Source organism: Astyanax mexicanus, chromosome 5, assembly GCF_023375975.1.
Source record: "Astyanax mexicanus isolate ESR-SI-001 chromosome 5, AstMex3_surface, whole genome shotgun sequence".
NCBI classification, from domain to species: domain Eukaryota; kingdom Metazoa; phylum Chordata; class Actinopteri; order Characiformes; family Acestrorhamphidae; genus Astyanax; species Astyanax mexicanus.
In genome coordinates, this window is record NC_064412.1 from 43,861,748 (window position 1) to 44,005,926 (window position 144,179).

General features: G+C 40.0%; 2 protein-coding genes and 2 long non-coding RNA genes across 11 annotated transcripts; all 4 read left to right on the top strand.

The window, feature by feature from the left end:
• Positions 1-10,950: 10,950 nt before the first annotated feature.
• Positions 10,951-66,654, top strand: LOC103029047 (ubiquinol-cytochrome-c reductase complex assembly factor 1). Its single transcript, XM_049479425.1, has 9 exons — positions 10,951-11,195; positions 12,202-12,303; positions 28,780-28,887; positions 29,694-29,766; positions 30,256-30,313; positions 42,286-42,394; positions 59,683-59,760; positions 61,027-61,140; positions 66,037-66,654. Exons 1-9 carry the CDS (start codon positions 11,130-11,132, stop codon positions 66,169-66,171), a joined length of 843 nt encoding a protein of 280 aa, XP_049335382.1. The 5' UTR covers positions 10,951-11,129; the 3' UTR covers positions 66,172-66,654.
• LOC125802197 (uncharacterized) lies at positions 17,519-28,154 on the top strand. 8 transcript variants are annotated; one of them, XR_007439187.1, is made up of 4 exons: positions 17,519-17,620; positions 21,983-23,487; positions 24,081-25,337; positions 27,473-28,154. It is a non-coding gene; the product is annotated as an uncharacterized LOC125802197 (long non-coding RNA). The 8 variants fall into 8 exon arrangements; XR_007439189.1 differs by lacking the exon at positions 17,519-17,620 and having other exon boundaries at positions 18,505-23,487; positions 24,081-24,590; positions 25,287-25,337; XR_007439184.1 differs by lacking the exon at positions 17,519-17,620 and having other exon boundaries at positions 18,505-23,181; positions 23,233-23,487.
• Positions 42,401-44,958, top strand: LOC111190742 (uncharacterized). Its single transcript, XR_002649186.2, has 2 exons — positions 42,401-44,417; positions 44,842-44,958. It is a non-coding gene; the product is annotated as an uncharacterized LOC111190742 (long non-coding RNA).
• A 44,737-nt stretch (positions 66,655-111,391) lies between the features above and the next one.
• fam83c (family with sequence similarity 83 member C) lies at positions 111,392-126,922 on the top strand. The gene is made up of 4 exons (XM_007241297.4): positions 111,392-112,100; positions 114,310-114,477; positions 116,595-116,719; positions 125,785-126,922. Exons 1-4 carry the CDS (start codon positions 111,588-111,590, stop codon positions 126,770-126,772), a joined length of 1,794 nt encoding a protein of 597 aa, XP_007241359.2. The 5' UTR covers positions 111,392-111,587; the 3' UTR covers positions 126,773-126,922.
• The last annotated feature ends 17,257 nt before the right edge of the window (positions 126,923-144,179 follow it).

Genomic DNA, 144,179 nt, shown 5'->3' on the forward strand with positions numbered 1-144,179 from the left:
ACCCAGTCCTATGTCCAGTCTCCTTTTGTGTCCAGTCTAATGAACATCATGTACATCAGTCCTGTAAGTCGCTATTGTAAGCATCTGCCAAATGTAATGTAATTAAATGTGACCTAATGTCTAGTCTCCTGTCTTGTCCAATGTTCAGTCTCCATCTCTGTCCAGTGTTCCACCCAATGTCCAGTCTCCTGTCCTGTCTAGTGTCCAGTCCCCGTTCACATCCATGGCCCAGTCCAATGTCCAGTCTCCGGATGTGTCAGGTCCTTGCCCTATTCCCCTGTCGTTTTCCTTATGTGCTCACATTTCTCTGTGTTTGTTTACCTTTTCCTCCATTTGCCTGCCATTTCCCCACAAGCTCCTTTCTGTGTTTATTTGTAGCCCCGCCCCTGTGTTCCTCTGTTAGCGTCTGTCCCGGTTGCGTTCATGTTCTGTTTGTGCTTTGAGTTCCTGTTTTGGTTTATTGTTTGTTTGTTTTCAGTGTTAAATACATAAAACTTGCATGTGCGTCCTCTCTATGCGCCCTTTTCTACTCTGTGCTCTGCTTCTCTTGTCTACTGGTGTGCTTCTGCTCCTGGTGTGCTGCTGTTTTCTTCTACTTTACCCATCACACTACCTAATCCACTTTTAGTCTGCTTCCTCTTTGCTCTACACACCTAGAGCACCGGACATTAGTGGCAACCTTAGGCTGTTGGGGAGATATTTGAGGGTATTAATTCATGTAGGGGTGTCGGCGGCAGTCTGAAGTAACTAAGGCTAATATTAAACAGGTCCAGATGCTGTCCGAGGAGGTAATCTGCTCTGGCCCCATCCCAATGAGACATAATGATGAAGCTTACAGCAGGCTTTCTTCACTGAAACGCTGGATGTCCAAGTGGTGTGCAGAAAAGCATGTGGCCTTTATAGATAACTGGCTACAGTTTGAGGGCAAGCCTGGTCTTTTAGGTAGGGATGGTGTCCACCCCACGCGGGAGGGTGCTGCCTTACTTTCATGCAGCATAGCTCATAGTCTTTTAGTTAGTCGGCAGAGTAGTATTAGAAGCTGCTGACAATCCAGAGCCGGGACCAGGCCGCAGACAGAGAGGCTTAACCAACCGTTTGCGAGCTGCAAAGAGACGTTACCAAGATACCAATGTATTCAGACTGTGTCTGTCCCCCATAATTCAAACAAAGACATTGAAAAACTTGAACAGTAAATCTAAATAACTTAACTTATATAAAAAATCGTATCCAGACTGTAGCACAAACACTTCAAACCTAAAGATTTGCTTTATATTAGATCTCTAAATTCAAAAGCAGTTATAGTGAAAGAAAAATGATAACTGATCAGAAATTCGATATTCTGTATCTGACAGAAACCTGGATTAAGCCTAATGAATATGTAGCATTAAATGAAGCCACCCCTGCAGGCTATAATTATATACACAATCCAAGATTGTCCGGTAGAGGAGGTGGGTTCTGTGTATTTTTCCGAAAAACCTTAGTTAGTAATCAAAAAACTATGATAATTTTACTTCTTTTTACAATTTACCGATAAACTTTTTGATTAACAACTATGTTATCTCCTATAGACCCAGTAGAACTAGACAAATTAACTGAAGGTTTAGAAAATACCTTTTGCTCTACTTTAGACGGTGTTGCACCCCGTAGTGTTACACCATCTAAAGTAGGAAATGTAGAGCGTAAATATCGATCAACTAAACTGGAAGTGTTTCACTCTGCGTGGAAAGACAGTCTTTTCGAATGTAGACTTAATAAAGCCCACTTTATCTGGCCTCACAAATCGAGAAACTGACTAAAAACCAGGCAGGTACTGAACCTCAGATTCCAGCCATTCACACCAGCAACGCTTTTGTGGACTTCTTTAGTAAGAAAATATGGATTAAATTCACCAGAAAAATAGAATAAAATCAAATCAAATTAATTTGTATAGCGCTTTTTACAACTGGTGTTGTCACAAAGCAGCTTTACAGAAACATGATCACAGGACAAAGAATCAGGCAAAACATTAAACCTAGAAAATACAGAATACAGAACCCCCAGTGAGCGCGGAGGCAAGGAAAAACTCCCTCAGAGCTGCAGGAGGAGGAAGAAACCTTGGGAGGACCAAGACTCACATATAAGAGGAGGGACCATCCTACCACTGGTCAAACGGCTTTTAAATTAATTTAAAAAAGTCTTTATACATCCACATAGGTCTTATATATTCAGGAGTATAGCAGCTCCACTAATGGAAGCAGTTAGAGTTGATGTTAGTCTGGATGTAATCAGTAGTGGAGAGTGAGATGGATGATGAGCAGCTGATCTGTGGTTGGTGATGGAGAAGAGCTGACTTCAGAAACTTCCATCAGTCTGGCCGGACAGGAGACATGAGAGCCTGAGGGTCCAACACCCACCGGTATCAGGTCAGACAGGTGGGCAGTCAGTAACTCGGAGGAAGCCAGAGAGATGGAATTAGTTTTGACTAAAGGCAGAGAGCCAGAAGGTAACATAGACACGGAGACATTCTGAAACACCGGCATCCACCCACTCCACCGTCCACAAACCTGAGTGACCGTGTGCAGTGGAAGAACAACAGCACCAGCATCTCAGTTTACAACAATTCCCTCTGTCCATGAACCCCTGGATCTGCAGCCTTATCTAAAGGGAGAAACATTAATTACCAAAAGCTAAACTAAACAAGTAAGTTTTCAGTCTAGATGTAATGATTTAGACTGTGTCTGAGTCCCGAACATATTCAGGGAAAATATTCCAGAGTTGAATAGCACATCCTCTCTGTCATGTGGCTGATATAGAACCCACCCTTTAACCCACAGCTAGAACTAGAGAAAATAATCTCTTCATTAAAAAGCACAACCTGCACAATTGATGCAGTCCCCACAAAATTACAAAAACAATTACCACCAGATATAATTAAACCACTGTTAACCACTGCCTCATCATAGCACTGAGACAGCTTTAGTTAAAATAACAAATGATCTACTTACAGCTGCCGACCAAGGCTGTGTTTCCCTACTGGTACTTCTCGATCTGAGCGCAGCCTTTGATACAATAGATCATACTATCCTTTTAAAAGGATTAGAGAACATGGTCGGTGGAACAGGAACTGCCTTATCATGGTTTAAATTTAAAACAACCACAGGCTCTTCTGATGTGCAGAATAATAAAAGTTTCAGTTTTAGTTAGTTTCAGTTTCAAATCATTAAAACAGCTCACCAAAACTTCAACCTCTCCTTTATATTTGACAATATTTGATTACTTTTACACGTCCTTACTCATCTTAATTTATTTAAATAACTGAGTGTTTTATTATTTGTAGCCTCGCTCTGAATTTAGCTGAATTTACACTGAGAGAGAGAGAGAAAGAAAGAGAGAGAGAAAGAGAGAGAGAGAGAGAGACAGAAAGAGAGGCGCAGCGTATTTTGACTGATTTCTCTTGATTAAATATCAGTAAATATGGAGGCTAAAGTGGGTTCATACAATGGATATTACTACACTTGATCTGACGTTATTTATCAATAAGATTTTTTTTTAAGAAAACAGAGGTAATTCCGTGCCAAGCTCCGCTCTGCGCTAACATATAGCTTTATATTTCTGTGTATTTTAAATGTTTTAAGTTTTATATAATTGACGGGCAGCACCAGACGCCAGGGTGAAAACCTGCTTTATTTTTCAGATATAAAAAAAAAATACGTGATTTTTTTTGTTAAATAATACAAGTGAAATAAAATAAATGCCTTTCTCTTTAATTTTTTTTATTTCTAAAACTCCAGCATTTGTGTGAAAATAAGCATGTGTTAAAATTCTCAAACAGCAGAATGCCTATGTCTGCTATATTAAGTTACAGTCATTAAGTCTGCATACTGAACATAAATATAAATCCTTATAACTGACAGAAATAAATATAACTAATAATAATGTACCGTGCAAATTTTTAAGTATATTTTTGGAGCACAGGGCGCAGCGTGATCGTGATTCAGTTCTGGCTGCGTGACTGTTGATTTTAGACGGGGTTTCAGGGAATCAGTCGTGCAATGCTTTTTTCCTCCGCCAAGATAGAAACACGGCAGAAATTTCCCTGAACACACGTCATTTCCAGACCAACACACCCATCAGCGTTAATATATTCCAAAAGTCCAACGCTTTTTAAGGATGTGTGTGCATGGCATAAAAATAGAGTGTTGACGGGGTGTACAATGGCAAAGCGCCACGCTACATGCCTTGCGCAGGGTGTACGATAGGGCCCAAAGTTTTAATCTTTAAGTCTAGACTGAAAACTTACTTGTTTAGTTTAGCTTCTGGTAATTAATGTTTCTCCCTTTAGATAAGGCTGCAGATCCAGGGGTTCATGGACAGAGGGAATTGTGGTAAACTGAGATGCTGGTGCTGTTGTTCTCCCACTGCACACGCTCACTCAGGTTTGTGGACGGTGGAGTGGGTGGATGCCAGTGTTTCAGGGAGCCTCCGTGTCTATGTTACCTTCTGGCTCTCTGCCTTTAGTTAGGCTGTTTTACTCAGATCTGCCGGAGTCATTAGATAATTACTGATAATATTTTATATTCTCTGTTTTACAGAAATCCAGTCAAAACTAATTCCATCTCTCTGGCTTCCTCCGAGTTACTGACTGCCCACCTGTCTGACCTGATACCGGTGGGTGTTGGACCCTCAGGCTCTCATGTCTCCTGTCCGGCCAGACTGATGGAAGTTTCTGAAGTCAGCTCTTCTCCATCACCAACCACAGATCAGCTGCTCATCATCCATCTCACTCTCCACTACTGATTACTTCCAGACTAACATCAACTCTAACTGCTTCCATTAGTTGTGCTGCTTTACTCCTGAATATATAAGACCTATGTGGATGTATAAAGACTTTTTAAAAATAATTTAAAAGCCGTTTGAACAGTGGTAGGATGGTCCCTCCTCTTATATGTAAGTCTTGGTCCTCCCAAGGTTTCTTCCTCCTCCTGCAGCTCTGAGGGAGTTCCCCTCTCACTCTTCTTTCCCTTCTCACTCTTCTTTCCCCTCTCACTCTTCTTTCCCCTCTCACTCTTCTTCCTCTCTCACTCTTCTTTCCCCTCTCACTCGTCTTCCCCTCTCACTCTTCTTTCCCTCTCACTCTTCTTCCCCCTCTCACTCTTCTTCTCCCTCTCACTTTTCTTACCTATCTCACTCTTCTTTCCCTATCACTCTTCTTCCCCCTCTCACTCTTCTTCTCCCTCTCACTTTTCTTACCTATCTCACTCTTCTTTCCCTATCACTCTTCTTCCCCCTCTCACTCTTCACTCCTCTCACTCTTCTTCCCCCTCTTACTCTTCTTCCCCCTCTCACTCTTCTTCCCCTCTCACTCTTCCTCCCCCTCTCACTCTTCTTCCCCATCTCACTCTTCCTTCCCCTCTCACTCTTCCTCTCCCTTCTCCCCTATTGCTCTACTCCTACCTCTCACTCTTCCTCTTCTCACTGTTCCTCTGCCTCACAATCTACCTCTACCTCTCACTCTTTCTCCTCTTACACTCTTTCTTCTTCCTCTCACTCTACCTTTCACTCTTCCTCCTTACTTACTCTTCCCACCCCTTTGACTCTACCCCTACCGCTAACTCTTCCACCTTTCACACTCTTCCTTCCCCTCTCACTCTACGCCTACCTCTCACACTCTTCCTCTTTTCTTACTCTTCTTTCCCCTCTCACTCTACCCCTACCCCATCTCTTCCTCCTCTCACACTCTTCCTACCCTTCTCATGCCACCGCTACCTCTAACTCTTCTTCCTCTCCCCCTCTTCCTCCCCCTCTCACTCTTACTTCTCTCACACTCTTCCTTTCTATCCCACTCTACCCCTACCGCTAATTCTTTCTCCTCTCACACTCTTCCTTCCTCTCTCACTCTACCCCTACCTTTCACTCTTCCTCCTTTCTCACTCTTTTCACTTTTACTTTTCCATTTTACTCCACTTTTCCTTCTCTCTCATGCTTCTTCCCTCTCAGTCTTCCTCCCCCTCTTACTCTTACTCCCCCTCTTACTCTTCCTTCCCTCTCACTTTTCCTTTTCTCTCACTCTACCCCTACATCTCACTCTTCCTCCCACTCTCACTCTACCCCTACCTCTCACTCTTCCTCCCACTCTCACTCTAGCCCTACCTCTCACTTTTCCTCACCTCTCACTCTTCTTTCCCCTCTCACTCTTTCTCCCCCTCTCACTGTTCCTTCCACCTTTCACTCTTCTTCCCCCTCTCACTCTTCCTCCCCTCTCACTCTACCCCTACCTCTCACTCTTCCTCCCCCTCTCACTTTATCCCTACCTCTCACTTTATGCCTACCTCTCACTCTTCCTCCCCCTCTCACTTTACCCCTACCTCACACGTTTCCTCCTCTCTCACTCTTCTTTCCCTTCTAACTCTTCCTTCCCCTCTCACTCTTTTTTCCCCTCTCAATCTTTTCCCCCGTTTTACTCTTTCTTCACCTTTCCCTTCTCAATCTTCCTCCCGCTCTCACTCTCCCTCCCCTCTCACTCTTCTTTCCCCTCTCACTCTTCCTCCCCTCTCACTCTTTCTTCCCTCTTACTCTTCCTTCCCCTCTCACTCTACTCTTAACTCTCACTCTTCCTCCCCCTCTCACGCTATCACTATCTCTTCCTCCCCCTCTCACTCTACCCCTATCTTTCACTTTTCCTCACCTCTCACTCTTCCTTCCCCTCTCACTCTTTCTTCCCTCTTACTCTTCCTTCCCCTCTTACTCTACTCCTACCTCTCACTCTTCCTCCCCCTCTCACTCTATCCCTATCTTTCACTTTTCCTCCCCTCTCACTCTTCCTCCCCTCTCACTCTACCCCTATCTCTCACTTTTCTTCCCCTCTTACTCTTCTTTCCCCTCGCACCCTTCTTCCGCCTCTCACTCTTCATTCCCCCCTCACTCTTCCTCCCCTCTCACTCTTCCTACCCTCTTACTCTTCCTCCCCCTCTCACTCTACCCCGATCTCTCACTTTTCCTCCCCTCTCTTTCTTCTTTCCCCCTCACTCTTCCTCCCCTTCTCACTCTTCCTCCCTGCTCTCACTCTACCCCTAGCTCTCACTTTTCCTCCCCTCTCACTCTTCTTTCCCCTCTCACTCTACCCCTACCTATCACTCTTCCTCCTCCTCTTACTTTACCCCTACCTCTCACTTTTCCTCCTCTTTCACTCTTCTTTCCCCACTCACTCTTCCTCCCCTCTCACCCTTCTTCCCCCTCTCCCTCTTCCTTCCTCCTCTCACTCTACCCCTACCTCTCACTTTTCCTTCCCTCTCACTCTTCTTTCCCCCTCACTTTTCCTCCCCCTCTCACTCTTCCTTCCCCCTCACACTCTTCCTCCCTGCTCTCACTCTACCCCTACCTCTCACTTGTCCTCCCCTCTCACTGATCTTTCCCCTCTCACTCTTCTTTCCCCCTCACTCTTCCTCCCCCTCTTCCTTCCCCCTCTCACTCTTCCTTCCTCCTCTCACTCTACCCCTACCTCTCACTTTTCCTTCCCTCTCACTCTTCTTTCATCCTCACTCTTCTTCCCCCTCTCACTCTTCCTTCCCCCTCACACTCTTCCTCCCTGCTCTCACTCTACCCCTACCTCTCACTTGTCCTCCCCTCTCACTGATCTTTCCCCTCTCACTCTTCTTTCCCCCTCACACTTCATCCTCCTCTTACTCTTCCTTCCCCTCTCAGTCTTCTTTCCCCTCTCACTCTTCTTTTCCCTCTCACTCTTCTTCCCCCTTTCACTCTTCTTTCCCCTCTCACTCTTCTTCCTCCTTTTACTCTTCCTTCCCCTCTTACTCTTCTTCCCCCTCTCACTCTTCCTCCCCTCTCACTCTTCCTTCCCCTGTCAATCTTCCTCCCCTCTTACTCTTCTTCCTCCCTCTCACTCTTCTTTCCCCTCTCTCTTCTTCCCCCTCTCACTCTACCCCTATCTCTCACTTTTCCTCTCCTCTCACTCTTCTTTCCCCTCTGACTCTACCCCTACCTAATACTCTTCCTCCCCCTCTTACTTTACCCCTACCTCTCACTTCTCATCCCCTCTCACTCTTCTTTCCCCTCTCACACTACCCCTACCTATCACTCTTCACCCCCCCTCGTACTTTACCGCTACCTCTCACTTTTCCTCCCCTCTCACTGATCTTTGCCCTCTCAATCTTCTTTCCCCCTCACTCTTCCTCCCTGCTCTCACTTTACCCCTACCTCTCACTTTTCCACCCATCTCACTCTTCTTTCCCCTCTCACACTACCCCTACCTATCACTCTTCACCTGCCCCCTCTTACTTTACCCCTAGCTCTCACTTGTCCTCCCCTCTCACTGATCTTTGCCCTCTCAATCTTCTTTCCCCCTCACACTTCCTCCCTGCTCTCACTTTACCCCTACCTCTCATTTTTCCTCCCCTCTCACTGATCTTTCCCCTCTCACTCTTCTTTCCCCCTCACACTTCATCCTCCTCTTACTCTTCCTTCCCCTCTCAGTCTTCTTTCCCCTCTCACTCTTCTTTTCCATCTCAATCTTCTTCCCCCCTTTCACTCTTCTTTCCCCTCTCACTCTTCTTCCTCCTTTTACTCTTCCTTCCCCTCTTACTCTTCTTCCCCCTCTCACTCTTCCTCCCCTCTCACTCTTCCTTCCCCTGTCAATCTTCCTCCCCTCTCACTCTTCCTTCCCCTCTCACTCTTCCTTCCCCTGTCACTCTTCCTCCCCTGTCACTCTTCCTTCCCCTCTCACTCTTCCTCCCCTCTCACTCTTCCTTCCCCTCTCACTCTTCCTTCCCCTCTCACTCTTCTTCCCCCTCTCACTCTTCCTTCCCCTGTCACTCTTCCTCCCCTCTCACTCTTCCTTCCCCTCTCACTCTACCCCATCTTTCACTTTTCCTCCCCTCTCACTCTTCCTCCCCTCTCACTTTACCCCTACCTCGCACTTTTCCTCCACTCTTCTTCCTCCTTTTACTCTTCCTTCCCCTCTTACTCTTCTTCCCCCTCTCACTCTTCCTCCCCTCTCACTCTTCCTTCCCCTGTCAATCTTCCTCCCCTCTCACTCTTCCTTTCCCTCTCACTCTTCCTTCCCCTGTCACTCTTCCTCCCCTCTCACTCTTCCTTCCCCTCTCACTCTTCTTTCCCCTCTCACTCTTCCTTCCCCTCTCACTCTACCCCTATCTTTCACTTTTCCTCTCCTCTCACTCTTCCTTCCCCTCTCACTCTTCTTCCCCCTCTCACTCTTCCTTCCCCTCTCACTCTTCTTTCCCCTCTCACTCTTCTTCCCCTCTTACTCTTCCTTCCCCTCTCACTCTTCTTCCCCCTCTCACTCTTCCCCTCATTCTACCCCTGCCTCTTACTCTTCTTTCCCCTGTCACTCTTCCTCCTCCTCTCACTAGGGTTACCAACCGTCCCTTAAAATCCGTAATCGCCCCATATTTGGGCAGTAAAATACGCGTTCCGTTTTGAATTGATCCGGGACGCGATTTGTCCCGTATTTTTAAGGTGAGTTATTAAGGCGGGTGATTTGTTTCAGAAACACCGCTGCGGCGCTGCCCCCCTCCGCTGGAGAACAGCCACCCCTTCTAAACAGAGTCTGCGACTCTCATTGGTCAAGACACGGAGACTCACAACCAATCAGCCTCTGTTCAGGAGTGGCTGTTCTCTGAGCGTAGGAGGGGCAGCGCGGTGGCGCGTTCTAAATCACTCCCTCCCTATCACAGAACTAGTGCACTATTTACCTCCGGTTAACCCACAATATAGTGCACTATTCCTGTGATTTAGAACGCAGAGACCAGTGCTCACGTACAGCGTTTAACAGCACGCAGAAGGAGAGAGACCAGAGGCTGAGGAGAATACAGGGAGAGGAGAATACAGGGAGAGGGAGCAGTGTCAAGGTTCCCTGTGCGATATGCGTCTCCAGAAGCTGATATGGTATAAAAAAAAAAGCTCATTTGAAAGCAAAAATTGCACAATTTAATTTATTACATTAAAAATATTTATGTTATGAACAACATATTTCTGAACGAAACATACAGTACTGTGCAAAAGTTTTAGGCACCTGTGGGAATTTCAGTAAAGAAAAAGCTTCTTATCTGTGCAGTAAGTGTTTATTAGCTCAGTAAAACACTAAAAATACAATAAATACAAACAGCACTTTTACAAATAGCAGAGCTTTTACAGCCCTGTTCTCCTTAATAAAACATCTCCTAATCTCTCCTCCTCATCTAAGTTTTATAGAGTTATTCCTCATCATATCTACACCTGGTTTGGTAAATTGGTAAAGCAGGTGAGCTGCTGACGGAACTGAACATATACACATGCTGGCTGAGTAGCATCCAGGAGAAAATATAATCTCTACACTTTACTCTTTAGCTCGGATCACAAGATACAACATACGTAGTTAAATATGAGAATTCCTTGTTATGTTTTACTGTATTTATGTTTATTTTTTATTTTTTTTTATTTATTTGCATCTGTTCAAATCATATGTGGTGCTTTTCCGGTAAAAAACACTCATATTACTTTGGTCCCTAAAACGTTAGTACTGTATTTTATACATGTGGTTTGAATTAATCTAATACTAAAAGTGTCTGCCGAAACATATTTTTTTCAACAAACTTAGCATACTGTTTCATGGTTTTATGAAGTTATGTTATAAAATGTATAGACTAATATATATATATATATATATATATATATATATCCCCGTCCCCCGTCCCTTATTTCATTTTCGAAAAGTTGGCAAACCTAGGTGTTTGATCCGGTGGCTTATAATGGCCAGTTAGCTCATGTTGTGTGATTTTAAATAATAGTGTTTTGCTATGGAAACTTAAATGTATGTCAGATTGTTGTGTTTTATGCAGAGAACCGAGTTCAGTGCCGTTTTGAATTGTGAAATATGTATAAAGCAGAAAATGTGTTTAGTCTCGCGACAGGACTACTCTGTACACACGAGCGGAACTAAGCATGCGGGCTCCTGGTTTGTAGTCGGACTCGTTAGTCAGTGGAGCAGATTCTTTGACATTGCAGGAGAGGAGGGGAACCGCTTATAAAAGCTGTAACACGCGCAGCGGAGGGAGCTGCTGATTACCACCATCACCACCGCGCCGCCGCCGCCGCTGAAAGAGTGCAGTTAATATTACATTCTGACTTCTGGCGGAATTATGTACCGACGCCCTTTACAGTCCGCCCTGCGCAGCGCGTTCAGCAGCCGGACCGCTCTGGGGCAGGTAAACACACTGCAGCGGATACACCACCCCACCAGCTCATCCACCAACCTTACAACTCCCCTACTAACCCTTATAACTCCCTCTCTAACCCTTACAACTCCCCAACTAACCCTTACAACTCCGGTTTAACTAACCCTACATACTAGCCCTTACAACTCCCCAACTAACCCTTACAACTCCCGTTAAACTAACCCTTATAACTCCCCTACTAACCCTTACAACTCCCAATTAACTAACCCTTACAACTCCGCCTCTAACCCTTACAACTCCGCCTCTAACCCTTACAAATCCCCTACTAACCCTTACAACTCCCCTACTAACCCTTACAACTCCCCTACTAACCCTTACAACTCCCCCTCTAACCTTTACAACTCCCCCTCTAACCTTTACAACTCCCCTACTAACCTTTACAACTCCCCTACTAACCCTTACAACTCCCCCTCTAACCCTTACAGCTCCCCTACTAACCCTTACAACTCCCCCTCTAACCCTTACAGCTCCCCTACTAACCCTTACAACTCCCCCTCTAACCCTTACAGCTCCCCTACTAACCCTTACAACTCCCCCTCTAACCCTTACAGCTCCCCTACTAACCCTTACAACTCCCCCTCTAACCTTTACAACTCCCCCTCTAACCTTTACAACTCCCCTACTAACCTTTACAACTCCCCTACTAACCCTTACAACTCCCCCTCTAACCCTTACAGCTCCCCTACTAACCCTTACAACTCCCCCTCTAACCCTTACAGCTCCCCTACTAACCCTTACAACTCCCCCTCTAACCCTTACAACTCCCCCTCTAACCCTTACAACTCCCCTACTAACCCTTACAACTCCCCTACTAACCCTTACAACTCCCCCACTAACCCTTACAACTCCCTCTCTAACCTTTACAACCCCCCTCTAACCATTAACTAACTCTACATACTAACCCTTAGTTTCAAGTTTTATCTTATTCTCAGTAATTAATAAATTTCTGTTTTAAATTGTGTATCGGTGTTTTTAGGTCCCAGAGCAAGGTCCTTGCTTAAGTAAGGCATCTTGTCGTGTACTGGGAGCAAAAGCTCCTTCTCAGGCACAAAATCGAGCTCTTCATGGCACAAGAGAGGTGAGTTTCATCACTTTAATATTAACACCAGACTATCCCTTCAGATTCCATTAAATTACTAACCTGCTGATTTGTTTGCTGAGTTTCAATATTTCCCAAGCAAATTTGAAATCCTTAAATCTATGGGAGAAATGCATATTTAGTTTACATACATTATATATAATAAATATTTGCTCCTGTTTTACTCGTTTTACTATGTTAACATCTTATATAACTCATTGTCATTGGCTCTTAAATACGTTTAAAGTTGTATACTGGACAATTTTATATTAATAGCTGAAATTATCTGTAAAAATAAACATACTAGCTTAAAGGTGTTTACTGCTTAAAATGATATACAAACATTAACATTAACGACTTTAGATGTTTTGATCAAAACTTTACTTAGCGAAGTCCAAATGAAACAAAATAGTATGGAAAACGAAACATCTTTTAAAATAAGCTGGTCTGGGGACTTTTATATGCTGGTTAGATTAGTAGGTTCTGGGGTTTAATAACAGATGGATGGAGCTGTGCTGGTTAGATTAGTAGGTTCTGGGGTTTAATAACAGATGGACGGTGCTGTGCTGGTTAGATTAGTAGGTTCTGGTGTTTAATAACAGAAGGAATGGAGCTGTGCTGGTTAGATTACTAGGTTCTGGGGTTTGATAACAGATGGATGGTGCTGTGCTGGTTAGATTAGTAGGTTCTGGTGTTTAATAACAGATGGATGGTGCTCTGCTGGTTAGATTAGTAGGTTCTGGGGTTTGATAACCGATGGATGGTGCTGTGCTGGTTAGATTAGTAGATTCTGGGGTTTAATAACAGATGGACGGTGCTGTGCTGGTTAGATTAGTAGATTCTGGGGTTTAATAACAGAAGGAATGGAGCTGTGCTGGTTAGATTACTAGGTTCTGGGGTTTGATAACAGATGGATGGTGCTGTGCTGGTTAGATTAGTAGGTTCTGAGGTTTAATAACAGATGGATGGTGCTGTGCTGGTTAGATTAGTAGGTTCTGGGGTTTAATAACAGATGGGTGGAGCTGTGCTGGTTAGATTAGTAGGTTCTGGGGTTTAATAACAGATGGATGGTGCTGTGCTGGTTAGATTAGTAGGTTCTGGTGTTTAATAACAGATGGATGGAGCTGTCCTGGTTAGATTAGTAGGTTCTGGTGTTTAATAACAGATGGACGGTGCTGTGCTGGTTAGATTAGTAGGTTCTGGTGTTTAATAACAGATGGATGGAGGTGTGTTGGTTAGATTAGTAGATTCTGGGGTTTAATAACAGATGGGTGGAGCTGTTCTGGTAAGATTAGTAGGTTCTGGGGTTTAATAACAGATGGACGGTGCTGTGCTGGTTAGATTAGTAGATTCTGGGGTTTAATAACAGATGGATGGAGCTGTGCTGGTTAGATTAGTAGATTCTGGGGTTTAATAACAGATGGACAGTGCTGTGCTGGTTAGATTAATAGATTCTGGGGTTTAATAACAGATGGATGGAGCTGTGGTGGTTAGATTAGTAGGTTCTGGTGTTTAATAACAGATGGACGGTGCTGTGCTGGTTAGATTATTAGGTTCTGGTGTTTAATAACAGATGGACGGTGCTGTGCTGGTTAGATTAGTAGGTTCTAGTGTTTAATAACAGATGGATGGAGGTGTGCTGGTTAGATTAGTAGATTCTGGGGTTTAATAACAGATGGATGGTGTTGTGCTGGTTAGATTAGTAGGTTCTGGGGTTTAATAACAGATGGATGGAGCTGTGCTGGTTAGATTAGTAGGTTCTGGTGTTTAATAACAGATGGATGGTGCTGTGCTGGTTAGATTAGTAGGTTCTGGGGTTTAATAACAGATGGGTGGAGCTGTGCTGGTAAGATTAGTAGGTTATGGGGTTTAATAACAGATGGACGGTGCTGTGCTGGTTAGATTAGTAGATTCTGCGGCTTAATAACAGATGGATGGAGCTGTGCTGGTTAGATTAGTAGGTTCTGGGGTTTAATAACAGATGGATTGAGCTGTGCTGGTTATATTAGTAGGTGCTGGGGTTTAATAACAGATGAATGGAGCTGTGCTGGTTAGATTAGTAGGTTCTGGGGTTTGATAACAGATGGACGGTGCTGTGCTGGTTAGATTAGTAGGTTCTGGTGTTTAATAACAGATGGATGGTGCTGTGCTGGTTAGATTAGTAGGTTCTGGGGTTTGATAACCGATAGATGGTGCTGTGCTGGTTAGATTAGTAGATTCTGGGGTTTAATAACAGATGGACGGTGCTGTGCTGGTTAGATTAGTAGATTCTGGGGTTTAATAACAGATGGATGGAGCTGTGCTGGTTAGATTAGTAGGTTCTGGTGTTTAATAACAGAAGGAATGGAGCTGTGCTGGTTAGATTACTAGGTTCTGGGGTTTAATAACAGATGGATGGTGCTGTGCTGGTTAGATTAGTAGGTTCTGAGGTTTAATAACAGATGGATGGTGCTGTGCTGGTTAGATTAGTAGGTTCTGGTGTTTAATAACAGATGGGTGGAGCTGTGCTGGTTAGATTAGTAGGTTCTGGGGTTTAATAACAGATGGATGGTGCTGTGCTGGTTAGATTAGTAGGTTCTGGTGTTTAATAACAGATGGATGGAGCTGTCCTGGTTAGATTAGTAGGTTCTGGTGTTTAATAACAGATGGACGGTGCTGTGCTGGTTAGATTAGTAGGTTCTGGTGTTTAATAACAGATGGATGGAGGTGTGTTGGTTAGATTAGTAGATTCTGGGGTTTAATAACAGATGGATGGAGCTGTGCTGGTAAGATTAGTAGGTTCTGGGGTTTAATAACAGATGGACGGTGCTGTGCTGGTTAGATTAGTAGATTCTGGGGTTTAATAACAGATGGATGGAGCTGTGCTGGTTAGATTAGTAGATTCTGGGGCTTAATAACAGATGGATGGTGCTGTGCTGGTTAGATTAGTAGGTTCTGAGGTTTAATAACAGATGGATGGTGCTGTGCTGGTTAGATTAGTAGGTTCTGGGGTTTAATAACAGATGGGTGGAGCTGTGCTGGTTAGATTAGTAGGTTCTGGGGTTTAATAACAGATGGATGGTGCTGTGCTGGTTAGATTAGTAGGTTCTGGTGTTTAATAACAGATGGATGGAGCTGTCCTGGTTAGATTAGTAGGTTCTGGTGTTTAATAACAGATGGACGGTGCTGTGCTGGTTAGATTAGTAGGTTCTGAGGTTTAATAACAGATGGATGGTGCTGTGCTGGTTAGATTAGTAGGTTCTGAGGTTTAATAACATATGGATGGAGCTGTCCTGGTTAGATTAGTAGGTTCTGGTGTTTAATAACAGATGGACGGTGCTGTGCTGGTTAGATTAGTAGGTTCTGGTGTTTAATAACAGATGGATGGAGGTGTGTTGGTTAGATTAGTAGATTCTGGGGTTTAATAACAGATGGATGGAGCTGTGCTGGTAAGATTAGTAGGTTCTGGGGTTTAATAACAGATGGACGGTGCTGTGCTGGTTAGATTAGTAGATTCTGGGGTTTAATAACAGATGGATGGAGCTGTGCTGGTTAGATTAGTAGATTCTGGGGCTTAATAACAGATGGATGGTGCTGTGCTGGTTAGATTAGTAGGTTCTGAGGTTTAATAACAGATGGATGGTGCTGTGCTGGTTAGATTAGTAGGTTCTGGGGTTTAATAACAGATGGGTGGAGCTGTGCTGGTTAGATTAGTAGGTTCTGGGGTTTAATAACAGATGGATGGTGCTGTGCTGGTTAGATTAGTAGGTTCTGGTGTTTAATAACAGATGGATGGAGCTGTCCTGGTTAGATTAGTAGGTTCTGGTGTTTAATAACAGATGGACGGTGCTGTGCTGGTTAGATTAGTAGGTTCTGGTGTTTAATAACAGATGGATGGAGGTGTGTTGGTTAGATTAGTAGATTCTGGGGTTTAATAACAGATGGATGGAGCTGTGCTGGTAAGATTAGTAGGTTCTGGGGTTTAATAACAGATGGACGGTGCTGTGCTGGTTAGATTAGTAGATTCTGGGGTTTAATAACAGATGGATGGAGCTGTGCTGGTTAGATTAGTAGATTCTGGGGTTTAATAACAGATGGACGGTGCTGTGCTGGTTAGATTAATAGATTCTGGGGTTTAATAACAGATGGATGGAGCTGTGGTGGTTAGATTAGTAGGTTCTGGTGTTTAATAACAGATGGACGGTGCTGTGCTGGTTAGATTATTAGGTTCTGGTGTTTAATAACAGATGGACGGTGCTGTGCTGGTTAGATTAGTAGGTTCTAGAGGTGTGCCAAAAAATCGATTCACATAAGAATCTTGATTCTCATTTACTACGATTCAGAATCGATTTAAAATGTCCCAAAATCGATTCTGAGGGGCGGGTTTTAGACTGATTTTGGGCTGGGTATTTTTGTTGGACCTGGCAACCCTGGGGATAGCGCTTGTCCTTTCAAACGGAGATCTTCCAGACACACACAGAGCGTAGGTGTTTGAGAATCACCGGTAAGATGGCAGAACAAGCACTATATTACATTAGATTAACGTGTAGTTTCAATGTTTTATGGCAGAATGCTTCATAACAAGCATAAAAAAGATCGCTAGTAGTTAGTTTCAGTAACTGTTAGCTAGCTAACTAGCTAACTTTCCAGTTCCACCTTAAATAACGCTACAGGTGGCAGCGGGCTGCAGCATTTAAGGCGGAACGGAAAAATACAATAAGCTAATCAGAGCTAATTTCAGCTCCTCATCACAGAGGAATTAAGGAATGGACCATATGAATTAATTTCTCCACCTCCTGCCCCCTTTCTGAAGAAATACAACGACCTTAAATTAACTAGTTAATCAGCAGCTGCTCCTGAACTTTAGCGCTCCACTGCTATCATCACATCAGCCCAGCAGCGTCACCTACACACCACCGCTAGTAGCCTGGTAATAAAGCAGTGTTATTTATTATTTATTTATTGTTCATTAACGTCATTGTGATATCCCAGTGATTCCTCTGTCACTGAGGACCCACATTCCTGCACATTTTATTGTTTTTGTAACACATTACCTGCTCCAGGACCAGTGTATATTATGGAGGGGTTTTTTTTCAATAAGATTCATAAGCCAGAAGCAGAAATTTTTATAATTCAAATCGTTTTGAATCAAAAATCGATTTTGAATCGAATCGTGGCCCCCAAAATCGGAATCGAATCGAATCGTGAGATAGTAAACGATTCCCACCCCTAGTAGGTTCTAGTGTTTAATAACAGATGGATGGAGGTGTGCTGGTTAGATTAGTAGGTTCTGGGGTTTAATAACAGATGGATGGTGTTGTGCTGGTTAGATTAGTAGGTTCTGGGGTTTAATAACAGATGGATGGAGCTGTGCTGGTTAGATTAGTAGGTTCTGGGGTTTAATAACAGATGGATGGAGCTGTGCTGGTTAGATTAGTAGGTGCTGGGGTTTAATAACGGATGAATGGAGCTGTGCTGGTTAGATTAGTAGGTTTTGGGGTTTGATAACAGATGCACGGTGCTGTGCTGGTTAGATTAGTAGGTTCTGGTGTTTAATAACAGATGGACGGTGCTGTGCCGGTTAGATTAGTAGGTTCTGGGGTTTGATAACCGATGGATGGTGCTGTGCTGGTTAGATTAGTAGATTCTGGGGTTTAATAACAGATGGACAGTGCTGTGCTGGTTAGATTAGTAGATTCTGGGGTTTAATAACAGATGGATGGAGCTGTGCTGGTTAGATTACTAGGTTCTGGGGTTTGATAACAGATGGATGGTGCCGTGCTGGTTAGATTAGTAGGTTCTGAGGTTTAATAACAGATGGATGGTGCTGTGCTGGTTAGATTAGTAGGTTCTGGGGTTTAATAACAGATGGGTGGAGCTGTGCTGGTTAGATTAGTAGATTCTGGGGCTTAATAACAGATGGATGGTGCTGTGCTGGTTAGATTAGTAGGTTCTGAGGTTTAATAACAGATGGATGGTGCTGTGCTGGTTAGATTAGTAGGTTCTGGGGTTTAATAACAGATGGATGGTGCTGTGCTGGTTAGATTAGTAGGTTCTGGTGTTTAATAACAGATGGATGGAGCTGTCCTGGTTAGATTAGTAGGTTCTGGTGTTTAATAACAGATGGACGGTGCTGTGCTGGTTAGATTAGTAGGTTCTGAGGTTTAATAACAGATGGATGGTGCTGTGCTGGTTAGATTAGTAGGTTCTGAGGTTTAATAACATATGGATGGAGCTGTCCTGGTTAGATTAGTAGGTTCTGGTGTTTAATAACAGATGGACGGTGCTGTGCTGGTTAGATTAGTAGGTTCTGGTGTTTAATAACAGATGGATGGAGGTGTGTTGGTTAGATTAGTAGATTCTGGGGTTTAATAACAGATGGATGGAGCTGTGCTGGTAAGATTAGTAGGTTCTGGGGTTTAATAACAGATGGACGGTGCTGTGCTGGTTAGATTAGTAGATTCTGGGGTTTAATAACAGATGGATGGAGCTGTGCTGGTTAGATTAGTAGATTCTGGGGCTTAATAACAGATGGATGGTGCTGTGCTGGTTAGATTAGTAGGTTCTGAGGTTTAATAACAGATGGATGGTGCTGTGCTGGTTAGATTAGTAGGTTCTGGGGTTTAATAACAGATGGGTGGAGCTGTGCTGGTTAGATTAGTAGGTTCTGGGGTTTAATAACAGATGGATGGTGCTGTGCTGGTTAGATTAGTAGGTTCTGGTGTTTAATAACAGATGGATGGAGCTGTCCTGGTTAGATTAGTAGGTTCTGGTGTTTAATAACAGATGGACGGTGCTGTGCTGGTTAGATTAGTAGGTTCTGGTGTTTAATAACAGATGGATGGAGGTGTGTTGGTTAGATTAGTAGATTCTGGGGTTTAATAACAGATGGATGGAGCTGTGCTGGTAAGATTAGTAGGTTCTGGGGTTTAATAACAGATGGACGGTGCTGTGCTGGTTAGATTAGTAGATTCTGGGGTTTAATAACAGATGGATGGAGCTGTGCTGGTTAGATTAGTAGATTCTGGGGTTTAATAACAGATGGACGGTGCTGTGCTGGTTAGATTAATAGATTCTGGGGTTTAATAACAGATGGATGGAGCTGTGGTGGTTAGATTAGTAGGTTCTGGTGTTTAATAACAGATGGACGGTGCTGTGCTGGTTAGATTATTAGGTTCTGGTGTTTAATAACAGATGGACGGTGCTGTGCTGGTTAGATTAGTAGGTTCTAGTGTTTAATAACAGATGGATGGAGGTGTGCTGGTTAGATTAGTAGGTTCTGGGGTTTAATAACAGATGGATGGTGTTGTGCTGGTTAGATTAGTAGGTTCTGGGGTTTAATAACAGATGGATGGAGCTGTGCTGGTTAGATTAGTAGGTTCTGGGGTTTAATAACAGATGGATGGAGCTGTGCTGGTTAGATTAGTAGGTGCTGGGGTTTAATAACGGATGAATGGAGCTGTGCTGGTTAGATTAGTAGGTTTTGGGGTTTGATAACAGATGCACGGTGCTGTGCTGGTTAGATTAGTAGGTTCTGGTGTTTAATAACAGATGGACGGTGCTGTGCCGGTTAGATTAGTAGGTTCTGGGGTTTGATAACCGATGGATGGTGCTGTGCTGGTTAGATTAGTAGATTCTGGGGTTTAATAACAGATGGACAGTGCTGTGCTGGTTAGATTAGTAGATTCTGGGGTTTAATAACAGATGGATGGAGCTGTGCTGGTTAGATTACTAGGTTCTGGGGTTTGATAACAGATGGATGGTGCCGTGCTGGTTAGATTAGTAGGTTCTGAGGTTTAATAACAGATGGATGGTGCTGTGCTGGTTAGATTAGTAGGTTCTGGGGTTTAATAACAGATGGGTGGAGCTGTGCTGGTTAGATTAGTAGGTTCTGGGGTTTAATAACAGATGCATGGTGCTGTGCTGGTTAGATTAGTAGGTTCTGGTGTTTAATAACAGATGGATGGAGCTGTCCTGGTTAGATTAGTAGGTTCTGGTGTTTAATAACAGATGGACGGTGCTGTGCTGGTTAGATTAGTAGGTTCTGGTGTTTAATAACAGATGGATGGAGGTGTGTTGGTTAGATTAGTAGATTCTGGGGTTTAATAACAGATGGATGGAGCTGTGCTGGTAAGATTAGTAGGTTCTGGGGTTTAATAACAGATGGACGGTGCTGTGCTGGTTAGATTAGTAGATTCTGGGGTTTAATAACAGATGGATGGAGCTGTGCTGGTTAGATTAGTAGATTCTGGGGTTTAATAACAGATGGACTGTGCTGTGCTGGTTAAATTAATAGATTCTGGGGTTTAATAACAGATGGATGGAGCTGTGCTGGTTAGATTAATAGGTTCTGGTGTTTAATAACAGATGGACGGTGCTGTGCTGGTTAGATTATTAGGTACTGGTGTTTAATAACAGATGGACGGTGCTGTGCTGGTTAGATTAGTAGGTTCTAGTGTTTAATAACAGATGGATGGAGGTGTGCTGGTTAGATTAGTAGATTCTGGGGTTTAATAACAGAAGGAATGGAGCTGTGCTGGTTAGATTAGTAGGTTCTGGGGTTTGATAACAGATGGATGGTGCTGTGCTGGTTAGATTAGTAGGTTCTGAGGTTTAATAACAGATGGATGGTGCTGTGCTGGTTAGATTAGTAGGTTCTGGGGTTTAATAACATGGATGGCGCTGTGCTGGTTACATTAGTAGGTTCTGGGGTTTAGTAACAGATGCATGGTGCTGTGCAGGTTAGATTAGTAGGTTCTGTGGTTTAATAACAGATGGATGGAGCTGTGTTGGTTAGATTAGTAGATTCTGTGGTTTAATAACAGATGGAGGGAGCTGTGTTGGTTAGATTAGTAGGTTCTGGGGTTTAATAACAGATGAATGGTGCTGTGCTGGTTAGATTAGTAGATTCTGGTGTTTAATAACAGATGGACGGTGCTGTGCTGGTTAGAAGGAACAGAAGGAATGGAGCTGTTCTGGTTAGATTAGTAGGTTCTGGGGTTTGATAACAGATGGATGGTGCTGTGCTGGTTAGATTAGTAGGTTCTGAGGTTTAATAACAGATGGATGGTGCTGTGCTGGTTAGATTAGTAGGTCCTGGGGTTTAATAACAGATGGATGGAGCTGTGCTGGTTAGATTAGTAGGTCCTGGGGTTTAATAACAGATGGATGGAGCTGTGCTGGTTAGATTAGTAGATTCTGGGGTTTAATAACGGATGGATGGTGCTGTGCTGGTTAGATTAGTAGGTTCTGGGGTTTAATAACAGATGGATGGAGCTGTGCTGTTAGATTAGTAGGTTCTGGGGTTTAATAACAGATGGATGGTGCTGTGTGGGCAGATTAGTAGATTCTGGGGTTTAATAACAGATGGATGGAGCTGTGCTGGTTAGATTAGTAGGTTCTGGGGTTTAATAACAGATGGATGGAGCTGTGCTGGTTAGATTAGTAGGTTCTGGGGTTTAATAACAGATGGATGGAGCTGTGTTGGTTAGATTAGTAGATTCTGGCGTTTAATAACAGATGGATGGCGCTTTGCTGGTTAGATTAGTAGGTCCTGGGGTTTAATAACAGATGGAGGGAGCTGTGCTGGTTAGATTAGTAGGTTCTGGGGTTTAATAACAGATGAATGGTGCTGTGCTGGTTAGATTAGTAGGTTCTGGTGTTTATTAGATGGATGGTGCTGTGCTGGTTAGATTAGTAGGTTCTGGTGTTTAATAACAGATGGATGGAGCTGTGCTGGTTAGATTAGTAGATTCTGGGGTTTAGTAACAGATGAATGGAGCTGCGCTGGTTAGATTAGTAGGTTCTGGGGTTTAATAACAGATGGATGGAGCTGTACTGGTTAGATTAGTCGATTCTGGGGTTTAGTAACAGATGAGTGGAGCTGTGCTGGTTAGATTAGTAGGCTCTGGGGTTTAATAACAGATGGATGGAGCTGTGTTGGTTAGATTAGTAGATTCTGGGGTTTAATAACAGATGGAGGGAGCTGTGTTGGTTAGATTAGTAGGTTCTGGGGTTTAATAACAGATGAATGGTGCTGTGCTGGTTAGATTAGTAGATTCTGGTGTTTAATAACAGATGGACGGTGCTGTGCTGGTTAGAAGGAACAGAAGGAATGGAGCTGTGCTGGTTAGATTAGTAGGTCCTGGGGTTTAATAACAGATGGAGGGAGCTGTGTTGGTTAGATTAGTAGGTTCTGGGGTTTAATAACAGATGAATGGTGCTGTGCTGGTTAGATTAGGAGGTTCTGGTGTTTATTAGATGGATGATGCTGTGCTGTTTAGATTAGTAGGTTCTGGTGTTTAATAACAGATGGATGGTGCTGTGCTGGTTAGATTAGTAGGTTCTGGGGTTTTATAACAGATGGATGGTGTTGTGCTGGTTAGATTAGTAGGTTCTGGGGTTTAATAACCGATGGATGGAGGTGTGCTGGTTAGATTAGTAGGTTCTGGGGTTTAATAACAGATGGATGGCGCTGTGCTGGTTAGATTAGTAGGTTCTGGTGTTTAATAACAGATGGATTGTGCTGTGCTGGTTAGATTAGTAGGTTCTGGGGTTTATTAGATGGATGATGCTGTGCTGGTTAGATTAGTAGGTTCTGTTGTTTAATAACAGATGGATGGAGCTTTGCTGGTTAGATTAGTAGGTTCTGGGGATTGATAACAGATGGATGGTGCTGTGCTGGTTAGATTAGTAGGTTCTGAGGTTTAATAACGGATGGATGGTGCTGTGCTGGTTAGATTAGTAGGTTCTGGAGTTTAATAACAGATGGATGTAGCTGTGCTGTTAGATTAGTAGGTTCTGGGGTTTAATAACAGATAGATGGTGCTGTGTTGGTTAGATTAGTAGATTCTGGGGTTTAATAACAGATGGATGGAACTGTGCAGGTTAGATTAGTAGGTTCTGGGGTTTAATAACAGATGGACGGTGCTGTGCTGGTTAGATTAGTAGGTTCTGGGGTTTAATAACAGATGAATGGAGCTGTGCTTGTTCGATTAGTAGGTTTTGGGGTTTAATAACAGATGGATGGAGCTGTGCTGGTTAGATTAGTAGGTTTTGGGGATTGATAACAGATGGCTGGAGTTGTGCTGGTTAGATTAGTAGGTTCTGGGGTTTAATAACAGATGGATGGAGCTGTGCTGGTTAGATTAGTAGGTTTTGGGGATTGATAACAGATGGATGGTGCTGTGCTGGTTAGATTAGTAGGTCCTGGTGTTTAATAACAGATGGATGTAGCTGTGCTGGTAAGATTAGTAGGTTCTGGGGTTTAATAACAGATGGATGGAGCTGTGCTGGTTAGATTAGTAGGTTCTGGGGTTTAATAACAGATGGACGGTGCTGTGCTGGTTAGATTAGTAGGTTTTGGGGTTTAATAACAGATGGATGGAGCTGTGCTGGTTAGATTAGTAGATTCTGGTGTTTAATAACAGATGGACGGTGCTGTGCTGGTTAGAAGGAACAGAAGGAATGGAGCTGTGCTGGTTAGATTAGTAGGTTCTGGGGTTTGATAACAGATGGATGGTGCTGTGCTGGTTAGATTAGTAGGTTCTGGGGTTTGATAACAGATGGATGGAGCTGTGCTGTTAGATTAGTAGATTCTGGGGTTTAATAACAGATGGATGGAGCTGTGCTGGTTAGATTAGTAGATTTTGGGGATTGATAACAGATGGCTGGAGCTCTGCTGGTTAGATTAGTAGGTTCTGGGGTTTAATAACAGATGGATGGAGCTGTGCTGGTTAGATTAGTAGGTTTTGGGGATTGATAACAGATGGATGGTGCTGTGCTGCTTCGATTAGTAGGTCCTGGTGTTTAATAACAGATGGATGGAGCTGTGCTGGTAAGATTAGTAGGTTCTGGGGATTTATAACAGATGGATGGTGCTGTGCTGGTTAGATTAGTAGGTTCTGAGGTTTAATGACGGATGGATGGTGCTGTGCTGGTTAGATTAGTAGGTTCTGGGGTTTAATAACAGATGAATGGAGCTGTGCTTGTTAGATTAGTAGGTTTTGGGGTTTAATAACAGATGGATGGAGCTGTGCTGGTTAGATTAGTAGGTTTTGGGGATTGATAACAGATGGCTGGAGCTGTGCTGGTTAGATTAGTAGGTTCTGGGGTTTAATAACAGATGGATGGAGCTGTGCTGGTTAGATTAGTAGGTTTTGGGGATTGATAACAGATGGATGGTGCTGTGCTGGTTAGATTAGTAGGTCCTGGTGTTTAATAACAGATGGATGGAGCTGTGCTGGTAAGATTAGTAGGTTCTGGGGTTTAATAACAGATGGATGGAGCTGTGCTGGTTAGATTAGTAGGTTCTGGGGTTTAATAACAGATGGACGGTGCTGTGCTGGTTAGATTAGTAGGTTCTCGGGTTTAATAACAGATGAATGGAGCTGTGCTTGTTAGATTAGTAGGTTTTGGGGTTTAATAACAGATGGATGGAGCTGTGATGGTTAGATTAGTAGGTTCTGGGGTTTAATAACAGATGGATGGAGCTGTGCTGGTTAGATTAGTAGATTCTGGGGTTTAATAACAGATGGATGGTGTTGTGCTGGTTAGATTAGTAGATTCTGGTGTTTAATAACAGATGGACGGTGCTGTGCTGGTTAGAAGGAACAGAAGGAATGGAGCTGTGCTGGTTAGATTAGTAGGTTCTGGGGTTTGATAACAGATGGATGGTGCTGTGCTGGTTAGATTAGTAGGTTGTGGGGTTTGATAACAGATGGATGGTGCTGTGCTGGTTAGATTAGTAGGTTCTGAGGTTTAATAACAAATGGATGGTGCTGTGCTGGTTAGATTAGTAGATTCTGGGGTATAATAACAGATGGATGGAGCTGTGCTTGTTAGATTAGTAGATTCTGGGGTTTAATAACAGATGGATGGAGCTGTGCTGGTTAGATTAGTAGATTCTGGGGTTTAATAACAGATGTATGGAGCTGTGCTGGTTAGCTTAGTAGGTTCTGGGGTTTAATAACAGATGTATGGAGCTGTGCTGGTTAGATTAGTAGGTTCTGGGGTTTAATAACAGATGGATGGAGCTGTGCTGGTTAGATTAGTAGGTTCTGGGGTTTAATAACAGATGGATGGTGCTGTGCTGGTTAGATTAGTAGGTTCTGAGGTTTAATAACGGATGGATGGTGCTGTGCTGATTAGATTAGTAGGTCCTGGGGTTTAATAACAGATGGATGGAGCTGTGCTTTTAGATTAGTAGGTTCTGCGGTTTAATAACAGATGGATGGTGCTGTGTTGGTTAGATTAGTAGATTCTGGGGTTTAATAACAGATGGATGGAGCTGTGTTGGTTAAATTAGTAGATTCTGGCGTTTAATAACAGATGGATGGCGCTTTTCTGGTTAGATTAGTAGGTCCTGGGGTTTAATAACAGATGGAGGGAGCTGTGCTGGTTAGATTAGTAGGTTCTGGGGTTTAATAACAGATGGATTGTGCTGTGCTGGTAAGATTAGTAGGTATTGGTGTTTATTAGATGGATGGTGCTGTGCTGGTTAGATTAGTAGGTTCTGGTGTTTAATAACAGATGGATGGAGCTGTGCTGGTTAGATTAGTATATTCTGGGGTTTAGTAACAGATGAGTGGAGCTGTGCTGGTTAGATTAGTAGGCTCTGGGGTTTAATAACAGATGGATAGTGCTGTGCTGGTTAGATTAGTAGGTTCTGGGGTTTAATAACAGATGGATGGAGCTGTGCTGTTTAGATTAGTAGGTTTTGGGGTTTAAAAACAGATGGATGGAGCTGTGTTGTTTAGATTAGTAGGTTCTGGGGGTTAATAACCGATGGATGGAGGTGTGCTGGTTAGATTAGTGGGTTCTGGGGTTTAAAGGTCACCTTCCGCGAAAATCCGATTTTTCTTGTTTTTTGTGGAATACAGTAGGTCTCTCCGAGTTGAATGTGTACACCTGCACATTAAACTGTTTTGCAGCCCCCATTGTCTGCAGGAGCTAAGCAAAGAAATCCCCCCTCCCCCCCTCCGAAAAACGGGTGAATTTTGAATTATCTTTCTGCCTACGTAGGCAGAAACTCACAGACCAGCCCACCTTGGCTCGAGAAACTCCCAGAGGCGGAGCTGAAGCAACGCAACATCACCGCTCATCAGTTAGGAGGTGGGAGGCAGTGAGCGGCAGAGCGGCGGAGGGGCGTCGCAGTGCTCCTAGCCAATCAGAGGAGAGATATTTGCATGCTGTTTGCATGTATGAATATTCATGAGCAAAGCTGGAATCCGGTCATTTTGGACACACCCCTAAAACAGTCCATTAAAAAAGAGCTATACAGAGACACCTGAGCACTTTTTTTTTTACAAAAACGGCTCACATGTCATTCATTCATACTAGAGACCACAGCTAGACATTTTAAAATGAAAGAAAAAACGACGGAAGGTGAGCTTTAATAACAGATGGATGGCGCTGTGCTGGTTAGATTAGTAGATTCTGGGGTTTAATAACAGATGGATGGAGCTGTGCTGGTTAGATTAGTAGGTTCTGGGTTTAATAACAGATGCATGGAGCTGTGCTGGTTAGATTAGTAGGTTCTGGGGTTTAATAACAGATGGATGTAGCTGTGCTGTTAGATTAGTAGGTTCTGGGGTTTAATAACAGATGGATGGAGCTGTGTTGGTTAGATTAGTAGATTTTGGCGTCTAATAACAGATGGATGGCGCTTTGCTGGTTAGATTAGTAGGTCCTGGGGTTTAATAACAGATGGATGGTGCTGTGCTGGTTAGATTAGTAGGTTCTGGTGTTTATTAGATGGATGGTGCTGTGCTGGTTAGATTAGTAGGTTCTGGAGTTTAATAACAGATGGATGGAGCTGTGCTGGTTAGATTAGTAGGTTCTGGGGTTTGATAACAGATGGATGGAGCTGTGCTGGTTAGATTAGTATATTCTGGGGTTTAGTAACAGATGAGTGGAGCTGTGCTGGTTAGATTAGTAGGCTCTGGGGTTTAATAACAGATGGATGGAGCTGTGCTGGTTAGATTAGTAGATTCCGGGGTTTAGTAACAGATGAATGGAGCTGTGCTGGTTAGATTAGTAGATTCTGGGGTTTAGTAACAGATGAGTGGAGCTATGCTGGTTAGATTAGTAGGCTCTGGTGTTTATTAGATGGATGATGCTGTGCTGGTTAGATTAGTAGGTTCTGGGGTTTAATAACAGATGGATGGTGCTGTGCTGGTTAGATTAGTAGGTTCTGGGGTTTAATAACAGATGGATGGTGTTGTGCTGGTTAGATTAGTAGGTTCTGGTGTTTAATAACAGATGGATGGTGCTGTGCTGGTTAGATTAGTAGGTTCTGGGGTTTAATAACAGATGGATGGTGTTGTGCTGGTTAGATTAGTAGGTTCTGGTGTTTAATAACAGATGGATGGAGCTGTGCTGGTTAGATTAGTAGGTTCTGGCGTCTGATAACTAATGCATTACTTCTAACGATGCACTGTTGTGAGATGGCAATAATACACGAGAGGTAGTGTTGGGCGGTATACCGGTTCATATGGTTTTCCGTGCGTCTCTGAAAATGTACCTACGCATTGTGGCGTACCGTACGCCGCAGCTTGATGCGCACCTGTTTGAAAAATGTAACTATGCGTTGACTTTAAAAAAAAAAAAAAAATTTAAAAGCCATTTGACCAGTGGTAGGATGATCCCCCCCTTAAATGTGAGTCTTGGTCCTCCCAAGGTTTCTTCCTCCTCCTGCAGCTCTGAGGGAGTTTTTTCTTGCCTTCGCGCTCACTGGGGGTTCTGTATTCTGTATTTTCTAGGTTTAATGTTTTGCCTGATTCTTTGTCCTGTGATCATGTTTCTGTAAAGCTGCTTTGTGACAACACCAGTTGTAAAAAGCGCTATACAAATAAATTTGATTTGATTTGAAATATCGGACGAAAAAACTAAACAATTGTTCTAACTAAACAATTTCAATATCATTTTATATCATAGCACAGCCCTAATTACATTAGTCTATAAGGTAATCTTAAAAATGAATGGGCGTTTCAAAATAAGCCACCAATGTTTTTGTTTGGTAAAAAAAGCCTGAGCCAAGCTTTTTATCTCTGTAGTGTGTAACAGTGTTTGCTATGAGTAAAATAAACTGTTTATATTATTTGCAAATCCAGCTCAGTTTTGACCAGAATGTTAAAGATGGACAACAGCGCAAGCTGAGATTGAGAACTAAGGAGCATGTTCAGATAATGTGCTCTTAATTGAGAAGTAATGGTACTTTTTTAGCAATGCTTTTTGCTTTGGGAGTCTTATAACAGCCACCCGACAAATTTCTCAAAACGTGACTGTGATATTGCTGGTTTACAGTTTCTGTGACGAATCACACCTGTTCTGGCTGACCACTCTGGTTGCTTACCTCCCTTCTGGAGTGTCAGGCAGCAACATTTGTCCAGGATTTTGTAACAGTATGTGTGTTTATTTGTACATGCCTTGCTCTTGTTGTTGTGTTGTAGATGTAATGTCCGCGCTGTTGTAATGCACTTTCTCTCTTACCTGTAGCTCTGTAATGTAAAACAGACCCCTCAGGCTTCAGAGGAGGAGGTAGGAGCTTTCACCAAACTCATTGAGGCCATGGGCTTCACTGGAGCCCTCAAATACAACAAATGGGTAAGATTAAGCTGCCTCCTGTACTGCTGCACTACCTCAGTATACCTCAGTCACAGAGCCTCCAGCACATTATCAGTCTGCTTTAACAGTAGTTGTTACTATAGTAGAATCACAGTTCAATATTTACTGCATACATATAAACTGGAGACATAAACAGTTATACAAAAACACTTAAAACTTCACAGTAAGTAGCAAAACACACACAAAATGGACTTCTTTTAAGACAGTATGCTGTTGTAATTGCAGTATGGATTTTGAAAATCTTACTGGCATGACAATATATGGGGTACTCCTAGTATGAACCTAGGATATTTTATTTTTTGTCTGGTCTGTTTAATTTCATTTGTTAATAAACACCCATTCCTGCCTTTCAGAGATTTTTCATCAGAGCTTTATGATTTATCAGAGAATTATTATTATTATCATCATTATTATTATCAGTAGTGGTAGTTGTAGTAGTAGTAGTAGTAGTAGTAGTAGAAGTAATATAAACGTCCTTTCATATTTAAAACTAGACTTGGCTTAAAAACAACACAAGACATTAAAAGAGCTCTTTCAACTGCATGTATAGAATCAGCAGAGCACTATAAATCATCTGCATTCTGGTGTTCTTATATTATATATCTTATATAAGGTGATATTGTTTTTAGGTCATATTGCCCAGCGCTACCTTGTGAAACATTGTATAAAACTGAAATGTATAATTTATTACATGTACGCTATAAAGGTGTTAATATTCTTAAGGATTTCAAACTTACGTGACTGTGTTTGTTCTGTTCGCTTGTTAATTGGATCTTCTGTTGCAGAAAATTAAGATAGCAGCTCTGCGTATGTACACATGCTGTGTTGAGAGAATCAACTATGACGAATTTTTTGAAAGTAAGTATTACTTTATTATTTTATATTTATGTATTTGATGTGTTTTTATAACATTGGTGGTTCTCTTTCGAGGGGAGCGATGTGCTAGTATGACCTTATGAGTCTTGAGTCATGCTCATTTGGAGTGTTTTTGAAAGAGACCCACGTTCCCTAGCACTCCTTACTTCACCATGATTGCTGAAATGAGCGTAGAGGGAGCTTTTCATCACCATCTGAGAGATTTATTTGGCTCTTTACTCTGGAGCTCTGCTGTTTTCTTTACCAAGGGGGGAAAACAGGTGTAACACTCAGCAGAGGCTTTAGAACCATTTACTCTGGTTTAATGTTGTGTTCCTGTAGCTCTTTCTCCCTCGCTGCCTCTGAATCTCTGCTTACTTGTTTCATTTTTTTTCTCTCTTTCGCTTTGATTCTTTCTGTTTGAATTTTTCGTTCTCTGCTCCCTTTCTTATACTCGCTAATAATGAGGTGTTCTCTCCTTCTCACTTGCAGAATGTACTCTCCCTGACACACTCAACTCCTGGTTTTTGGTGGCACAAATCCATGTTTGGTAAGTGTTTGTACATTAGGAGTTCAACAGTTTCAGGATCAATATAGTTTTGATTTGGTTTCAGTTAGAATAAATGTGACTATTAAATTAAATTAATTTCTCAAACTCTAATATATTCAGATACACATGTCGTTAACGAAAACAAACAAAATATCGAAAACTGAAAGTAAAAAAAAAACATTTTTGTTAACTCAGACTAAAAAAATGGTAATAAAAAAAATGGTAACTAATTAATTGGAACTGAATTAAGAGTTTATAAAACTAACTAAAACGAACTGAAATTACAGATATAATACTCTTTGCTTTCGTGTTACACAAAAGTTTGACAGCAGGTGGTACGTCGCTGTCCACTGCAGAGACCTGTATGGGACTAGAATATGAGCGCAAGGGAGATAAAAGAATGTGATAAAAGAACTGATGAACTGATGGATCTCTCTCACTCACACATTCCCAAAGTGTGTGTGTGTGTCATATATATATATATATATATATATATATATATATATATATATATATATATATATATATATATATATATATATATATATATATATATACACACACATATACATACATGAATTGGCCATTAAATGTGTTCTGATCTTCATCTAAGTCACAACAATAGACAAACACAGTCTGCTTAAACTTAATACCACACAAAAAATATATGTTCTATTTCATGCCTCCTGACCGCCAGAGGGCGGCTTAGCCTAGTAGATATTCCCTTGGGCACAGCAATGAACTGAGCAATTATACCAAAAAAAGTAGAGATGGACCGATCAGTGTTTTTGGGGCCGATTCTGATTGCTGATCGTCTTTCATCTCGATCGGCCGATCGTTGATACCGATCTTGGGCGGGGCCAAATGCCACATTAATGCCACACAGGTGCCAGACAAACCTGGTATAGATTCCCCTAATTACATCCACACCTAAGCAAACACTGTTTATTTACGCTGATAGTAAATAAAAAAAAAAGAGTGTTACTGACCAAAATAAACATTTTTTAGGAGAGATCTAAGTTATGTGTAAATAGTTGTATATATTTTAGTTGTATGTAGTTTTTATATTTATATGCCAATACCACAGGAATGTATCCCAACATCAGCCGCCTCACAGCCTGTTTTTCGGAGTTAGCTTACTGCTTAAAGTAGCTCATATTTACTGTTGATATATAACTAATAATATATTATTTTATTAAGAACAACATTAATCTAGAGCTAGAGTTTTATTTGGCCTAAAAATCCAGCCTGACTGTGCCTGCCTTTATAAACTGTTATTACGAACGCGGACCTAAACTCCGCATTTTTTAGTAAGCAACATTACAGCAATAAAACGGAGCTTTTAACTAAATTTCCAAAGAGTTGGAATGAGCGAAATCTGTTTTAATGATGTTAATAAACAGTACAGCACGGAAAAAGCCTTTTTTCTTTTAGGAAACTGTGACAGCGCTGTGTATTCTCCACAGCGAGGACGTGAATCACTTATCTAACCAGCCTGTAATGATTTCTGCCCCCAATAACCATTTCAATAACCTCTAAAAGACTTTAATAGTCTTCAGTAGCCTTCAACAGTCTTACCTGGCAGCCGTGTTCACTAAACATTCTGAGGTGAGCAGCGCGCTAACTGCACCGTGCCTTTAATTTTATCTGAGCGGAACTGTAATGGAAATGTAATGGAACTGCGGCTTCCTCAGCGCGTCCAGTATAAACCCATACGGAGTGGAGGAGCTGGAGTGTGAGCACACAGAAACTGCAGTGAGGAGCGAAAACTTACTCCAGTAGGGGTGTGACGAGACACTAATATCACGAGATGAGACGAGACACAATACTGGGTTCACAAGAGTTTTATTTGACAAAATCATATAACGCAAACTTAACAGACTGGTTTCTCTCACACATTGATTTTTATAAGAAATAGAAATGAAAAAATAAATAAAAATACACCTTTTCTAGGTCTTATATAGTGCAAACAATAAGTGCAAACCATAACCAGTCATATTAAGCCTATGGTTTGTGTTTTTTCTCCTAAATCTCTTGACCCACCCAAGATGGCGGCGCGTTAACACGCAGCGGCCGCTCCGGGTCCGTTAAATAGTGCTTTTGTGTTACTATTTGTCGTTTTTTCCGTTTATTTCCTGCAAATATGTGCATCGGAACACCCGTACACATGTTCTACCACCGCCAGACCCTGCTACAGTGGAGAAACCAGCCAGAAAACACGCTACCGGACGAGGTTCTGCAGACGCTACTTGAGCTTAGCCTGCTAAGAGACCCAGGCCGCCAGCCCGCAGTGTTTCCTGACGCCGGAGCCCAGCGGAAGTGCCATCGCAAGCGGTGCGAGCGTAAGCGGAAGCGCGGAAAGAGAGCCGGGATCCGCGCGAGGCTAAAGGCTAGTCCTAGCCGGCCGGCTATACCATCGCTCTTTCTTGCAAACGTCTGTTCCCTTGACAATAAACTGGACTACATCCGACTCCAGCAAACTACCCAGCGTGAGTTCAGAGACTGCTGTGTTTTAGTTTTTGTGGAATCGTGGCTTAACGACAACATTCCGGACAGCGCCATTCAGCTAGCCGGGCTAACCGCGTTCAGAGCCGATAGAAGCGCGGCTCTATCCGGGAAGACCCGCGGTGGAGGCGTGTGTGTTTACATCAACACGGAATGGTGTAACAACGCTGTGACTGTCGCCAAACACTGCTCTCCGCTGGTGGAGTTCCTGATAGTCAAGTGCAGACCTTTTTATTTAGTACGGGAGTTATCCGCCGTGCTAATAGCTGCTGTCTACATTCCACCCAGCGCTAGCATTGGTGCTAATGCTAAAGAGGCTCTGTGTGAACTCTATCGGACTATCAGCGATCTGCAAAACAAACACCCAGACGGACTGTTTATTATCGCTGGAGATTTCAACCACGCAAATCTCAAGTCAGTGCTCCCTAAATTCCACCAACATGTGAACTTTGCAACGAGAGGAGCGAGCGCGTTGGATCTTGTTTACACAAACATCCCCAGCGCGTACCGGGCGGAGCCCCGCCCCCACCTCGCTTTCTCGGATCACATGTGTGTGTAGCTGACTCCAACATACACACCACTCATCAGACGCTCCAGACCAGTTCAGAAGCAGGTGAAAACCTGGCCGGCAGGCTCCATCTCTGCCCTTCAGGACTGTTTTGAGTGCACTGCATGGGACATGTTTAGGGAGGCTGCTACTGAAGGCGATTCTGTTGATTTGGAGGAGTATGCAGCATCAGTCACTGGCTACATCAGCAAGTGTATTGATGATGTCACTGTCTCCAAGACCATCACCACACGCCCAAACCAGAAGCCTTGGATGACTGCTGAGGTACGTGCGCTGCTGAGGACCCGCGACTCCGCCTTCAGAGTGGGTGACAAGGTGGCCCTGAGGAAAGCGAGAGCCGACCTGTCAAGAGCTATCAGAGTGGCAAAGCGCACACACGCCCAGAGAATCCACAGCCACTTCAAGGACACGGGTGACGCGCGGCGCATGTGGCAGGGCATCCAGGCAATCACCAACTATAGGACAATGCCACCGTCCTGTGAACGTGATGCCTCCCTCCCTGATGCCCTAAACAACTTTTATGCACGGTTTGAGGCACAAAACAACACGATGGCGAGAAAGACCATGCCCAAGCCAGACGAGCAGGTGTTGTGCCTAACTGCAGTGGATGTGAGGAACACTCTGCGCAGAGTCAACCCACAAAAAGCTGCAAGACCAGACAACATCCCCGGTAGAGTGCTCAGGGAGTGCGCAGACCAGCTGACAAATGTTCTCACGGACATCTTCAACATCTCCCTGTGCAGCGCCACTGTCCCAACGTGCCTCAAGTCCACCACCATCGTCGCCGTGCCGAAGAAGTCCACAGTGTCCTGCCTCAAAGACTACCGTCCCGTTGCACTTACACCCATCATCATGAAGTGCTTCGAGAGGCTAGTCATGAGGAACATCAAGACACAACTGCCCTCTTCACTGGACCCCCTGCAGTTTGCGTATCATCCCAATCGCTCCACGGACGATGCCATCACCACCACCCTTCATCTCTCCCTCACCCACCTGGAGAAGAAGGACACTTACGTCAGAATGCTGTTTATAGACTTCAGTTCAGCATTCAACACCATCATCCCACAGAACCTCACCAGGAAGCTAAGCTCGCTCGGCCTCAACACCCCCCTCTGCAACTGGATCCTGGACTTTCTGACGGGGAGACCCCAGTCAGTCCGGTTCGGGGGCAGCACCTCCAGCACCATCACACTGAACACGGGGGGCCCCCCAGGGCAGTGTCCTGAGTCCTCTGCTGTTCACCCTGCTGACTCATGACTGTGCTGCAAAACACAGTTCTAACAGCTTTATCAAGTTCGCCGATGATACAACCGTGCTGGGTCTCATCACCAAAGGCGACGAGTCAGCATACAGAGAGGAGGTGCAGCGGCTGACAGACTGGTGTACAGTCAACAACCTTCACCTGAATGTGGACAAGACAAAGGAAATGGTTGTTGACTTCAGGAGAGCACAACACACCCACTCTCCACTCAACATCGACGGGTCCTCTGTGGAGATTGTTAAGAGCACCAAGTTCCTTGGTGTCCACTTAGCAGATAACCTCACCTGGACCCTGAACACCAGCTCTACAGCCAAGAAAGCCCAGCAGCGTCTTTACTTCCTCCGGAAGCTGAGAAAGGCCCGTCTCCCTCCACCCATCCTCACACTCTTCTATAGAGGGACCATTGAGAGCATCTTGAGCAGCTGCATCACTGCCTGGTTTGGGACCTGCACCGTCTCTGACCGCAAGACCCTCCAGTGTATTGTGAGGACAGCTGAGAGGATCATCGGCGTCTCTCTCCCCTCCATCACGGACATTTACACCACCCGCAGCATCCGCAAAGCAACCAGCATTGTGAATGACCCCACTCATCCCTCACACGAACTATTCTCCCTCCTGCCTTCGGGAAGAAGGTACCGCAGCATCCGGTCCAGCACGACCAGATTCTGCAACAGCTTCTACCCCCAAGCCATCAGACTCCTTAACTGCAGAGACTGAACTGATGGTTTTTCTGTACATGCACACACACTCTTACCCCACTTACCCCAGAAAATGGAAAGCACTAAAAACCCTACTACCTCACTGGACTCTATTGCACACTGTGTAATAGAGTAATTACTACCTCACCTGGTCTTTTTTGCACACTGCATAATTTGCACACTGTCTTGTTATTTATTATTCTTTGTCTGTATTGTGTTGTATTGTCTGTCTGCACTTTTGTACTGTTGCACTATTGTTCTGTCTACACTGTGTTTATGTGCACCATGGTCCTTGGAGGAACGTTGTTTCGTTTCACTGTGTACTCTGTATATAGCTGAAATGACAATAAAAACCACTTTGACTTTGACTTTAATTTAACTATGCATAACCATAACCAGTCATATTAAGGCTATGCTTGAAGTGCAAACAGAGACAGAACATTTTTTTAATACAGTACAGAGCTAAGGGATTAGGACAACTGCCTATGAAACGTGTGTGATTTACGTACAGTATTTACATATGGTTTGTGTCTTGTTAGTCACTCTGAGCCAAAATGCATCCAGACATACAACTTAAAAAGTGGGTTTCCAGCCTAAGCAAACTATATGGGTGCTGCACTAAAGGGGGCGCCAAATGAAAGCCCCAAATACATTTTCTCTCAGGAGAAACAGCCAATCAGCTTGCTGGTTTTGCGGAGAGCGGTGGGCTAGTAAGGACAGAACGTATCTACTCCACCCCCTCCCCTCCCGGGGGCGCTGATACTACGTTTGCATACACCACAAACAGAACGTAGTTGCACTCCACACTAATTTTTTTTCCCCCCGCGAGACAGGTTAAAGCTTGACGAGAAATATCGTCACGTTTTAATCTCGCGAGATCTCGTGCCACGCGATCTCGTCACACCTCTAATAATCAGCTCTAAAAACACTGACTATAGTCCCCTGCTGTTGTTAGCTTGTAAGCTAACTAGCTTCGTGACTGATGCGGCTGTTTGCTGCTGAGCTTGTGAGCTAACCCAGCTCTTGCTTCTGAGGTTAGCTGCTGTAGAGAGCGGTATTATCCTGTTATTGTGGTTAAAACCTTTTTCTTTTCACTGTGAGGTGCATTAGTCCTACATATGAACTGCAGCAACTGTAAAAACGCTCCAGACTGACTGAGCTTTGCCTGTAGCCTGTGGCTGGGATGTAGCTCTGCGACTGGTCTAAAGACAGCGGGGCTAAAATCAGAGGAATGTCGGACGATCTCCAATACCGTATTTTGTCCGAAAATCGTCCGATACTGATACACTGCCGATCGATCGTTCCATCTTTAAAAAAAAGCATGTGACCCACCCCTACAAGGGGCCGTCACACCCATCTTTCTTCCTCTTTTTCCTCTCGCGCTTTGACCATTCACAGCTCACGGAGCTGCAGAATTTCTGCCGTCGCTATAGGATTTACTGGATTCTACTGGATTACTGAATTACCTGCACTCGCTCGCCACGGTCTACTGCATCGCTGGTCCAATTACCACATGCGTACTCCCGTCCACTGTGAATGACCCGCACACCCTGTGCCCCTCCTGCCTCTGGGTCTTTCACCTCTGTGAAGTTCTGTCTGACCCTTGCGTGCATTGTGCGACAATTCCTTCCACCTTACGCCTACACCGGTTTGCGTCCGCCCTAATTAACGACAATGCCATGCTCTCCTCCTCTGGTTCCTCGCCGGTGAAAACAGGAACTAAGCGCTCTTCTTCGCGACCTGTGAACGAGCCAGCTCCGAAAAGGAAGGCAAGTTCTCTGCGTTCACACCTGGACTGCTTGGAAGCTCTTTTTCTGAAACTGGTAACTCCACAGTGGCCTGCCAAACCCTGGTTTCCTCTGCTTCACTCCCTACTTAGCAGAGAGTTCTGGCCACTTTCTATGAGGAGGGACCTTCTCTCACAGATGGGGGGGTGACTGTGGCACCTGTGTCCGGAATGCCTCCAGCTCTGGGTGTGGCCTCTGGGTCCCCAGATGTTATAATGATTTGTTCTGCTTCTGTGAAATACACTGTGGGGAATGCCAGAGCTCAGTCTACCGGTTTCTTATATAACCGTTGGAAGCTGTTTTCTGATTGGTGATTGGATCCCACTCTGCCCTCAGTGGGATTTACTTTGTGTTTCAACCCTTAAAGGGTGCTCTCTCTAACCTCTATCACAGGCGAGTGTTAAATCGGTTTCACATTTAAAACTGCCTTTCTGTTTGCTGTTGCCTCAACAGTGAGCTGCATGCACTTTCATTTAGTGCTGCTTGTTTACAATGGTGGCCTAATTGTTCCGGTGTCACAGTGTGGCCTAATCCAGTGTTTCTGCAAAAGGTTCTGGAATCATCTTTTGTTATCCAGTCTATTGCTCTGTCTGCATTTCAGGATGAGCTTGTGGGTCAGCCTTCAGTTCTGTGCCCTGTTTGTGCACTCAGGCAATATGTTTCAGCTATGGAACTTATTCGTTCCACTGATCAACTTTTGTGTGTTTTGGTGGCCGCACAATGGGTGGGCCGCTCTCTAAACAGGCTCTCTCACACTGGGTGGTAAGAGTCATCAGAATGGCCTATGATGCAGCTGGTGTCACATTGCCTGTATCTGTGACATGCCACTGCACTCATGCGGTTTCTACATCCTGGGTGGTACTTCGTGGTGTTCCCCTGTCAGAGGCGTGTTTAGCTGCGACCTGGTCGTCTCCTTGCACCTTTTCGAGATTCTACTGGCTGAATGTTGCTGCGACAATGGATCTGGCCTCATCTGTGCTCTCAGCCAAGAATCTACCATGGTTGGTATGCATCCACTAGGCTAAGCCGCCCTCTGGCAGTCAGCAGGCATGAAATAGAACACTAGTAACAACTAGTTACACTAGTTACTAGGTTCTATGAATGCTGGTTGACTGCCAGAGTCTGTCTTCACTCGGTCAGTCCATGGGTTGCACGAGAAGTTGTTTCAAAGAAGATGGGTGGGAGTGATGGCCTCTTGTAGAGTTGGGTCACATGCTTTTTTTTTTTTTGTTTAATTGCTCAGTCCATTGCGGTTCCCAAGGAAATATCCACTAGGCTAAGCCGCCCTCTAGCGGTCATCCAGGATTCATAGAACCACAGTTACATTCGTAACTAGCGTTTGCATGATTTTATTGAACACAACATGTAAACATTCACTGTGCAGTATGTATGAAATAGTTTGTGAACCTTTAGATTTAATAACTGGTTGACCCTCCTTTGGCAGCAAAAACCTCAACCAAATGTTTCCTGTAGTTGCAGATCAGACCTGCACAACAGTCAGGAGGAATTTAAGATTATTTCTCTTCACTAAACTGTTTCAGTTCAGCTATAATATTCTTGGGATATCTGGTGTAAATTGCTCTCTTGAGGTCAGGACTCTCCAGAAGGAGTATTTTCTTCTGTTGAAGCCATTCGGTTGTTGTTTTACTGCTATGTTTTGGGTCGTTGTTCTGTTGCATCATCCATCCTCTGTTTAGCTTCAGTTGGTGGACAGATGGTCTTAAGTTGTCCTGCAAGATGTTAACTTAGGAATTAATTTTTCCATTGATGATCCGTCCAGTCCCTGCGGCAGCAAAGCAGCCCTAAACCACGATGTCCCTTCCACCATATTTCACAGTTGGGATGAGGTGTTGATGATGGTGTGTTGTGCCTTTTTTCTCCACACATAGCATTGTGTTCCTTCCAAACAACTCAATTTTCTCAACTCAAGTGGCTTCCTCTGTGGTGTCCTCCCATGTACTCCATTCTTGTTTAATTTTTTCCTTATTGTAGATTTTCCAACAAAAATATTAGCATGCGCCAGAGATTTCTGTAAGTATTCAGCTGATACTCTAGGATTCTTCCCTACTTCATTGATCATTCTGCGCTGTGCTCTTGCAGTCCACATCTAGGGAGAGCAGCAACAGTGCTGAACTTTCTTAATTTGTAGACCGTCTGTCTTAGTGTGGACACATGAACTTTTAGAGATACTTTTGTAACTTTCCAGCTTCATGCAAGTCAACAATTCTTGGATATAGGTTTTCTGAGAGCTCTTGTGTGAGGCAAGATTCATATTAAGCAATGCTTCTTAAGAACAGCAAACTCAAAAATGGTGTTTTTTTTTATAGGGCAGGGCAGCTTTAACCAACACATCCAATCTCATCACATCCTTGCTCCAATTAGCTCTTAAAAAAAGTCATTAGCCTAGAGCTTCATATACCCCCCCCCTGTGAATGTTAACATGTGTTCAATAAAACCATGCAAACATACATTTTTTGTGTGATTTAAGCAGACTATGTTTGTGACCTAAATGAAGATCAGAACACATTTAATGACATAATAATAATTAATTTTTTGACATTTAATAATAATTAATTTATGCAGAAATCCAAGTAATCCCAAAGGGTTCACTTTTTGTTTTGCAACTTAAAGGATAACTCCAGTCTAAAATTGACTTTGTGTGTAGTAAAACGTGATAAAGTACTAACCTTTTGTTAAGCTTTCTGAGGTCCAGCAATTTTGTGTAGTTTGTCTAAACAGGCTAGAGTGGGTTTTAATGGGGCATGTTTTGCCCCTAAAAAATGTATAGCCCTGACATTTAAAACGAGAACTTGAACATAAAGAAGTGAACATGAAGTTTACTAAAAACCACTGTTTATAACGTAGCGTAACCTACATCTCCAGGCGCCACCATCTTAAAGTAAAGTCATGATCAATACATGTTGCAGGTTCTTAATGCCTTGTTTTAAATGTCAGTGCCCTCTGGATTCTATCAATGAGGTGTGGAGCTACTTTGAGCCTGAATAACGGTTTAAAAAGCTATTTATCTGCAGGGGCAAAAACATGCCCCGTTAAGACCCACTCTAGCCTGTTTGGACAAACTAAACAAAATTGCTGGACCTTGGAAAGCTTTGGGAGAGCGTTGGTGTGCTATTCAGTAAAGGTTAATACTCTTTAGCATGTTTTACTACACCCAAAGTCAATTTCGCTCCTTTAAGGCTGCTAGCTTTTGGACTGTTACAGTTTTTGTGGACAGTTGGTTGTTTAACAGTAACTAAACAATTATTTTTGCATGTTTTTTTTTATCTGTTTTACAGATCTTCCAGGGTGTTTTTATACTGTACTATACATTATTTTAATTAACAGTTACATATTACAGATTATTTTTAATCCTGACTTTAGAAGCTGCATGATGTGATTAATGTTCCTTAATTAAAAAGAAAAATAAAGAATGGCTGTAGGGTTTAGAACACATGCAGATTACTGGTCTGTTGTGCAATTCTTTGACACTGTGCTCTGTAAAGCACAGGTGACTAATTTTGGCCCAGTTTATAACAAAAAAAACTTTAATGAATTTGTGATGTCTTCAGAATGAAACAAATGATTGATGATTGTGAGGTGAGAGCCAGCAGGCATGTGTGTGTTCATGTATATTTGCGCACTGTGGGTACTGACACTGAGTTGAAAAATCTCTATACTTAATCAGGCTTACACAGGCTTCAACATATGGTGTGCCATTCAGGATTAAAAAAAAAAAAAAAAAAAAAAAAAGGATTTTGGATATTTATAATGAACTCATCAATGTGACATATGGGAAATAGTGCCAGCAAAGGTTACAAGATTTTTGTAAATTTTATAACAAGTTATTCCCAAAATAAATGAAAGTATATTAAAAGAATAAAAACGATTCCTACATGTGTAGATAATTATATTGCATCATTTGACAGTTTTAGTCACTAAGACTGTAAACCAGTGAATAAATGTAAATTTCAAGAAAATAATCTACAAAACCATATATATATTTAGAAATACAAGACTTTGCAGAATATAACCCAGTGATTTCCGTGAGGTAATTTTGAGATTTAAAAAAAAAATTTAGCCAAATATGTCAACCAACCATATACATACATATACACACACCTCTGGAATATAATCAGGAGGAAGATGGATGATCACAAGATATCAAACCAAGCTGAACTGCTTAATCTTTTGCACCAGGAGTGGCATAAAGTTATCCAAAAGACTGGTGGAGGAGAACATGCCAAGATACATATAAACTGTGAAAAAAACAGGGTTATTCCACCAAATATTGATTTCTGAACTCTTTATAATATTAATTACTTGAGGTCTGAAAGCTGCCATTACTCGCATTACAACTGTGTTGCTTTTTGGGCTTTCCAGACTTAAATATCTTCTAGCAACATTTTACTCTAAACAACCACTAATTTCATTTTCAAGTTTAAGCTATTGAGGTGTCATTAACTAGTGAGCTGCTGATATTCTCTCACAAAAAAAACTGATTAAACTGGATAAATTCTATGATGGCCCTCCAGCCCTCAGCCCGCTGGCTTTAGCCACGTTACACATATCTGATTTGCTCATAGCCCCTTTCTGTACTAAAATATCTCAAAACAAACAACTTGTTACTCAAAACAGTGGCTAGTTATTTGCTCACTGAGGCTAAAGCAGCTTGGTGGATTGGTGACGCTAAGTCAAGTTCATTGTCCAGCGTAAATCTTTGCCTTTTTATCACAATGTCTGTCATGCTCTATAAAATGCTCTGTAGCTCTATAAAATAAACTCTGTTTGTTTTCTGAGCTGAATACAACAATCGGTCTCAGTAGTTATTTAGGTAGTTAGCAATGTAGAACCTGTAGTTTATTGCTTACATCTGCCAATAGCTTTCAATTTTGTACATCAGCCCGTTTAACAAGATTCTAAATAATTGAAATGCCATGATGATATTTAGAAGATTTGACAAAGTTTCAACACCTTGTTGAAATTCTTTAAAAGTCTGCCAAATATGAATAAAATAACATTATTGACATTTAACTGAAAAAGCAACTTGTTTTATTGTTTAGCTGCTTTGAATACTCTTATGGTCCAGGAACCTATTACCATTTATTTAATTCAATATTGCTCAGCTCTGCTTCTTACCTGCTTCTCCTGTGCAGGATGTGTTTGGTACGGATGCGTCAGGAAGGCAGAGAAGGGAAGTACATGTGTCGGTACATTGTCCATTCCATGTGGGAAGATGTGGAACAGAGGAGCAAGATCATGGGGGTGAGTTTATAGAGAGTTTGTCCTTTACTGCTGTGGAAACAACCTCTATTATTCTGGGAATAAATTTAAGGAGCATTCAGCTTTGTGTGAGCATCATGGACATTAGGTATTGACGTTCTACCACTTTACCACTCAAACTCCCGCATGTCCTCTCTAAAGCTGGGGACCTGAAAATAGACCTGAATTCTATTTATACTTTCCATAATTTTCCATATAATTTCCATATAATTTCCATATAATTTGTTCCACTTCACAATTGTTTTCCACTTGTTGTTGATTCTTCACATAAAATTACAATTTCATATCTTCATGTTTGAAGCCTGAAATGTGGCAAAAGGTTGAAAAATTCAGGGGGGCCGAATACTTTTGCAAGGCACTGTATCTGCTGATGTCAATATACACATTTATAACTTGCAAAGAGACTGGACACAACAGTATAGCTTTAGAAACAAATGCAATATTTATTTGACTTACGTTGTAGATTTTAAACAACTGTATGCAAACAATAGTGAACTGTTCTCTAGAAAAATAAGTTTTCACATTTTTGGTTCTTACACAGTCTGGTAATAGCTTTAATCTTTTTAAATTAACAGGTTAAGTCAAACAAGAGATCTTGGGAAACTAAGAAAATTAGATTAAATAAATGGACTGTAAATCAGTGCAGCCAGTGTTGTATAATTTTGTATGTTGTAGCGCGGCCAGCGTCTCTTGGTCTTTTTCCAGCACACAATAAATACATCAGCAAGTATCGGTTTAAAATATCTTGATATCTGCCCATGTTGAATTTTTTTTTCTATAATGTTGATATGTGTATTTCTTTGTCAGTGTACAGTGTGCTTGTTTCTTGAGCATATGAGAAACTCTTAAATCTTTTATGGGTACAGTGATTCCCACACAAACTATATTTGAGTAGAATTGTGCAGTAGAACTTTATTTTTAGGAATCTTCCACTACTGGTATAATAATAAAAAAAAAAAGAAAAAAAATAAACAAATGGGTTTCTGCCAAGTTTTTGTGAATTAATTTGATTATTCGAATTACTGATTAAATGCGATTTTCAAAATGGCATAATTGTGATTGTACATCTTTACATATAAAAGCTGCCAGAGTAAATCTCAGATGAATATTTGCTTCTGTCAGAAACCTGTAAAGAACTTTTTCTTTATAAATAATTGGTTCAGATTAGCAATTTCAGTTAAATATATCATATAGCAGATGATATAGCAGGACATATAGCAGAACACAGGGATATTGGAGAATTGAAATCAAGTTTATAGGATTTACAAAGTGTGCAATAATTCTTTAAACAGAATTTAAGGAGGTGCAAAATCTAAGCACTACAACAGAAAAAATTACATCCATATTTAGTAGATTCTGCTTTTGCAGAAATAAGAGCCTCTAAACTCTACCTACAGCTTCCAATGACTGAATACAGCTTCTGACTTCTGTTCTTCTGGTTGAAGGTATTTTGGACCATTCTTATTTACAAAACATCTCCAGTTCAGTCAGGTTTGATTCAGGTTTCTGATCATGAACAGCCCGCGTTAAATCACACCACAGATTTATAATAATATTCAGGTCTATAGGGACTGAGATGATCATTCCAGAACGTTGTACTTGTTCCTCTGCATGAATGCTTTAGTAGATTTTGAACAGTGTTTAGTGTTTAGTGTCGTTGTCTTGTTGAAGTATCCAGCCCCGGCGCTTCAAACTTCAACTTTGTCACTGATTCTAGAAGAGGCTTGTCCCGATCCAATATTTGGATCGGATCGGCCGCCGATATTTGCAAAAAATGCGTATCGGTATTGGTTCGGCAGGCACGAGAAAATGCCGATCCAGACTCCCAATCCAGTTTTTTTTAAAGCCCTATCCGGGTTTTCCAGCGCATCCATTTAGATAATCCATTCCAGTTCCTGTTTTCGCCAGTGAGAGTAAAATCCGGTCCGGTGAATTTCACCAGCTCAGCTTTCCAGCGCTCAGATTTAAATACATGACGGACGGAGCCGGGAGTTTCTCTACAAATGTAAGTAATTTTCTCCTGTATTCCCACTCTCCGCTGCGTGTGTTTATCAGACTATAACATTTTAGACTGTTTTAAGTTGTGTTCCAGTGTTGTCTTACATTAAATTACTGGGTGAAGCTACCTTTAGCGTATCGTGCTAATTTACCGGGTAAGCTAACATGTATCTAGCCGAGTTACAGAGTACCAAACGAGGCTGCAGCGCTAAAGAAACCCCGCTAGGAAACTGAGATAACCCGGCCATCCAGTATAAAACACTTAACTGTTTTAAGTCACTGTTACGTATAACTGAGTGATTTAATGTGTAAAATGTTTAACTGTTAGACTGAGTAACTGTGGATTAACGAGTAACTGGGTGATTTAATGTGTAAATAGTGGAATTATGCGCTGCTATCTCTGTTTCTAATTCAGATTATTTTGTTTACAGGGATGAATGCGGGCCAGGAAAGATGAACTCCGGTCAGACCAGCTGGAGGCAGCGTTAGCTCCCTTTATGAAGAGTTTTTTTCTTTGAATTTAATAAAGTTTTCTCTCTTAACATTAATATTTTTGCTTGTTGTGTTTTTAGTGTCATTATGCTTATTTTAGTATCACATCTCAACTAGTGGGTATGGGTAAATTTTCCAATTATTTGCAAAAGAAGAAGTTTATGAAACATGTTATGTTTCTTATTTATGCAACTAAAAGGTAAGACTGTGAAACGTAGCTTAGTTTGAAAATTTACCTTTGATGGCTTATACAAAATATTTATTATATTATGGTTACATTACTAACACAGGAGCAGGCTGACATCTGAGCATATTGAAATGCTCTCCCCATCATATTTTCTACTCAAGTTGTGTGTTTAGCTTTTTTAATACAATTTACAATATTATTTGCACTTTTTAAGCATTGGTTTACTAATGTCATTTCTGTTTGTTATTTATTATTTTGTCTATTTTGAGTTTATTAATTGCTAAATAAACAGGTCAGTTTCTCCTTACCAACCATTGTGTATTATTCAAACACACCTTAATCAGCTGGCTACTTGTTATCAAGAGTAAAACGCTTTTCAACATGAGTTAGGCAACAAAGTAAGTTGGCTAAATAACTTTAAACTTTAATACGTGCTCGGATAGGTCCGTATCGGTATCGGCCGATATCGGTATCGGATCGGAAGTGCAAATAAATATCGGTATCGGATCGGAAGTTCAAAAAGCTGGATTGGGACATCCCTATTCTAGAACATTGTTCTCAAGAATCTGCTGATATTGACATAAATCCATGCGACCCTCAACTTTAACAAGATTCCCAGTACCTGCACTCAAGGGCGTAGGAGTGGGTCTGATATTGGGGGGGGGGGACACATCTGCTAATATGAATCAAAGCCCACCTTATAGTGTCTTATAACAACATTTGTGGAGTTACTTTTAATCACAATTTTTCTGTCCTTCTGTTATTATTAGTTACATCTAGGGTTGCAACGGTATGAGATTTTCACAGTGTGATAACCTGCTCAGAAAATACCGCGGTATCACGGTTATCACGGTATCACAGTTTGTTACATATATTATTAAACTGACCCTTATAGAAATTACAACAAAGGTTTTTTGTTCAATTAACTATTTACTGTAGAAACCTGGAAAAACTATAATTTTAAGTTCTCCTTTAAAAAAATAAGCTGTACACCATCAGGTGAAGGAAACCAGTTTTTCCACTGCTCTTAAGGGCATAAATATTGTGTATATATATACACACACACACACACACACGTTACACACACGTTACACACATTACATGTCCTCTAAGAAGTAAAGATCCTGTATTTAAAATATTCAGTAATAAAATATTCAATATACTGCAGAAAGAGGGGATTTATTTCTGACATGATCCTCACAATAGAGATTTCTATTTTAAGGCTTTCACACCGAGTCTGGTTTTAACGTATGAAAAACAGGCACGTCAGAATTTAAAAATGAACGCATGTAAATGAATGGCGTCTTTCACATCCAGTCCGGCCAGGACCTTTACACGGACACGTGAATCCATCGTAGCACGCACTTCACGCCTGTACCCACGTGCCCAAATTTCGGATAACTCAGCGCTTTTGCGGGCGCTTACCGCATGGGCTGTGCACGACTACAAAGAGGTTTTATTTAGGTTCAGATTAAAATTATAAACTAAACACATACTTTGCGCTGCACAGCGGGGTGGTGTTCTCGGAGATGGGAGAACAGGTTTGACGTATGTTCACCTTTTAACTTATTACAAATCGGATAACCATCCTCGGGTGCGTTCGGCGGGTCTCTGAAATAGTCCCACACTGCTGATTTTAGTTTAGCCTTTTTTAGGCGGACGGAGATTTGTTTAGTCTGATGAACTTTCTGCCGTTCTCACCGCTGTGTGCTGAGCAGCTGAAGCGGAGCAGAGTTGCGCATGCGCGGGTGAGTTTCTCCGCTGGCTTGCGTTTTACCGGTAATAAGCAAACACACACGGTATGATAACCGTGCATTTTAATACCATGGTATACCGTGAAACCGGTTACCGCTGCAACCCTAGTTACATCCAAGTAAAGGTCACTTTACAACCTAAACATATTACTCCACTTTACATTTACTGTTGTTAAAAAATATATGCCTGCAATATCTAATTAAATTAAATACATATATGAAATATGACTAAAAGTACTTCTTATGATGGTGGTCTTTGTTTATTAACTGATCAGATGGATCCGGTGAAAAACACAATTTTAGGGTTAAGAAACAGTTTTAAACTACCAACGTAAAGTATAGTACTGGGTTCTGGCTATCCACAACATCCAGTTTCTAGATAACTAGTTAGGCTAGCTCAAAGAATTTTCCTTCATTATATCTTACAGTAATCCTGCAATCCTATTTTTAATTTTTAACCAGCTATTGGAAAGAATCTGATCACAGTTTACATGGATAGCTCCGTAAACTTTCTTTTAGAAAAATCGCAGTATATTTAGATATGTTTTAATGTCAGCTCGCTGCATAAGTTGCTGCTAAATAAAAAAAAAATAAATAAACCACTGAGCTGTTTCTCCTGAGAGGCGGAACTTTCTCCCTGAACCGGCTCCGTGATTGGCGCCAAGAGATTTCACATTTACACAGCGTTCTGTCTCCTCATTAATAGCACAGCTGAGCTGAGCAAACGATTCGATTCCTATGCCAATGCCTGCACTGATCACACAGCCCCACAGCATGATGGAACCACCACCAAATTTTACTGTGGGCAGCAAGTGTTTTTCTTGGAATGCTGAGTTCTTTTTCCAACTTGCATACAGTCCTCCAAATAACTCGATTTTAAAGTCCACAGCACTTTATTCCAAAAAGAAACTGGCGTGTCTAAATGTGCTTTAGCTTTAGCATACCTCAAGCGACTCTGTTTGTAGTGTGAAAAGAAAAGGCTTTTTCTACATTACTCTCACATACAGCCTCTCCTTGTGTAAAGTGTGTTGAATAGCTCAACACTGCGCAGTGACTCCATCTGCAGCAAGATGTTGATGTAGGTCTTTGGAGCTGGTCTGTGGGTTGTTTAGTTGCTAAATTGCTAATCAGAACAAACAATGATTTATAAAGGAAAATGATGAAAATGATCAGGAGTGCCCAAACTTTTTCATACCACTGTATGTTTGTCCCTCTCTGGCATCATGGGGTTCATTACAAGGAGTTGCATGGAGAAGCTGAATTCCAACATGTATTCTAACATACTAAAGCAGAACATGATCCGCTGCCTTTAGAAGTTGGCTGCGTGGCCATTTTTTTTTTTTTACTTATTAATGATTAAAATGGGCATTAAAAATGTTAATATTTGCATTTTAAGGCCACTGCTTCTATAATAATTAAATTGTATGGTTAATAAACAGAGAGAGAGAGTGAGGGAGAGAGATGAGGCCACTGGAAGGCTTTGGGGGAAATGCTGTCAAAGAGAGGGTGGGAACAGACTTCTGCCCAGCTGTGAAAACAGACGTCTTTCTCTCACTTTGCGCGCACATGCACATACACGCACATACACAGACATGCGCACACCCAAACACACCAGTTTCTCTTTCCAGTGAAGCACAGTAATTCAGTAGTCAAGTTAGTGCAGAGTTCTCATGTTTTTCTTATTTGAGAACAGGTACATATCCAAAGGTGTCCAGGCAGCCCTTATTACGAGTAAATTGATCTGTTTTAGAGTACACCCATTTCTGACATGTGTCTTTTATAACATATAAAGGTAAGACTTTGATCTTTATTTGAACAATTTAAAAAAGGGGATTTATATTAAAACAATTAATACTGGAGAAATGTGATAATATATGTGTATGTAATAAATAATTGAAAAACAGTTTAGTAATTAAAAGAAATGTTATTGTGTGAAAAAACTTAGAAAAGACACTTAACATGTCTTAAATTAGTCAGGTGGCCAGATGCAGAGAGCTTTCTGAGGCCTTTAGAAAGTAGGGTGTAGATACAGATAAGTGTGGAAAGTGATTTTAAAAGATTTCAGATCTATGTTCCACTGTCCAGATACTTATTTACATCATGGCCAGACCTCAAGATGAGTAAAGAAGACTCCAACAATGCTAAAATATCACAGAAAGACTGTGTAATCTCCAGAGTAAGGCACTGACCAGGACAACATGATGCTTTTGAGCTGCCATGAGCCCATGACCCTAAGGTCATCATGCCCAGTTCCGCGCATAGGATAGAGGAGAATAAAGCCCCCAGTTTAGGGCTGTGGTGCAGTGCAGCCGTGTTCTCTTAAAGTATAGATCTCCATCCAATATATTTGAGATAGAGTTAGAGTGGCAGAAATATCATCCACCCTCAGTACCTGACCTCAAATCTTCCTCACAGCGATGTTCCCACATGTAAATCATGTAAAACTAGATATTGGAACATTGTTGTGGGAATTTGATTGCATTCTGTTGCAAAAGAATTCGTAATGTTACACCTCTAGCCCACACTGGACATTAGGCTGGTCATTATCAGAACAAGCTGTGGGTGTGCATTTGCAGGTCTGTGGCAGCAATGGACAATGAACTTAGCTGAATGCATTCAAATGTTTGCCGTCTCTTAGCCAGCCATTAATGACAGAATTAAAATTTGTACACATTTATGTGTGAGTCATAAATATTAATTCCTTAATTAGCATTGAGTTAATTTAATGTGGTCTTTACATTATATTACAGCAATACACAAAGTATAGTTACAGGTACACTGTAAATCCTAACGAATGTGGTCAGCTAATACATTAAATAAATTTGTAGCTTCTTTAAACACTTTAAAGCTGAGTTTAGCATAATTGATGCATATTTGAACATCTGTGTGATTAATTAATTAATGATCTCAGACAATTATTTAATATTGAAAGTATAACAATGATGTTTAAAAAATTATATAAAAATATAAATTGTATAAACAAGAAAAATAAAATCAGATTTATGGTTGTAGATTTAGTTTACAAAAACCTACTGTGTGCAGTTAATTTGGAATTTAGTTATTTATTTATGTATTTATTAAAGGTGGTCTAAGGGTCAAACACTAATTATTAGGTTTTTCTGGCAGCTTTTTGACGGTTTGAGCTTCGCCAGAACAGCGTTTAAAAGCAGATTGACAAAAACAGCCAGTTTAGTTTTAGGGAATAGAGGTTAGACAATGTGTGAGTAAAAATGAGTTACGTCGTAAGTGCACCTCAGAGGGAACATGAGCTATAAAAAATAGGATGTAGCCTCTAACATATAAAGAGAGAGATTCATTCACTATTGTTTAATTATTACTCAAACCTAAAAAGGCAGAGTGATTTTATGTTTTCCTGCTTAATTTCTTTTTTTTTTTTTTACGTGTGTGTGTGTGTGTGTGTTTAATGAAATCAGCACCTCTCTGGTGACTCTAAGCCACACTCTTTCCATAATGTCACCTCCTTCCTGTTCTTTGTCTCATAAATCTCAAATTTTCACTAAGGCTCACAAAGTTGCAGGGCACTTTTCAGACACATTTATTCGATCTACCCTTATTTTATTTAAACTTGTAGCGCATTGAGGGTGACCCTTACTATATAAGCGAAAGAGTGAGAAATTTAAATGTAAAATATAAGTGCTGATTTAAACGCTGTGAGTGTGTGTGTGTACGAGGGGTGTAACGTTACGTGTATTGTTTGAACAGTCAGGGGACGGGGGTTTGTGTAAACGCACGCAGAATACACGGTACACAGGCAGCCTATCAGAACCGACAACGTGCCGAAAACGTACCGAACCGTGAGGTTTATACCAAGGTGTGAACTGAACCGTAAATGTTCTGTATCATTACACCCCTAGTGTGTACATATACAATACCAGTAAACAATTTGGACATGTCTTAAATTCAGTAGTTTTTCATTTTCAAATTTCTCCATTGTTCATTAATTGTGAAGTCATTCAAACTGTTAAGAAAAACATATTGAATTATTTAGTACAAGGTTTCTCAACTGGGGGGCCGAGGACCACCAGGGGTCCGCAAAAGAACCCTCTAGGCGTCCGCAAAAGAACCCTCTACGGGGTCCGTATGTTTCATTCTCAGAGGGAGACAGTCTGTAGTGAGCACCGATATTTTGTGGCACGTGACTTGAAATCTAATTTTAGTGTTCGTGCGCCCTGCAAAAAAGAGGAATAGTTCAGAGCTGCGACTTAACACACACATAGGAGCCTCTCACACACAGAACAGCTGCCTTTCAACCACGGAGGAGAAGCTGAAAACAAATTTACAGAACTATAGATCACAGTGAGGTTGATAAAAAATCTTAAACTTATGATTGACTACTTAATTTTTTTTTATTTAATTCATTTGAATTAAAAAACATCACGGATACGCCCACACGACGAGCCGAGTCATCAGGTGTTCTGTCGAGTTGTGCTACCCTGTCAAACCGTGCTACCCTTATGTGTATATTCAAAATACAAAAGAAGCACAATATTAGAGCATGTTTCCAGTAAGAAGTTCATGTACTATATTTGGAAAGCCTAAATCACAGTTTCAGGGTAAAGTTATGGTAGCAAGAGTTTATAATACTCTTATATACTATTATTATTAGTATTATTATTATTATTATTATTATTATTAGGGGAGCCTTGACGCTTTCAAGTTGTAAACAGGTGGGCCGTAAGGTAGAAAAGGTTGAGAACCCCTGATCTAGTAAACAAAAAATCGTTAAACAATATATATTTTTATATTCTTCAAAGTAGCACCTCTTGCTTATATAAGTTTATGCACAGGATAAGTTTAAATTGGCTCTTATCTAAAAGAGTATTTTGGTTTGTTTAGCACTTTTACGTTACAATACATGATTCCTTATGTGTTCCTGTATAATTAGGATAACTTCAGTAATCATTATAATGTAAGAAAAAAAGAAAAATCTTGAATGAGAACTTTTGATTGTTACTGTGTACACATATAAGTGTGTATATATATATATATATATATATATATATATACACTGCTCAAAAAAATAAAGGGAACACTCAAATAACACATCCTAGATCTGAATGAATGAAATATTCTCATTGAATACTTTGTTCTGTACAAAGTTGAATGTGCTGACAACAAAATCACACAAAAATCATCAATGGAAATGAAATTTATTAACCAATGGAGGCCTGGATTTGGAGCCACACACAAAATTAAAGTGAAAAAACACACTACAGGCTGATCCAACTTTAATGTAATGTCCTTAAAACAAGTCAAAATGAGGCTCAGTATTGTGTGTGGCCTCCACGTGCCTGTATGACCTCCCTACAACGCCTGGGCATGCTCCTGATGAGGTGGCGGATGGTCTCCTGAGGGATCTCCTCCCAGACCTGGACTAAAGCATCCGCCAACTCCTGGACAGTCTGTGGTGCAACGTGACGTTGGTGGATGGAGCGAGACATGATGTCCCAGATGTGCTCAATCGGATTCAGGTCTGGGGAACGGGCGGGCCAGTCCATAGCTTCAATGCCTTCATCTTGCAGGAACTGCTGACACACTCCAGCCACATGAGGTCTAGCATTGTCCTGCATTAGGAGGAACCCAGGGCCAACCGCACCAGCATACGGTCTCGCAAGGGGTCTGAGGATCTCATCTCGGTACCTAATGGCAGTCAGGCTACCTCTGGTGAGCACATGCAGCCCGTGCAGCCCTCCAAAGAAATGCCACCCCACACCATTACTGACCCACTGCCAAACCGGTCATGCTGAAGGATGTTGCAGGCAGCAGACCGCTCTCCACGGCGTCTCCAGACTCTGTCACGTCTGTCATGTGCTCAGTGTGAACCTGCTTTCATCTGTGAAGAGCACAAGGCTCCAGTGGCGAATTTGCCAATCCTGGTGTTCTCTGGCAAATGCCAAGCGTCCTGCACGGTGTTGGGCTGTGAGCACAACCCCCATCTGTGGACGTCGGGCCCTCATACCATCCTCATGGAGTCGGTTTCTAACCATTTGTGCAGACACATGCACATTTGTGGCCTGCTGGAGGTCATTTTGCAGGGCTCTGGCAGTGCTCCTCCTGTTCCTTCTTGCACAAAGGCGGAGGTAGCGGTCCTGCTGCTGGGTTGTTGCCCTCCTATGGCCTCCTCCAAGTCTCCTGGTGTACTGGCCTGTCTCCTGGTAGCGCCTCCAGCCTCTAGACACTACGCTGACAGACACAGCAAACCTTCTTGCCACAGCTCGCATTGATGTGCCATTCTGGATGAGCTGCACTACCTGAGCCACTTGTGGGGGTTGTAGAGTCCGTCTCATGCTACCACGAGTGTGAAAGCACCACCAACATTCAAAACTGACCAAAACATCAGCCAGACAGCATAGGTTCTGAGAAGTGGTCTGTGGTCCCCACCTGCAGAACCACTCCTTTATTAAGTGTGTCTTGCTAATTGCCAATAATTTCCACCTGTTGTCTATTCTATTTGCACAACAGCAGGTGAAATTGATTGTCAATCAGTGTTGCTTCCTAAGTGGACAGTTTAATTTCACAGAAGTTTGATTTACTTGGAGTTATATTGTGTTATTTGAGTGTTCCCTTTATTTTTTTGAGCAGTATATATATATATATATATATATATATATATATATATATATATATATATATATATATATATATATATATATATATATATATATATATATATATATTTTTTTTTTTTTTTTTTTTTTTTTAAATAAACTTTACCAGCTCAATCGCGTCAATGATCAACATCATGTTTATGTATTGTACGATAAGATGCTTTCCTAGTACCCTAACATCATTAACCCTAGATTTTTTTTGTTTTTGTTATTTGAAATGACTAAGTAAACAAAAATAGTGTCAAAAGCCCTATTAAAAATAAAATATATATGCCTATTAAATATAATGATTATGGATCATTACATACCTTGGATTCCCACTCCTACACAGCACGTTGCTAACTCACAATAACAGTCAGCCTGTTTTTAGAGACCAGCGTCATCAATCAGTGAACCCCCACAGCGCTCCCACCCTGTTAAATTCATTTTTCCCATGTACTTAATATACACAGAACAGAAATAAGACATATTGGACATGTGCTATTGAAATACTGTCCCTATTTGTAGATGCCATCATAATTTTAAGATACAATGGTTTATGGTATTAACCATTATACTGACCAACCCTACCATATAGTGTATTTCACCTGCATCTTTACACATTACCTCCACCTATCATAGATAGAAAAGAATTAACCCACAGGAGCTCAGAACCTGTAATTTGTGTTTTGTCATATTGTGATAAAGTGGGGAAAAATGACTGTAAATATTTTTAGGTTAAAAAGTCAGTTTTATCATCAGTATGTCACTTGTAATTTTTTTGGTATTGGTTTCTTAATGTATTAATAGTGTAAAAGCATATTTTTGGTCCTTCGAATAGCAGTTTTTTATACTTCTATGGCTGATGATAGCATTCAGGTTGCAGTTGAAAGCTTGAACACTTGCCAGGGTTGAAGATGGGGTTGATTTTGGGAAGTTGGCTTTGTAAGACTGTTCTGGGGTTCTGGGCCATTACAAAGGACGGATTTTTTGTTTTTTTATTTTTTTGTCGGAACCAAGCAATTTCCATTTAAAGTTCCAAAGGGAGCCCGGTAAAAAAAAACTGGTGTGTGTGATCAGTGTATCTGGCAGGCTTGTAATTGGTCAGCTCATTGGGTGTGGGGTAGTGTTACAGCAGTGGAAAATGGAGGACCCCTTCTTGCTTAAACTTTGCCATGATAAGGTTACATGTGCACTAATTGTGCTGAGAGAAGGAAAACACTTGTCGTTTGTGCCATGCTGGACCACCCCTCCTTTTTCCTTCACTGCTAGCACCCACACACACACACATACACACACACACGTGTAAGGTTTTAAAACACTAGGAATAACAGTAAACTGAGAGAGGACGCTAATTCAGAGGTTCTTTTTCGTATCGTTTCGATCATATGTCAAATAATTACCAAGTCAAACTGAACAGCTTAAAATTAAAGTAGTTAGAAAGAATTAGGAAGTAAGTTGAGCTGATTGGAGGAGAGTATAGCAGAGTGGCAGTCGAGGTTAGAGCAAAGCCAGAAGAAGTAATCAGTCTGTTCTAAAGAAACTTTCAGAACATTTCAGAACCCTCCCAAAAAATATATTACACAAAATGGTGAATACATGAATTAATGCCTGACACATAGTTTAACTATAGTTTTAAGACTTTGGTCTAAAATATATTAATGTTGTATGAGTACATGCAGGGCAATATGTGGCAACATCTGGAAAAAAAAAAGGAAAAAAGTTTGCCACTGTTTTACCACCCAGTAGGCAAAGTCAGGACAGGCAAAGGCATTCTAATAGAACAGTGATAAAAACGTCAGAACTGGATTGGTTTTAAAATAGGAAATAACTGATGCAATTCTAATTCTTTGATTTTACCACTGTGTTCTAGCAGCACACCCTCTGACGTTCTGACGTTAACAGACTTTATTCCCGGCCTGGAAAACTGAATCATGCTACATTCACCTTACTACAAATATGTTAACACAAAGATCAGATCAGTATTGCTGGATCATCTGCATTAAGTTAATCAGATTATATCACAGAGAAAAATAACTGGATCAGAACACTTTAAGAGTAGATGGAGAGAGACCGAGGGCATGGAGTGGCAAAGGATCAATAGAACTAACCACAGCAAGTAGAGCCTGGACAGATGAGAGTAATTATCAGCAGGTCTCTAAAATCATGTACAGGTTTTTTTGCTGTAGTGCACACTCTTTATACATACACACCAGTCCAACACACACTGCACATTCCCAGACTCAATATATATACACACACACACAATGTTGGTTGGAAAAGGCTGACTAGACTGACTTAACTGTCCACATTTATATGGCTCTTTTGTTTCTTCTGTAATATACCAAATCATGTCTCTGCCGATTCATAGATACAGTAACTTCACTAAGTTTGTACCATGCGCACTCGGCTGTTCCCTTCAAACCCTCCAGTACTCCAGTATTTCCAATCAATATTAACACTCATCCATGCCACCTTATCTCCTGCATCATTTAAGCTTTTTGACTATATGTCATTTAGCTCTTTGTCTGATGTCTGAGGTATTTATATCCTGTGGACTGTGGTACATAACCTGCTGCTGGACTTAAGATGACTGACTCAAACTATTCTGTATTCTGTTTTATTCAGTGTGGGGCTCCTGCACTACTTTACCCAAGCACCTCTTTTTGTCAGCCCTCTTACTGACCCCACCGTGTTCACCCGCTCATGCAAATCTGAAACATCTACATTGTCTACCTATACAGTGCCCTCCATAATTATTGGCACCCCTGGTTAAGATGTGTTCTTTAGCTTCTCATAAATTGAGTTTTGTTCAAAACAATATAGGACCACGATGGAAAAAGAGTAAAATACAACCTTTAACTCAAGTGAATTTATTCAGTAGGAAAAAAATCCCACATTAAGAAATAATTATTTAACATCAAATCATGTGTGCCACAATTATTAGCACCCCTGATGTTAATACTTTGTACAACCCCCTTTTGCCAACAAAACAGCACCTAATCTTCTCCTGTAATGTTTCACAAGATGGGAGAATACAGAAAGAGGGATCTTTGACCATTCCTCTTTGCACATTCTCTCTAAATCATCCAACGACCTGGGTCCTCTCCTCTGCACTCTCCTCTTCAGCTCACCCCATAGGTTTTCAATGGGGTTGAGGTCTGGGGACTGAGATGGCCATGGGAGGAGCTTGATTCTGTGTGCGGTGAACCATTTCTGTGTAGATTTGGCCACATGTTTAGGGTCATTATCTTGCTGAAAGACCCAGTGACGACCCATCTTCAGCTTTCGGGCAGAAGCCACCAGATTTTGTTTTAAAATGTCCTGGTATTTTAGAGCATTCATGATGCCATGCACCCTAACAAGGTTCCCAGGGCCTTTAGAAGAGAAACAGGCCCACAGCATCACTGATCCCCCGCCGTATTTCACAGTGGGCATGAGGTGCTTTTCTGCATACTCTTGTGTTACGCCAGACCCACTTAGAGCATTTGTTGCCAAAAAGCTCTATCTTTGTTTCATCTGACCAAAGCACACGGTCCCAGTTGAAGTCCCAGTACCGCTTAGCAAACTCCAAACGTTTGCGTTTATGATTGTGAGTGAGAAATGGTTTCTTCCGTGCATGCCTCCCAAACAGCTTGTTGGCATGTAGATAGCGCCTGATGGTTGTTTTGGTGACTTTGTGACCCCAAGAAGCTACCATTTGTTGCAATTCTGTAACAGTGAGCTTTGGAGAACTTTTTATTTCTCTTATCATCCTCCTCACTGTGCGTGGTGGCACAATAAACTTGCGTCCTCGTCCAGGCTTGTTTACCACTGTTCCAGTTGTTTTAAACTTCTTAATAATTCCTCTGACAGTAGATATGGACAGGTGTAGGCGAGTAGCGATTTTCTTGTAGCCATTGCCTGACTTGTGAAGGTCAACACACATCTGCCTCACTTGAATGGTATGTTCCTTTGTCTTTCCCATGTTGAAGATAAATGGCCTCTGTGTCACGTCATATTTATACCCCAGGGAAACAGGAAGTTGTGAATTACTAATTAAATGTTCCTACATACTCTGATCAACTTCGTAAACTACTGTAGAAGTGACAGAAATACTTTTATTAAATTTATTTCCTAAGAATTGTTAGGGGTGCCAATAATTGTGGAACAGGTGATTTTATGAAGAATAATTATTTCTTAGTCAGGGATTTTATTTCCCCCTTAAAATTTACTTGAGTTAAAGGTTGGACTTTACTTTTTTTCCATCGTGGTCCTATATTATTTTGAACAAAACTCAATTTATGAGAAGCTAAAGAACACATCTTAACCAGGGGTGCCAATAATTATGGAGGGCACTGTATGTCATCTTCCACTCTACTCTCACATGTTGCTGTGGTATTTCATTCATTTGGATCCTTACTTCTTGCGTCTTGCAACCTCTGTTATTTTAGAGCATATTATGTATGTTTTTAACCTTTATATTTTATCTGGCAGAATTCCCAGTATCTGGAAAACAGCTAATGTTACTCCTCTGCATAAAGGTGGAGAGGTGGCAGATATAAATAACTATCATGTTTAGCAATCTTTTTAGAATCTTTAGTAAACAGACTCAAACTCAAATCATTGTTTAATCAACTCTATCTTGTTTAATTTCCAGTCTGGTTTTAGAGAAAGACACAGTTCCCCTCTCTGCAACCACACTGGTTTTAAATGACCTGTACACCGTCTTAGACAGGAACAAACACTGTGCTGCCATTTTTATTGACCTAAGCTTTTGACACTGTTGACCACAGTCTTCTTCTGACACACCTGCATAAGATGCAATGCAGTGGGCCCAAAATTACCTTTTAGATAAAAAACAATGTGTGATTCTGGGCAACAATAAATCAAACATTCAATCCTGGGTCCAGTTTTATTTAATTTATATATATACATGGTCTTGCTGCAAAGTGCACCTTTATGCAGATGATACAATTTTATACTGTTCAGCTGATTCTGTTCATGCAGCAGTTAAAAAGCTTCAGTGTTCATTTAATCCTTTGCAGACTACTTTACACAATCATAAATTAGTTTTATGCTGTTCTCCAGATCTTCAAATATTAATTTTAATATTTTGACTACTAGAACCCTGACAGGATCCAACATTGGGCGAGTCATAGAGTATAAGTATCTTGGCATCTGGCTGGATGAAAAACTCTCATTTAAAACTCATATAAATAATTTAGTTATTAAGTGCAGACAGAGACTGGGTTTCCTTTATCGAAAGAAATCCTGTCTGCCTATGTTTGCCAGAAAAAGTGTGGTACTGTCAGTACTGGACTATGCTGATGTAATTTATAGACAGGCATCCGCTAGTGCCCTAAATACCTAGTACCTAGTACCTCTGGAATCAGTCTATCATTGTGCTGTAAGGTTCATTACTTGAGACCCTTGCAATACTAACCGGAAACACACTGCCTTTTATATATATATATATATATATATATATATATATATATATATATATATATATATATATATATATATATATATATATATATTATTTTTTTCCATCATTTCCCTTTTTATAATTTTGTTGTTATTTTAGTCTTTTATTTCTATGTTTATATTTTATTATTATACTTAATTATCTCTGTTTTATTGCTTTACATTTTAACCTGTCTGCATATCCTTTTCTTCTAAATTATTTTATTTCTTCTTAATTAAATCTTGTTTGCTTGCTTGCTTTTTTTTCAGTCCCTTTAATTTCGCAAAGGTTTGGCTGCATTGTAAATGAAGGTTAACCTCAATGTATTCCGAGTGTAAATAAAGGATGATTGATTGATTTGATTAATCTTGTTTGAAGGTCTTAGAAAGTAGACAAAAGCCCTATCCGGACGGCATTAGTTTCTCAGCGGAACGTCTGTGAAAAATATTTCACACTGCAAATGAAAACAGTGTGTAACAGTGGACAATTAGCTATTTTGTTGAAATGAGGAGACAAAACTCAGAGATGTGGATCCGGACGGGACTAAAATTACCGGAGGACCACGGACTTCAGCAAAAAACAGTAGATAATTCAGCCTATAATTTTCTCAGAGGACGTCTGAGAAAAACAGACATGGTCGCCCACGCCCCCCCATGAAAGAGAAACTTACCCCTGGACCCCCTGAGAAACTAATCCCGTCCGGATAGGGCTAAAGGAGTCATGAAAGCATCTTTTTTGTACAGTTTTAGTACATTAAACCTGTTTCTCACTCTGTTTCTTAGATTGATGCCTTTCACAGAAAAGAGAGTATGAAAGCAATGACTGAGACATTCTACGCTGCTATTTTTGGATATGATGAGGTAAATTACTCATACAATAAACACAAAACACATGTACTTCATGTAGTACACATTGCCTTAAAAAAATGTAAACTTTTAAATCTAACTTTGTTTAGATTACACCCACAACTTAACTGTGTTTTATTTGAATTTTGTTTGATAGAACAACACAAAGTAGCAAGTATTTGGAGGTAAAAATAATACATGGTTTTCAAAATTTGTAATCGATTAAAATGTATGGAATTTATGTGGAGAGCATTTGTTTTCTGCCGCCTGTACTCTGAAGGTCACACATACAAGTTTGTTTTAAAAAAAATAGTGATTAAACAGCATTATGAAAACCCAGAAACACACGACAGTCTGAGTCTAAGCTGTTTTAAAAAGAAGCTTAAATTTCAGCCTGATTTCCAATTAGAAAACAATTAGAAAACGTGTATATTTTCATTTCACAATTAATGCTACTTTGCTGTTGCTAATTTGTGTTGGTCTATCGATTAACATTTGTGGATGTAATATGGAAAAGTTCATGAATACTTTTTCAAGGTGCTGTGTGTATATACAGCACCAGACAAATGTTCATTTAATTTTTAAAAAAAAAAATTTTATTATTATTATTACCTACATTGTAGATTAATATTGAAGAGATCAAAATTGTAAAAGAATGGATAAGCAAATAAGAAACAACCAAAAAAAGTTTTAAACAAGCTCAAACATATTTTATATACTTTAGATTCTTAAAGTAGCATTGTTTGCTTTGATGTCAGCGTTGACAAACTTTGCATTTTGTCAATTGCTTAGTGAGGTAAAATCTGGAATGGTTCTCCAACAGTGTTAAAGGCGTCCAAATGTGCTAAACTCTTGTTAACTATTTTCTATCACTCTGAGCTCCAACTCATCCCAAACCACCCGTTTTGGGTTTTTAATGTCGGTATTTGTGAAGCCAATCACTTTTTGTCTACTACCTAACTGCATATGTATTCCTTCATAGTTTCTTAGCAGGTCAGCTTTGAGTTTCAGGTCTTCATTACTGCCAAACCTCTTACGATAGACTTGCACAAGATTAATAGCTTCCACCCATCAGTTCTTGGGTGCAGGCGAGCACAAAATGGCAAGTCATGCAAGTTCTGTAAGCTTATTTACAGCTGGATGATGTTAAGAAGAAGTTGCATTTAAGGTAATGAGAAATAACTGGAATAGCTTGCGTGTAGAATGGAAGAGGTAATTATGTTGCTGGTTTCATATTGTGCCTTTTTGGTTTGTTTATATGTTTGTTTTACTCTGATTTAGGGAATCCTGTCTGATGACTGTGTTCTTGCTGCCGCTCTGTGGAGGAATCTCTTCAACAGACAGTGTGAAGACCCCAGACAGCTTGAGCTCATGGTAGAATATGTCCGCAAACAGGTCAGTCTTACAGGATGAGTCCAGACTATCTAATATTTTAGTAATCACGTATTCTATTGAAAATTCTATTGTGTTGATATCATGCTCCAACCTCGTGTATATACAGTCACAGGGAAACTCAGAGATGACCCAGAGCTCACCTGTAGAGGATTATACTTCAGAACGCATTTTAAAATCAGCTTTAGACCACTAGCTAAGCTAGTAAGCTAACCTTGGTGAAGATCTGTTCAAAGATTAAAAATTTTCTTTTACATTTTGTTGGACAATAAAAGGGTTTTATAGGCAATATGTCAATTAATTAATCAATCAACCAACCAACCAACTTTTAAATGCACTCTGAATACCCTAACTTAAATATAGCCAAGCACTATACAGATGAAAGGATTGATAATAGTAAGTATGAATTTAAGATTCAGAAGTGTAGTGGGGGCACTGAAACAAGAATATACATTTAATTATAGCATAATAATATTGTTGGAGAAACAAAGAAAATCTCAGTATTCCTCAGTATAACCCCAAACTGTCAGCTGGATGGTTTAAACTCCTAAAGCAGCATAACAAACTTTTGTAATGGCCTTTCTAAAGTCCTGACCTCAGCCATATCATCACAAATATGTAGACTGAGCTGAAATGTTGGGTCTATGCCCAGAAAACTGACATCTACCAGTTCTGACAAGAACAAGAAGTCCAGTCAAATATCCAACCAGGATTCAGACAGAAGCCTACTGATGGCTGCATACTAAGCCACATGTATTCAAGTTTTATGTGCTGTGTGTATATATCTGGCCCTTTATGTATAAGTACTTTTTCAGGAAATAAGAAAAAGCAAATGTTTGTTTCTACTAAATGTGTTATTATTAACACATTTACATTTACATTAACATTATTAATTATGCCCCAGAAAAAAACAGGATTATAATTTAATTGAACAGCTAATGTTTCCATAAAATCCACATTCCAAGTGGATGTAAGCCCAGAAAGGCTTGCCATTTGCCATTAGGTGTAACAGTAATTTTGTGGTATTTTCTTACATTTACAGTTTCAGATGGGAAAATCTGGAAGCACAACTATATGCTTCATGTCTAGAAACTATAATTGCTTTTTCTACAAAAATGAATAGCTGGCATAGTTGGTCTAATAAGTCTTGCACCAGTTTGTTCAGTTGGCAAGTAAAAGTAGAGGACTTATAGTTGAAACAAAAGTCATGTAATTATAATGTTAAATTCAAGGGTGTTCAGGTGTTTAGGAATTGCAAACTTTTATCTACAAAGCCTACTTATTTCAATTAATTGGATAAATGAACTTTACCATAAATAAAATGTTCATCAATCAATTAAGTTAATCGAACACTTTAATTTTGTCTTAATTAAGTGAAATGCTGCTTAACCTTCCTCTAGTGTTAGGGTCGTGACCGACCAGTTTTAGATTTTAAATGCATAAAAATTCTACATACATTTGTTTATTGTGTTACGTTCCCACTACTTAATAGGCCATGGTCTAGGGGTGTAGAGCGGAACCAGTAACATTATTAAGATATGGATCGCTTAAGGTGGAACTTGAAACTGGTTTCTAAGGAGTGAATTGACTGGAGAGCAGGCAGCTTAAAGCAGAACAAGTAATTAGATTTATTTAGGCTTTTCTTTACTTTATAGTTATGCAGCAACAAACGGGAAACATCAGAGACAGACATGATTTGGATTAACCTCACCTCAGAAAGAGAAGATGAACGGTACCAAAGAAAAGAACAGAACAAAACAAAAATCACACCTAACTACCCAAAAGAAAAGGAATAAACAAACAAAACCTGTCTAGTTACACTAGTCTAATAAAACAAAAAATACATATGTTGGTACCCGCCCTTTTAATGTGCTTATACAATGAATTACCTACGTGGTGGAATGTAGGTGCGCGCACAGTCTAACCTGTTCTCAATCTGAGGGGGAGAAAGATATAAAATTCAGGACTGAACCAAAACAGAGCTTTTGAATAAAGCACTACTTCAGTAACACAGAGAAGCAAGATCTTGACTAGTTTCTGACAAAAGCAATAAAACAGAGTGCAACCACAATAAAAACGGAGCGTGCAAACGAGTGGTCAGTATGTGAGCAGGCAGGCTGCTGCGCAGCTCCTTCACGCAGCTTTTATACTGGAAGCCCCGCCTCAGTCTCCACTCAATTGGTTAGCCGGCAGCATGCTCAATGATGATTGACAGGATGTGCAACCTATAGAGAGAGAGACAGGGAGAGAGGGAGAGAGAGAGAGAGAGCGAGCAAGCGTGCGAGAGAGAAAGAGAGAGACGAACATGCAGACACGTAACAATTGCATCAAGACTTTTTGACTTTGTCAGGAACTTTTTTTTAAACAAAATACAATAAAAAATAACTATTTTACTAAATTGTAAAATGCTCTCGTTAAAATTATAACCTTTGTGTTGTTAGGGTCAATTTCGACCCAGGTATAATATAAGCTTAAAAAAACAATAATAAGTCCCAAAACTGAACTCAAACACAATATCAACCAACAGCCCACAGCCAGATCTACCTCCAACAACTTGAGTTAGGTACATGTCCATGCATGTATGGCCAAATCAGTTTAGAGTTGGTGCTTTGCCGAGTATGTATCTCCAGTTTACAGCATGCAACAATGAGAAAAAGATTTGATGTAAGCCAAGTTCTGGATCATATATTTGATGATAATGAATCAGAGGACACACAGCAGCAAACTAATACAGATTAGTAGGTTTCTGAGGAGGAAGATGATGTGCATTATTGACAGGAAGACACAGACACATCTGATCAGTCTGATGAGGAGGACACCAGTGCTAAAGCTGCTCCCTTTTGTGACAAAAAGCCCAGAATCACCCTGGACTATAACAAAAACAAAGGAGCAGTGGACACCCTGGACAAGCAGACTGCCACCTACAATTGCTAGCCAATGACCAGAAGAGGGTCAATGGTTGTATTTTACAACATCCTTGATGTGTCTGCATACAAGACATTCAACATCAGCCACAACCCCAGAGTATCCATCTGATTCAAAAAGAAAGTGGTTTCAGGTCTGCCCTAGCAATAAGTACAGAAATACAAATACACTGTGCTTCACCTGCAAAAAAATACTTCTGCCAAGAACACGCAAAAAAATGTCACTTTTTGCCACACGTGCATCTAACAATACTAATGCACCTAAAAACTAGAACTTGATTTCTGTTGGTTTGTTTTGCTTGATTGGTTGTTTGTTTGACCTTGAAAATTTCCATTTTATTATTATTATTATTATTATTATTATTATTATTATTATCTTTTATTTAAATTAAAGTTCTATAAAAAAAAAAGATTTCTTTTCTTTGCCTGTTGAAATGTGTTCTAAAACCCTTCAGTAATAGTCAGGTAATATAACAACTTTTTTTTAAGTTTTAGTATTCTCTTGAGGTTCATTTGATAATATTTTTATATTGAAAATCAGGGGTATGCTCTCAAATAAAAGGCCCAGGGGGCCCCAACAAAAAATTTAAAATCAAAACTTTTATGGATGATAAACCCTAACAAGGTAACTAAGAGGTGAGAAACAAATTGGATCATTGTTTTTAGGGTATCTTAGGGCTGATTTAAGACACGGGTCAAAACCGACCCGTTAACATAAGCAATAGTAACAGAAAGCTAACACTAGAGGAAGGTTAATCTGGTTCATATCTGGTGATTGATTTGACCACTGCAGAATATTCTACTTCTGTGCATTAAAAAAAACTCCTGCTGGAGAAACAACAGCAGGTGAAATGGATTCACAATCAGTGTTGCTTCCTAACTGGACAGGTTAATTCCACAGAAGTGTGATTGACTTGGAGTTACATTGTGTTGTTTAAGTGTTCCCTTTTTGAGCATTGTATATCACAGAACAACAAAATGTCATTTTTTTCCTGTATCGTTTCTGTTTCTGAGAGTTAAAAGCTTGTGTGATAGACAGCTCACATGACAACACCTTGCATGCAGATGTAAACTCATACCCACATGCAGCCTTCTCTAAACATCTACATCTACTACAGCTGGCATTGTTTGACAGTCCTGGAAATGTGAGGATCATTCCACACTCAAACACTTGCTCACCAGCAAAATGAACAGACAGGTAATGAAGAACAGTGCCCCACCAAAACCGCCAGCAGATTTAAACCCCACACAGGCATATTTTACAAATGTGCCAGCCTGGGAACATTAAAGCATAACTCTGTGTTATCACAACCGAATATAATATAAAGTTGGATTTTGCAAGATGGATGAATTTGCTGTGTTCCATCAACTCTCTAGATTAGCCTGTGTGCCGCTTCTTTATGTGTGGAGCTGTTAAAGTTCAACTCTGTTAAAACTTGCTCAATCTGCTTTTCCAAATTGAAAGTAGCCTGTGAAACAGACCCCATGCTTCACAGTTAGAAAGGTGTTTTTCTTTATTCATAGCACTAATCCCATTTATACTATACAGCTTTGTGGTCATCATTCTCATTCATTTCTCTTTTCTTTTTTTTTTTTTTACTGCTTCATAATTTTAAAGAACATATGAAGAATGATACTGAATTCATTTTATATCCAAATCTGATATCACAGAAGTATGTCCTCAACATGTTAAATATGTACATCTGTATGTGTGTGTGTGTGTGTGTGTGTGTGTGTGTGTGCGCCTGAATACATAACTAAATGTTAAATGATCATAAAAATAATAAAAAATGAAATGGATACAGGTGGGTCTGAGTCTTATTATTATTATTAATAATATTATTTTAATGTCATGCTTAGCTAAGTTCAACAGTTAAAGGATTTTTTGCCTGAATGTAAACAAACGCTGACAGGACTACATGAATTCTACTGTATATCTACCTGACCGTCTTTCTCACTCTCCTACTCCAAACAGATGCAGTTCATTGATGCTCTGGATGGTGAGGATCTGCTCTTGACTGGTGAGGTTAAATGGCGGCCTCTGGTGGAGGAGAACGCACAGAGCATTCTGAAAGTGGCCACTCCAACCTACAATGACGCAGGCCTATAAATCCTGACTCATCATCCCCACAATACACCTTATGCCACCATCAGCCAGCCAGGACCTGCTAGTGATCCCTCTCTCTCTCTCTCTCTCTCTCTCTCTCTCTCTCTCTCTTTTTTCCATATATCTTCTGCAACCCATGTGTGTGATAGGAGTGTGCGCACACACACACACACACACACTCACACTCACTTATGTAGACTTGACCTCACCCAAAATTGGGAGTATAGAGTCAGTCAGGGTTTTGTGCTCTCTTTTTTTATAGATCTACAGTAGATTTCTGTATTTATAAGTGTCTGTCTTTTGGAAGTGCTGCTGTTGTATTTATAAGCGTATTACTCTTATACTTTCTGCATCACTGACTGCGCCGTGTCTCTGCACTCTCAGTGGGTCAGGGGAAGTATGTGTGTGTTTCGTAGGGTATTTGCTCTGTATGGAATATAGAGGCTCTTTATTTTAAGAATTATGAATAAAGATATTTCTCTGGAATTTCATGCGGTCTGTTTTTTCCATAATATATAACTTTACACCTCCTTCTCTTTTATCTTCTGTCTCTCTTTTTTGTGTGGTGCTACAGTAGAACATTTGGTTATTTTATCCAGTTCTATTGGATCTGCTGGAGAGTACACTGTTAATGAGAAATCAAGTTTCATAGAGTAGCTAGGTGATGTACATATATTATGACTGAGATGTAATTTAAATGAAATAAGTAATGATCTGAAATTGCGGAGGTTTGAGAACGAATATTCGGGTTATCTATGCTCACACCCAGGGTCAAAACTAAATCCAGAGTATGATTACAGTAATGAGTAGGTCCTGTTATATTTTGAATAATACCAACTGAGTCTAAAATCGATGTGAATGCCTTTTTTAATGGATCATCCAATTTTTCGAAATGAATGTTGAAGTCTCCAACTATAATCACTTTATCACTACTTACTGCTAAGTCTGTGACAAAATCACTAAATTCTTTAAAAAAATTCTAGATAGGGCCCTGGTGGTCTGTAGATTTAATGAAAGAAAATTCATTCTTTTTTTGTAACTGGATTAATTACACTGGCGTAAAGGAGCTCAAAAGAAGTAAACTTATCATAGTGCTTCTGATTGATATCGGAGGCTTTTTGAAAAAGTATCTCGGATTGTGTGTTTTTTAATGATGGGTATTAATTGAGCCTAATCCAGGTTTCAGTTACACACAGAACATTAAATTTCTGATCAGCTATGATCTTATGTTAAGTAAACCGATCTTTAGATTTGAAGTGCTGGTAGATCTGTTAGCAGTAAAACACATTTAAACCCCTAATCAGCAAGTCAATGGCTAAAGTTCAAGAGAAAATCTAACTTTTAAAAGCTAGAGGAAGAGACCAGCCCTGCCCTAGTGCCTCAATGCCCTAAGTGCTCTCTATCATAGCCCTCAACAGCCCTACAGGCTGCACTTATTCTGGGGGTAAAAGGGATTAAATGCACACCAGGGTGACCCTTATTGCAATAAATTATGATGTGCCTCTAGATGAAAAATAATTTGATAGTGTCTTAATAAGCGCCCATCTAGTTGTGCGCTCCAATGAGAATAGTGCACTGGCAAATATGGATTGCCAGCCCTGGATTATTGAGAAGAGCATATTATTCTAATATTTATCCTTTAATAATTCTGTGTTTCTGTAAGTGCAATATTAAAGTGCTTCTGTAGAACTTGTTTTAGCCACAGGATGCCTGTCCGACAGACTATTTCCTGTCATTAAGTGGCGTTGAAGAAGTTCAGCAACTTCTCCTTTTTGTTTTTCTTGTGTATATGCAGTGCCTTCTATTCTTTCCCTACTATAAATTGTCCCAGAGGGTGCCCTTTGCAGTAAAGAAAATGTGGTGGGACATAGGGCTGGCTTGGGTTCTCGTACAAGTCATTCAACATGATGAAGTGTCTGGTTAGGTCCCGTCAGTGGATTAAATGTGCTGCTGTGCTGTATAGGTTGTAGCCACATGTGTAGCCTAATAATAAAAAACTAAAATAATGGATTTATTACTTCTATTGAAGAATAGAATGCCCAGCACATCATAGCTTTTTGCTATAGCCCCTTGTCATACATTAGGGGTCTTTTTACTTTTTTTTTTACTTTTTTCCACCACTGGTATCAACCATCGAAAGATACACTGATGTATTTTTTATTAAAAGGAGGTACACGTAGCAACCCTAGGCTGTGGAAAACAAACATTTTGACCTGCCCTATCACTGTCTTTATTGGATTATAGAACAAAACCTCATTCCAGTTAAAACTGGAGGAAATGATATCCTCATCAAACTGCACACTTACTGCAATTACCACAAACTTACTCCAACAAATAATACCAGATATAATGAAACCACTGTTAACAATCGTAAACTCATCATTTAGCCTGGGCCATGTACCCAAAGCCTTTAAAACAGCTGTAATTAAACCTCTGATCAAGAAAGCAATCCTAGTGTACTAAATTTTTTCCTTTACCAACTTTAAAGATTTTGCGTAATGTTTTTTTTACTGATCATTTTATGTTTATTCATGTCATAGCATCTTTTTTATGTAATTGTTCAATGTAAAGAATGGGTACCTTTTTGTTGTGAAGTGAAAACTTGAAAATAATGCCTTTTGTTTAGAAAAAAAAATCTCAGGGAGAGTAGAATTAACTATAGATAAAACGACATATGTTAAGATGTAGGCTGAAACTGAGCTTCCCCTCCTTGCAAGACCAGCATCTGCCACTGGTTTGTAGGTTTATAATTATGAAAAGAAATTGACATGGGTGAAATACGCAAATGAATTATTCTGTGTCCGAGACAATTTTACTTCACTAGCTACAACTTTTCAATGCTTCAGTCAATTTAATTTAAAACTAAGTTTATCAGTCTTATCAGTCTTTGGAAACCAAGCATAAAATATTGCTTTATTTGTTAACATGACTTTCTCTTATGAACCTAAACCAACATAAGTTAGGGCTTTAGAAACATTATTAGGAAGATAGTTATTTTATTTCTTTTTTTTATCTGTTTTTTAATTTGTTTATATATACAGTGCCCTCCATAATTATTGGCACCCCTGGTTAAGATGTGTTCTTTAGCTTCTCATAAATTGAGTTTTGTTCAAAACAATATAGGACCACGATGGAAAAAAAAGAGTAAAATACAACCTTTAACTCAAGTGAATTTATTCAGTAGGAAAAAAATCCCACATCAAATCATGTGTGCCACAATTATTAGCACCCCTGATGTTAATACTTTGTACAACCCCCTTTTGCCAACAAAACAGCACCTAATCTTCTCCTGTAATGTTTCACAAGATGGGAGAATACAGAAAGAGGGATCTTTGACCATTCCTCTTTGCACATTCTCTCTAAATCATCCAACGACCTGGGTCCTCTCCTCTGCACTCTCCTCTTCAGCTCACCCCACAGGTTTTCAATGGGGTTGAGGTCTGGGGTAGAGGTCTGCGCGGGACTGTTTTTTTAAACCCGCTCCCGCCCGCTCCCGCGTCTTTTTGTCCCGCTCCCGCCCGCTCCCGCAAAAAAATCACTTCTTTTAATCCCGCTCCCGCCCGCCACATACACATTCCCGCCGCTCCCGTCCCGCAGTCCTAATATGAATTGAATTAATTACATTTAGTGCTTCAAATTTACATATGTATTTATTAAAACAGCAATTCAGTTCGCAGTCCAAACACATGCCATCAGGTGCATCAAGAATCCTAGAAGTGGATTAGAAGTGGATCTATATTATATAAAATAATAAATGTAAAAATATAAAAAATTAAATTCAATTAGTTTAATTAATATTTGTATTATTATTATTAATAATAATAATAATAACAATAATAATAATAACAATGTTTTTGTTATTGTTATTATTATTATTGTTATTATTATTATTATTATTATTATTATTTTGCACCAGTATAGTAAATGTCGTCCTTTAAATTACACACCCCCCTCCCCCCCCCCCCCCCCCCCCTCCTCTGCACACGCCTGCTGGAGATGCTGAAAATGTGTGTGTGTGTGTCCATCCTCCGAGAGATTTTTCTTGTGTTTTTTTGTTGCTTGCATGGGAATCATAGCGTGATTATTATAATTTTCTTAACAATTTGCGGGAGCGGGACCACATGTTAATGTGGTCCCGCTCCCGCATGGCCTGTATTGATTAAATTACCGCTCCCGCCAATAACAATTCAGTTTTGTCCCGCGCCGCAACATATTCTGACGGGTCCCGCGGGTCCCGCGGGACTCCCGCGGGAGTGCAGACCTCTAGTCTGGGGACTGAGATGGCCATGGGAGGAGCTTGATTCTGTGTGCGGTGAACCATTTCTGTGTAGATTTGGCCACATGTTTAGGGTCATTATCTTGCTGAAAGACCCAGTGACGACCCATCTTCAGCTTTCGGGCAGAAGCCACCAGATTTTGTTTTAAAATGTCCTGGTATTTTAGAGCATTCATGATGCCATGCACCCTAACAAGGTTCCCAGGGCCTTCAGAAGAGAAACAGGCCCACAGCATCACTGATCCCCCGCCGTATTTCACAGTGGGCATGAGGTGCTTTTCTGCATACTCAGCTCTTGTGTTACGCCAGACCCACTCAGAGCATTTGTTGCCAAAAAGCTCTTTGTTTCATCTGACCAAAGCACACGGTCCCAGTTGAAGTCATAGTACCGCTTAGCAAACTCCAAACGTTTGCGTTTATGATTGTGAGTGAGAAATGGTTTCTTCCGTGCATGCCTCCCAAACAGCTTGTTGGCATGTAGATAGCGCCTGATGGTTGTTTTGGAGACTTTGTGACCCCAAGAAGCTACCATTTGTTGCAATTCTGTAACAGTGAGCTTTGGAGAACTTTTAATTTCTCTTATCATCCTCCTCACTGTGCGTGGTGGCACAATAAACTTGCGTCCTCGTCCAGGCTTGTTTACCACTGTTCCAGTTGTTTTAAACTTCTTAATAATTCCTCTGACAGTAGATATGGACAGGTGTAGGCGAGTAGCGATTTTCTTGTAGCCATTGCCTGACTTGTGAAGGTCAACACACATCTGCCTCACTCTGCCTCTTTCCCATGTTGAAGATAAATGGCCTCTGTGTCACGTCATATTTATACCCCAGGGAAAAAGGAAGTTGTGAATTACTAATTAAATGTTCCTACATACTCTGATCAACTTCGTAAACTACTGTAGAAGTGACAGAAATACTTTTATTAAATTTATTTCCTAAGAATTGTTAGGGGTGCCAATAATTGTGGAACAGGTGATTTTATGAAGAATAATTATTTCTTAGTCAGGGATTTTATTTCCCCCTTAAAATTTACTTGAGTTAAAGGTTGGACTTTACTTTTTTTTCCCATCGTGGTCCTATATCATTTTGAACAAAACTCAATTTATGAGAAGCTAAAGAACACATCTTAACCAGGGGTGCCAATAATTATGGAGGGCACTGTATGTTCTAGTGATTTTTTTTTCACATACACAAAAAACATAATTAATTTAATAAAAATGTGTGCTTGTGTGCTATGTGGGTGTGGCCACAGTGATGTCACTCCAAAATTCCTAAAATAATTTCTGGGTAGGATACTCTATTGTATCCAAAGACAAGAGAAACCTAAGAGGCGAAACCCAGTAGAACGTTCCATAGCAACATTATCCCCATGCCCTGACAGCTGATAACTACAGGAAAAGCTCGAAAAATAACAGCTGTCAGTCGCTCTTAATTGGCTTTAAAAAGAATAGTTCACGCTGAAATTCTCCAAATGTTTTGTGTCATTTCTGTCATGTAATAAGTGTCGAATTTAACAGAAAAAAGAACAGTAATAGACATCAAATAGTAACAGAAGAGGAGTTATAAGACATGAGATTTCTGTACTGTAAGTTTACACATTTACTGTAACAGTAATAAAGAAAGTGGTAGTAAAAGATCAAATCCATCAGCAGTGATTGTGTTCTCGTCTGTGATGGAAAAAGATAAAAGAGACTGTAATGCATAATATTCTTGTACTTTACTGGATTTATTCTTCACACTCTACTGTACAAGTAAAAGAGAGAGAGGGTGGAATAGGCCCAAAGATAAAGACGATGGAAGTGGTAGAAAAAACAAGGACAGAAAAATGGAAGGGAGACTGTGTGGGTTAAACAGGTGTTTGTTTTCAGTCCGTAATGGCGGACGCTTCTCCGCAGCATCATCTACAGATTGTTACCCTATCACACCACTGTTTCACCTCTTAGGCTTTTATACTCAGGATTCTAAGTGGTTTCTTTCAACTCCACTGATATTTGGACAGGCGGATAGATGGCATTACTAAAACGGTTTCCCGGTCAGGATAAAAGGTGAAGAATCAGCAGGAAAAAGCAGCGACTTTTGAAATTTCTGAATGCAGCCTTTCTCTCTCTCTCTCTAAACTTAAAACTAAAACAGTTGTAATGTGATTTAGAGACTATTTCCAAAAACAAGACCACAGTAATACATTAATGACCGAATACAAACTGGCTAGTTATCCACTGCTCAGACTAATACATTTACTTTGTATTTCGCATTGTACTTATACTTAGCATGTGTAAGTCTTGGGTTGGATCACTCTTCTACCAAAAAGAAAGCAGGATGGAGACAGATTACCAACTTGAAGCTCTGTTTATTTACTACTGCTCCAGGCACCCACATTTAGTGCTTCCAAAACTCTGATGCACTTCCTGTCAACTCACATGTGACCTCTTACACCAAACACAAAGCAGAACAGATATTTACACAAATAAAGGCAGCAAAGGCTTGTGGCTCAGAGTTGGCAACTGGAGGTGAACGAGTCTGTAAGGACTGTGAAGATGCTTGGCTGTTGGCAGACAAATTGAAGGTTCTGGTGCTTGCAGATTCTAATGGCATAAAGGGCAGTGCACCAGACAAAGCAGTCAAGCATGGAAGTTAAGGTTGCGGGGATGAGTCCTGCACCATATTATCAGGCACAACTACAGGTACTGTAGAGAGGTAAGGCTTTAATATTCTTGCCAATATACTCTTTCCAAAGCTAAGCACTTTTTCATATGCCAGTAAGGTGGCCTTTGACCTCTAGCTTTCCATCTCATGACCTCTGACAGAACGGGGTCCTGTTGCTGTTTCTCTTTTAAGACAACTTCTGTAAACTGACGCAAAAGTAGATGGTGACTTTAGAGAAACATTGTGGGGCATGGCTAAACAGCTGTGGTGAATTCAGAGTGATAATACTATTAACTGGCTTGAGATGTGTCATGCCAGAACTAGAATAAAGGAAAGGATCAGACCCATTTACTGTGGTATTTGAACTGGTTGCTTAGTTGTGGGTGGCGATAAGATCTTCAGGTCTGTTCACACATGGACGGCGTGATAAAGCATCCGCATTACTGTGTTTTTGTCCATCTCTATAGAGAACAGTCCATTCGAAGGAGTCAAGATCCAAAGACCAGCGTGCACGACGGCCAGTTCTATCATTGTCTATGGCGATTTTTGCTTGTAAAGGTAGTGCTTGAAAAGTCTCACTGCCCAAACAATGGCCCAGTTCCCTGTCATATGTTGACCATTCTCTTTTAGCTTTTCTGAGAACATAACTAACATATGCAACCACATGCTTCTGAGCTAACACAGCTCCGATGACAGAGCCAGAAGCATCAGTATAAAGACTGAAAGGCAATGAGAAATCTGGAAAAGCAACCACTGGAGGATTTGACAGGACATGTTTCAGGTACGTGAATGAATGTTGGCATTGGGAAGTCCACCAAAATGGAACATTCTTTTCTGTGAGTGCATGGAGTGGAGCAGCATCGTGTGCAAAATTTCTGATAAATTTACAATAATAGGAGCAAAACCCCAAAAATCCTCTGACTTCTGTAGGAGTGTGTGGAGTGGGTCACCCCACAACAGATTGTACATTTCGTGGATCTGGCTGTATGCCATCTTTTGACACCACATGACCTAGAAACTTGACATGGCCTTTGGCCAGGCAGCATTTTGCTGGGTTTAGCTTAAGGCCGGTAGCTTGAAATCTGAAAGTTGCTGGGGCATTGGTAAGACCCATAGGTTAAACCTTGAAATGGTATAGCCCAGAGCCAATCGTGAATGCAGTTTTCTCTTGATCTTGCTCCTCTAATTAAACTTGCCAGTAACCATGCTGAAGATCCATGGTTGAGAACCATGCAGAGCCTGATAAAGCATCGAGTGCATCGTCAACCCTTGGTAATGGATAAGAGTCTTTAATGGTCACACATTAAGCTTTCTATAGTCTAGGCAAAATATCCATGTGCCATCCTTTTTTGCGAACTAAGACAACTGGTTCAGCCCACGGACTATAGCTTTCCTCTATGACATCAGCTTCCAGCAGCTTGTTTACTTGACTTTCTATTTTGGGGTAGCATCACCAGTATGTATGCGGTGTTTGATTATGCCTGTGCGCCCTTTGCGTGACTTTGTGAGTAGTGACTTAATGACCGTGCTTGAAAATGTGATAGGTTTGTTTCATCTATCTGCACATGTGGTGTAGCATCACAGTGTAAAGGAGTAGTCATACAACATGTCTCTTTAACTACTGTTGTGTCGTTGGATGAGGTGGAATGAAACTCACCCAGATGTTGACTAGGCTACTTCATGTCCTTTTGGCAAAAGTGGAAGGCGCATGTTCCACAATAGTAGTGATTTGTTGCTGATATCAAGAAGGGCATGGTGTTTTTCAAGAAAATCCCATCCGAGTATGACTGGATAATGTGCTCCTCTGACAACTTGAAAGTCATGCTGCAATAATTCTCTCCCTAGCCTAATGCCTAGGGTCAAGGTTCCCAAAGTATCCAAGCACTGTCCATTTACTGCACGGGCGAGTAAAAGGAGGCTTTCATTGGGAATCTTTTTAAAGCTAGAAGTTCTGCAATCTTCACCCACTGTAGAAATTTTAGAACCAGTATCAAGCACTTCAATGCCTTCCACAATAGCAAGAATATTAGCTGCAACTGTGTCATTAGTTTTGGAGACAGGTTCATGGTGAAGTAGGAGCATGCATTATTTTCAGGAGACTGGAAACAAACACTTCATCTGAAGTTAGGACTCATTTTTCTCTCTCGCTTTGAAAGGGGACTTGAACTGCATTTGTGGCCGCTGTCATTCTCAGAATGTGAACATAGTAGGCACTCTAGAGAACAGTATTGTATGCGTTTCTCCTGTCTATCCATACCATGTTGTCTGGAGTGATCAATAGAGGCAGAAGGACAATCATAGTAAGGCTCAGGGTAGTAGTAGCGCTGTGAATGTTGGTAAGATGGAGAAGGGCTGTGAGCATGGGAAGACGTGCTCTTCTGTGTCTGAACAGACCATGAATCTAAGCGCTACTCTACTGTAGAGCCATATGTGCTTTTGCACAGCGTCTAGCAATTATGGCAGCTTCATCCATGCTGGATGCATCTCGTGAATTTTTGACTGCAAACGTCTAGACCAGCCACGAAACAAAATTTGGGAAGGCTTCGAGCACAAGGCGTGTGATATCTGCACTGTACACTTCCAAGCTCTCACCAGGTTTACGAGTTCGAGCATTCAAATGAGTCTGAAAGAATGGTAGTGTGTATTTTGAGCCAAACACATTTCTGAGTTTTTCTTTTGCTTTGCTGTAACTTTGCTAAACTGAAGGAGATATGCTCTCCCAATATAAAAATGCTGCATCACTTAGTCGAGTAGGCAGAACTGAAGCTAACACTCTGGATTGCCCAGCAGCGCCATCTACTCCATGTGGTTAGAACTCCACCTTAGCAGGTAATTGCTCAATTGCACTCAGCCTCAGACATCTTCAGTCAAAATAGTAAAACACCAAAAACAGTGAAAAAAAAATCCTTAATATCTCCATCAAAAATGTAAAGATATTAGCTCACCAGCTTTCAGAAGAGTGAAAATGGAGGGATAATTGAGAGATTTTGTTGTGTACCATCCAGAAGTTTTAAAAAATTACTCAAAACTCACAAAAAACACCAAAATACTACTGCTCCAGGCACCCACATTTAGCTCTTCCAAAACTCTGATGGACTTCCTGTCCACTCACATGTGACTTCTTCCACCAATCACAAAGCAGAACAGATATTTAAACAAAACACATTATTTTTCTTTTTACTGTTGTAGTATAATGTAGTATGTTGGTGATCCTGAAACCCGAGTTTACCAGTAGAGATCAGAGGAGGGAGAAAGACTGTGGAGAGACAGCCTACTCATTTAAATAACCCCGCCCCTGAGGTCTGCCTCCACAGAGCTCACACAGTCTATGATCCCGCCCATACAGTCATTGATCTCACCCCGACTAGGTGTAACCAGCTCTTTTACAATAACCACACCTTTTTGAATAGAGCTGAATAACGCTTTAAAAAACGAATTCTGTGGAAATATAAATAATAATTAAATAATGGAGGTAGAATTACAGTATATTGGGAAAAACGTGATTGAGAGTTGTCTGTTTTGCCATTGAAACCTATGGGAATGGGTGGGGTTACACAGCTTTCTGCGACCGAACAGCAGGGGGGTATTCCAATAAGCGTGTTCAACAAACTCCAAACCTAACCCTGAACTCCGAGTTGACTTACCTCACCGCGTCATACTCCGAGTTTTCAGTTCCACAGCAGCTGATCAGAGTTAGGTTACTCAACTCTGATTAGGTTAAACCCAGCTGAAGCGCGTTCACGGCTACCTACAAACAGGCATTCTCAACGGAGCGCTGAAACAGAGATTGACCATGAAAATGAATGAGGGAAAGCACAAGGCATCATATTTCACCCCCATTGAGCAGGAAATATTAATGTCTGCGTATGCAGAGTATAAAATCATATTCAGACATAAAAGCAATTCAGCAGCAGCAGCAAAGCAAATAAGTCAGCTTGGGCAAAAATAGCTGACAGAGTCAATGCGTGAGTTAACATAAAAACAATAAACTTATAAACAATCCACTTAGTGAAAAGACATGGAAAAATATTTTAATTGTTGTTTAATTTAATTGTTAAGTTGTTATTATTATTGAAACATTTTTATTTGTCTTGATTTGTACCCTTTTCTTTTTTTAATTAACCTAGGTGTAGTCCAAGTGGGATTAAACGCACGTGGCAGCAAGTGAAGATGAAATATAAAAACATAGTCCACAGTGGTATGACTTGTACACAACTACCTAATGTTTTTACTTTTATCAAGCTTAGTTTGCCCTACAGTTGATTATGGTTTTGTAGCTAATAGGAAAAAGGCTGAGGTAAAAAAAACAGGGGGGGGGGGCACCACCGCCACCTTTTACCCGGGCAGAGGAGCTGGCACTTTCACAGAACAGTAGGAGGCCCATCACTCATGGAATCACTGGAGGGAGCTCATCTGAGCCATCAACCCCCCAGCACACACCTCATTATGTTAAAGGATGTTCATTACATTTATTAGTTTATAGTTCATAAACTGTGAACTGCATTGATATTCTTAACATGTTTAATGCTACTAAAATTATGCGACTAAATGAGCCTCCTACAGTTGTAAGTTATCTTAATGTTCCCAAATCTTACTTGATGTGAATAAATATCAGTGTTTAACAAAAAAAATCTAAATTCAGGATGATGATGAAACAATCTCTTCTGCCTCAGAATGGGAGGATCCTGGGAGGCCACACATTTAAAATATCACGCATATTGTTTAGGTGAAAAAATATATATACAGTGAGGAAAAACGGTAACGTGCGAATAATTTGCGCTTCAATATCAACTGGATCCGCTTGCATGAGAAAAGTGGGCGTAACCCTGAGTTCGGAGTAAGTTAACCTGCCAGCGAGCAGGTTAGCTTCAGAGCGTAAGTTGCTATAGTAACTGACTCAGGTTCTCTCTAAGCTCAGTTTCTGGAATGGAAAATCCGGAGTTTCCGTTAACTCCGAGTTTACTTACCCGGTTTTGACCTTTGTAAATATGTGGTGTGTTAGTGAAGCATTGTGTTATGGGAATGAGAGGGAACTTGTGATGAGCTGGTGACTGTTTTTCCTGTACAACTGGTTTGTGTAAGATTGAGTAGGATTTAATTAAATTGTGACTTGCTTTGTAAATAGTTTTGTCTAATAAATCTCTGTAAAAAATCTCTCTCTCTCTCACACACACTCCCTCTCTCTCACTCTCTCAAACATACTCACTCTCTCTATCTCTCTCACTCTCTCAAACATACTCTCTCTCTCTCTCTAACACACACACTCCCTCTCTCACTCTCTCAAACATACTCTCTCTCTCTCTCACACACACACTCCCTCTCTCACTCTCTCAAACATACTCTCTCTCTCTCACACACACACACACTCCCTCTCTCACTCTCTCAAACATACTCTCTCTCTCTCACACACACACTCCCTCTCTCTCTCTCAAACATACTCTCTCTATCTCTCTCTCTCACACACACACACTCCCTCTCTCTCACTCTCTCAAACATACTCTCTCTATCTCTCTCTCTCACACACACACACTCCCTCTCTCTCACTCTCTCAAACATACTCTCTCTCTTTCTCTCTCTCTCACACACACACACTCCCTCTCTCTCACTCTCTCAAACATTCTCTCTTTCTCTCTCTCTCTCACTCTCTCAAACATACTCTCTCTCTTTCTCTCTCACACACACACTCCCTCTCTCTCACTCTCTCAAACATACTCTCTCTCTTTCTCTCTCACACACACTCCCTCTCTCTCACTCTCTCAAACATACTCTCTCTCTATCTCTCTCTCTCACACACACACACTCCCTCTCTCACTCTCTCAAACATACTCTCTCTCTCACACACACACACTCCCTCTCTCACTCTCTCAAACATACTCTCTCTCTCACACACACACACTCCCTCTCTCACTCTCTCTATCTCTCTCACTCTCTCAAACATACTCTCTCTCTCACACACACACACACTCCCTCTCTCACTCTCTCTATCTCTCTCACTCTCTCAAACATACTCTCTCTCTCACTCTCTCAAACATACTCTCTCTCTCTCACACACACACACACACACACTCCCTCTCTCACTCTCTCAAACATACTCTCTCTCTCACACACACACACACACACTCACTCCCTCTCTCTCACTCTCTCAAACATACTCTCTCTCTCTCACACACACACACTCCCTCTCTCACTCTCTCAAACATACTCTCTCTCACACACACACACACACACTCACTCCCTCTCTCTCACTCTCTCAAACATACTCTCTCTCTCTCACACACACACTCCCTCTCTCTCTCTCAAACATACTCTCTCTCTATCTCTCTCTCTCACACACACACACTCCCTCTCTCTCACTCTCTCAAACATACTCTCTCTCTTTCTCTCTCAATTCAATTCAATATAGCTTTATTAGCATGACTGTGAATTACAGTGTTGCCAAAGCATTATAACAATTAACAACAATGGTATATGAACATACATAACAGACATAGTTACATTTATAAGAGAAAATAATTATGATTATTATAATAATTATATAATTTATCAATAATTATAATTATATAATAATAATCATTTTCTCTGGGATGGGGTCCCCAGGATTTTAGAGGTCTTTTTGAGGTGTTACCCACTGTCTCTCAGGCTGTGACACGCACTGACGTATTTGGCAGCGAGGGGGGCGGTGTGCCCCTCCCCCAGAGTGATCCGTAATTTTTCTGATAGCGAAATTTTGCAAAATTTGGAATTAAATCATTAAATTTGTTAATGAAGAAATTTCGTGTTTCTTTAAATTTGTCACACTGTTGAAGGAACTGCATCTCCGTCTCGACCTCACCTGTCGTACAGTGAGCACACAGTCTCTCCTCTCTGGGCAGCCAGGACTGTTTATACCTGCTGCTCTCTACGGCCAGTCTGTGGTCACTGAGTCTGTACTTGGTCAGGATCTGTCTCTGCTTTCTATCTCTGACAGTCAGGAGATATTCCTCTAATTTATACTCTGTTTTTAGGGCCCAATAGCATTCCAGTTTGTTTTGAGTTTGGATTTCTTTTTGCCAATGTTCCAGATAATCATTCAGACTGTGTTTGGTGATTTGCCTGATGTTGAGTTTGGGTGGTAAAGCAGTGCTGGGCTGAGGCTGCTGTCTATTAGTATCTGCAGTGGCGGACTTAGCAATTTGGGGGCTCAAGGCGAATTTAGCTAGGGGGGCCATCAACATTTATATGCCAGAAATAGGGTTGTGCCGATGGATGATATCATCGTCCATCCTCATTTATGACCCAACATCGTGATGGATGGTAACCATCATGATGCCACACCCACTGTTTTTTTTTCCAGAAACTTTAGGTCTCCTTCACCTAAAACTTTAGCAGGGATTGTACAAAAAAAGATCAAATCAGGTATATAACTTAAATGAATTAGAGTCAGGGATGAAAATTAAAATAGCCTACTGCTACAAATATGCCTAATTGGCATATTATTCTATTATTTATTATTATTCTATTATTATTCTATTATTATTATACTATTATTATTTATATCTAGGTTACAGCTTGTCTTCGTCTTCGTTTTTCTACATGTCTGTATTAATTTTGAACATTTCATGTCATTTATGCTGGTTGTGCCAGGAAACTCGCTCATTGTCAGCCAGTGTTGGGCACGGTACTTTGAAAATAAATTATGTAAATTCTATTATTATTAGAAAAATAACAAACGAAAATAAACCCAAAATGTTGACAAAAATATAATATAACGAATTTCAAAACATAGAAACGAAAAACGTTAAAATGGTATTAATATAATATAATATAACAACTGGATCAAACAGTTTAGCGTCAGTCATAAGGAACGCGCCTCAGTCAAAAGGAAAGTGCGCACGGCATTGCGATTTAAAAAAAACGTTTTAGTAAATAAGGTCCTATCAAGTGAATTAAAATATATGGTATTAAAGGTTATTTAATTCACATGTTTCTTGATATTTAATCAAGAGAAATCAGGCAAAATGAGCCGCGCTGCGCCTCTGCGCTCTCTCTCTCCCCCTCCCTCCCTCCCGCAGCACGGAGCTAAATTCATTGCGAGGCTAAAAATAATATAACAACTAAAATTAAGATGAGTGAGGACCTGTAAAGTAATCAAATATTGTCAAATATAAAGGATAGGTAGAGGTTTTGGTGAGCTGTTTCAATTATTTGAAACTGAAACTAACTCAAACTGAAATTATTCTGTGCACTAGCCTATTAGATAGCTTTTGATTGTGTTTTAAATGAGTTTTTATTTTATATTAATTACTTTTTATTCATTTTAAATATTTTTTAGTATTTTATTGATAAAAAAAAGCTTATCAGTTTTGGAAGAGCATCTGTTTTTAGTTTAGCCTCTTCCTTCTTTTTTGTTTTTGTAGCAAGTGCTTTATGGCTTCGCTCACAACCCACTTGTACACTTAATTTCACCTTAATTCCCCGCATTAGCGGTTCACGGCATGGCCACATGGCATGAATGGAATATTCCATTTTAACACGAAAGAGAGGGGGTGTGGACTGAACTGTATTTCTTCGTAATTTATTGTGTTGTCTTTGTTTCCATTTTAAACATACAAGAATCACCATTTCTGAACGCACTGTGAATTACTGAAATCTGTGAATTACTGTCCAAAGGGCCCCAATTACCAGCTGTAGGCCTATGGGAAGTTTGCAACTAGTCAGGGGGGCCCTACAGTGGGCTGCAGTGGGAGGGGCCCAAGGCAGTTGCCTAGCAATGCCTCTATGCAAAGACCGCCTCTGAGTATCTGTTAGAGGGTTAATAAGCCTCAGGACCAGCTGACTGAGGGAGCTCTTTTCAGGGTTCAGTTCTTGGGTCTGTAACGCCCTAAATTACAGCGTGTCACTGGGACTCGTCTTCAGGTGCATCCAGAAATTTAAAGCTCGTTTTTGGATGTTGATGATCAGAGGAAATCGGCCTAATTCTGCCCTGCATGCATTGGTTGGAGTTTTTCTCTGGACTTTTACAATCATTCTACAGAATTCTGTAATTCTCAAACATACTCTCTCTCACACACACACACACACACACTCCCTCTCTCTCTCTCAAACATACTCTCTCTCACACACACACACACACACTCACTCCCTCTCTCTCACTCTCTCAAACATACTCTCTCTCTCAAACATACTCTCTCTCTCTCTCTCTCTCTCACACACACTCCCTCTCTCTTACTCTCTTAAACATACTCACTCTCTCTCACACACACATACACACTCCTTCTCTCTCACTCTCTCAAACATACTCTCTCTCTCTCTCACACATACACACTCCTTCTCTCTCACTCTCTCAAACATACTCTCTCTCTCAAACATACTCTCTCTCTCTCTCTCTCTCTCTCACACACACTCCCTCTCTCTTACTCTCTTAAACATACTCACTCTCTCTCACACACACATACACACTCCTTCTCTCTCACTCTCTCAAACATACTCTCTCTCTCTCTCTCTCACACAGGAAACCCTCTCCCTCTCTCTTACTCTCTTAAACATTCTCTCTCTCTCACTCTCTCAAACATACTCTCTCTCTTTCTCTCTCACACACACTCCTATTTCAATACTTGGTAGAGCCACCTTTCACTGAAATTACAGCTGCAAGTCTTTTACAGCTGCAAGGGTTTGTCTCTACCAGCCTTGCACATCTAATGACTGTGATTTTGTCTATTCTTCTTTATAAAACAGCTCAAGCTCAGCCAGGTTGGATGGAGAGCGTCTGTGAACAGCAATTTTCATGTCTTGCCACAGAAGCTCAGTGGGATTTAGGTCAGGACTTGGACTGAATCATTCTAACACATAAATATACTTTGATATAAACCATTTCACTGTAGCTCTGACTGTATGTTTTGTGTCGTTCTCTTCCTGGAAGGTCTTCCCAGTTTCAAGTCTTTTGCAGCCTCCATCAGGTTTTCCTCCAGGATTGCCCTGTATTCAGCTCCACCCATCTTTCCATCAACTCTCACCAACATCCATGTCCCTGCTAAGGAAATGCACACAGCAACACTATGTTTCACCGTGGGGATGGTGTGTTCCGGGTATTAAATAGTGTTACTTTTTTGCCACGCATGACGCTTTGCATTTAGGCCTTAAAGTTCAACTTTGAGCTCATCTGTCCACAGAACCTTCTTCCATATGCTTTCTGTGTCCCCTGCATGGCTTGTGGTCATCATTTTAAAAGCCACAAAGGAGTTACTTTAAAAATCTCCAACAGCACCTGTTTGTTTAAGGCTGTATTCAGAGATCACATGCTCCAACTCATCAAATTAAATCAAATCAAATGTATTTGTATAGTGCTTTTTACAACTGGTGTCACAAAGCTTTACAGGACAGTGAATCAGACAAAACACTGAATGTACAATATAGAACCGCAGTGAGTGCGGAGGCAGGAAAAAACTCACTATCCTACTGGTCAGACAGCTTTTAAATGAATATTAACGTTAAATCAGCTTCTTTCTCCCCTTAAATCATCAGATATGAGTTCCAGACCATAAGAAACAAAGTCAAGGCTTCCTGAAGGCTCTGAATGTTAACTAAAGTTCACCTCTAAGGAGAGCAAGGTTTTTGATATAGATCCTGTTGACATTACTGAATAGGAGGTCAGACTGTTGACTGAGCATACAGGCGGTTCTGATGGTGATATCACATGCCTCTTTACGGTGCGTCTTTGTGTGCTTTGGCTGCTGAGTTGTGTTTTTTTTTTACAAGAATCAATATTTGGGTCTGTACAACAGATAGAGAGTGTTAGTTTAGATCATCGGTTTGTTTGATAGTTCCACTAATCAGAAAGCAGTTCTTCAGTTTCTTTCGTTGTACTTTTTGTTGTTTCACGTTCAGTGTGTACTGTTAAGAAACAGTAAATATTAATATTAAAGGTATTTTTCAGCTGATCAGACAAAATGACATTTAATCCAAAAACCTTACTATGAGTAAGAGAATGACGTGTTATGTGAATAATCTTGTTTGTGTGAACCCAAGTAGTGAGTTGTTTTTAGATATTGGACCTGAACTGTGTATGTGGGTGAGTGTGCAAAGGACAGTTAGGCTGACACCTCAAAACTGAATGTCCAGTCTGTAGTTTGTAATGCAAAAGTCAGCACCTAAGCAGCAGAGGTGAGGCCAGAGTACAGGTAGAGAACAGTAGTAATCATAGATAGTGTTTGAACTCAATCAGTTAGAAACAGTTGCTGAGGAACCGCTTAACTGACCTTTGCTAGTGCTGTTTTTCCCAACAATTTGGAGGCACCGCTGGGATGGAGGTTTGGAGTTAGAGTGAATTCGGACCTGTGAGACGATCCTGTGAACCACTAGTCCAGCTGCAGCAATAAAATCAGGTAAGCAGAGCCTGTTTAATCGAAATCTGCAGATTGGTCTAAGCTAAATTTTGGACACAGTGGTCTCATTTGATTGCCTCCATCTAAAACAATAGAGAGACTGGATCTGGGCACATTGTAAATATCTAAATTGGGGTGAAATTTGGGGCATTGTATGTAGGTCTATCGTTTTGTTTGTGGCTTGCTCGCTTGAGGGATGAATGGGACCATATAAGGGGTGCAGTACTTTTAGAGTATGAGTGTCTAGTTTAATTTAAAGAGTAGTTTAAAAAGTGTGAACGGGGGTCCTTAGGGAAAAGTGGGCAGTACTCCCACGAAACCACGGACGTGGCAACCCCACCTGGATTCGGACGCGGGCCAGTAAAGCTAGGTTTTGGCGGTTCCTCGGGGTTGGTGGTCCTAGAAATACCGAAGTTCTATGACTGGGTTATAGAGCGATTCTGTGTATGGCGTTTTGTCAGAAACAAGTAATCTGTCTGTATGTTTAGTTTAAAATATTGTATAGCGCAATCGGCTGCGTGCACACTGGTGCGTAGTTGTGAAGTTGCTGCATACTAGTTTTAACTGTGTGAATGTGGTTTAAAATATTGTATAGCGCAATCGGCTGCGTGCACACTGGTGCGTAGTTGTGAAGTTGCTGCATACTAGTTTTAACTGTGTGAATGGGTGTGCAAGCCGAGAGGGCTTGAGTGTGATTGGGGAGGCAGTTACAGGTATTTGCTTCCGTCAGGGACGGCTATTTGAGGATAGAAGTAAGCACGGCTCGGCCGGCTGGTCAGGGACCAGGAGTACCTAGCGTTGTGTAAAAGGAAACACACAAGAGTTGTCCTAGTGCGTTTAGGATGATCTTGTCATACACAGAGTATTGCTGTACATTTGAGCATTAAAGGAAAAGGGGTTTGAGTCCTCTAGCAATGTGCTTTGCTTAATGTTGTCTGTGTCTGCAGGGTGAAATTAAAATTGTAAATTATAGTGCCTGTAAAATTTGTAAAATTAAGCTAAGTGATTGTGTGTGGCAGTGAATGAGAGAGTGATTGGGTGGGGCAGTGTGTGTGTTTATGTGTGGGGCAGAGAGAGTGGATGACAGTGGATGAGAAAGTGTGTATGTGACGGAGTGTGTAAGAGTGTGTATATTGCGGTGAGAGTGTGTGAGTGTGTGCATGTGACAGAGTGTGTGTGAGAGTGTGTATATTGCAGTGAGAGTGTGTGAGAGTGTGTATATTGCAGTGAGAGTGTGTGTAAGTCTGTGTGGAGCTCTGTCGGGCTCCGGTGAGAGGTATGAGTGGTTGAATGTACAGAGTGTTGTGTGAAAGAAAATAAGAAGTACGGACGAGTCCCACTGCAGGGGAGGAGTCCAAGGCAGAGTAGGTGGGTAAAGTTGGGCCAATTCACAGAATTGGGAAAGGTTGGTTTCATTTGTGCATTAACATTCTAGGAAAACACATTATAAAAATAGAAAAAGGATCAGTTCAGGAGGAAAAGAGAGGGCAATACACAGTAAAGATGGGGGATAGAGGTAAACAGGAGGGAGAATCTTATACGTGGGGATCCATGAACAAGCAGATAGAAAATTTAATAAAAAGATTATGGGGTGGTAAGCAAGACAAAGCAACTATAAAGGGGGAGGCAGAATTGAGGACAAGAATTAGCTTAATTCTGGAGGAGCAAGGGTACAAACCAGACACATGAGGGGTTAAATTGGCCACCTTAATATGGGATCAGTGGAGAAGGGCAAAAGCAGAACAGGATAGGGCCCAGAAGCAACTAGAGAAGGCTAGTATTCTAGCTAAAAAATATGGAAGTTCAGAATACAAAGCACTTGTGCCTATAAAAAAAAATAAAAAATCCAGCTACTGTCCGCATTTCCTATTGTATTGCATATTGTATTTAAGTGTAAACTGAGTTTATCATTCAGCGATATGCCAAATTATTTATATTCTTTTTTCTAGACTCTGAATGGGGGATACTGCTAGGGTAATAAAATAAAGTTCTAAATCAATATTATAATATAAGATCTGGAGCATGAATTTAGTTTTCATGGCATTTAAAACTAGATTGGGCTTATACAATGTCACATGTAAAACATTTAATGAGCTCTATAGTTTTCTTGCTGCAGCACAAACAGAATCAGCTGAGCAATATACAATTGTTTCATCTGCATAATAGTGAATTTTGCAGTCTGAGGTAGAAGCAGAGCCAGCAATATAATTTAGGAATATATTAAACAAAACCGGACCAAAGATTTAACCTTGTGGTACACATTTAAGATACAGATGCTAAATCTGATTTATAATTATTCAATGACATGCATTGTTTTAGTTTTGGGTCCACTCCAGAGCAGTTTTATCAAAGCCAATCATTTCTAAATGGTATGGGAGTAAAGGTAATAGTGATGGTAATAAATAAAATATGTACATAATTAATAAACTATGGGTACATAGTGGGGGCCTTGCACAGGCTTTCACGGGCAACACCAGCTAGTGCATTTATGACAGTACGACGTACCTGGATTTGCGCTCCCTAACTGTGCCCTGCAGGAACACTACAGCACTAAATGTTGATAAAACTGTGCTGCTACGCTGTGTGTGGTTCAGTGGGATAGGCTGGTTAGCCAACGACGGGTAAGATCCCAACATATGACAAAGGGACAACCTAAGGCAGGCACAGTCTCGATCTGACCACCACATGCAATTCAACAGACCACGGAGACATATCTCTGAAGTGTTCCAAGAAGGGAAGAGGAGTTGACAATGCAGGGGGAGAAAAGGGAGGCGCAGGCAAAGGGGTGTGTCTCCGTGAAAGTCTGGGCATGGTGGCCTGGCCCAAAGGACAATTGGAGCAAATTTGTGGTAAATTTCTGCAACAGAACGAAGTTCTGTTTCAGAAAAAGGGGGAAATATAAATAGATCCATTGTTACCTTTACCACCATTAGTTTAACCATTATTTTTTGGGCAATTCAAAAACTTTTTGCTTTTTTCAGCTTTGAAAATTTTTAGGTTATCAGTTTTTAAACTTTTTGGCTGATGAAACCACCACTATGCAGATGGGCAATTGCTTTCAGTAAAGGTAAAAAAAAAAAAAAAACTAACTTTAACTAAACTTTTAAGACACACCCAATCATAATTTTAAATACAAAATATAAACAGTACATGACATGCTTAATCCTGATTTTAAAATAAGAAATAAAGATAGTTACAAATTTAGGAAATGTGTGGGTTTAATAAATTGTTTAAGTAAGTGTCAGTAGAGTAAATGAGTATGAAGAGTAGTTATTTATCACAGGAAAAAAAAAACTTAAAACACTAAATAAAACAAACTAGATCTGGAAATCAGGTTTTCATAACATCTCTGACAAAATAACATAAGACAAGTAAATAGCACACTGAGGAAAAAGTGGGAACGAGATACAGGACATGCGGACAGAAGCAGGAAAATGTAAAATATAACTGTCTATGTGATTAGTTGGAGTCATGGGGAGTAGTTAGAAGAAAGGGACTGTGTGCAGGGGAAGGCGTGTGAGCCAAAGGAGGATAATAATTGATAATTTGGATAATTAGAGGTAGCAATTAAATGGAAAGAAACAGCAAAATGTTAGGAATCTGAAAGCACCTGTGACAGTAAAGATCATGATTGCATATAACTGAGAATCAGGACACTTGAAGGAGGTAAGAAAACAACAATTGGGCTAAAATCTGTGCACAGACAAAATTTAGAGCTACTTCCCTTAGAAAGTTAAATTGGAGCTCCAGTCTATTATGATAAATGTCCATTAACCAACTTAATTTGCAGGAAGGAGACATGAAGGACCACATAAAAGACTTTCAAATGGAATAGAAACCCTGAAACACCCAACAACATGTGTTCAATGAATATAAATAAGTCTCGTTTCAGATTTTACACAACAGGTGGGAGAAAAAGCTGAGGACGGCTTGGACCATTCCAGTAGCAAAGGGGGTCTTATTTCGCCACTACAAGAGAAAAGGGAATGAGCCTCGCTGGATTTGGCCATTCCGGATGACAGAGAAAACAATGCACACAGTCCGGATGAAGGGCAGAGGGTCCACCTGGTACCAGTGGAGCCAGTTCACCACATCAGCAGCACCACCTGAGAGATCACAGTCAGAGGCAGAGAGAGACGCAAGAGCAGCAAAGGCGTCTGACCCAGCTTAAGGCCGGCAGCAGGAGGGAGGGGTGACATCCCCCGCAGCAGGGGCCTCACAGCAGCAGCAACACCAGCAAGAAGGGGACCCTTTCCCCGCAGCACAGGGGTCTCACTCACAGCGAGTGAGTGAGAGAACTCACTACACACAGCAGTAATTTGTTGCGTCAAAACCCAGCACACACAGAGACATTACACATCTCACTAACACATTCACATAGTCTCACCTCACAAAACAATTCACCTACACTGATACACAGAGGCAGAATAAACCCTCTTACGTGCAATAGAGCTGGGACAGTCTACTCCCATGCTCTGAAGAACAGAAGAAAGAAGAAAAGAAGCAGACGAAATGTGTTCTGGACAACTGTATTGTTTGATTTTCTTTTGGTTTATTGTTATAATTTTTATGGCTGGCAGTATTTACTCTAATAGTTTTAGTGGAAACTCGATGTCTTAAAGTGAATAAATCAGTAGGAGTAGAAAGGGGGTTCCACTCAACCTAAGAACAGGAAAGTCAAAAATACAGAGCGTTCAGCTGGAAAAGCCAACTTACTGTTCTTCTTCTTCTTCTTCTTCTTATTATTATTATTATTATTATTATTCTACGTTTATATTTCTCAACGCTACTCCTCCTACAGTTTTTTATATACACTGTAAAACCCGATAAGTTGACTAAACTCAAAACTTTTGTTGTAACCGATTACCTAATAAAAATTTAAGTTCATGTAATATAATTTTTAAGTACAGTGAATTTAACAAATACATATACATATATTTAAAATTAATATTTCCCTGAACTTGTATTTAGTCTTCTTTCTGGTTTCATTCAACTATTTTTAAATACTCATAGAAAAGTAGATGAACGAAAACAGTAAAGAATTAAAAGTACTGAGAGCACAGTGAGAACACAGAGTTACTGCAGCTCAGTAAATGATGCTCGTTCTTACAGCGACAACACAGAGATCAAGTATTTAATCATAATAGGTGATCTAAGTTTACCTAAGGTAGCCCCGGGTGAATCACTAAACACTGATGGTGAGTGTCAGAAACTGTTGGACACACCCAGTATGCAAATAGATTGTGACAGAAGCCAATGGAAAAGAAGTTGTTAATGGCAACAGACTAAACTCAGTTATTATAAGTTGATTCGACTCAAAAAACTCAGTGTATATGTTCCCACAAATGTTCAGCTAACGCTAAATAGTTGAGTATTGTTTATAAATCTCCAATTTTAAGTAAAACAGATTTAATTTATTTGAGTTCAAACAACGTATGGGTTTACAGTGTAGAACCATGAAAATTGACAAACACGTAGAACAGGTTCTTACATTTCAGACGTTCCACACACTACACACACCATGCACACCACACATACACTACACACACACCAAAACACACCACACACACACTACACAGACACCAAAACACACCACACTACACGTACCACACATATACTACACACACACCAAAACACACCACACCACACTACACGTACCACACACTACACACGCACACCACACATATACTACACACACCAAAACACACCACACTACACGTACCACACACTACACACACACCACACATACACTACACACACACCAAAACACACCACACACACTACACACACCACAGCAACACCTTAGCAGCCAAGACAGACACCATAACGACACCTTCGCGACCTCCTAGCAACACCTTTCCAACACCTTAGCAGCCAACACAGACACCATAGCAACAACCACAGACAACATAGCAACACCTTATTTACCACCTAACAACACTTCAGCAACCACCTTGTAACCACTTAGAAACTACATAGCTACCAACCCAGATGCCAGAGCAACACCTTAGCAACCACCTAGCAACCGCTAAACAACGCCTGCAAATGCATTGGTATTCCATCAATTTAGCCAAAACTTTTTGAATTTTAGCATTTAGCTGAAAGGCAGCATAGCAACAACAACTCTTTACACTCTTCAGACAGAAACCACTTAGCAATCATTTTTCCAATGTTATAAGCTCCAACTTAAAGTTCATTCACAAACTTTTCCCTTTCTAGTTATTAATTGATATTTATAATTTATATTCAATCAATGCAGAAAAAGTGTGATGACCGGAGGGATTAAAACAGTAGGGCTGGGAGAGGTTCTACTTAGCCTTAGTTGAGAAAAGGTGCACACAGAACTGGTTTAGCTGCTAATTCATGTTCAAGTATGAAATACATTTTATATTTTTCCAGCTTACATACAGCATCCATTAACTTAGTGGCACATTTGGGTAAGAGAAACATTTCCTCCACAGGTATGGCCGAAATTTAAACATCTCTGGAATTAGGTAACAACCATAGGTTAACAATATGGGTCCATTTTGCCGAGGGTAAATGGTCCAATAGGTTGGTACTAGGCATTGTCTCAAATATAAGTGTCTATCTTTTTCACTATATGTTCACTAACCAGCTCTGATCCATTGAACAAACCCGGGACAGGCATCCAACATTTATAAAAGTAACACTCGGGCATTGATAATCACTTAGAACACTGGATGGTGAACGTGTTTGGCCAATGGAAGATCTTGATAATGTCTCTAATGCCATATATTGGAGCTCTAATTGTGAGGTTGACTACAGCAATGATTAAAATGTGAGGGTAAAACAGATTTAGTTCAGGTGGGAAATGTCCCACCTGAAAAGGGGGATTGTTAAGAAACAGTAAATATTAATATTAAAGGTATTTTTCAGCTGATCAGACAAAATGACATTTAATCCAAAAACCTTACTATGAGTAAGAGAATGACGTGTTATGTGAATAATCTTGTTTGTGTGAACCCAAGTAGTGAGTTGTTTTTAGATATTGGACCTGAACTGTGTATGTGGGTGAGTGTGCAAAGGACAGTTAGGCTGACACCTCAAAACTGAATGTCCAGTCTGTAGTTTGTAATGCAAAAGTCAGCACCTAAGCAGCAGAGGTGAGGCCAGAGTACAGGTAGAGAACAGTAGTAATCATAGATAGTGTTTTAACTCAATCAGTTAGAAACAGTTGCTGAGGAACCGCTTAACTGACCTTTGCACAGGATGTATGGTGGGGTTTTGGGGATATAAGGACTTGCAAATGTAAGGATCACTGAACTTCTTCTACTGAAACTCTGTCTGAGTGGAAGGGGTTCCCAGAGCTCTGTTGTAATAAATTGCTAATTTGCTGAAGATCTAAGTATCCTGTCTCTCTATCAACTCTACTTCGGGCTTCCATCAAAAGAATCAAGGGGAACGCACTGGAGCAGTTGAGGGTAGTGCTGTTTTTCCCAACAGTACTCACAGAGTTTACATGGACTTTGCCTCAGAGCCTTTCGGATGTCATGAGTGTGTTGTGATACTTCCATCACTGCAGAGATGACCTCAAGCCTGCCGTGTCTTGTCTCAAGGTGTCATTTAGCCTACATGTCTAAAATATAATATAATATAATTTAATACAATACAATATAATTCCCAAAGATTCTCAATGAGGTTGAGGTCTGGTGAACAATCCATGGGTAAAAATGATGATCTCTTGCTCTCTGAATCACTCTTTCACAATTCCAGCCCCATGAATCCTGGCATTGTCATCTTGGAATATGTCCGTATCATCAGGGAAGAAAAAATCATATTCTATCATATTCTATAATATAAATCTATATTCAGTATATTCAGGTAGTCAGCTGACCTCATTCTTTCAGCACATACTGTTGCTGAACCTAGACCTGACCAACTGCAGCAACCCCACATCATAGCAGGTAGGTGCTAGGCATGATGGGAGCCTACCATAAGTGGGTTTGAATATCCAAAATCTGTTCAGAATAATGTTAATAAAAAGTGCAATACAGAGGAAGCATAGACCTATTGTTTAAAGAACATTTTTTTCTTTTAAGAATGGAATTCCAAAATGTAATAAGGACACGTGGGAAAGTTCACAAGCTGTGTGATTATAACATTCTAACTTGTTTATTTTGTTTTTACGATCACAATGTGATTTGTTGCTTTGATATATTGTAATTCTGATCATTCGATAGCTTTAAGCTAAATAAAAACTAGCATTAAAGTGGGGGGAAAGTGGTGGGAAATCTCAGCCTGACCTGGCCCGAATCTAAACTCTACCTGTTAGCCTTACTGATTACTGGTTTTCTTAAGACTACACAGCTATTTAGTCCCAATCCCTTGAGTTCCCTTCACATGTGGACATGATCTAAATTTCACTATTCAACATATCCCTGAGCTCTACTGTTTTTTCTACAATTTGATTCACCAAACGTTTAAATGATCACTGATCATGATAATTCCTTCCTAAAAGATGATGTTTTCCCTACTGTCCTTACACTTTTTTAATAATGTGTCAGTGCAGGGAGAAAGGGTGGAAGACTTGGCTTTTCCCAGGGAAAGTGGACTGGAGGGGTTTCCCTGCAAACTCAGTGTGGAGGATGGTCAGTTCCCTTGGAATCACTTGAGGGGAGAGGAAAACAGTGGCACCCAGGTTGGGGGAGGCAGCAGAATTAACCTCTTGCTGGCTCTGTAGTAGACAGGAAGAGTTGAGCTGGAAGCCAGGAGAAGGTGGGCAGTGACTGGCCATCACTGTCAACCCACTGGCTAGAGGTGGTTGAGGGTCGAAACGACCAGGGAAAGCTGGGTGCTACCGGACGACCTCTCCTGGCAGAAAGCTCCAATGTGATTTGAAGAAGTAGCATCTGTTGATGTATTCAGCAGTAAAGCTTCTGGATCACCAATGACTTCCAGGAAAGACTGTATGGCAATCAAAAAAGTCTGGTGATGCTGGAAAGATGACCTTCGAGAAAGACTTAGCAACCCTACTCACTTCAGAGCCACAGAATTAAAAATTATTTAACACCCTGTACACTCACCCTGTGAGAGAAAAGGTGAAATGGCCCTCAGCAAACAAAAACAAGGAATGGAGAAAATTGGATCCAGCTCTTGACAGAGTCTTAGAAGCCTCATCAGCAGGAACGGAGGAGAAGATAGAGAGTTTAGTAGCAATAGTTTACATCATGGCAAGATAGCGTTTTGGCACAGAGCACATTAGGAGTACTGGAGAACTACTAACCATTTGCCTGAGGAGTTAGTTGGGGATCCTGAAGAAGCAGTTCAAGAGAGCAGGGCCTGAGGAAAAGAAGGGCATTAAGGAACTGACCTGTACTTCAGGGTCAACTCTATAGGCTGAGAAGGGCAGAAAGAGCCCGGAAACTGAGGAAGAAGAAGAAGAAGAGGAGAGCTCAGTTCATCAAGGATCCATATAGATTCACTGAAACACTTATTGGGGAGGCAAGATCTGGACAGTTGACCAGTTCAAAGGAGTCTGTGGAGAAATTTCTCCAGCAGAGCCTTGGTGACCCCCTGAGGAATCAGGCTATGAGCAAGCAACCAATGCTGGGAACAGTGGAGACCCCAAAGGATAAGCACAAACCAATGTAGAAGGAGTTGCGGGATATTATACGGAGGGCAGAGTCAGCCCCAGAAACAAACGGTATACCCTACTAAGTGTACAGGAGGTGCCCATTATTGCTTTGCAGGCTGTGGAGGCTGCTATGAAGAATAAAAGTATTTGCAGAAGAGTGCAGAGGGCTGCTTTGTAGCAAAGGAGGAAAACTCAATGGAGATCAGCCAGTTCCTAACAATCTCCTTGCTAAATAAAAAGATAATTTTCTCCATATTAGCTAGAAGACTGACAAATTACATGGTAATCAATAGGTACATTAAGTACATAAAAGGTGGCATAACAGGCTACTCTGGGTGTTTGGAGCACACAGGGGTTCTTAGCCAGCTGATCTGGGAGGCCAAGAGAAGCAAAGGCAACTTGACAGTTTGGCTGGATTTGGTAAACGCATACATATTAATACCACACGGTCTTATCAACATAGTGCTGACTCATTACCACATCCCACATTACATCAAGAGAATGATCACCAGCTACAGTATTTTGGAGGATTCAATGTAAGGTTCACAGCTGCCCACTTTACAACACAGGTGCAGAATCTGGAAAAAAGGAATAGTGACCAGTTGTACCAACTTACCCACCTTGTTCATAACAGCAGCAGGGAAGGCATCCAGAGGGCCTCTAATGGAGTCCAGCATTCGGCAACCTCCAATTAGAGGGTTTATGGTTGACCTATCCATAACAGAACAATTCCATGTGCAGACAACATGGATCCTAAATGTCCTGAAGGACAAGGGTCAGAATGAAGCTTTAGCCCAGAAAGTCTAGGCACTTAATGATCAGAGGTGGTAGAGTAACCAGCAGGTTCTTGCTCCAGATTCAGGGAGCGGGCCATACCACCAATCAAAGAGGACCCTAAAAAGTGCCTTGGGAAGAACAATATGATCGGAGTGGGACAGCAGGCAAAAGAATGACTATGAGTTTCTAGAGCTCAATGCTAATTCGTATAAAATGTGTACATACTGAATTTGAGTTAGCTATGGGACATTTCATTAAAAAAATGTGTAATAATTATTAGATAATGTTTGTTTGTTTTGCCTTTTTTGTACTATCATTCACCATAAGTCAAGTACTTCAGTATGTTGGTAAAAATACACTGTGAATAACCCTAAAGGTTAACCCTAATCTATTGTATTTAAAAATAAGGATATCCCCATTAAAATGTATTGTTTCTGAGTTACTATGTTACAATAAATTGTGTAATAAACTGTATTTATAAATTATAAGGTAATGTTTTGTTTATTTTCCTTTTTTCTTTCTTTTCTTCTTTTTTTACTATCATTCATCATAAGTAAAGTATGCTGGTAAAAAAAATAACTGTTAATCAGTGTTATGCCAGTTCACAGCTTTTCTGAACTAGTTCAAGTTCAGTTCATTTTAATAAATGCAATTAAATACAAATAAATACTTTTTTTTTCACACTACAAGCTAGAAATCACTATATGTTCTTTGAAACTGCTCATTGTAGACATTTGCTCATGACACTGCAATTGTGGGTTTCTTACAAGGTGATTAATCTTGCAGCCGTACAGACAAGGTAGACCAGTTCTATACCAGCATTTATTTAAAAAAAAGAATATATAATACGAAATATGTATTTTTTTTAATTGCAGCGCTTTCTCTCACTCTCATCGTTGGTCTGTCACTCTCTCTCTCTCTCTCTCTCTCTCTCTCGCTCCTCCAGCCCTTCGCGCTCTAGTCGTTGCCTGCTACACGGTGTTGCTATGCCTACCCCACTCATTGCGCACACAATGTCAAAACCATTTCAGTCTGGTGATACATGATTTAAGTGGCACCAGCGAGAATAGAGGAGGGAGGAACTTTCTCTCGTTGCGTTTCAAAAGAGAAAACAGATGTCACTACGTTTTCTATGGAAAACAAATTCCAACGTTCATTTACAGTGATGTCTGCTGTCTGCCATGACACATAATGTGAACTAGTTCACTATTTATTAAAAAGATTGTTGAGGCAGGAGCTCTTATGTTGTTTTTTGTTAGTTTATTTTTTATTTTTGTTTGTTGAGGCACAAGCTCTTACTCTGGTTTTACATTTTTTTGTTGTTGTTGTTTCTTTAAGTTGTCTTCAAGCTTGTCAGCAATAAACTGTCACTGAATCATCAGTAAAGACTCACACCGTAATAAAGAGGGAATTGTTCATGACTTTACTTTAGGGTCCACAAACATGATATATTACTCATGAAGTATCAGTAATAAATGCTTAACATATAATGCATTTACAGTCATTTTCAGTCATGTTTATATAACTTATTAATTATTACAAATACAGTGGGGAAAATAACATAATACACTCACATATAGAAACAAGTTAATGGATGTGCTCTTTTACCTTTTACCAATGTAACAACCTTAGATGTCTTGTCACTTTTATGACAGATAAATATGACATAACAATAAAACAATAAAGAGTATTAAACTCTCCTGCCAACTAATCTTCTTGGAATAAGCAGTAAGTCATCTACAGGTATGTATGTACAGTAGTAATAGAAGCATTCTGGAAAAGATGACAGGATGGACATGCAGGTGTCTGTGTTGTATACTCAAAAATATAAGTGTATTTTTGTACGTATGATTTTAAATGCTATCTTTCTATAAAATATGAAAGTATGAAACTAAAAAAAACAAACCATGTGCATTAAGAAGCAGATGTTTTACAGAATGATATGAGGAAGGGAATGTGGGATGTCAAATGGAAACCACATGCATAATTAATTGAATAATTAATTACTGGTATTCATATAGTGTACAAAGCCTTCATTACCCTCATATTCATTCATTCATACACACATTAGTTAATGGTGAGGAATTTAACCTTGCAGTTATTAATATGTTTGTTCCTGCTTAATTCATCATTACTTACTGATGAGTTCATCCTTAATGAATCCCTTAATTAATGTCATGTACCCTTATTATAAAGTGTTACCTATGATTCTCTCCCAACTCAACAACTAATTATTAAATGAAGTTTGCTATATCAATGTTGGAGTTTGTGCATTTCATGGTTCTTAATACTGTTGTGCTCTACAGAGCCTGCGAGGGGCTGCAGGTATGAATAAAAGAAATCAAGCAAATGTTTTGCTGTTTTTTATACAAGGCAACAATTTGTGCTCATTTTTTTCATAATATATCTGGAATTTACTTGGGGGGATATTTTATATAAAATGTTCACACACTAAATTATAATATATTTATGTTTGTTACGTTTGCGCTAGTGCGCCGCCATTTTGCACGTGCAGCATTGGTGACGTCACAAGGTTGGTTGGTTAAAGAGCCCAGGTACACAGCTAGCTCTCACGGTTAAGGAAAAGCTTTTTGTTTGTCGAGATTATGGATGAAGACGAAGCTAAAAGGGGATTTGATCAGGTTCCGTGAAACCCAATGGCTCATGTGTTCAAGCCGGTGAGGAGACGAGACAGATTAACGATACAAACTCCGATTTGGATTTGCTGTCAGGAGGCTAAAGTGGACCATTTGCTCAGAGATCTTCCCTGCAGAACCCTGGGCAAAACTACAGGGCCATCTTAAAAAATTAGAATATCTTTGAAAAGTTACTTTATTTTAGTACTTCAGTTCAAAATGTGAAACTCATATATTATATAGATGTATTACACACAGAGTGATCTATTTTAAGCGTTTATTTCTTTTATTATTGATGATTTTGGCTTACAGCCAATGAAAAATGAAAACCCGAAAATCAGTGTCTCAGAAAATTAGAATATCATATAAGACCAATTGATACTTTTGGCAATGTGGGCAGTGTGCCAAGCCCGTAAATTACTATGACCTGTGAAGTAGTAACTCCAGCTCTGGGGTGTGTATTTTTGGAACAGTGGCATTTCTCAGGTATAACAGGCTTGGCTTAGGCTAACGCAGCTAGCGGTGCATAAAGCTAGTTTAGCTAACTATGGATTGAGTTTATATAAGCCGGCTTATAATATAACTTTTCTTTTCTTGCCATGGCAGAAGTTACGTAACTTGTCTTTAACTGGATTGTTTAGATTCAGCCTGGCCCAACTTGGCATCACATCAGGGGAGGGGTGGGCAAAGGCAGACTACTCTCTGTGATGTTTTGAAATTGGACTGCTGTCATATTTCACATGCTCGCTCTCATTACCTACAGAATGTACCTTCAGCTCCTCCATCAGTCGGGGCTTTATGGAAGCCTGACGGAAGCCTCTTTTCAGTCCAAGACATATAAAAAAAACACATGAAGTACTTCCAGACTATGAGAAATAAGATTATCTGGTCTGATGAAAGTAAGATTGAACTTTTTGGTGTTAATTCTAAGCGGTACGTGTAAAGAAAACCAGGCACTGCTCATCACCTGCCCAATACAATCCCAACAGTGAAACATGGTGGTGGCACCATCATGCCAGGTCAACTGGTTGCATTTGAAGGAAAGAAAAATGCGACCAAGTACATCCTGGAAGAAAACCTCTTCCAGAGTGCTCTGGACCTCAGACTGGGGAGTGGCTTTGGAACAACTCTAAACCCAATAGAGACCTGAAAAATGGCTGTCCACCAACATTCACCATCCAACCTTACGGAACTGGAGAGAATCTACAAGGAAGAATGGAGAGGATCCCAAAATCCAGGTGTGAAAAACTTGTTGCATCTTTACCAAGAAGACTCATGGCTGTACTAGCTCAAACCAGTGCTTCTACTCAATACTGAGCAAAGTGCCTTAATACTTATGACCATGTGATATTTTAGTTTTTCTTTTTTTAATACATTTGGAAAAAAATCTACATTTCTGTTTTTTCCTGTCAAGATATGGTGCTGAGTTTACATTAATGAGGAATAAAATAAACTTTTTTGATTTTAGCAAATGGCTGCAATGATACTGGGGCCTGAATACTTCCTGTGCCCACTGTATAGTCCCCCTCCAAGAAAAACAATAAAATACAAGGATTTATTATTTTTAATCATGATTTTAATTCCTGATTAATCACAGAATTTTATTTTTATGAATTATTATTTTTAAGTGATTGACACCAGTAATATAATAACATTTATATATGCCATTCTTACATTCATTCTTTTATTTACATTTAAATATCCATTATTAAACATTTAAGACTTAATTTAAGATTCATATGTTGAAACTATTGCATTAAACTTTACATAGAAAAGTAAAATGATTTTTTTTTTCCCAGACAGCCTTTTAAAATTAACACCTTTCAAAATGGCTAATATGGTCTGTGAGTCATGAGTCTACACATCAGTGTGTGATCATCACCAAGCCAAATGGCCCCATCATGCACAGATGCAAACAGATCCCTAGTGTAATCTTATCATCATTAGCAATGCTAATTTGGCCATGTTGTCAGTAGTGAGGAAATGGAACAGAGAAGACTGGAAATCTGAAGATGAAGGGAGACTTACACAGACTAAAAAGACTAAGCTGTAAGAATGAATTCACACGTTTTATTCCATATAAAGACAAAACTGATCACATGATTTAGTAATGATGATGCCATCAAATAGGTTTCAGAGTAGACTATAAGCAAGCAAACTACTAATCTAATAAAAAAACAAAAGCTTTATTTAACAAAAATCCCACTTTGATAGGTCCCAAAATGATGACGTACTAATAAAGAATGAGTAAGCATATATAGTGAATGTGCACTTGGACGTATTGCCTTGTCAGCAGATACAATTGTTAATTTAAAAAAACATGTTTCATAGATAAAATATATAAAAAAAAGGAATCCAAAACTATAACATTAAAATGATCTTACTAATGAGAATTTTCTCATTTCAATTTCTAATTTTAAATTGCCTGTCCTGTGCTTAAGTCAAGGCAGTATACAAACAGATACAAATTTAATACAGTGATTTGTGGGCAAGTTGTCATATGTAACAATTTGTGTGACATTATGTGTATTTATTAATATTTGATTTATTTATTTCAGCTGCACTTTATTTAGTATTGATTTGAGAGATGCATAGACAAAACATGTAAGCATGTTTATGACTGTGTGCTTGTATGAATGACCTCTACACAGTCAGTTTAAATCATTTGTGTCTGTGCGTTTGTTTGCATGCTTACATTCCTGTGTGTACACTTCTAAATAGAGACTAATTTGAATCCTGTTTTAATTTTGTATTTTGCAGTATTGGACTATTGGGTGGAGCACCATCATTCCAGAGAACACAATTTTAATGCTCCACAGTTTCATTCTGAAAGGAGCTTTCTACCTCTGTAGCCCACACCTGACATTACACATGGAGACAATAGTACATGTGTATCTGCTTCAGAGAGTCCTATTCTATTGGCAGTACATCTAGGGAATTAGACAATGAGTCGATGTTGGTGTAGGTTTTCATTCCAATAAAGCAGAATCATACCTGCTCAAACAGCTTGTCTCAGCTGTTAAACATGTTGTTACTTTATAGATAAGAACTTTTCTAGCCTCACAGTTGGTAAAGTGGTTGTCTGTCTTGCCCGCACCCTTTTCCAAAGGCAGAAGGTAGCAAAGAGCTGTGGTCTGTGTGCTCCTCTATTGTCAATCAAACAATCAATCAATCAAGCTAAAAACAAAATTAGATAAATAAAAATACAAAATAACAAAAATAAATAAAAAGGTAAAAGAAAACTCAACTAAAAAAGGTACAGGCTGTCTAAAGGTGGTTAGATATTAAAAGTTTAAAATGATTTAGTGACACCAGTGAGCTGAGTTTTAGGGTTTCCTGTAGTAAATTCCAACTTTCTGCTGCACTGTAGCCAAAAGCAGATTTTCCCAGTTCAATAAAAAACTCTAGGAACCTGACAGGTGATCCAATCAGTAGAGCGAGTCTTATAATTACTGGTGTTTATAGAAATCATGGATGAGATATAAGATGGCATATAGCCAGAAAGCGAGTTATATATATATATATATATATATATATATATATATATATATATATATATATATATATATATATATATATATATATATATATAAACACTGCTCTTTTTCTAGCAAACATAGGCTTCTAGCTAACTGGTAAGCTAAATTAATTTCCCTACTAACCCACCGCACTCCGCAAAACCAGCAATCTGATTGGCTGTTTCTCCTAAAAGGCGGAACTTTAACCTTGAACTGTCTCCGTAATTAGCATTAAGAGATGTTGTGGATAGCCAGAATTTAGTACTATACTTAGTTTAAATGAGTTTCTTAACTCGTTAATGTTTTCCACCGGATCCAACTGATCAGCTAATAAACTAGACATTATAGTGTTAAACTTTATTGTTAATCAGGATACTTATTGTAATATGGTCTGCATTTAATGGTTAAATTATTTATATGAGTTTTAAATGACAGTTTTTCATCCAGCCAGATGCCAAGATACTCTATGACTCGCCCAATGTTGGATCCTGTCAGGGTTCTAGTAGTCAAAATATTAAAATTAATATTTGAAGATCTGGAGAACAGCATAAAACTAATTTATGATTGTGTAAAGTAGTCTGCAAAGGATTAAATGAACACTGAAGCTTTTTAACTGCTGCATGAACAGAATCAGCTGTATCAATTGTATCATCTGCATAAAGGTGCACTTTGCAGCAAGACCATGTATATATATAAATTAAATAAAACTGGACCCAGGATTGAATGTTTGATTTATTGTTGCCCAGAATCACACATTGTTTTTTATCTAAAAGGTAATTTTGGGCCCACTGCATTGCATCTTATGCAGGTGTGTCAGAAGAAGACTGTGGTCAACAGTGTCAAAAGCTTAGGTCAATAAAAATGGCAGCACAGTGTTTGTTCCTGTCTAAGACGGTGTACAGGTCATTTAAAACCAGTGTGGTTGCAGAGAGGGGAACTGTGTCTTTCTCTAAAACCAGACTGGAAATTAAACAAGATAGAGTTGATTAAACAATGATTTGAGTTTGAGTCTGTTTACTAAAGATTCTAAAAAGATTGCTAAACATGATAGTTATTTATATCTGCCACCTCTCCACCTTTATGCAGAGGAGTAACATTAATATAGGATATAACAAGAATATAGGTTTAATAGTAGCAGGAGCATTAGACACTATATGCATGGGGAGAATGTTTAGAGTGTGAAAACACCATGGTTCTGGTTAGCAGTAGAGGTAAGGTCACACTCATAGGCATGTTCTGCCTGCATTCTTAAATATATGACCAGCTGGACCAAACTGTTTTTAATTTTCTTCTAATCACCATCCGAGAGCCTGTTTTTTTTCTGGAGCAGTTTCTAATGCATGCGATCAGGCAGTGGTCACCAAATCCAGGATCAAAAACTTTTGAGGAAGTAATTTTATCTATTCTATTGGATGAAATTAAATTAATCATACTAGACTTGGAGGGGTCTTTTAGGTTAGGGTGAGTTGGTTCAGTAAATAAACGGTGTAATGTGGAGATTGGCACATATTTCCTTTAGATGATCGGATGCATTAGAAAGCCAGTTAAGATTAAAATTGTGACGGATAGCAGTTTATGTTAGCATGTTGTAGCATGACTGCATTAACCAGATTAGCCATCTAACACTCCCTGTTTGAAATACTCACTGCCTTGATAACCCAGCTGCACACAGAGTACCTAAATTCACTTGCCTGCTTTTATAGGAGCACCACACAATTTGCCTGCTAATGTGTTCTAGACTTGGCAACCCGGGATATGAAAATGGGACTGGGGGATTGACAGGGGGCAGGCTAAACCCACACAGATTAGTGTTCTGTACCAGACAGTTAGAATTAGGACATACTGGCTGAAGAACTGCTGTGAAGACATGCTAGTTATTTGGCTTTAGCTGTAATAAAAAAACATTCTATTATGACAGTTTACAAAAAGTTAATGTCAGTGAAGGTCAGTGTAAAAATATTTTATTTTATGTCATTTAGGTCTTTATATGTTTTTTTCTGAAACAATATAAAATATAATATTTGCACATAATGTAAAAAAGTACAAAAAAAACTGGAGATACAAGGCTTTGTGTTGTATTCTATGTTCTCCTTGTTAGACTGCGTCCTACTTTCTGTTACTAATCTGGATTGCTTCAGGGCAAAAGCTGGCATGGGAGAGTGGAGGATCCAACCTGATATGCTTAGCTTGATATAATTCATTTAAGTGGCACCTTTATTCTCCACCATTTCTCTGAAGGAACTTTGTTCTGCCTCTTTGTCCCTCAGTTATGGCTCTGCTTATCACTGCTGATAACTTCTGCCTTATTCTCCACAATACAAGTGAAACAAAAGAGGAAATACCAAGGATTTAAAGGTGAAGCAGTAACTAGACACAGCTATTCACTTAAAGTAAAACAGGTTTTATAAAATATATTCTTTTTTACTTTAAGTAAAACAGGTTTTATATAATACATTATTTTTTACTTTTAGTAAAACAGGTTTTATATAATATATATATATATATATATATATATATATATATATTTTAAGTAAAACAGGTACTTTAAGAAGCACACTAGGCACTTTACAATGAAGCTGTTGATAAACCTGCTGTATTAAATACAGAGTTCATTAAAAAAATTTAATTTACACTGCTAAGCTAATGCTGCTATGAAACACTGGACTGGCATCTCTATTTATACAAATGACATACAGCCTTTTCTAATCATTCCATCTTAAATGTTTCAAGACGTTCAATGTTTTCATGCTGTTTTACTGAATATTTATAAATAAACTTATAATGTACAATTTAAATAGGTGTCTGTCAGATAAATAAATAATTTGCACCTCTGTTCGTAGAGTTCTACAGTTCCTGTAAAAAAAAAAAAAAAAAAAAAGGTCAGATGTTGCCCTCTGAAGGATTGCCATGCTGGAGTCTTCTGATCTTGCCCTTTACCATCATCCAACACTAGTCCAACTAGAGTCCAACACTACAGAGAACCCATTGTTCTAACCATTTCCTGACCGTCCTCCACAAATCTTGCCTGTTGCCTCTCAATACAGTGCAGTGTTATAATCCAATAGGAGACAAAAATAGTTTTGGTCATGACTAAAGGAAGGAAATGATGTGACGTGCAGGGCAGTCGTGACAATGGCAACCACTGGACAAAAGAAAAACAGGGAACTAAGTCCTTACAGTTCCACGCCACTGTGAAGAACAATAGAAGAGGATCTTCTTGATATCACAGTTTAATCAAATCAAATTAATTTGTATAGCGCTTTTTACAACTGGTGTTGTCACAAAGCAGCTTTACAGAATCATGATCACAGGACAAAGAATCAGGCAAAACATTAAACCTAGAAAATACAGAATACAGAACCCCCAGTGAGAGCAGAGGCAAGAAAAAACTCCCTCAGAGCTGCAGGAGGAGGAAGAAACCTTGGGAGGACCAAGACTCACATATAAGGGGGGGACCATCCTACCACTGGTCAAACGGCTTTTAAATTATTTTTAAAAAGTCTTTAAACATCCACATAGGTCTTATATATTCAGGAGTAAAGCAGCTCCACTAATGGAAGCAGTTCGAGTTGATGTTAGTCTGGATGTAATCAGTAGTGGAGAGTGAGATGGATGATGAGCAGCTGATCTGTGGTTGGTGATGGAGAAGAGCTGACTTCAGAAACTTCCATCAGTCTGGCCAGACAGGAGACATGAGAGCCTGAGGGTCCAACACCCACCGGTATCAGGTCAGACAGGTGGGCAGTCAGTAACTCGGAGGAAGGCAGAGAGATGGAATTAGTTTTGACTGGATTTCTGTAAAACAGAGAATATAAAATATTATCAGTAATTATCTAATGACTCCGGCAGATCTGAGTAAAACAGCCTAACTAAAGGCAGAGAGCCAGAAGGTAACATAGACACGGAGGCTCCCTGAAACACTGGCATCCACCCACTCCACCGTCCACAAACCTGAGTGAGCGTGTGCAGTAGGAGAACAACAGCACCAGCATCTCAGTTTACCACAATTCCCTCTGTCCATGAACCCCTGGATCTGCAGCCTTATCTAAAGGGAAAAACATTAATTACCAAAACCTAAACTAAACAAGTAAGTTTTCAGTCTAGACTTAAAGATTGAGACTGTGTCTGAGTCCCGAACATATTCTGGGAGATTATTCCAGAGTTGAGGCGCTTTATAAGAGAAAGCTCTTCCTCCTGCAGAACTCCTCTGAATTTTAGGAACTACTAAGAAACCAGAACCCTGAGATCTAAGTAATCGCGGTGGTGGAGAAGAAGCTTATCTCTTGGCGTGCGTGCTGTGCTGAAGACTCGCTGAACTGAACTGCTGCTGCAGCGCATCTACTGTGCCTTGCGCGCGGCCACGTGGGGTCACGTGACAGAGGAAGAGAGAGGTCGGGTGTGTGCGAGCTGATTTCAAGGCATTCTGTTTTCACTCATTTTCAGACAAACCAAGTCTCCCTGAAGCCGCGGGAGTCTCCCGCATTTCGGTAGCGGCTCCCTGATGCCTGCGAGTCACATATAATCTCCCGGAAATCAATGACAGGACGCTGACGACGCATCTACACCCTACGATTTAAAAACGCAACCCCCCTTAATCGTTTAGGTTTTCAAAAGATCATTTCAAACCGGCCTCAGTGAAATCTTTATAATAATAATATATATAAAAAAAACGAAGTTTCAAAAGGGCACTTTGGTTGATAAAGGGCAGAGTTAAAGCACCACCTGATGTCTATGTCTGCACGCCTCTGGTCGCCAGTGTTTAATTCTGGGGCACAGTAACAGAGTGGTAAATGCGCTTGTAAAACCACCATCAAAGTAACACATTTACAAAACAGGAACTTAAATACTACTACGTGTTATATATGGCAAATGTATGTGAAACTAACAAAACTAAGAGCACTATTTTGGAGTGTATCTTGCCACAATACATGTAAGGAAAAAACAGAGTAGACAAATGCACTTTAAACCGAGCTTACTGGGTGAACAACCAGCCTAAATACAGTTTGCACGCCACCCAGTCCCCTGAGAGTGATAAAGGCTTTATACAACAAAAGGAGATGACAATGACTGCAGGTTTACAGTGGTAAATCTACGAAAGGTACAGTCCATAGCCAAGAGCTAGCTATTGTCAGTATAGTGTAATTCAGTGTTACTGTAAATGCTAATTGCCCATATATGTAGTGGCTTGCAAAAGTATTCATACCCCTTGAATCTTTTTACATGTTGTCACCTTACATCTCAGTGGTTTATTAGAGAACACTAGTGAGCAAACAGCATCATGAAGACCAAGGAACCCTCCAGACAGGTCAGAGATAAAGTTGTGGAGAAGTCTAAAGCAGGGTTGGGTTATGAAACATATCCCAAGCTTTAAGCATCCCAAGGAGCACTGTTCAATCCATCATCCAAAAATGGAAAATGTATTCTACACCTGCAAACCTACTAAGACATGGCCGTCCACCCAAACTGACAGATCAAGCAAGGAGAGCACTGATCAGAGAAGCAGCCAGGAGGCCCATGGTCACTCTGGAGGAGCTGCAGAAACTCATAGCTCAGGTGGAAGAATCTATCGAAAGGACAAGTATAAGTCGTGCACTCCACAAATCTGGCCTTTATGGGGGAGTGGCAAGAAGAAAGCCACTGTTGAAAGAAAGACATAAGAAGTGCTGTTTGTGCATCAAACATTTGTGTGGCTGAAAAGTACCACTGCTCATTACGCTGAACACATGCTCCTCAAAGTGAAACATGGTGGTGACAGCATCTTGCTGTGGGGATGCTTTTCTTCAGCAGGGACAGGGAAGCTGGTCAGAGATGATAAAAAAGATGGATGGGGCTAAATACAGGGCAATGCTGAAAGTGGTTCTTGGATGATGAAGGCATTGGGCAAAATTGACTGCTTCTCATGCTCCCGAGACCTGAGTTCAATTAAGAATCTTGAGGACTCTATGTATCTGTGCATTCAACACAGCCAAGTCACTCCCCAAACTGTCCAGGACCTCAATCATGTCCTGACCCAGGTCTGAGAGGACATTGCCCAGGACACCGACTGCCTCATTAGGAGTATTGCTGATTGTGCATACAGGCACTTGCGAGTCATACACACTACTGAGTAACGTTACCAGTCCAGCCCTATATGGGTTCATGATTTTAGTGATTTTAGGTTTATGTCATTTTGTTTTTTAAGCAATTACCAAATATCAGTAAAGGTATTCAACTTTCAAGGTCCGATATGTGATTGAAGTGTTCCCTTATTTTTTTTTAAATGTCTTTTATGATACTACAAAAGTGCATTAGCAATATATTTAAATTTCTACATATGTTTTTTAAACATGGTTATACCAGCGAAACCATCTTTTCAACACAACTCTATAACCATTGACTCTCTGTGTCTCTCCCTGACAAAGGTTGCTAGGAACCTGGGTGTTCTGGTTGATGACCAGCTCTCCTTCACGCACCATGTGGCCTCAGTTGCTCGATCCTGCCACTTTGCGCTGTACAACATCAGAACAATTTGACCGTTTCTGATGCAACAGGCCACCCAACTCCTGGTTCAAGCAGTTGTCATCTCACGACTCGACTACTGCAATGCCCTGCTAACTGGCCTCCCGGCCTGTGTAGTAAAACCACTCCAAATGATCCAGAATGCAGCAGCACGTCTGCTCTTCAACCAACCAAAACGGGCACATGTCACCCCACTGCTCATTGAGCTCCACTGGCTACCAGTTGCTGCTCGCATCAAATTCAAAGCTCTCACAATCTCCTACAAGGTAATGACAGAACAGCTCCTTCCTACCTGCACTCACTCCTGAAGGCTTACGCTACCTCCCGGCCGCTGCACTCCTCCAATGAACGTCGCCTGGAGTTCATTGGAGGAGTTCCCCAATGGTGGAACAAACTACCTTCCACTACCAGATCAGGAGAATCTCTCACTATCTTTAATAAACTCCTGAAGACAGAGCTCTTCAAAGAGCACTTACTCTCCTAACACATCTAACTAACTACCTTCTACTACCAGATCAGGAGAATCTCTCACTATCTTTAATAAACTCCAGAAGACAGAGCTCTTCAAAGAGCACTTACTCTCCTAACACCTCTAACTAACTACCTTCTACTACCAGATCAGGAGAATCTCTCACTATCTTTAATAAACTCCTGAAGACAGAGCTCTTCAAAGATCACTTACTCTCCTAACACCTCTAACACACTATCTACTTCTAACCTCATTTCCTTCTTCCCCTCCTTCACTTCTCTATCCCATTATTTCCCTTCGACCTCCTTTAAGCCCTGTCTAAAGATGTTTTTACCTTTAACTTACTTTTTGTACTTCATTATTGTAAGTCGCTTTGGACAAAAGCATCTGCCAAATGTAATGTAATGTAATGTAAACTTTAACAGTGTTTAACTACATCATCCCACTATTTTTATGTGATATAAGCTATTTAAATAACTAGAAAAATGTCATCACAGTAATTGTCTTCTCTGGGCATGTTTTGTGTGGGCTTACTTAAGATCCTGTAAAAATCTTCAAGCAAGGCGTCAAAGTCTGAGTACAAAATCTGTCATCACACATCTAAAATGGCTGTTCTCTCTTTGAGTGGAGGCAGTCTCATTTGAATAGTAAATAAGGTGTAGTGGCAGACACCAGGAGTATTCATTTACATAATGGATGATCATGATATGAAGGGATGCAATGAAATCTGAAACGGCTGAATGGTCCTAGTGCTTTGACCACCTGACAGTTCACCTGTGTGTAAATTGCTTTGTCAAAAGAACATATGCTACAACTGACACAATTCACCTACAAACACACATACTATGCCTTCATGTACACTTGAGGATACTATTAGGCACTTTAGAATACAGCAATTCATTTAAACTGCAGTTTGTACAATAATTTTATTGTTTACAATTTATTAATACATTTAATATATATATATATATATATATATATATATATATATATATATATATATATATATATATATATATATATATATATATATATTAAATGTATATATATATATATACATTAATGCTGCATCACAGAAGGGTACTAATACACCCCCGTACCATGAAAAAAAACTGTCTTTTGGACTAGCTGGTAAGAGTCTGGGTGGAGTAAATGTAAAGTTTCTGTTTTGCACATTAGTTTTAAGTGGTATTTTTAGCATAACTCAAGCATGAAAGCATGAAATATACTGAGTTCACACTGTCTACAATCAAATTAAAGTTAACATTTTTATTTGCATTTTCCATAAGGACCCAACTTTTTCTTGAATTGGGGTTTGACTTGGGGGCACCCAAAATACATACGTTCTATTTTAATACACATTTCCAATCCACCTTAAATGTGCTGCCATCCACAAAGTACCGTGAACTTTCATCTTTCAAACGTGTTTAACATGGTCAGGGAGCAGAGACCACATTAAACACATTTAAAAGACAATAGTTCACGGTACGCACTTTCATTATAGTAAAATTTCTGCTATTAATTGAATTAGATTGTGATATGGAACCAATATTTTTTTTTTTTTTTTACCATGGTTACTGCTGGGTTTTTCTCCTGTTCAGAGTGTGGCATGTTTAGCTTAGACCTCTTGTCCACCGATACTGGTAACAATAGTGATATTGGTACTAAGTGTGAGATAGTTATCACCTTGGTGGATAAGGTGAACAAGGGTGCTTTCACACCTGCCTCATTTGGTCCGGACTTTCGGACTTTTCAGTTTGGTCCAAACCAAAGTAGCAGGTGTGAAATTGGTCCATCCAATAGAGGTGGACTCGGTCCGGATCTTTTGAAACATGGTCCAGTTCACCTGCAGTGTGAAAGCGCTTTTCTGGATGGTTCAAACTTTCGGACCAATTACAGGAAGCTAAGCCCCAACAACGGCAGCAGAAGAAGGAAAATAACCGGAATGAGGGGAGGAGGAGACGAAATGTTTATTTGGTGCGATGAACATGTGAAACGTCCCTGAAGTTGCTGCTGCTGGTATAAAAACCACAATAGCAGCACTACTGGAGACAAAATGAATCTGTTCATTCATTTTATCCTTATCCTGGAAAGGCTTCCCGCCGAATGAACCACCCGCTGAATTGTCAACACGCCAACGTCAGACGCACGTCCAATCAGCGTCAAGTTAAGGAATGAATTAAATGATGAAAGGATGTAGGAGTATCACACAAAGGTCTTTGGTGCTCTCCCTAAACTGCAGTATGAAAACAAAAATAAGCGGACCAAATATATACAATGTAGCAAACACATGAACCTTGGTTCAGACCACGGCCCGGACTTTCAGGTGTGAAAGCACCCTAAGTTAAAGCTGCACATCTGGAGTTTAATAAGGGATAGACAGCAGGATTCACTGTTAGCAGCCCCAGGTGTCTCAGGGAGGGCTAGTACTCCCTCGACTCCGGCCTTAGAGCCCTCACAGCGGGGCGAATGGGTTTCTCCGCGGAAAGTCGAAAGGCTAAGGCTAATGCTAACGCAAAGGCCACAGCCAGCCCACCTGAACACCACGCTCCCCCAGTTCACGTGTCAAACAGGTTTGCCCCGCTCAGTTACCTGTTTACCAGGAGCAGAGGCGTGCAGACATAGACATCAGGTGCCACCACCAACTCTGCCCTTTATCAACCAAAGTGCCCTTTTGAAACTTCGTTTTTTTTTTTTATATATATTATTATTATAAAGATTTCACTGAGGCAGGTTTGAAATGATCTTTTGAAAACCTGAGCGATTAAAAACGAGTGAAAACAGAATGCCCTGAAATCAGCTCGCACACACCCGACCTCTCTTTTCCTCTGTCACGTGACCCCGCGCGGTCACGTGCAAGGCACAGTAGATGCGCTGCAGCAGCAGTTCAGTTCAGCGAGTCTTCAGCACAGCACGCACCTTTAGAGAATGTTACAAATAAAAGTCAATTTTCATTCAACATGTGTGTGTAATTTTTTTCATAATGAAGTGTTCCACGTGCGCTAAAAAGTGCCCTTTTTCCCCCTGAGCACTTGCCCCCCAAAATGTCTGTGCACGCCACTGGTAGAGGTAATGCACTTTTTCTTATAATTTTTTATCATTTTGATTTTAAATGCTTAGAATTTATATTAAGCACTTATAGTACATTTAAAACATGTTTTTTTTAAATATGTGAATATAGTTTGCAGTAATTGTAATTCTAGTGTATACAGTCTTTACGTTTTAGTAATGTTTATGTACAGAATATGAGAAATATACTTCTTAAAACTTAAATAAAAGGCACTTGTGACTTGAGTTGATAAGAGAACCGCAGCCCTCCCCGCACGCGACTCTACCAGCCAATCAATGCGCAGGTGGTGAGACGTGTCGTAATACAGGTGGGGTAAACCGCAGCAGCTCCTCCTGACCCATTATGAGTATCATGTGAAGAGCGGGGGCGGGGCTTAGGGCAGGTTAAACTCGACGCCAGGTGAGCGTCGAGTTTCTGAGCAGTAGCAACAAAACGAAAACAAGCCCCGCGGGAGCAGCTCCTCCCCCTTCTCCTCTTTCCTCCTCTTTCCTCCTCACAGCGATGACTCTGAGCTCCGACCGGGTGTCGCTCCTCCGCTCTCGCTAACTGAGCACTTGTTTGCTGCGAATCCAGGCGTGATGATGAGTTCGGACGGCCTCCGCCCGGCGGCCAACCCGGGGCGCAAAGCGCTGGGCAAACTCGCCACCCGCCTGGAGGAGGTGAAGAACCACTGGAGGCAGGTCTCAGCGCTGGAGCTCAGCCACAACGAGGCGGCCCGGCTCGCCACGGACGCGCTGCTGGAGGCGGGGGAGAAGGAGTACCGGCGGGTGCTCTCCGAGGAGCGCGAGCTGAACTTCCTGTCGGCGCTGGAGATCCAATATATCACCGAGAACGCGGCCAGGAACGCCCGGCCCGACACTATTGGCTGTAATGGAGCAGAACGGGACTGCGCGGAAGGGGACGCGGTGTCGGAGCTCACCTCCGGGACCTACTTCCCCATGATGTCCGACGAGGAGCCGCCGCTGCTGGAGCTCGGCTGGCCGGAGGTCCCTAACCGCTACGGACCCTCAGAGACCCAGATTTACTTCCAGAGGGACAAAAGCCAAAACGTGAAGGATCTGATCCGCTCACTCATCAACAAGGCAAAGAAGGTCAGGAGATGGGTCTGAAGTTCAAATGGACTGTTCCACCTTAAATGATGCATGATTTAAGGTGGAACGGACAGTTCTGAAATAAGATGGGGTACTATATAGGGCATTAAACTTTACTTATGCGCAAAAGTAATGACACGGTACTACTTATTAAAAACAAGCATTATAATGGTTAGCTTCAGTGTTTACAGATCTTTATTATTGTCCTTTAACAGAGGCGTTCTTGTATTGCTATAAACTTTTACATACACAAGAATCTAAAGTGTGCTTTGGTGCTCTTTGTCTGACGCACCTGACAGCTTACCTATTGAGGTGGCAGATCATGCAAACGAAGCTTTAACCCGTCTACTTCCCTTACTGATCGTGATTAACCTTCCCTTTAAACAAACACGGGATATGCAACTTTTACAAGGTATTTCTAAAGTTTACAGGCAGTTAACGCAGTAATGATCATACACAAACTCAAACAAAATCAACCACAATATCATTAATCATGAATATGAGATTGCATCCTAATGCTCAGACACAAATCTTCATTTCACCTGAATTAGGTCACAGTACTGTGACAACAGCCTTTTTGTTTTGGGTGCTGCTCTGTACAGAGACCTTCCTTCCTTCCTATAAGGGGACTTTCTCATGTTTGAATAATATCAGCATATAATACAGTAGTTGAGATATGAACTGTCTTTCATATTAGCTTCACTGTAGAGAAGTGTAGTTACTGCTTCAGTGTTAACACAGTGGTGGTGGATGGATCCATCCACTTATGGAATGTTGATTATGGTAAAATAGTGGGGAATGTATGCACAAATGTTTCTAGGGAGATGTGATAAATAATAATATAAATATGATTTTGGCAAAAGATCATCCTTCACCTTTACCATATGCCTCTACAGTAATAGAGAATCATAAGGCAGTGTATTAATAAAATATATTATTTTTGTTGTATCAATATCTTAAATTCATTGTGGCATAACAAGCAAAGTTTCTAAACGTCCTAAGAAAAGTAATGTCTTAATTGACCTTCTTAACAATATTATTAGTTTAAAAAAGTAAGTTTCCTGCCTGTGCACTTTCCTTGGCTTTTAATTGTAATTCTCCAATCCACCTTAACCAGTGCCTTAGTTGCATTGTGTGCAGTTAAGAAACAGAACATAATTGCTACATTACTTAAGGTGGAACAGAAAGTTTGAGTAAGGGGACAGCTTCCTATTCGCTTAGATCAGAGCCTTGTTGTAAATGTGATTCAGCAACAACAAACAGCACGCTGAATAGCGTTCATTCATAACAAATGAAGTATTTGTTAGTTATAGGTCAGAAAAAAAGGTAATTTAAGCTGCAGTTCCTTAAAAAGGTTATGTTTTCTGCCCTTTTTATACATGCCATCAAAAATCAAACAGTTTGCTTGCACTGATAAAGACATACGTGCTCCCCATATTTACACTTGAATGAAGTTGGTTAGAAAATAAGCTCTTGTGGAAATGCTCTGTTCTACCAGTGGGAGAACCACACTCCTTTGTTTGGTTCTGCACCAGCACTGAACAGCAATTACAGGACATAGTATAGTGTAATTTCTCAACTGTTTTCTAGTGTTTCTAGTGTTCCAGAACAGTTAATCTAATGCAAGATTAGGGCTGTATTATATCCCGATATTGATATGAAATACAATAAATAAACATTTTAAATTAATTTAAGCTCCTCAAAGGTTTTGTCTTGGCTGCATTAATTTTTCCCGGGCTAAGAAGTAGTTTGGGGTGGGTGTATTTATTCCCTGTGGACCTCAGCCTTTCATTGTGATTTGTTGATTGTTAGTGCTGTCCTGAAGGAAGCCCAATATTCGTAGTTTTCTTGCAACCCCTACCGGTAGTTTATTTAATCAGTTAATCATTCAAGTAAATTAGGTGAACATCAGGTAGAACTAAACTAAGCAGTGCAGAGGGAAAGATCAGTTCCCAAATCTGTGCTCTACCAGCGGTGTTCGGATTAATACTGGTCTGGAAACCAACTTGTAGAGGTTTAGTGTTAAAAAAGACTGCTTTTCTGCTAATCACTGATGAGATACATGGTCCTAGCTACCCAAGATGGGCAAATGTGTTGGATTTACTTTTGTGATCTATTTTAACGAAGGGGGTGACATTTCTGTTGGGTTAAATTATGATTGTTTAAGTAAAGCAATTTCTTCAATATTATTATTTCTCTTTCTGTACAGGTCATTGCCTTGGTCATGGACATTTTCACAGATGTGGACATATTCTGTGACTTAATCGAGGCCTCTAACAAGCGCAGGGTTCCAGTGTACATTCTTCTTGATGAGAAGAATCTCAGCTATTTCACTGACATGTGTACAGCACTAGACATCCAGAACTCACATCTGAATGTAAGTCAAGACTGTTGAAGCAGTAGAGTTGGACAAACATCGAATGTGACTTACATGTACTGTACCTGACCTTCAGTCATAAATATGAATAGTTTATTAAATGGAAATAGCAAATTGGGAAAATTTTATTGCAAGGAAACTAAAGCTGGGAAAGCAGCCGGGCATCCCTGATTGACTTAATGCTGACAGCTGTTTTCTTAATCATCAACAACAAATCAGAGAAAGTGAGTGAAACATGGTGTTATAACTCAACTTACTGCGCGTGATATCAAAACACAAATGTAAAAAAAGCTTGTAATGTAATAACATTCATATAAAGTAAAACAATCTGCATAAACTAACATAAGACTTGCATATAATGTCTTATGGTATAAGCATTATATGATGTCAATTCCATTGTAAATTGATTTACTGTAAAATTAGGAATGATTTAGTAACTATAACATAATGTAACTAAAAGCTAAGCACTCACTGTCAATATAAGAAAGTGGTATATACAGTTGTAAACTATTTATATCAAGCTATATATAAACTGTTTATATTAAATCTGATATTCCACACAAAACTCCAGAAAGTAACCAAGCTGTGGAAAATTAGGACAGTTGTAAGGCGACAAGTCCTTCAAATTTTACTATGTCCACTGTGTGCAAGTTCAAAAGACATCGCAAAACAGCAGGTGGGAGAAGGCCTTAAAATCTGAGAGATCTGGTGCTGTTGGCAAAAACGTGAAATTTCAATAGAGAGGTGCTAGTTAATGTTTGTCATGACAGTGTTTAATTTTGAGGCAAAATAACAGGGTTAAAAACAAACTTATAAAACTGTATCTGTTATTTTTGTGAGCAACGTTTTATCAAATACCTGTAGATGAGCAGTGGACATGTCAGCAAAAACAGTGGATGATGATCAAAAATGCAAAAACAATCAACATATGCAGAATTATAGCAGTAGAAAAATAATAAACGTACTTATATTGGACTAAGATTGATTATGGCGACAGGAATAACAAAACAAAACAAATAGAATATTTTAATTCAAAAAGCCTGTTACAAAAACAGTGATATGGTCGATAATATCTGACCTCATATTTATAGTTTTTATCTGAAGTCTAGTGCATAATGAATCAGTTTTTTTTTTATCGTGGTAGGATGAAGTGCTATGGCTATATGGCTCTCCAAACAGAGGTGTTTTAGAGGATTTTCTTTGTTTGTTAAACTATATTAAATTAAATTAAATATCCATTTCAGTGTCTTAGTTTTTCGTAGTTTCAGTGTTTTTTGGCCAAGTTCTTTATAAGAAACATTAAAAAATACTAGTACATCTTAGGATCTTAGCTAGCTAGATAATATACCATTCCACCCTAAATAGTACAGCAGGTACCCTATCACATTCTGGTGGAGAGTCATGAATAATTGTAATGTCACCAAAGCAGATGCATCGAGTGTAGTTCTACCCACAATTACACAATTTCCACTTGCTGTTGTGTTTACGTGCATCTCCAGGGAAACGCTCACCCATAATTGGTGCGTACAGTGTACAAATTTTATTAAACATGAGGTGACAAAACTCAGAGATCTGAAAAATTACCCCAGGACCCCCCTGAGAAACTAATCCCATCTGGATAAGGCTTTAGAAAAACACTAAGAAAAACATAAACATATTTATAAAATCTGAGTAAAAGAATAGTTAACTTTACTTTTAAACAATCAATACAGTGTGATTTAACCACAGAGTACAGCACTGCTATCTAGCGGTCAGGGTTTAGACACAACCTTTTAAAGTAAGTCACTGTCTGACATCTGTACGTCTAAACTAGTTATATAGAATTGATATTGTGGGTTTTGAATATTGATATTGAATGGTTTACATTTAGTTCATTGAACCACAGAAAAAAAGCTTCTATTCTTTAGATTATGTAGGTAGATTGCTAACAACAAGCACTCTGAAGTTTAATTTCCTGAAAATGAACTTTGTCAATTTGTTTTTCAATACTGTATGTTTGTACAGATTAAACTGTCTGTTTAACAGACTGTTTAGAGTTTACCCTTCTTACATACTGCTTGCCTTCTTCTATACCTATAAGCGATAACACAAAAATGCTGTTTTTTCTGTTTATGCAGAATATGCGGATACGAAGTGTATGTGGAGACACATACTGCACCAAAAGTGGGAAGAAATTTACTGGGCAAGTCCAGGAAAAGTTCATGATCATCGATTGTGAGGAAGTCATAGCTGGATCATACAGGTAACAACTATATTTATTGTAATTGGTTGCACTCATAACTAGGGCTGAAGGTCATTCATTTGTTAAGTACCTTGAGGCTGACCTTTGAGACTGACATCTTTTTCTAACACCTTCCTTACAGTTATAAAGGAAAGGTGGTTGTGGCTTTAACTATGATTAAGAATACAGCTAAGAAACAACTGCCAGGAGAAAAAAGGTGACTCGCAACAGTAGGTGAACTCCGCGGTACAGTTAAAAAGCTCTGTGGAACAGTTAAAAAGCTCTGTGGTACAGTTAAAAAGCTCTGTGGTACAGTTAAAAAGCTCTGTGGTACAGTTAAAAAGCTCTGTGGTACAGTTAAAAAGCTCTGTGGAACAGTTAAAAAGCGCTGTGGTACAGTTAAAAAGCTCTGTGGTACAGTTAAAAAGCTCTGTGGAACAGTTAAAAAGCTCTGTGGTACAGTTAAAAAGCTCTGTGGTACAGTTAAAAAGCTCTGTGGAACAGTTAAAAAGCGCTGTGGTACAGTTAAAAAGCTCTGTGGTACAGTTAAAAAGCTCTGTGGTACAGTTAAAAAGCTCTGTGGTACAGTTAAAAAGCTCTGTGGTACAGTTAAAAAGCTCTGTGGTACAGTTAAAAAGCTCTGTGGTACAGTTAAAAAGCTCCGTGATACAGTTAAAAAGCTCTGTGGTACAGTTAAAAAGCTCTGTGGTACAGTTAAAAAGCTCCACGGTACAGTTAAAAAGCTCCGCGGTACAGCAGGTGAACTCCACTGTACAGTTAAAAAGTATAATTTTTTGTACATTATTATATCTTATGTTCCACTCTTGACCTAGCTGTGCTACATTGATGAGTGTTTTCCAGTTTTAACATTGTCTTCCTTTTAGAAATGAATTCAGGATTAGTTAACCATGCTAGAAATAGCCATTCATTATTGTGGCACTGTCACTATGTTAATACAGTAAGGAACTTAAGTTTATTGTTTTAAATAAATGTTCTATTTGTTTAAAATGTCCTTTCTTCTTTTTATCTTATTATTGTGGCACTGTCACTAAACTGCACTTTTACGATGTGAGAGAGAATGAGTGAGAATAAGCATCGGGTGTATCTGTCTAATTCTCAATCGGCAAAACATCTGCTATGTTAATCTAGGAGTAAGTCAGTGTAGTAAGCATACATATAAATCCTTATAAATGTCAGAAAAAATATAGCTAGTAACTAATAGTTACTGTGCACATTTTAAGTATATTTTATTTTATAGTTACGGCTGGTAAACAGAGGCGTCTCCGCTTTCCGACGCCGGTCAGCAGGCAGTAGGCTTTCTATTCGCGATGTCTTCAGGATTTCAGCGCATCATTCGAGCTTCCACAGCAGAGTTTAGATTATCAGCCCGAGCCTGACGCGATTCCCGACCCGAACTCACACATGCGCTCCTCCATTACGCACTTGTCTTGCAGAGCTGCGTGTAGCTAAATAGCCAACAAAATGGACCCTTCTGAAGTGAGGAGAAACATTACTTAAGGTGAGCTAAATTTGGTTTAATGCGAAGGACAGTCAGAGGTATGGAGCTAATTCTAGTTAATTGTAGATAGAAACAACACGTGTGTCGGCTTCATAGAGTGTGTTAAGCGCAGAGTGCTACACGCTTAAAATAAAGGCTATAAAATTAGGCTATATTCTTAAAATAAAAAAAATCGTTTGTTCAGAAAGTATTTTATATTCGCAAACTTTGTTAATTATATGTTTATAAATTATAATAATTATTAATTAATTATAAATAAATTAATTATTAATTATTATTTTTTGTTATTGTTATTTTGGTTTAATGAGCGTGCAGGGCATAGAACTTTTTTGTTTTTGGACAGGCTATATGTGAAATATTAAAACTCAGTTTTAACACTCTACTTAATAAAAAAAAATCGGGTTTTAATTGGGTCGTCGGCTCAATTTTTTTTCACTATCACCCCTGTAAATTATATTCAGGTATATTCTCTATCACAATATAATAGCAGAATAATGCACTTACACCCATGTAAACAGCAATGAACTTTTGATCATTTAGGAAACTTAGAAATTTGAATTGGACAGTAAATATGCATATGCATTTGAGTGACATTCAGTTCTTAACTCATGGGGTTTAATATGATATTACCGTTAAAACAACTTCAACTTTTCTGGGAAAACTTTCCACACGGTTTAGTAGTGTGTTTATTCATGTCTTTATGGACTAGGGGTGAAACGATTACTTACTAAAAAATTGATCGAGTAATTTTCTGTGCCTCAAGTAATTCGCGCTTTTAATGTGACAACGTGCTTAGCGCTACGTCACCCGCACACAGGAAGAAGGAGGAAGCGGTGGAGGTTTTAGTTGAGAAGAGGGTATTTTGAAGCAGCGCGAGGAAAAAGGGCAATAATAATGGAGCTTTTTAGGCTGGACAGCGTGTTTTCGCTCTTGCCTCCCACAACAGCACACTTTAATGCTGCACTGCCTCAACCGACAACACGTTAGCGCTGGAGTTGAGAGAAGGTTAATAAAACTCAACAAATCAATGCAATTAAGTGTACCTTAATAACGCAACAACTGCGCTGATTATCAGAAATACTGTCTAATTTGCGGTAAGTTTATAAAAAAAAACAAAAAACAGATAATTCCGGACTTAATACAGGCTTTATGTAGGTAAACACAGCGCTGAGGAGTTTACAAACAAATACATGTCACCGGCTTGGTGAGACAGCTCTGCTGCTCAGAAGCTAAGATGCAAAAGATAATGCAAATATTTATGCCTTTTTTATTTATTAATTCCCTATAGTTTTGATACTTACAAGAAATTCTTGTTGAAAATAATTTTACTTAATTTATTAAAATACGAATTATTAAATTATTATTATTCCTTTATTTATTTATATTAGTGTTTGCAGTTTGGAAATGTATGTTGTGAATTTAAAAATATAACATGGTATTCCAAACCTGTTCCTGCAAAGTTGAGAGCATGAAATTGACCTAAAAAGCTTTCTTTCACTAGAACTAAGGAGCTGAGCCAAACTCCTGAAAACCTCACACCATAATCCCTCCCACTGCAAATGAAAAGAGCACTTGTGTCTGAAGGTATATACAGTTGTGTATTGAAATCGTATCTTAAAAGAAAACATTGTGTACTGGCCTATAACTAGTGGGAATGTTAAGCATGTTTAATGCTATATTTGTAAAGAAAGAAATAACACTTCCACCTGTCTAACATCAAGCCAGTCACCTGACAGCTACAGGTTAGCAGGTACATTCCTCTGAATGTGGACAGAGAAAGAATTTTAATCTTAATAGGGAGTCTCTGCTAATTACAAAAAGTGCAATGTATAGAATGCTACTTTTGGACACCTTGTTTGTGAGTGCTAGGATGATTTAATAAAGCAAAATAGAAAAAACAGAGAATGATTTTACAATAAAAATCCTTTAATAGACGGTTTTATTGTTAGCATTGAGCTTAAGGTTCAAACAAGCTGTGCTTGAGCTATTGCATTAGAATTCTGTTCCATTCCTGTTATTTATTAGCCAATGTGCTGTAGTAGAACACTTGCAAATAATCATAAAAAGGTGTTTGTAAAGTTAACTTAAACTTGCTGATCTCTGTTAGTCATTTTCACAGTGCTGTAAAAAGAAGACAGTACTTAAATCCCATTGAGATGCTCCAGACAGACTTACAGTGTACACCCCTCACATTTCTGCAGATATCAAAACATATCTTTTCATGAGACAAAAATGACTATATGACACTTTGACACAATGAAAAGTAGTAAATTTATTCTTCCCTCAAAATAACTCAATATACAGGCATTGATGTCCAAACCACCGGCAGAGTCTACCCCTAAATGTCCAAAAAATGTCCAAAAACTGCTTGTCATTTTCCCTCCAAAATGTCACGTGACTCATTAGTGTTACTACGTCGCAGCTGTGTTGAATTTTGTAGTACAGCTCCCACACTCTCTCATACTGGTCACTGAAAGTTCCAACATGGCACCTCATGGCAAAGAACTCTCTGAGGATCTTAAAAGACGAATTGTTGCGCTACATGAAGACGGCCAAGGCAACAAGAAGATTGGCAACACCCTGAAACTGAGCTGCAGCACAGTGGCCAAGAGCATCCAGTGTTTTAAAAGAGCAGGGTCCACTCAGAACAGACCTCGCATTGGTCGTCCAAAGAAGCTGACTGCACGTGCTCAGCGTCACGTCAAAATGCCGTCTTTAAAAGATAGGCGCAGGAGTGCTGTCAGCATTGTGGCAGAGATTGAAGAGGTCGGAGCCTGTCAGTGCTCAGACCATAAGCTGCACACTACATCTAATTGGTCTGCATGGCTGTTACCCCAGAAGAAAAGCATTTTGTGAAGTTGGTACACAAGAAAGCCTGCTAAAAGTTTGCTGAAGACATGTCAACAAAATACATGGATAACTGGAACCATGTCCTATGGTCTGATGAGATCAAGATTAATTTGTTACAAATATAAATAAGCCTACAGTCAGGCATGGTTGTGGGAATGCCATGGTCTGGGGCTACATGAGTGCAGGGCCAAATTTCCTCTATAACAGAATTATGCGTGGGTCCCAATGTAAGGTTTGGTTCTCAAGACTCAAGTTTATTGCTGAGGAGGAAACCTTGGGTAGAACTAAGATTTACATGGGGACCAACCATCCTCTGGTCCAATCGCTTACACATACTTACACAAGTTATGCTCAGTCTGTAAATAAGTTATGCTCAGGTGTACTGATATAAGCACATATGCTAAACATCGTCATGCCAATAGTAATAAAAGTAAATAGCATTGTTAATAGTAGTAATACTACTGTCAATTCAAAGACAAATAGTTGGTCGCTAAAGGAATGTGGGCAACTGGTCTCTTGACAGATGTAGTATGCAGATGATAATTGTCTTGTTTGAATAGTGCACCAGAGTGTGTTTTCAGAAAGAGGTATGTTCCCTTGCAGGACAACAGTAATGTAACAGTAATTGGGCTATCAATGTGCCTGTAAAGAAACCAAAGGTGATCTGAAATCAAATGAAATATCAAGTCTATCAGCATTAAGATCCAGCTGATGAAAGAGTGTTGGCTAAACGTGGCTGAACTCTTTGCCAAAACAGACTATTGGAGATTTGAGCAGCCTAGCCTGAAGATGATTCAGCAACCAGGAAAAGCTAGCTTAGCCTCTGGTCTGTAGTTGCAATAGTGGTCTTATTGCAACTGATATACTACTGAGTTTCTGCAGACTTTCTAATTGCTGACTTGTGTCTTGCTGCAATTTTTATGTGAGGGTAAAACATTGGCTTGGGCCTTTTTGTAGTGAATCTATGGTGGGATTTAGTTGTACTTTAGAGCATGATTCCAGCAGGGTGCTTATGGTTTAGTTAGTGTGTGAGCAACACAGTGTACATAGTGGGTGAGGCTTGTACAAAAATGTAAAAGGCTTTGTTCATGCTGTAGCCACTACAGATCCCTATTTACCTCCAGTTAGTAGAGTATGAAAGGTGGCATTTAGAAAACATATCAAAGATACAAGCATCATTTCCACATAGCTGCTTCTTGTAACACATTTTGCCAGACTCAGAAAAGGCTAATCTTTGTTCATGAACCCAATCGGATCCTATCAAAAAGACAGTGGCATGTAAAATTTGACCTCACTTACCTTCCTGAACTTTTCTATGCAGTAAACATTTTACTTTTGTAATTGCATATGGGTCAAATGATTTTCACACATCTCTGCTTAGTCCTAATATGGTTAGAAGAACAACATTTGGTTGTAAAATTGTGCTTTAAAACAAAGATCATACCTGACATTTTAGTATCAGACCAATATAACCTGATTGAATTAAAATATTAGCTTTTAAATAATGATTTTATTTTTTAAGGGAAAAATACAACTTGGTTGTACCACCCTTGGTGGCAACAACTGCAATTAAGCATTACCAATAATTTGCAACGGGTCTTTCACATCTCTGTGGAGGAATTTTGGTCCTCTTTTGTCTGTAGACTTGTTTTAATTTAACAAAAATTAATGGAGGGTTTTTGAGAATAAAGGGCCTGTTTAAGATCATTCACAGCATCTCAATCAGACTTTGAACAGCCCTCTCCAGGACCTTTTTTTTAACTATTCAGAAGTGGACTTGATGGTGTGCTTTGGATTATTGTCTTGTTACTATGCCTGAGCTAAAGGTCACAAACAGATAGTCAGACATTTTCCTTTAGGATTTTCTGATAAACAACTTTCCAGATATTTTTTTTGTATGTATATTATTTAAAAATTCGTTAGAGTATATTTCCTTTAGCATTTTGAGCTTAGTTTAGTTGGTTATTTTCATATTTTATATCTATTTTTCTGTTTTTATTAAATGCTGTTATTAGCTTATTAGCTTCTAGCTTGTTGCTGCCTTCTATGTTATTTGGCATACAGAAATACTCCCTGGTCTTTTAAATGAATGTTGATTTATTCATTTAATAGCTGTATCTAACTATTTTAAGCCAATCTCTGTGTGATTTTTTTTTTTTATCGGGTGCTGAGAGCTCATCCGCATGTTTGAATGGTTTGTCCTGTAGGAAAACGCATGTGATTTATCTGCTGACACTGTAGTCAGACTGGCAGGCTGAGAGACTGCAGGTCAAGCAGCCCGTAAGCAGTAGAAGAAGCGCCAAATCCCGGCAAGCCGTGCACCCATTAATCCACCTGCGGAGCTTTAAACGTGTGGATGAGCTCGCTTTTAGGCTTGTGTTCACGCTCGGGTTCAGGCAGACAATCTAATCTCTAGTATGCAGAACTATATTATTATTGTTATTCATTTTCCATTCTTTTAAATAGCAGAATACTTTGATTTTTATTTCTCTGCCCGGACCCGACCCGGCCCGAGGAAAATTATAGAAAATCTCGGGTCGAATCCAGGCTCCAGGAAATAGTCTGTGATGTAGTCATCTGTTTTTTAATACTATTTTTATTTTTATATAAAGCTATGGCCTGAAAATCACCATATACCTAAGTAACAAAGTATTACTGTTGACGAAAACGAACGAAATAACGAAAACTGAAAGTTCTCCTTCTGAAACTAATAAAAACAGTAATTAAAAGAAAAAACTAAAACGAACTGAAATTACAGATTGAGTACCCTCATTTTCGTGTTTGTTAATTTATTTATAAGGACTGTTTCAACTACAGCAGTTTAACAGCAGGTGGTGTTGTGCCGTTTCTGCTCGCGAAGGGGAGCCGGGGTTCTGCGGGGATCAGATGTCGGCAGAGCGCCTCACGTTCCTCTAAATTACTTATATTTACAGCGCTCGAGCTAGCGGCGAAATAACGACAGAAAACCCTGAGGAAACGGCAGAATTCTGTATGGGATTAGAATATGAGCGTGAAGAAGATAAAAAAAGGAGAGAAAGTAGAGAATCAGGAGATGAGGAATATTTGAGAAGCAGCTGTAACTTTACCTGTGAGTAACTCATACACCAGAACACCCCACGCTGCAGGATCAACTGATAAATCTGATCATTTCGGTGGTTGGTTGGTTGGTATACCGTCACTATTTTACAATACCGCCACCGTATTTAAATACCGTGGTATACCGAAATACCATCATACCGCCCAACCCTAATCACCACTAAACTATGGGGAAATATATGCTTATGATAATAGCGTAATTAACAATTAGTGCAGTTGTAGTACATTTTATTTAACTTTATTTTTCAAACGAGCAAGGTATATTTAAATTATGCTTAGACAAAAAATAGAGGTTATATTTACTCTATGAATGTATATTAAATATAGTATTATGTGGCTTAAATAAAACAGATATTTTTTAAACACATTAAATAAGTTATGAATTTAGATACAATATTGCCTAAATATCTTTACACTAAAATTGAAATAATTGAAAAAAAATGTAAAGAAAAGATTAGCAAATGTGATGATGAATATTCTTCATTTGAATTAAGAGCATAGTAAGTTTATGGAATTTCTTTAGTTATTAACTTTGGTATTTGTGAATCAGCTCTTAAAATCTCTAGAAAATCTCTGAAAAAATAGAAAAAATATAATGATGTTATCAGCCAGAAAAAAATCTTTTTTTTTTTTTTTTTTGTAATGGAGGTCCTTCTATTACGAGTTATAGGACATGACCATGGTAGCAGCATTTATGCATCTCTACTAAATACTGAATAACATACTATATACTGAAAACACATTTTTTGTTAATTTGTGTTTAGGGAAATTATATTCTGTACTACAAATATTTTAATACAAAAAGTCTGATCCCTTTACAGAAGTACTGGCAATAGAATAGGAATCTCAGGAGCAAAAAAATGAAGCTAACAGGCACTATGACTTATGCTAGGTACATTGTCATATACACTATAAACTACAGACAACATGTATCTCAAATCCCAAATATAAATTTTGTAATTTGAAGCATTTATTTGCAGTAAATAAGAAATTGTCAAAAAAGCAAAATAGACGCACTGCACTCTGATGAACGTATTCTGTGCAACAAAGGTAACTCTTAGTCTGCACTTAGACTGCACTTGAGGAGACATTCAGAGTTCTTGATGTTTTTCAGTTAACAACTGATGCTCTCAAGTAATTAACTCTTGACGAGGCACAGCTGTTAACTGAAAGCCGTTCCAGGTGACTCTACCTCAAAGCTGATTGAGAAAATTGCAAGATGTACAAAGCTTCCATGTAAGCAAGAATGCCAATTTTGAAGGATCTAAAATATAAAATACATGGTATTCACACTATACCATCCATCCAAAGTTTGGACGCACATTACTTTTAGTGGTTTTTCATTATTTTAAAATTGACACTGCTATGGTGATTGTGGTGGTGTTTTGGTGTGTATTGTACTGGTGTGATTGGATCAGACACCGTAGCATTGCACACGCTAACACACAACCCGTATGCAGCCTGCAGAGATTTAACAATGCTCTTATATGCTCAGTGGAACTGAAAACATGCAGGTGATCATATGTCAGTAAAGCATAATGCTGTTCTAAAAATATTTATCATCTCGATTCAATGTGTTCACAGGAAATGTTTACACAGGTTCTTCTCTTTCTGTTTCTAGTTTCACCTGGCTGTCTGCTCAGGTGCACAGCAACATGATCCTACACTTCTCTGGTCGTATCGCTGAAAGCTTTGATCGGGAATACCGCTGCCTCTATGCTGACTCCGAGATTATCGAATGCTTTCACAACCCTGATGACGAGGGCCTTCCCTATTACACTTACAACGTCCAGATACCCAGCATGGACTTCTTCCAGGACAGAGGTAGCAAGGAGAGGGTGTGCTCTGAAAACTCAAGCAGCCAGTCCAGCAACAGTGTGTCCAGCATCAAAGCTGCCCCAGGCTTGACCCCTCCGGTCTACAAGGTCTTGCAGGAAAAGAAGGACACAAACACGCTTAAGAGCCCAGAGAGGAGGGTTCTCACAAATCCAGTTCTTCAGATGTCACCAGGAAACCATGCAAGCAGAGTTTCACCCAGTGACACCCTGCAGAGTCCAACCGCAGAGCAGGCAATGTCAGGAGGAGGTCACCCGACTGCAGTGGAATGGGTCAAAGCAGGAACGCCAGAATTCCTCCGGGCAAACCTTGCAGGACCAACATCTAAATTCCAGGCTATGGGTCTCTATGACACAAAGAACTTTTTCCACGGTGGCTCCAAACCGCCTCCAATTCCTCAGCCCACCATGGAGAACAAACACCATCCCAAAGTGCGCAGTCCCCCAAATCCATTTTTCCATAAATTTGCGGACCTCTTCTCCCCACCTGCCAAAGAGAAGGACTCTTACATTTTCCAGCGGTCTCCTCCTCAGAGCACTCACAGCACAGCCTTTGGTGGTCCAGATCTCTCACAGAATGAGCCAGAGAGCATGCAGGGTCCCCCTCCTCCGGGGCCTATGCCAAAGGACCGCATGGGTCAGGAGGCATGGATCAATCGCCGGGACGAGAAGCGCATGACCCTGGGCCACAGTAAACTGGACCTGGTTAATCACTACAACAAGATGAAGTCAAAGCAGGTGTACAGCCGCTTTGAACTGAAAAACAATAACTGACCTTGTTAACACAAACAGACATTACTCATGGTTTTTCTTATTGTACCTCTTGGGTATAGCATATTTTTGGCTCTGTGAATGGGCAAAATTTGTAGTGGAATGTGACCTATGTGCCTTTTTGCTTTCAAACAATAAATAGATGAAACTTCACATTTTGTCACAAAATTGAAAATGTTTACTCATCCTGAAATCCTAAAAAACTATATTTAGTGCTTTGTGTGTATAATGTTACTTATTGTGTTTGTTGAGAGTATTCCTCCAATATATCTTAAATATTAAGATATATAAATAGTAAAGGCAGTCAGCATTGGTTTGATGTGGAATTCTACCTTTCAATGTGAGAACTGTTTAAAGTGTTGGTGAATGGAACCTATACAAGTGTTCCCAGCATGCAGTGGTCAGTACCAACCAAAGGTGTTCCAATGAAGGACAACCTCTGAACAAGTGACAGGATCATGGGTGCCCAAGTCTCAACTTGACATGTCAGATTCTGCAGCACAGGGTGGACATTCCCAGGTTGTTTTAATTTTATGGCTTTTACTGTAACTCTTACTGTACCGGGCTAGAGTTCAACCCGCTCTGTACCGGGCTAGAGTTCAACCCGCTCTGTACCGGGCTAGAGTTAATATATATATATATAATATATATATATATATATATATATATATATATATATATATATATACACACACAGTCATATGAAAAAGTTTGGGAACACGTGTATATTATATATATATACCTATATATATATATATATATATATATATATATATATATATATATATATATGTGTGTGTATGTGTGTATATATGCCAACAAATGCCCTTTTTGTGGTTTACTCACTGAGAAAATTATTGAACCCCTTAGTCCCATACAACATTAGTACAACTCTTAGTAATAATGTCCTTCAGACATGAAACATATCTTAACACTATTTTCTTGCAACAGGTATCTTAGCCCATTCTTCCAGCTCTTTCACAGTCTTGGGCTTGCTTGTTGCAGCTGCTTTCTTTATGTCCCATCAGAGATTTTCTATGGGATTTAAGTCAGGCGATTGCGATGGCCACTCCAGAATCTTCCAGCTCTCTTTTGCATGGTAGAACGGGAGGTATACTTGGGATTGTTGTCCTGCTGGAAGGTCCAACATCTCCAATGCTTGGTCAAAAACACCTGATTGAAATTTCTGTTGTTGAGGGTCTTTAATTTGACCTGATTGTGAACAGGACAAATGTTAAGCTTGCTAAAACACTGCAGTGGGGGTTGAATAATTTTAAACACAACTGTAGATCGGTGCATCAGTGAGCTGCTGGACAGTTTACCTTCTACTTAAGTAAAAGTAAAAGTACTCAATTTAAAATGTACTTTGAGTAAAAGTTACATAGTTACTTTTAATTCATATAGGTGACTATAAACTGTGTTATTATTTTTTTACTTGCCATTGCTATGCTTTAACTGCTATTGCCACTAATCATAATAAACACTGCTGGGAAAAGTTTAGCTGCGCTGCCATGGAGAACAAAACTCAGCACAAACTATATGATAAAATCAGTGGAACATAAACATAGCCAACATTATGAGGCATTTCTCTCACCACCAACACTTTCAGAAAGGTAAACTCTATTTGTGGACGCATTTTAAGCACATAACATAGCGCAGCTCAGCTAAATTGTTAACTAACCTAGGCAGTTTGATGTGTCTCCAGTTTAGTTCAGTGTTGTTTAATGTCTAAAAGGGATTTTAAAGCTTTTTACACTAATATTAAGTTATTCAGAGAATTTAAATTTTTATCAATTAATATTACAAAATTAGCTGAAAACACCTAAAATATACAAGTGAACATGTAATATTCAAAATATGGTAAAAACAAGAAAAAAAAATACAGCTGCTTTTCAGATTTTCAAATTTTTAATTTTAAAATGAAATATTTATACGTGTGTTTATATAAGTGTTTTTACAGTTCTTTATTTAGCTACTAGGTGTTTACATTCACCCTGTAAAATTATAAACTGCTCTCTTTTACTGGTTAGATATTATTGTGATCTGCTCCTGGGATATTCCTTTCTTTCTCCAAAGGACTGAAAACTTTATAAGAACAAAAACTACTAATTTTATAACTTATTTTGCAGTAAAGAATGGGTTTCTCTCTGTTCTATATATCTGCTCAGTGACAGTGTCGGGTTACAGACTCCGCCCCAGCTCTGTCTCCGCCTAACGCGGCACCTGATTGGCTGATTCACATGTCTTTCTTCAGAGAAGACTGTTGATTCCTCTGTCTCCGCCTAACGCGGCACCTGATTGGCTGATTCACATGTCTTTCTTCAGAGAAGACTGTTGATTCTGTGCATGTGCATTAGTAAGCTGTAAACCTAGCCAACCATAAGGCGTTAAAATCGATATTATGAGCACTACTTTGACATAAATGAGGATTATTGGCGAATGGACTGATGGATTTACGTTTTTTGGAGTGATTTTAAAGCAGCAGGGAGCGGTAAGCACTGGTGGGGACTGTGTATGTGTGACTGTAACCCAGGGGTATTAATTACACAAGCTGCTGTAAAACTGTATAAAACAGTCTAACGCACTCTTTAGGCTCTAATTCAGGAACTGTACAGTGAAATAGTTTGCTGTTCCGTAATCCTGAGAGTCAGACGGTTTGAATGATGTATAACATGTCCGCGTTGGATCAAATTTGGACGTACGTAAAAAACAAATATGCAAATTATAAGTAATATTTTAACAAATAGGCATTTTTCACCGTAAGTGTTTATTTTCTAAAAGGAAATACAGTTAAATAGGCTAGACAACTGAAAACCAGAGATTCTAAGCTTTAATATATGGCATATTGTGTGTTGAGCCTATAATTATTCATAAACACAGCCAGATATTAATTATGACATTTTTAGGGCGCGTTAAGATGATAAAGCAGAAGCTTTTGCTTTGATGTCAGTGTTGCCTACCCTCAACCCTCTCTTAGCCAGTATGAAACCTAGAATGCTTCTTAAAAAATGAGCCAAATTTCCAGTATCTTATCAACATATAACTGTAGGAAACATTCAGTTTACCTTAATATGCCTTTTCAAATTAGATGGTGAATGTTTGAACGCCATTAGCTCGTGCTGCTGAGCTGCATCACATCCGAAAAGAGTTTTTTTTGCATCCAACCATTCCGAAGCCCCTCGCTGCAGCTGGAGACACATGACTGGGGTCTTTCTACCAACTTTCTCACTGGAGCACTTCTGGAGTTTGACGTGACGTGCAGGTCACGCATCAAATACAAACCAATAGAGGGTCTGAATGGAATATGTTTATACTTGTTATCCAACCACAAGCTTTCCGGATGGCGCGATTTATCTGTTTTTTTTTTTTTATGTTGCCGTAATGAAATATGAGTAACGAGGCTATTTTATTCGAGCGGCGTATTTTTTTCCCCCAGCATTTTATTTTTTACTCAGTAATGGGGAGTTTTCCAATGTAACAAAGTAAATTACTTGTGTCAAAATGTAGTTGAGTAAAAGTAAAATTTCCTATTTTAAAAACTACTTAAAAAAATTACAAATTACTCATAAAATCTACTCAGTTACAGTAACGTGAGTAAATGTAATTCGTTACTTTCCAACTCAGTGTCTGATGTACTGTTAAAAAAAGTTTCAGAGGTCCTCAGTTGGATTCTGGTCTGAAGAATTTGAGGGCCAGTCAATGGAAAGATAGCTGTGGGCAACAAAAAGCTGAGACAAAAAAAAATGCTACGTAAGTGGTGCCAGAACCAGGGGAAATGTCCTTTATTTAGTTGCACTGGTCAGTAAGTTCACTCAACATTATTGTACAAACAGGAAGATGGTAGCTCTGGTATTTATGGGTGTTGTTATTCAGGGGAGGGTTTCTGTTTTCAATCTCCCATCTGTCATCACTCTCGTAAAGTTATTTACCATAACTCACTGATGATTCATTACTAGCCCAGCCCACTTAATGGTATTTAACTGGAATTCAGTTTGTTTGTTTTGTTATCCTTACGATGTATCCTTATCTAGTTTACAGGTGAGATGTGAAAAAAGCAAAGAAACCTGTTTGATGTGTATACTGACAGCATGCTTACACTGGAAATACTGCAGATGAGTCAGCAGGAAAAGGCCAATTGGTTTCTGTAGTTCGGCCTTGGTTATGTGCGATCCATTTCTCCTGAATTAGATTAATGATTAAGTGAAAATGTACATGTGAATTTTTGTTTACTGCAGTACAAACAGTGCAATTGTACCCTCAAAGGAACATCAACTTTAGGTCCAACGGTAACCATTAGAAGTAGTGAAAATAAATGCAAAGAAGTACAGTACAAATGTCCCTTAACTAAAGGTACCGAAGACCTTTGAGAGAACCACCCCAGTGAGAGTTTTGTACTATTTTTTAGAGAGTGTACAATTCCAGTGCTATGAAAACGTACTGCATTTAATTGAAAATACTGACTTATGGGTGTTTTTACAGCAACACTATTTGGTCCAGTGAAAACACTCCGGTGTCGTTTGTTTCATCAGGTGTGAAAACAGTAATCACACTTGGTGAGAACCTAAACAACCACACGAGATCCGCTAGAGGAGGTTGTCTCATTTGTGGTGAGAATGGGATCCGACCTAATTGTCAAATATACTCCTTATGTTTGAGCTGAAAAGCTGTTCATTTGCAGTTTAATCTGGTTTATTGCCCACATAATTACCTCAAGTATGATTAAAATGCTGTCACTGCTGCTGCTCCAAAGCAGTTTTCACACTTAATGCATTTACTGCACAATCTGATCTCTCAAGAGGACTTGAAGTTGTCACACCCAAGCTGGAATTCTTGAAGGGTAATGACTTGAAATACTTGTCTTACAGGACTGCTTTGTTGCAGAGAGAATCATCCAGAAGAAAATTGCGTAGGGGAGACTTTTACCTATTATTTTGGGCCTAACAAAATAGGTCACATTTTAAATAATTTTATTTTTCACAAGCATTAGCACATTTCTGCTACACATAATGTTAACTTTGTAAACTTTAAACATTACCCGTACCAGATGTAAGCAGAGTTGCACAGTCAATAAACAGACAGGAAGATCCAAACAAGCCCTATTAATTCAGTACAATTTTATCAAATCACATGCAGGTGGTATGTAATATTCACTCACTGTTTCTAACTAACAAAATATACATAAAAATAAAGCTTGTACAGTAGGATACACAGCGGTTTATTCCCAATCCCTTAAGTTCCCTTCACATTGTGTGGGTGGAAATGCTCTTACTTTCACTATTAAACACAGCCCTGAGTTCTGCTGTTTTTTTTTTTACAATTTGATTTTAGTTGGTTTTGCAATAACAAAAGTTTGGGACAATGCTCTAACTCCACCCCTTATCTATCAACCACCCTATAAATACCAGCTGTAACTACCTACCTTTTGTGACGAAAGTTTGCATTGGCGAATTTGCCAAACCCGTCTACAAGCGACTCACCTTGCTTCCCAAACATGGACCTCGACGCCTCCGACAACAAGCTCTATCCTCTTAGCCAGCCTGGCCCCTCTCCTGCTGCTTCTTGCCGAACTCCTTGGTTGAAATTGGTCCTCTCCTACCGGCTACTCTTGTTCAACCCAATCTTCCTCACGGTCATTCACACCAGCGCACCTCCGGTACCCACCGCTCCCGCTGCTCCTCTCCCGTCTCTCCAACCCCTCCTAACCGGAATCTCTGCTCCAGACACTCCACCACTTCAGCCAGCGTCACCGCACCCGCTCTCCGCTCTCCAGATCAACCCCGCTAATCCAGTAAATCTCAACCTCCCCAAATCTCGGATTGGACAGTTGTTAAACGTACAGTTGGAACGTAGAGTTGCTTTCTCTCATTCTGCTCCTAAAGCAGAACTTATTTCTTTTAACCTCGTCTTGCTGGGAGGTTAACAACGTGCAAGAACGGCACCAGCGGTGTGCCCCGATGACGTCACTTACTCGCCGCAGCACCTTAGAAGCTCCCACACTCACAACACAGGGCTACCGCCACCTGCTGTTGCTTTAATGCAAGCTCATCCAAACCCTGCACCTGAAGCCAATCTTTAATCAACTGCCGCAAATTCTCCTCCTCCTTTACCCATTACAAATGTATTTTCTCGCCTCTCTCCCTAGCACTTTCAATCGCCTTGGTGTCACTCTCGAGTTCCTCGGAATCGTCCTGGACTCCACCGCTTTTCAAGCCTCACTTCCCAGAGACAAGCTTGACGGCATCACCTCTTATCAACTCCATTTTTTTTTATTTCTCCACCTGTACCAAAAAACAACTTCTTTCTCTCCTTGGCCACTTCAGTTACGCTACTCAAATCATTCCGTCTAACCCACAAATAAACCAGCTAATCCTTCAAGAACAACAAACCCTTCTAACAGCTTTCTCTCCGCAAACGCTCTTTACTTACTGGTTAAGTTGGAAAACTTACAAAAAAAATCATTACACTCAATGTTACACACAATATTAAGTTTCCTTCTTATCATCCATCACAGCTGCTTTCCTTACATAAATCCACTCCCAAAATTCTGCCTAGTCTTCATCACTCAAGGTCTATCTGGCCTCTATCAATTTCTTTATGAAACTCATCACCTGTACACCTCACCCTTACTTAAATCACCCCCAAATTTCCCTCCTTCTGAAAGGAATCCAAAAAGCAGAAATCTGAACTGCACCTCAACTTACTTCTCAGCCCATAAAAAACACTCATCCACTACATTAATCTCCGCCTTACTCAGAAAGCATCACCCTCAGATCCGATCATTACTACCGAATCCGGAAGCATAATAACAAGGCACTGGTTCCATGTTCACCTATGCCGCATCTTATCACTCAGTGGCTACCCGCCAAACCAATTCTCTGCCCATTACTTTTGTGCATATATCTGCAGGCTCCATCAACTAAGCAGTTAAGAACTCCAGCCCAAAATTCTCCAGTCCCCCCCCCCCCCTTTTTTTTCTTTCCATTATTCGCTGGCGTGGTCCGCACTTAGTTACCAGTTATTGGTAAAGTTTGATTGCAGTTGTTGCAGCCAAATTGGTTTAGAGGGCAAACACTTTTTTACACATGGCCAGATTGGTTTGGATAGATTTTTTTCCCTTAATACATGAAATCATTATTAAAAACAGATTTTTTTTTTTTATATCTACTCAGGTTATGTCTGATATTAAATGTGTTTGTTAATGTGAATAATGTCAGTATGATAAAAAAAAAAGCAAAAGAATTTTGGAGGGTTAAAAACTTTATTATGCCACTGTTTGCAAAATATATTTCACATTTGTAACCATGCATATTATTTAGGCCAGAGATGTATGTCAATACATTAACCTATTACTATTTTAAATAGGTTTCATACATACGTTTGCAATAAAAAGTATGTGAACACTTTAATGTCTGCATGAATTGGTCATTAAATGTGTATCTTCATCTAAGTCACAACAATAGACAAACACAGTCTGCTTAAACTAAAACCACACAAAAATATATGTTTGTATAGTTTTATTAAACACACCATGTTAATATTCACAGTGAGGGGAAAAAAGGATGTGAACCCCTAGGCTAATTTCTAAGAGCTATTAGGAGCCAGGATGTGATGAGATTGGATGTGTTGGTTAAAGCTGCCCTGCCCTATAAAAAAAAACACCAGTTTGCTGTTCTTAAGAAGCATTGCTTGATGTGAATCATGCCTCACACAGAAGAGCTTCATTCTAGAATTGTTGACTTGCATGAAGCTGGAAAGCGTTACAAAAGTATCTCTAAAAGTCTTGATATTCATGTGTCCACGGTAAGACAGACGGTCTACAAATGGAGAAAGTTCAGCACTGTTGCTGCTCTCTCTAGGCGTGATCCTCCTGTAAAGATGACTGCAAGAGCACAGCACAGAATGATCAATGAGGTGAGGAAGAATCATAGATCTTCAATAAGAAAACATCATTAACCAAGAATGGATTTCATGGGAGGACACCACAGAGGAAGCCACTGCAGTCCAAAAAAAACATTGCTGCACATTTAAAGTTTGTAAAAGATCACCTGGATGTACCATAGCACTACTGACTAAATATACTGTGGACAGATGAAACCAAAATTGAGTTAGCAAATTATTAAACACATGTTAAAATTCACAGTGCAGGGTGGAAAAAGGTATGTAAACCTTTAGATTCAATAACTGGTTGACCCTCCTTTGGCAGCAAAAAACTGAACCAAATGTTTCCTGTAGTTGCAGATCAGACCTGCACAACAGTCAGGAGGAATTTTAGATCATTTCTCTTCACTAAACTGTTTCAGTTCAGCTATAATATTATTGAGATATCTGGTTTGAATCTCTTTCTTGAGGTCATGATGCCACAGCATCTCAATTGGGTTGATGTCAGGACTCTCCAGAAGGCGTATTGTCTTCTGTTGAAGCCATACGGTTGTTGTTTTACTTCTATGTTTTGGGCCGTTGTCCTGTTGCAACATCCATCCTTATTTGAGCTTAAGTTGGTGGACAGATGGTCTTAAGTTTCTGCAAAATGTCTTGGTAAACTTGGGAATTAATTTTTCTGTTGATGACTGCAATCCGTCCTGGCCCTGAGGCAGCAAAGCGGCTCCAAATCATGATGCCCCCTCCACCATGTTTCACAGTTGGGATGAGGTGTTGATGATGGTGTGTTGTGCCTTTTTTTCTCCACACATAGCATTGTGTGTTTTTTCCAAACAACTCAATTTTGTTTTCATCTGTTCACAATATATTTAATCAGTAGTGCTGTGGAACATCCAGGTGCTCTTTTGCAAATTTCAAATGTGCAGCAATGTTTTTTGTTTTTTTTGACAGCAGTGGCTTCCTCTGTTGTGTCCTCCCATGAAATCCATTCTTGTTTAATGTTTTCCTTATTGTAGATTTGTCAACAAAAATGTTAGCATGCGCCAGAGATTTCTGTAAGTCTTCAGCTGACACTCTAGGATTCTTCCTCACCTCATTGATCATTCTGCACTGTGCTCTTACAGTCATCTTTACAGGATGATCACGCCTAGAGAGAGTAGCAACAGTGCTGAAGTTTCTCAATTTGTAGACCGTCTGTCTTACTGTAGATACATGAACATCAAGACTTTTAGAGATACTTTTGTAACCCTTTCCAGCTTCATGCAAGTCAACCATTCTTGAACGTAGGTCTTCTGAGAGCTCTTTTGTGTGAGGCATGATTCACATCAAGCAATGCTTCCTAAGAACAGCAAACCCAAACCGGTGTGTTTTTATAGGGCAGGACAGCTTTAACCAACACATCCCTTTGATTGGCCTCCAGATTGGCTGACTCCTGGCTCCAACTAGCTCTTAGAAAAGTCATTAGCCTAGGGGTTCACATGCTTTTTCCACCCTGCACTATGAATCTTAACATGTCATGTTCAACAAAACCATGCAAACATACATTTTGTGTGGTATTAGTTTAACTGATCAACCAACTTTGGTATTTACAGCGTTTGATACAGAAAGGATGAATGAAAATGGATTTGAAAAGAGCTTGAATTCGGGTCTCAGGTGGTATTAAAATCTCAAAAAGGTTTTCCTAGATCCCATCCCGTCACATAAAACAGCCTGTTAGATTATCCTGTGTAAGAATTAGCCTTGACATATTTTAAAGTTTTAATATCATGCTACACTTGTTACCTTATAGATTAAGCCTGACATACAGGCCTAAAACCTAAAACTAGGCCATTTACAAATTACACATTGCATGATTCTAAGCAGCCTTCATAATAACACTCTGTATGTGCAATATATACCACATAGGCCAACATGCAAATACGGAAGTGACGATAAAGATAAATAGCTTTCCCCTCTTCAGACTTTTGGATAAAGAAAGAGCTGCAGCTCCCTTGTGCTCCCAACTCCCGAGAGATTTAATGCATCATTTTCAGGGTCTTTCTTTCATTTGAACTTTTCCCTCTTTTTTTTCTTCTTATGCTTTCTTTCATATTTCTTCTAAAAATAATAAATCACTCACTCTTCTTTGTTGGCATTCATGCCTAGCAAATGAATAAATTATTATATTTGCTGTTAAACTAAATTTTGGTTATTAAACAGGTCTGACGGACGTCGGTTCTTTTTCAGGCTTGGGTTCAGGCTCACGCTCAGGCTTAAGTTTAGGCCCGCGCTCAGGCTCCGGTTTGGGCCCGTGCTCAGGGTTGGGTTTAGGTTTGGGTTCAGGCTCAAGTTCAGGCCCGCGCTCAGGCTCGCGTTCAGGCTCGCTCTTAAACTCCACCTAAACAACAAACTGCACTGACACTTTACAAGGACAATTACTGTTTACAAACACTGTCACCTTAAAATATAATCAAAAATATGGTGGAGGGGGCATCATGGTTTGGAGCTGCTTTGCTGCCTCAGGGCCTAAACAGATCTCAGTCATCAATGGAAAAATGAATTCCCAAGTTAACCAAGACACATAAATCAGAAAAAGTGATCTAGTGGACAGTAGTGATGCTATGTATGTATAGCCACAATAAATCTTTCCCACAAAGAAGTTAAAGTCTACATCACTGGTGCAGACCAGCAAGATTGTAGGGCCAGAACGAAACCGGCTTTTCTGTCAGAGAACCTGTGACGTTGATGGTGGCTTTGATGTGGGTCTGAACCAGTCTTTCAAAGCACTTTGTGACTATTGGAGTGAGGGCTACTCGCCGGTAGTCATTTAGACGTGTCACTGCGGAGCTCTTGGGGACCAGGATGATGGTGGCAGTCAACAGCAGAAAATACTATTGGCTTCAACAGAAGAAATTACACTTCTGGAGAGTCCTGACCTCAACCCAATTGAGATGCTGTGGCATGACCCCAAGAAAGTGATTCAGACCAGATATCTCAAGAATATTATAGCTGAACTGAAACAGTTTAGTGAAGAGAAATGATCTAAAATTCCTCCTGACTGTTGTGCAGGTCTGATCTGCAACTACAGGAAGCGTTTGGTTGAGGTTTTTGCTTCCAAAGGAGGGTCAACCAGTTATTAATGTCACGTCTCTAGCCTCTCCTTTCACACTCCCGAACTCCATTTTCCATGAACCCACTGGTGACGACGTCACTGTCAGCCGCTCACCTTCACCCAATCGCGTTACGCTCCCCCGTTCAGAGTCACCTGTGTTCTAAGTTGTTCTGGTTCATAGTAATTCTATGTTTTGTATATATAGGGTTCTGTTAGCATATGTTCTTTGCGAGGTATTGCAGACTCATGTTGCATACTGAGCGTTTTTCCAAGCCTTTTTCTGTCTGCCCTTTTGTTATGACCCTTTTTTCTGTATTACGGATTTTGTCTTTTGTCTTTGCACTTATCGGATTTGTTGTATTATCGGACTGTCTCTCTGGCTTCGGATCTTGGACTGTTTCCTTTACTAAGTCTCCTGTTTATACTGTGAGTTCTGTTCGATCTGTTATCTGGCTGTGTTATTCTGTTTACGGCTCTGTTTACCAGTCTTTACCTTTTATTCGGCAAGCGTCAACCCTATCTGTCTGGTGTTTCAATTAAATCTAAAGGTTCACATACCTTTTCCACCCTCCACTGTGAATATTAACATGTTGTATTTAATAAAACCATGCAAACATAATTTTTGTGTGGTATTAGTTTAAGCAGACTGTGTTTGTCTATTGTTGTGACTTAGATGAACCCGAGCCTGAACCCGAGCCTGAACCCAAGCCTGAGCGCGAGCCTGAGCCCGAAACTGAGCGCGAGCTAAACCTGAGCCTGAACATGAGCCTGAATGTTGAACCCAAGCCTGAGCGTAAGCCAGAACGCGAGCCTGAACCTGAGTGCGAGCTGAACGCGAGCCTGAACGTAAGCTTAAACCTGCGCCTGAACGTGAGCCTGAACCCGAGCCTGAACCAAAAAAACGCCAATTTTCCAAAGTAACTGTGTCTGGGCGACTAAACCAAACAAAGAAATAAAAGGAACAAAGAAATGAACAAAAACAACAATTTACCAGCCCCTAAAATGGTATTAATCTCAAGGAAGCAGCTTAACAGCCAGAATATGCAGCAAAGACCAGCAGTGCTGTTAGACAGAACACCTATAGAACAGAAGGAGCAGCGGCAGCGTGACGGTTCTAGTGTAATAATTAAAATGTCAATACACAACAGAGCGCGTGTACCACATAAGATCGGTCTGTGGAAGCTAGTCCCACAGTTTCCTCAGTTTTCTTACTCCAAAAATAGAAAACTATGATTGTTCACAAGTCACAAAACCCGAGTCGAGTCGGAAGTCTATGCTGCACGAGACAGAATCAAGTCTGAAGTCCAGTCCAGTGATGGTCTCAGTCCAAATCAACCAAACCATGCTCAGTTTTTTTAGACTTTTGGACCAGTTACATGAATTTAGGAAAGGCTAACTACACTCATTCCAGTAGTAGAAGAAGGAAAAGTGGTGTAGTTCAATTCTTGAATTACATGGTGAGGAGTGTTGGTGGTGGTCTTTACACCTTTACATACTTGTATTACCTGAACCAGTCAACCTTTACATCAATGTTAACTCACGGTACAACAGGCTTGTTTCCTTTTAAAATATTATATTGTTAAGGAGAGAAATGTTGGATTTTATAATTAATTTTATGTATATTGTATATATATGTGTGTCTTGTAGTATGTTAAATTATATACATTGTATATGTATTTTTAGTGCCATATATTGAACTTATATAATTCAGGTAAGGTTTTAATAAAATAGACATCACATTTTGGTTTTTGTCAAAGATTCTGTTTCATACCACTGAGAACAGTGATCTCAGGGTCATGCGCTCACATCTGCTTTGCGCTTTACTATGCACAATATACTAGTTGTGTCAGACCATATTAACACATTTATTTAGAAGAAGTAGGCTAAACTTGTTTTGGGCACAGATGGATTTTACCCCTTCACGTTTAACCCATTTGTGCAGTGAACACACATACAAACACACACACAATGAGTACAAATCGAATCAAATTTATTTGTATACAGAAACATGATCACAGGAGCAGCTTTACAGAAACATGATCACAGTACAGCAAGGAGGTCACACACAGTGAGATAGTAAGAACATGTATATGGAGCAGTGGGCAGCCAGTGAACTTTGAAGGTTAATGGGGCCCAACAAACCCAGGTACCGATGGCCCAGTGCTCTGAACACTAAGCCACCACTGCCCCCCATAAAAGGCTTTTTAGTAAATCTTTACCAGATGAGTAAAGTACTGTCAGTGTCTGTACTGTCTTTAAACATAACCTCTTTCTTTAAGGATGATGCAGGGCTTTGCAGCCACTCTCTTAATCCCCCTAATACCATGAGTTGCAGACTAGTTTCAGTGTTTTTCAGACTGTGTTTCTTTTGAAACAAACACATGACACTGAGTTATGCCTCATTCACTACATACCTCACTTTAACCTTTTTCCAACAACTCATCTCCTCGTCATTCCTTAGGATTACAGCGTTGATGCAGGGTGAGTCACACATCTAAACTAGTCTTGTAGACTTCTAAAAGTGTGAAGTGATTTCCTTGTTCCTTTATTCTGAAACAAGATATTCATGGTCTTATGCTGCTTTGGCATTCATTAGATTATAGACCAGATGGTTCACTCTTTAGATACTTGTTAAAAGATTGGTTTGTTTGGGTTTGGGCTCGGGATGGAGGACGGTTTTACAAAGCACACTGTAAAAATATCAACATAAAATATAAATGAAACCTGGAAATTTGAGAGAAAAGGCTCTTCTTGTTTGTTTTTTTTTAATTGTTGAAGGGGAACAATATGAACACCTTAGGGCAGTTGCTTTTCGATGCGTCACCAAACAGTTGGCCAGCTGTCTCTTAAAAAGAATGACGTCTTTTACATAACCTGACAGACTTATTTCACAGTAGAATTGTTTTAATTCAGACACATTTGAGGGTTTTTATTTATTTTATAGGCATGTCAATCAGACAGATCATTGTTCTGCTGCAGAACCCAAGTACGTCTGAGCTTGATCCTTCAAGATTCATAGTTCCATCAATTACAGCAATTTGCCCAGGTCATACAGCAACAAAGCAGCTCTAGGCCATAACACTACCACCACCATGTTTTACGTTCAGTATGATGTTCTTTTTTGAAATTCTGCATTAATTTTACCCCATCAATTTAATGGCACACACTTTCCAAAATGTAAATTTTTTTCTCAGTCCACAGAATATAACAGTCCAGTTGGTAATTGTGAGACGGGCCTCTGTGTGTTCCAAAGGCTTAGATCAGGGGTGTCAAACTCATTTTGGCCGAGGGCCACATTGGCATATTGGCTGTCCTCCGAGGGCCAGATGTAACTTATAAATATAAGAAAATGTAACCAAATGTAATATATGTAAATGAATGTAATTACTCCTTAATGTTAAATAACTCTCAATATATTATTTATTCAATCAAATATTACAGTTGCATGGAAAAAATGTTTGCTTGTTGCTCTATTAACATAAATCCTGTTATGAAATCCAAAAACTCCATCAATCAAGAACCAAACTATACAAGTGAATAGAAATGACATAAAATACAAGTTATATTAACTTTGATCAAAACGTTTGATACTGAAAAGAGGCTTAATAAATATAAAATCAAAAATTGTGAGCTGTGACAGATTTAGCATTTCCTCATCCAACCACTAGTGGGAGCTGCAGCAGCACAAGCCCACAGTCTTTACTGAGTCAGAGCTACAGCCCAGCCACGGGCTACAGGACTCAGCTGAGCCAGTCTGGAGCGTTTTTAAAATTTTAAGTTCTTCTGTGTATGAAATAAAATAACCCCACTAACCGGATAATACAGCTCTCTACAGTTCATATTTCAGCCCAAGCAGCTAACAGCAGCAGTTTAGAGCAGCCATCCCGGAGTCACTGCTCGGATTACATTATAAACAGGTCAGTTAGCGCGCTGCTAACCTCAGGATGTTTATAACTACGGAGTTTAGAACACACCACGGCTGCAAGGTTAGACTGTTGAAGGCTACTGGAGACTATTAAAGGCTATTGGAGGTTATTGAAAGTGTTATTGGGGGCAGAAATCAGTAAAGGCTGGTTAGATAAGTGATTCACCTCCTCGTCCTTTGCTGAGGTGAAACTGCGACTAGCGATGTCACAGTGATGTTTATTAACCTCATTAAAACAGATTTTATCAGCTATTGTCTTATAAATATTTACACATAATTTATATCTCTTCTAAAAAGCGTTTATTTTGGTCATACCGGTCTTTCGCCTTGAAGCACAGCCGTCCGTCTGCATCAACTTTTCTTTTTCTGGATATTATGGGATAAACATTCCAATTCCACCCGCGAAGTTACACCTTCCCTCCGGCAGGGTTTCCACATCAATGACTACACTGCCGTGTAGTGGCAGTAAGCCGTAACTTTGCGGGTAATATAATCGACAAGCATTGTGGGAAATGTATTTTTTGGTCAAAGAACGCTTCTGACCTATTTATTATAGACACTAAGATTTTACAAGCTCTCGCGGGCCACATAAAAAGACGTGGCGGGCCACATTTGGCCCGCGGGCCTTGTGTTTGACACATGTGGCTTAGATATTACTTTGTAACCAATAACTTTGTTTTTTTCATCTGTTCCAGAATTTCTAAAGACTGGGGTATAATATGCTGGTTTTGAGATCTTTTAGCTGCTTTATGTTGTCAGACAGGGTTTTTTTAAAGTGATTTCTTGATTCTACAGGTCTGACAGTAATCAGGTCTGGTTGTAGATTGTGAAATTAAACTTAGCTTTCCAAAAAAAATAATTAATTACAGGTAATGTCTCCAGACAAGTATGTCTCCAAGCTTAAATGCTATTGAGCATCTGTGATCATGTGTGCAAAGACTCTAACATCCACCAGCAACCTGTGAAGCTCTGGTAAATGCCATGCCCAAAAGTGTTAAAGCAGTGCTGGAAAATAATGGTGGCCACAAAAATATTGACACTTTGGGCACAATTTGGACATTTTCACTTAGGAGTTTACTCACTTTTGTTGCCAGCGGCTTAGACGTTAATGGCTGTGTGTTATTTTAAGAGCACAGCAAATTTACACCGTTATATAAGCTGTACACTGACTACTTTACACTGTATTAAAATGTCATATCTTCAGTGCTGTCCCATGGACACATATAATAGATGGTAGAATAGATGGTGTAAGACAGAGGGGTGCACAGCTAAATAAAGTGATGTACATCTTGAATAGGGGACTCTTGTTTCAACGCAGAGGGGACCTTGATCTACTAGTGTCATCCTCCATGAGGTTAATAATAATAAAAATCTGACATCCCATAAAACATAAAACTTTGTCTTGTATAGGTGCATGTTTCACATGGCCACAATTCTGTAAAAAACATGTAATAAATGTAACTTGATGTCGGGCAGATCAGTCCCCACAGCAAATTAAAATGCAATTTCAGAGGATAGGGATGTATCTAGTGGGTCCCTTAGAGAGGAGCAAAGCAGGGAACAGGTATATGCTGGTGGTATGTGATTATGACAGGATATCCAAAAGCTTTCCCTTTATGCACAGTCAAGGCTAGGTAAGTAGCTAATGCTCTTATGCATCTGTTTTCAAGGGTAGGATTGCCTCAGATCCCTACAGATCATCACCACCATTGTTTTCAGTTAGTGATATTGGCAGGTGCCTGTAACACCAGAGACAAAGGAACTGACTGCTTTTATGACACCATATGTGATGTTCCAATTTATAGTAATGCTGTTTGGCTCCTGGGGGCTCCAGCCACATTTCAGACACTAATAGACAAGCTGCTGGATGGTACAGCAGAGTATGCAGCAGCCTACCTGGATGATGTAGCTAATTTCAGCAATAACAGGCGAGACCATCTTCCACATCTTAAAGATGCACTTCACAGTTGTCTGGATTAATTATTAACCCTTGGAAATGTGTTTTTGCACAGAAACAGGGAGCGTATCTTAGGTATGTGTTGGATGATGGACTGTGACCTCAAGTGTGGAAAATGAAAGCAATTCGGTCCTATCTATCTATCTACCTATCTATCTATCTATCTATCTATCTATCTATCTATCTATCTATCTACCTATCTATCTATCTATCTATCTATCTATCTATCTATCTATCTATCTATCTATCTATCTATCTATCTATCTCAGAAGCAGCACAACTGCCAAGGTTAGTGACCTTATTCTTATAATTGTTTACATATTGGTTTATTTTGCAACATTTTTAACATTTATTTCCTCTTTTGTCATTAAAAGAAAAGCTGGACCTTGTTCAAGAGCATATGAGGAAACCTAAAAAAGAAACAGATTCTGCAGGTTGAAACATGGTGGAACAGCACCTTCCAAATACTAGAGAGATTAGCAGATCTCCTGCGCTATATATTTGATAGCAAAATCAAAGAAACTGATTCCGAAACTAAAGTGGTCTCTTAGTGTTTTTC

Coding starts and splice junctions, on each gene's coding strand:
- LOC103029047 (XM_049479425.1), top strand. CDS start 11,130: ATGTACCGACGCCCTTTACAGTCCGCCCTGCGCAGCGCGTTCAGCAGC. Junction 29,767..30,255: donor CTATGACGAATTTTTTGAAA/GTAAGTATTACT, acceptor TCTCACTTGCAG/AATGTACTCTCCCTGACACA. Junction 30,314..42,285: donor GTGGCACAAATCCATGTTTG/GTAAGTGTTTGT, acceptor TCTCCTGTGCAG/GATGTGTTTGGTACGGATGC.
- fam83c (XM_007241297.4), top strand. CDS start 111,588: ATGATGAGTTCGGACGGCCTCCGCCCGGCGGCCAACCCGGGGCGCAAA. Junction 114,478..116,594: donor TCCAGAACTCACATCTGAAT/GTAAGTCAAGAC, acceptor CTGTTTATGCAG/AATATGCGGATACGAAGTGT. Junction 116,720..125,784: donor GTCATAGCTGGATCATACAG/GTAACAACTATA, acceptor TTCTGTTTCTAG/TTTCACCTGGCTGTCTGCTC.